This window comes from Mytilus californianus, unplaced genomic scaffold, assembly GCF_021869535.1.
Source record: "Mytilus californianus isolate M0D057914Y unplaced genomic scaffold, xbMytCali1.0.p SCAF_13, whole genome shotgun sequence".
Taxonomy (NCBI): domain Eukaryota; kingdom Metazoa; phylum Mollusca; class Bivalvia; order Mytilida; family Mytilidae; genus Mytilus; species Mytilus californianus.
This window is the reverse complement of record NW_026262615.1, coordinates 33404480-33548658: the sequence shown is the minus strand read 5'-3', so window position 1 is coordinate 33548658 and position 144179 is coordinate 33404480. Positions and strand designations below refer to the sequence as shown.

General features: G+C 32.1%; 1 protein-coding gene and 1 long non-coding RNA gene across 9 annotated transcripts; both read left to right on the top strand.

The window, feature by feature from the left end:
- Positions 1-26744: 26744 nt before the first annotated feature.
- On the top strand, positions 26745-89680 carry LOC127723533 (putative leucine-rich repeat-containing protein DDB_G0290503). 8 transcript variants are annotated; one of them, XM_052230174.1, is made up of 15 exons: positions 26745-27593; positions 40634-40741; positions 42950-43018; positions 44329-44436; positions 46176-46205; positions 55044-55151; positions 58852-58953; positions 61496-61597; positions 62870-62977; positions 64890-64991; positions 67912-68013; positions 76494-76589; positions 80554-80649; positions 83679-83774; positions 89514-89680. In XM_052230174.1, exons 1-15 carry the CDS (start codon positions 26791-26793, stop codon positions 89629-89631), a joined length of 2148 nt encoding a protein of 715 aa, XP_052086134.1. In that variant the 5' UTR covers positions 26745-26790; the 3' UTR covers positions 89632-89680. The 8 variants fall into 8 exon arrangements, with proteins under 8 accessions (XP_052086134.1, XP_052086135.1, XP_052086137.1 ...); XM_052230175.1 differs by lacking the exon at positions 58852-58953 and adding an exon at positions 57455-57556; XM_052230177.1 differs by lacking the exon at positions 61496-61597.
- Positions 89681-105584: 15904 nt separating this feature from the next.
- LOC127723807 (uncharacterized) lies at positions 105585-110829 on the top strand. Its single transcript, XR_007992263.1, has 4 exons — positions 105585-105763; positions 106610-106717; positions 108379-108479; positions 110488-110829. It is a non-coding gene; the product is annotated as an uncharacterized LOC127723807 (long non-coding RNA).
- Positions 110830-144179: the final 33350 nt, after the last annotated feature.

Below are 144179 nucleotides of genomic sequence, written 5' to 3'. Positions count from 1 at the left end.
GCCAACGAAGTGCAGAAGAACACAACTTTTCAGACTAATTTTTCTAAGGTGAATATCAAACATTTCATAAAAAACAATTTGTGACCATTGGCGTTTACTTACACATATTCCACTCCTAGAACCCATTCACGAGTTATGTTCTCCTCATATATTTTATAATAGTATGATACTAAACCCCTAACGGGAAGGATTGTGCTTGATTTTCATGTGATGAAGACATAATCTTTCAATCAGTTTAATTGAGGTCTGGAGCTGGTATGTCAGTAACTGCGTGTTAGGCGCAACTTTTTGGAAGTTTTGGTCCTCGGTGCTTTTCAGTTTTGTACTTGTTTTGGCTTTTAAACCTTTTTTCATCTGAGCGTCACTGGTTTGTCTTGTGTGGACGAGACGCACGTCTGGCGTATTGAATTGTAAGCCTAGTACCTTTTGTTAGCTATTATTCGTGTGTTTCTTTGTCCTATATGTACTCCCATTTATTTGTATTGTAGTCCTGTCATGTGATGTTGTCGTTTCGGTGTTGTGTTTGACGTTGCCATAAAAGCGGGAGGTTTGGCATGCCACAAAACCAAGTTCAACCCACCATTTTGTTCTTAAAATGTCCTGTACCAAGTCAGGAAAATGGCCATTGTTATATTATAGTTCGTTTCTGTGTGTGTTACATTTTAATGTGGTGTTTTTGTTGTGTCGTTGTTCTCCTCTTATAGTTGATGCGTTTCCCTCAGTTTTAGTTTGTAACCCGGATTTGTTTTTATCTCTATCGATTTATGAGTTTCGAACAGCGGTATACTACTGTTGCCTTTATCTAGTAGTGCTTTGTTAATGTATGTTGAATTGTCATTTTGCTTAGTTTCTTTTGTTACCTATTCTGACATCGGACTCGGACTTCTTTTAAACTGAGTTTTACTGTGGGTATTGCTGTCTGTTTCTATATTCTACATTGGCTGGAGGTATAGGGGGAGGGTTGAGATCCCACAAAACATGTTTAACCCCGCTGCATTTTAGCGCCTGTCCCAACTCAGGAGACTCTGGCCTTTGTTAGTCTTGTATGTTTTTAAATTTTAGTTCATTTATATGTTTTGGAGTTTAGTATGACGTCAATTTTTACTGAACTAGTACAGATTTTTATTTAGGGACCATCTGAAGCCCACCTACGGGGGCGAGATTCTCTCGCTGCGTTGAAGACCCATTGGAGGCATTCGTCTGTTATCTGCTCTTTGGTCGGATTGTTGTCTCTTTCACATACTCACTATTTCCATTCTCAATTTTACCATTATAATTAAAGGCTAGAAGTAGAAAACAACATGATAAAGTGGAATGATTTTTGGTCTTTAAGATGCAACCTGATAAATTCTATCATATAGAATTCAACGGAAAGATGACAATGTACAATCTGATAAATGCATCACCGATTTCAATGTTTGCCTCTGACAAAAATATCTTGAAATTAGTTACATGATATGCTAAAAAAGAAGAAAGCCGTTTACACCTTTCACATACGGGTTTGTATGAAACCCCTGGTTTAACCCTTTAACTTATACATATCATAAATCAAAAATAAGAATGTCATCTAGCTTCAGATTTCATTATTGTAATTGTTTCTTACTTAATTTCTACTTATTAGTTTTAAGAACTCGCCCTAGGAGAAGAATAGATATATGCGTCACGTGAAGTTATGATAGAATGATAGGTGCATTTCATACGCATAACTGGATTAACTATACCCTATATATCTAAACGGTTGTTGTCATACAATCTTACGAGTTAATAACACAAAATGTTCAATTCAAAATAGTATATTTGGTTAATTTTTAAATACAGTATATTCAAACAAGATATGTGTATTCCTAAAGTTAACAATGGATGCTCCTCTCTGTTTTGTTTCGATGCAAAAGGCCGTGATACGTTCAGATAGGTTGGTTCTGTCGAGTAATACAATTATATTGAAAATCTCTACTCTGTGTCTAAGATATACTTTCATGATGAAAAAATAATTAATCAAGTTAACAATAGTAATTATATTCGTTTTACACTTGCTTGATCAAAATGTAAGACGAGTCCGTAGTAAGTAGATTTACAACATGTTTTTGGTTTATTCGTTGTTTAGAAGTTCTTAAGGACATCAGTACCGTTTGTAATTATATTGACCGAATAATATATCGCTCTTTGGTATATATTTGGATGATCCGAAATTGTTTACACTAGAATATAGGAAAAAGACGAACTTTAAACTGATCCTTATAAATGCCAAAAACGACGACAAAACCATGATTATCTTAATAAAATTTCAGCTCGGTTGCAATCGTAGAAGATATATGTTTAGGTTCATATCTCTTACCTATCCGGTTATAACATTTGCGTTTTTGTTTAGAATATTTATAGGCCCATACAGTTAGTCATATTTAAATTTTAACTGTAATGATTTTTATAACTTGACACACATTCATGCTCCACAGTTGCTAGTCAAATTTGTTTCTATTAGAAGTTTAAATGCTGTAAAATCCCATTTTGATTCTTGCATATTAATTGACTGATTGATCAGTGACCGTTATCCAGGTAACTGTTACTTGACGAATTCAATAGTCAGATTTATGCCTCCTTTATGCGTCATCGTGCAGTCAACAACCATTCACCAATGAGCCCATAATCCCTCACCGATCCGTCACTGATCAGGCATCAAACAATCAAATACTGTATTCATCAATTGATTTTGCAGTCAGCATAAGAATATTAATACTGAAAAAATACTACGTAGGAATAAAAAATAAACCCAAGCTTCTCTAAAACGACCTTGAAGAGATCCTATATAGTTAATAACATCTGACTAATTATGTATGAGGAACGCCACGTACAGGTTCAGGTGTGTGAAACTCATATTATTAATGATAATGAAAAAAAAATATAATCAGAAGAATCAAAATAACCGAACCCCAAAAAAATTATAAGTCTCTTATAAGACATAATTATAAAGGATTTGCGTATATTTAAATATAAAAAATCTCATTATAATGTTTTAGAACCTTGTCAAGTATGACATTTTCATTATATCTAAAACTTTAATTAGTTAATAAGTTATTATATATTTAAAAGATCATACTTCCAGTTGAAATAACATTGTCTTATTTCAATGATATCTTGTACACAGTCAACTATTTAAAATCCATAAACGTTATCCATACTTGTACGATACGCCATTGTTGAGACCGAAAAATAAGATGTAAAATGGGGCTTCCAAAATGGCTCAAACTGCAGATAAAAAGTGGGATATTTCCTGCAAACATACCTTCAAACTCAAAATAAGTCGAAAACGAATTCACAACGCCATGGCAAAACACAATGGAAAACGTACAAACGACTAACAACGAGGTGATGTTTCATGATACATGTGATAGCAAGCAAAACGTCACTCGCTTAATATATTTAGAAAAAAACTTCAGTCATTTGAAAATTGAAATGTCTACAAATTAATCTTTACCATTCTGAATGTTCTGATGAAATGAATCAACATCATCATACAAATCAAAATGCTACTCAGAAAACTAAAGACAGAGCAGACAAAACTTATTTAAAACGTGGGTAAAATCATGTTTTCACGCAAGGTAAATAGTTCGTGCTCAGCTATCGGCTATCAGTCATCAATAGACACTAATGCCAAGTGAAATGCGCTCATACGTTGAATTTTTCGCAGATCAAATATTTATTAACAAGTGTCTAACACGTTAGTAATAAACCATTCATGTGACTAATAAGGTAACGTTAACAACGAATATAATGCTATTTTCTATATCTGTTTCACATATGATGACGGACATGTTCAGATTATTGTAACCACAACATACACAATCCCGTCCTCTTATTCTCGAATTTGATCTACCGAATAAGACTTATCACTGCGTTTGTACTTACATGAGCCACACGACGGGTTCCACATGTGTAACAAAATTTGCTTACCATACTGGGGCACTTGAGCTCACCCCGGTCTTTGTTAAGGTTCGTTTTGCTCACTTCTTAGTTTTCTATGTTGAGGTTTATGTACTGTTGTTTGTCTTTTCGTCGTTTGTCGTTTATTTTCCATTGCATTGTCAGTTTGCTTTCAATTTGTTTGGGTAAATATCCCTGTTGTATCTTTTTCCTATATTCTATATTTATACAAATATCGATTTGACAATTGAATATTATGAAACGATGCTTTATATTTTTGTTTTGAAATCGGTACGAAATGAAGAAATAGATGACAAGAAAAGAAATACTGGAAAAAAATAATATATTTATTGTCAGTGTACATGGTGTATGTTTCCAACTGGAACCTGTTTAGATATACTTTCAATTCTTATATAAAAAGTATTTTAATATGAGAAAGGGGTTTTCCTTCAAACATTTTCTATGATATCAAGAATCCAATGACACCGATTGGTAACAGGATATATTACCAATACTATCGATATACTTGTTGAGACGACATTGTATATCTGTTTTCCTGGGATATTTAAATATTAATTGATTCTATGATAAGCATAACCACACATATACTATACTACTATATTAACTTTTGCTATCGTTTGTGTACAGATTACAATAGCAGGAAGAAAAGGTGTCCAGTCTGACAGAAGAGATTGCAGTTCCAAAAGACGAACTGAAAGGAAAACAAGAACAGATTGATGAACTATCAAAGTAAGTCCCGAAAGCTGGATTTCGACCATTTTTAACAGTTTTAATTATTTGTAAATCGAAGAATCATACTTCATTGTACTTATTTACAATATGATCGTTTCTTATTTTCGAGTTCTCAGCGCAAAATCAAAAGTAAAAGAAATATTTTTCTAAAAGACCAACCATGAATAATAACAGATACTTGTGTTTCATACTACCAATGTAATCTCATAAATACGAATGAAAACCTTGAGTGATTTATTGTTCAGACGAAACATATAAAAATTAAAATCTATCTGCCGATAATTTTTCTACCTGTTTAATGTATTATATGAATTAATTTAGATTTCAAAATTGTTCGGCCTATGAAGGTTGATAAGAAAAGATCGTGCATATTCATTAGAGAAGACATATAAACATTAAACAAACAGAAAAAAAAGATCTTCTCCAATATATGTTGTAAATGTGAGGGTTCACCAATCCACCCTTATTTCTACCAACTTTAATTGTTAGTATTTATTTACTGTCTGATTTAAAAGAACTTAATAAACATTCCTCTTCAAGATATCGTTTTGTGTACTTTAAGGAAGGAACTCCATTTTATATGACCAACAGAATAAAACGAAAGCCTCTGGTAACCTGGTTTATATTTAATTGACACGCAATGATGCATCGTGATAGGAACTTTACATAGATTATTTTTTGAATTTTGATTTACCTTATTCAATAATTCAAAAATAGAAAATAGTTGTGTGACTTTTTATGGACATATGCCGTACGCCACATTGAATAGTAATAAATTAAATACAAAATGTAAAAAAATGTACAAATTTTGGTTAAGATATAGTTTCTCTTTTAAGTCATTATTATGATTCTAACAATGCCAGAACAATAAGATGTTGTGTTAATCTGACACATTTTATTTCTTGTAAACATACCACAGTAAATCCACATTCCATAAATAGGATGTCAAACTATGCTAAAATAAATCATTAATGTGTACCTACGAAAGCCGAGAAGGATCATTCAAAATTTAAAATTTAAAATTCAAAAATAAAAAATCCTAAATTAATCCTTGCGCTTACGAAAATCCAACAAAGATCATTCTCTAATATACTACTGATACCTTTGATAAATTTCATTGACTCATACCACTGTTATTCAAAGCTTTGTGTTTGAATGATCATATTCTTTAAGTAGTAGAAACGGTGATTTTTTTCTGACGTATTCATATTTCACACATCCCCAATAGTAAATCCCGTGTGTAATCTATAGAATATGTTATGAGGTAATTACTTGTTAGATTTATATGATGGTAGTTTTGTGTGTCGTACAGATTTTTTGGGTTAAGTCAATTGAAACTAATTTTACAGTAAGTTTTTATGTTTTGCTTTACACCACTGTTCAGGGTTACGGGGAGGATTGAGTGCTCATAACCATGTTTAGCTCCACCCTCATTCTGTATATGCATGTCTCAAGTCAGGAGTTTGTAGTAAAGCGATTGTTGATGGTTTATGTCGTTGTTTATCGTTATTGTTTTATTATTATTATTAGGCCATTAGTTTTTTCTTTTGAATTTTTTCTCATTTTTCATATCGGAGCCTTTTATAGCCGACTAAACGGTATGGATTTTTCATTTTGTTATAGGCCGAACAGTGGCCTTTAATTGACTATTACCACTTCATTTAAACTCCAGTTTATAGCTGTCTCAGTGGCAATCATACCATATGTCCTGATTTTTTTTTATTGATAATTACATAATGAATAGTGAGTTAAAATTTTATTTTTATGCAACATATGAAATATTTGACTAATTGTATCACTATTTGTACTGATAGATTCATTTTACACTATACCGATGAAAGATATCTGTTATCAGATATATTTATTACTACTTGTTTTTACTTTTTACTTTTTTGGTGTTTATGTTATTGTACACTGTTTATGTATTTATATTATTTATTCATTGTGTACACAGTATCGTTTGTTTTTCATAACGATCGAACTCCATTATAAGTAAGTTCGTTTGCTATTATGTAGACGCTTTAAGCACCTCTATCTTTACATGATAGGCGCATGGTCTTCAATACAAAAAAAAATGGTTATTAGTTTATCTCTCGAGTGATGACATAAAAATCAAATATGTGTATACAGAATATTTTGAGGGTGGAAATAATACGCAATTGTTTGGTAAAATTATAAGACCGTTATACTTTATTAACTTATCATACTTGCTCATGATACCTTACAATCAAATCAGTGTATTTGACGATGTTAAGGGTTGAAATTCCCATGACATTGTTAAACTTAATATATATGTGCGTACATAATTTCAATATAAGCGTCTTTATATTTTGATAATTGATGAAATTGTAAATTGTGGGCAATGGTAGTTTCGTATTTGTTTATATAATATCTTATATGTATTTACAGTATGGAGTTATGTTTTTTGTTTCGAAGAATATTATTGTACACAAAAATGTATACCATTTTTCTTCCTGCAGCGTAGTATTTTGAGAATAAATTGATTGACGCAGTGTTGGTAAATCAATGTGATCAAAGAAACCAGCAATATATGAAAGAGGGGAGGAAGATTGTATTGTTTAATAAAAAAAATTATGCATCTAAGACTAAATTATAAATCAGTACACATCCAAAATCCAATGGATTTAGTGTAAAGACGTCACAAACAGTCAGAGAAAAACATGACCTTGTGCAATGCCTAGATACAGGTATCGACAGATTGTAGATGCATGAATGTGTATATGTATATAACAATAATATTTAGTTTGCTTTTAACTTACTGATAACAAAATCAATATTAATACCTATAAAAACAGTATTCAAAGATTTAATTACAGTGTTGATTTTGTAACCTTTTATAATAAGTTTATTTAAAGGATCGATAAGTTTACCAGGATCGTTTCTAAATTTCCGGGCATGGAAAACAACATCTCCGTAAAAATGGGGATGTGCTATCCCGTTTGAAATAAGTTTTTTACAGGTACAACCAAACTTCAAAACCAAATGTTTATATCTATGGAAGAATTTAGTAAAGGTTTTAAGTAATTTGTGGTAACGATATCCCTGGCTTAATAATTTACCAGTAATACATAGAATACGTTCGTTAAAATAAAAAAAACGTCACAACAGACACGGGCATAGCGAACGAGTTGTGAAATATAAACACCGTAAGATGGTGCCAAAGGAACATCACCATCCAAAAAGGGAAAATTAACAATAGGGAACGAAAAATCGTCCCATTTGTCGTAAATTTTAGTGTGGAGTTTCCCGTGTAAAACCGAAATATCTAAATCTAGGAAAGGACAGTTATTAATTTTAAACTTGATTTATTTAAAGTAAGTTCCTTTGGGTAAATTTCGGCAGTATATTTAGAAAATTCTTGATTATTTAACGAAAAATATCGTTAAGATAACGGTAAGTGTCGTTGAATTTATCAATTAAATGCAAATTAGACGGGTCTTTACTGAGTTTTGTCATAAACTGTGATTCATAACATTACAAAAACAAGTCTGCTATTAAAGGGGCGCAATTAGTGCCCATTGGAATACCTACAACCTGTCGATAAACTTTGTTGCCGAAACGTACATAAATATTATCAAGGAGAAAATTAACAGCTTCAATCATCGCATCACACCTCCAGTAAGTATATCTTGCATATTTACCTTTATCATTAGAGAAGAAGGCTTTAAATGAGTTGCAGCAAATATATTTGCATTCAGATTTACGAAAAGACCATTCAATTGGATAGGAAAACTTTTGTTTGATTAGATTGTGTGGAAATGTAGTGTAAAGAGAAGAAAAGTCAAAACTGTCAATAGTATCATAAGGACCATCAAAAGTACGTAATTTATCTAAAACATCCAAAGAATTTTTTACACTCCAAAAATAGTTAATTCTACTATTTTCATATATTTTATTACAATAGTTTATGAAAAGTTCTTTGATAGTAGTTAAGGAACTTGTTAAAAGCACTGAAAGATTAGTTGTAAAACACTTACTAGAGGCAGACTGATTTTTTGTGTAGTTTAGGTAACCAATACACAGTAGGGACCTTCAAATTTTCAGAAGAAGCCTTAAGCTGTGATTTGATTATGATATGTTTGTTTACTATATGACTCTCTGTGGAGCGCACGGACTTGAATGTAGATGTACTTAAAATTCATTCTTAAGAACGTCCGTGTAGTATTTACGGCATACCACCACCATATTGTTGGCTGCTTTGTCTGCCGGTACAACCACAAACCGCTTTGAAAGTTCTTGAAGTTTATTTCTTATTCTGGAAATAGGCGTGTTTTGTACTCTTTTATTTATTTCTGAATTATTTTCAAAATGTGATATTCGATTATCCACAACATTCATACATTTATTTAAATAAGAATCAAGAGATTTTTTTATCAGATTTTTCCCGTTTACACCAATTTTTACAAAACGAGGAAAGAGCGTCTTTGGTGACCTGACAACACTGTTTCCAATCTATTTTAGATGAAAGACAATATTTTGATCCTTTTTTCAAAAAGTTTTTAACCTCTCTGTCTTGGACGATATATAGGTCCCCCGTAATAACATGGCCATAGGGATCATATCAAAACTTCGACTATTCACAGTTTCAAGTTAAAGGAGTATTATTTCCTACATTGACGTCTGATCTTTCCGACGTATAATTAAAAATTAAACTTCTGCTGGGTGTTTTGTATGTGTACGAAATAATAGGTAGTTCTGTGTTATCAAAATAGGGAGGTATAAAGTTTTGAACTATTGTCGAAATCCGGATATGGTGTACTAATTTTTGCACCTTTTGTTTGCTGTATACCATCTTTTCCGCAAGTTTACTGTTTTCTGTTTGGTATTAAATTAATAATTAAGATCCATTTTGTTACATCTGGTGATCCGTGTATTTGGCAATCGCCAATGACAGTCAGCAGGGTTTAGAAACATCCGTTGTTCGACCTGCTAGTCAGATGCGTTTTGTTAAAATATACTTTTTCACTTTTTTTGGTCTTTTGGAAAATGTTGTTTGTGCTGTATTTAGACCCCTCTACCAAGAAATTTGTTTTGCATGCAAACGTATAAAATTACGGTTTTTATCCAACGCAATCATAGGTTTGAACGTTGTTTTCAATTTGGACTTGTTTATACTTTTTCGTTTGGGCTTGTATTATATTTGCCTTCGCGTTTATATGATCCGTTCATCCTATTCCGACTCTTCAAAACTCAAGAGTCTATCCTAAATTGAGGTCAATTATATATATATATATATAACTGGAAAATAATCCAAATAATGACATTATCAATTCATTACTTGAGAAGTGAAACGACTCTTGTGCACTAACCGCATTTTCTGTTTGTACATGCTATATGTACTAAACCGCGTTTTTTACCTTTGCAAAATAAAACAAAAATATATAGCTACAAGTTGGAATCTCTAGGAGTCGAAGTAACTATTGATAAAAAGGGTAAATAGGGCAAAGTAAGATACTGTTTCACAAGTATATATTTTTCGGAATGAGTGAAAAAGTGACAAGCAAATTTCTGAAAATTTACAAAATCATGTGTGTGTCCTCGATGCTTCCCCACTCTGTAACTGATTTGACATTATAACTTTTTCTGAATCGAGCGTCACTGATCTGTCTTTTGTGGTCGAAAACCTTGTCGGGCGTACATAACCATACGCTTAGTATCTGTGTAGAGTTTTATTTTATAACTTTAGAAGAATGCCCATATATAATAATGATATTGTGGTGTATGGCTCATTTCAAGAATAAGAAGCTCATGTGTTAGATACTGTCTTAAATATTGCTTGCATGTGTGTGTTTATACTTAATTTAAAAAAGTATTTTTCATATATATATCGATCATTTTTAAACCGTTAGATATATTACACATTTTTTTATGTGTCGAAAGCTTTTTAAATGTACCCCACTTAAATTTACAACAGTCACGTACATTTGTCACGTTATCATACTATACTCCTTGTGTGTCAACTGTCAGAACATAATAGATATTTGTGTAACTACAAAATTAAAATATGTTTGTTTTATCACAAAGACCAAATCAAAAGAATTAAATGCACTTTATCACGTCATGTTCAATCTTATAGACGCGAAGGCAAATATAATACTCAAAGAGTGCCCTGTATTATTGTCTATCTATATTTCTGATCAGATAAAATAAATGAAGTAGAATGTACGGGTTTTAAGCGTTTAAAAACTATAAGTATAGTTTGTATTTGTTCAAAATATGAATGACAACAAATATTGAAACTCAATTTTATTGTTAGAAAGTTTTGCTGAACGTATAATCCATGTCAATAGTTGATCACTAGACCCGTTACTATGAATCTATGATAAATCGACTTTTTTTGTATGTTGGATTTGAACTGATTGATATTTTAGTCTGAGATGAATGATTTTTTTTATTAGTTTTTATTGGCTTTGAACTAGCTCTCAGTAACAGCGAAGTACAAACTAGTTTAACCCCGCCACATTCTGTATGTGCCTGTCTAAAGTCAGGAGCCTGTAATTCAGTGGTTGTCGTTTGTTGCTGTATATCATAATTGTTTTTGCGTTAATTATTTTGTACATAAATCAGGCCGTTGGTTTTTCGTTTGCATTGTTTTACATTTGTGGTTTTGGGACCTTTTTTAACTGACTATGTGGTATGGGCTTTGCCCATTGTTAAAGGCCGTACGGTGACCTGTAGTTGTTAATTTCTGTGTCATTTTGGTCTCTTGTAGAGAGTTGTCTCATTGTCATTCATACCACATCTTCTTATATCTATATACAAAATCCACAATGGATCATTTCTGCCAATTCATTGAAAGAGAAATAATTATGTTATTGGACGGAGCAACATTTCTAATTTGCGTCGAATCCTATTTTGTGATGTTCCGTCTCAGATTTCTATTTAACAAAGTATCTATTCCGACCACATATTTTAATATTGCCGCCTCCATGAGATACCAAAGGGATCGACAATATGGTATATATATATTTTTTTTTTCTGCAAGCCGGAGTATCTGCTTTTATTTGACAACCTTATTATATTCCATCTTAATTTATTCGGTTCAACTTGGATTTATCAGACGAAAGTTATAGTAACAAAAATACCGTACTCCAACGTAAATTCAAAAATGAAGAAGTCCATCATACATAATAAAATCAAACGTGTATATCAAACAACGGAACGAATGGAAAACAACGGTTATATTCCTGACTATGTAGGAGTATTTTCCGAAGAAAATTGTGGGACAAACCTGGTTTTATAGTTAACTAAACATCAAACTTGTATGACAGCTGTTAAGAGTTCCGCTATGTTTACAAAATTTGATGATTAACCCGAACAAACATAATTGATTAATTTGTTATTAATTGGGATCAAGGAACCAAAACTGTATAAACATACATCACAGACATACAACACAACTGATTAAAAAAATCAAAAGAACGAAGTTAAATATAATACAAAAGATGACGAAAATGAAAAACTACACTTCAAAAACCTCTTTCGTTCGAATCGCACCTCTGTACCTACCTGTAGGAGTAACACCGAAAGCCAAAAATCCAATTGCTGGATGCAAATAAACCAGGTCACGTCACATCAAAAGTCCTGCAGCCAAAAGGAACATAATAGCGCAAAGACGAATAAAGGGAAACCCGTAAAGAAAATTAAAAAAGGTACAACTTCAGCACCTAGAATGTATACCCCAAGGCCATCTTAGACATGTTGTATTATATTTAATTACAATCTGAATATTTACCTATATGTCTTGGTACATTCCGATAAACTTTTAGCGAAAAAAGACATTCTTTGACAAAACTCTGGCTCATATACCGATGTGGTTATACAAATTCTAAGTAGCAATTGCAAGCTCTTGAATATCGTATGAATTACGAATTATATACTCTATTTGTGGGGGACGTTGGTATATTGCTGTTAAGGTGAGGAAAATGTATAACTTCATAGTTTTTATTGATTTCATTACTGAGTCAAATTAGAAATGTATGTCTAGAAAAAAGCTGAGGAAGCTGTACCTGTGGTCTCGTTAGTCTCTAGTTCAGGATGATATAGCAATGAGGTCCAAGCACTACAAAAGTCTAAAAGTCTGAAAAGACCAGTTTTTGTCTTAATTTGCTCGAACTTTTACTCGACATTCTCCAAAAGTATGACTTGTGTCTTAATTTTTCTTGACAAATTCTCATTTATATTAAATTTGTATGAAATTTACTCGACATATTCTCGACATTCTGAATATGGTCTTAAAATTTCTTGACAAATTCTTGACATTTGAATACTGTCTTGAAATTTCTCGACATATTCTCGACATTCTTATTTTTTCTCAGTATGGCTTGACATATTCTGAACATTTTGAATCGTGTCTTAAATTTACTCGACAGTTCTGAGTTTTACAAATCATGACCAATATTCATGATATAACTTTAATCTTTATTTCTCTTTATATGATATACTGTTGTTTCAAGTTACACTTCTTTACAACAAAAATAAAAGTTGGGCATGTAAAATAATTGAAAATTTGGGTATATAAATATTTTTACAAATGCAAATATGGCTATGAAATCTAAAGTATAAAATAATTCAAATGTGGGTGTGTTGATATAAAACAATTTCAATGTGGGTTTTTAAATAATTACAAATTTTGATTCCTAAATCTTATAAATTAAATGATTCAAACCAATCATACTGTAGACATATTCCATTCTACATTCATAATATTCAATGTTGATATGGTAAATAATTATTATACCAAAATGTGTTTTATATAAATAGCAAATTATGATGATATACAAATCATTCATTTAACAGAAGAAACATTTGTGTAATGTCATCTGTTTGAATATATTAAGTATTACACATGGACAGGATGTTCCCCATAAAATTAAGGTATTCCACACCCCAGAGTACACGCAACTGTCAAATAGAAGTAATTGCTTTAACTGTAATCAGCCATACAACTTATCAGTTGACCGACCATGCCACTACAATTTAAAAAGTTTGTTGATAGATGAAAATGAAAATCATCATTTTGATGAAAAAAAATTGAATTGAAATGGATTTTCTTCATCAAAATTATGAAGTTAATTATTTTAACATAAAAACAAATTGAATAATTCCCAAAGATTAAAAGAAAATTATTATCTACTCCAGGAATAATAAAAAAAAATGTTTTTATAATTGATCCCATCAATGATTTCAATAGAAATCATCGGTCTTATGAAATGGTTCTCAAACAGACATGCATAATATAGATCTAAACATTTTTTTCTTTTCAGAAAGGAGTTATCACAAATATTTATTTTTGATAAAAAATTATAAAAATCAACACTCAAATTTGAATAAAAAATGTTTTTGGGTTGTTCTAAAAAATGAATAAGGTTTTTGAATTAAGATGGGAACAAATTCTTTGACCTAAACGAAAGCCCCCCCCCCCCCCTCTTTTTTTTAGCCACACAAACCCAAAAGATGAATTGTGGGGTCCAAAAGAGATACAAGACACCTATTTTAGTAAAGCAAATTTGACTGGCAGTTTTGCGAACGGCAAAAATCTAAATGCTATTTGTCAATACCTTCGACTTATATTTCAAGTGAAAACAATTACTTAAATGTTTAATAAAAATAAATCAAAATTAAACTACATGGGGGATTATTCAGGGTATTCCAACTTAGTTGCACCAAAAGGGTATCTTACTATACCAAATTAATCCTTGATTCTTCAAAGTTTAGTTTAAACATAATAAAAAGGAGTACACAACAGCAATAGAATGTCATAAACAGTGCAGAATAAGTTTGTTCACATTTCAGGCGAATTTTATACTGTTGAGATAGTGTCAAGACATATTTAAGACTGTCAAGAATGTGTCGAGACATATTCAGACATTATTTAGAATGTCAAGAATATGTCGAGACATATTCAGACATTATTAAGAATGTCAAGAATATGTCAAGACAGATCGAGACAAATTAAAGACAGTCAAGAATTGGTCGAGACTAATCCAGACTCTTATCAGATGATACAGGAAGTGTCGAGAAATTTTAAGACAATGTTCATACTGTCAAGACACTTGTCAAGAAAAATCAAGAACCTTATTAGACAAATTCATACTATGTCAAGAATTTTTAAAAATTATTCAGACAAATTAAGAATGTCGAGTAAAAATTCATGCAAATTCAGACAAAAACTGGTCTTTTCAGACTTTTTGACTTTTGTAGTGAAGCAGACACGTTTGATTTGTTAATGAAAAGAACATCTCAAAATATAGGTATGTGAAATAAATTATCTGGCTTCTTTGATATTCTCTTTTTTATAACTGTCTTAGGGAACTCCGACTCATATGAAAATAAGAAAACGTCGGCCAGGAAAAGTACACAGTTGGTTCCCATAGGAATGCCGACAAACGGCTGAAAAAATTTCCAAATTCAACAGAAATAATGTTATAAAGAAACTCAAGCATTCTGATCTTTATTTGTTTGGTGTAGCATGTTTTATCGTTGGCTTCATACTTAAGAAAATATGCGGAACTATATCTCTAAATAATGAATTAGTAGTGTATGGTTTAATGTTTAAGGGGGGAAGTATTATTGATTATTTCTTTGAGACGGGTTCTTAATCTTTCATGCGTTAAGATGGTGTAAAGGGTGAAACAAAAGAAAGTTTTGACCGTATTTGTTTCATATGATGACAGAGATTTAAAATGTTTCAGAAGTTTTTCTGAGTTCTTAATAATCAACATATCGTTAAAGTGATTTAAACTGGCAAAAAATAAGGAAGGATTGCACGGAATATTTTAAAGATCAACCATGCCTAAAATAGTGTGTAATGATGTAGCATAACCATTGAATTCGTTTATTGATTGTTGGTCTTTAGCGCCACAATCAGAACTTTTGGTAGTATCATGGTTTTCACTTTATAGTTTGGGGAAGCCTGGGTTTCCGGAGAGAACCAACGACTTTGTTTCGGAAGAAATACTGATAATCCTAGTAAATTAAGGTGGTTAAAAATATATCCGAGTATTTGAATATAATTTTGTAGCGCGATTCTAAACAGGAAACATTTGAATTGATATGCACATTGAAAGTAGTGCTATTTAGTATACAAACTATATCATTGTGTATTATATATAAAGTTTACTAAACATATTCTATTTAAAATGTTATTTTTTTTCTATCACTGTATATATACTTTATATATTCAAGTCAAAGACTTTAAGGATAGCCTAAGATAATTCATGAGTTCCTTTTCACGGTGTATATTCAGAACGCTTGCTTTCCGATTAAATCGAGAGTAACGCTTGCTTTCCGATTCCGGAAACGCATACTTTCCGATTGTTTACAAGAAAATTACAGACAGGGTAGAAAGGTAGGTTGCTACAATATTAAAAAAATAATGAATTATGAATTTTCTTAAATGAAACTAAAGTTGATGGAACAAAACAAATATACAGGTATCCAGTTTCATGATTTACTGTTTCTTACATTTTTCGTTTACAACAGAACTGCTTTATCTTGTAAAATTGACTTTATAGCCAAACATTTTAAAACTCTCATCCATATTTAATTAACTTTCTGAACGCAGTTTTAATCTAATAGGGTTGATACATCATTTTGATACAAACTATAAAATCACAAATGATATTATTGTGTTTATTATCCGTTTTTCTGAAAACCGATGTGTAACGCTTACTTTGAGATTCAGGAAACGCTTACTTTAAGATTTAAGGTTGCAAGTTCAGTCAAATATGGTAATAGTAATTATGCATGTTAAAACATATTTCATTGTAGAAAATCTTTTTATTACGCAATATTGCAAGATAACCGACATATCCGTGTTATCTAAGGCGGGGTGTCATATTTTTCATATGATTTTTCGACCTTAACATATAGATCAGGAAGCTTGAAATAGTGACAGATTTGAACGACTTATCCCTATCACTTGATACTAGTAAGTTCCCCGCAAGATGTAAGGAACTTTTTATCCATATAGCCAATATGATATATTTTAGATATTTTTTTAACAATTTTTACATACTTCCATAAAATCAACATGCTATTCAGCGCTACATTTTGCCGTTATAAGCATTTGATACAAATTTGCAAGCTTTACATTTTGTTTTTCAAATTTTACACGGATTAATTGATTGATTGTTGGTTGTTTAACGTCTAGTGGCAAATATTTCATGCATGTTCAGGGCAAAATTTTGCATCGAAGAACGCTGCTTACCAAAATATGTCCAAAAGGCAATACATTGCTTTTCTATTAGCATAAGTGTGGTTGCGGTTAACATTTATTATATGTTTTTTTTTGTGTTTAGATTCCCAAAATTTGCCAAAATCTGTCAACATTTCTGGATTATATCCCGTGGTTTATAATTAGGTAATCTCTTTATAAAATACGAAAGTTCACACAATGGGCGGTGATACTGTAATTGAACCATTACAGATTGATTTTTTTCAGAACTTTGGTTAGGTAACACTATTATTTGATGTAGTAATCCATTAATCTTTTGTTGATGTTGTCACAGTATTTTTAATATTTTTTATGTATTCTTTTGTGATGGTAGCCATATATCTTTCTTTTCCCGTTTATTGTGGGGTGTTTTTTCTTTCCTTCAAAAGTAATTATCAAAATGTAATTTGAACACGGAAGTAGCAGAAATTATTTACCCTATCGGAACACATGACTTGCCTTTTATACGACCGCCAAAAAATGCGTTCGTATATTGCTATAATGTCGTCGTCGTCGACCGAAGACAATAACTTTAGTATAAGCAAATGGATCTCTATGACATTTAATCACAAGTTTCAATAGCACAAAAGGAAGGTTGGCATTGATTTTGGGGGTTATGGTCCTAACTTATTAGGAATTAGAGGACAAATGTGGCCAAAAAAAGGCATTTTATTAGTTTCCGGACAATAACTTGTGTATAAGTGCATGAATCTCTGTGAACTTGTACCACAAGGTTCCATACCACAAAAGGTAGGTTGGGATTGACTTTGGAGGTTATTGCCCAAATCGTTCTGGAATTAGGGGCAAAACAGGGGGGACAAGGTTTTTTCTCGTTAATGGACAATTACTTAAGTATTAGTCTTTGGATCTCTATGAAATTAAACCACAAGGTTCCATACCACTAAGGGAAGGTTTGGTTTCAATTTGGGGTTATGGTTCAAACCGTTCGAATTTGGGGTTATGGTTCAAACCGTTCAGGAATAAGGGGCAAAAAGGGGGGAGGAACAAGGTTTTTCTGGTTCCGGACAAATACTGAAGTATTAGTCAAGTGATCTCTATGAAATTGTACCACAATATTCCATACCACACACAGAGGTTGGGGTCGATTTTGTGGGTTGTGGCTTTAATCGTTAAGAAACTTTAGGCCAAATAGGGGCCAAAAACAAGACCTTTCTAATACTGGCTAAGCTGGTTCTAACATAAATTATTTCTGATACATATAAAGAAACATCAAATACTGTTATAGCAGGAGATACACACCAAACAGTGTGTGTAAAGTATTATATTTAGTTTGTAAACAGATTTACTAAGTATTGCGCATCAGCAAAGTATTGCACAACAGCAAGAAATCTTCAATTGAAAATAAATACAAATCTTTTAACCAATTTCAATGAAGATTAATTTAAAGTCTTGAATTATTTGAGGTTTTTACCATGTATTACTATATTGGATATTTTGACATTTTTAAATAGGTCTACATTGAGGTCCAAAGGGTCCTAAATAAGACTTTGTTTATTTTCATTAAACACTGAATTATTGTGGTTCTATGATATGCTGAATCTAACTGTGCATTCAGATTTGTAATTTTGGGCCCTGTTTTCAAATAAGTCCATAGTAAGGTATTAAGGTTCAAAGGGTCCAAAATTAAACTTGTTTGAATTCATGTTTTTTTATATGCTGAATCTAACCATGTAATTAGATTTTGGATATTGGACCATTAAGTAGATTAAACGTCCCATTTCAAATTTTTAAGTTATCTGACCACATTTATTCTGTGTCAGAAATCTATAATGTGTCAAATATTTAATCACTATCCAAATTCAGAGCTGTATCCAGCTTGAATAATGTGTCCATACTTGCCCGAGTTCGACCTCTGCGGTCGTATTTAGCTGCTCCATGCGGGAGCGCATTTTTATAACTTGTTTTTGTTTGTGGTTATTTTCGGGATTTGGTTTACTGTTGCATATTTTTATATGTCGAATGTTGATATTTACTTTATAATATTTTATTGGAGTAAAATATCCCGTTGCTGATCAAGCCAGGCGCCAATTTGACTTGTTAACTCTGCTGTGTCGTAGGGTGTAAATGAATAAATTTCGAAGAAAAAGAAAAAATAATTATAGTCTGCATGTGATCCAATGATTAGCGAATCGTTCCATCTGAAAGAAGTCGTTTCCTGAAAATCGGAAAGCAATCGTTTCCCATAATGACATTGAAGGTAACCAATCTGAAAGACAGCGTTTCTGTGATTTTTTTCAAAGAGCATTTATTGTTAGATTAAATGAAGTTCTAGAAACGGAAGAGTATTAATGAAAGGAAAATCAATAGAGGATTTGAAACCCGAATTAATTTTAAATGTTTTAAACAGTTTCATACGAAAAAAATGCATTCTTGTGTTCAATCGTTTAAAGTGTTGCATTTGTGGGACCGTTTATGACATGCGTTACATCTTTATCAAGAAAAATATCTCTAGTGTTCCGTGAGATACAAGAGGGAACACCATTTACCATCCGATTTAAGTATCGTCGTCCCAATTTCGTGTCTCTTGCTTCTTCGTCAACATAAATCTGAAAGCAAGCGTTACCGTCGATTGAATCGGAAAGCAAGGCGAAAAATACCAAAGGGATCGACATTATGGTATATAATAGAGATGCAAATGTCTGTCATCCGTCCGTTAGGTTGGTGTACGGATGAGTAATAAAGTACCACCTGGACAATAAAGGAAAGTTCTATAAAAACTTAGATATGTTTCCGTTTCCGGTTAATAATGATAATACCACATAACCAAAAACACCATGTTATGGACATACAAATACAGGACAAGCTCGATTTCATGGTTTTCACATTAACATGCAATAATCTTGTCCCAGAGTTACCCAAATATTTAGTTTTTCAAGTTACTGAATGATAACGTTGAACAAAATCTTTTGGAGCGTGAACACACTGCAATAGACAATAAAATAATAGTCAAGTTCAATTTTGTTGGTTTTGACATTTTCTGTTCAAGAATTGTGCCCTTTAGTTATTTCGTCAGTTGGTATTTCTTTAGTATCAGACTGCAAATAAGTAATAGTATAAGTTGAATGAAAAGTTAATATTGACATTAAAAGACCTCAGAACAAAAAGGGATGTTAAGATCTTCGTGCCCGAAGTGCGAGGGGTCTTTAGCAGCTCTTTTTGTGAGGAGGTCTTTTAATGTCAATATTAACTTTTTTTTATTTTTTATTGATCTTTTTGGTGTTCGAACTACAGTGCACACATACATTTTTACAAGACATAAGTGAATGACATTACATTTATTGCATTGTTATACTATTGTTATTATGCAAATAAGACATAGTAAAAATTTACAAGTTTAGGATGTGAATACACAGTATATGATACATCTTAAGAATACTTTGGAGTTCATTAAATATATAATCATATTCAAAATAAATTAAATAACTTCCAGAAATCCCCCCCCCCCCCCATCAGTCAACAAATGACTTGTGTTTGTCTTTCGAAAGATATAAATATTCTAAAATTTCCAGACGTCTTTTGAAAAATGTAAGAAAAGCTTGCACAGATATTAACAGTCTGTCTAATTGTGTGTTCTTCACATATTTAATGTAATACTTTGCCTTCAGAATACAATAATTTAAAACTAAGTTATCAGAATTCAATACACCGAAAATAACACTGTCTTTATTCAAAAATATTCTTATTCCAAAAAGTAAATACCACCAATTAGAAAATTCTCTCCAAAATTGTTTTATTTCTGTACATTCAAAATATTTATGCTCTATAGTTTCTATTTCTTTACAACTGGCACATTCATTAGTTAAGGAAAGTTTATATTTTTCAAGAAGATAATTATGTGAGACTATTCTGTGTAAAATTTTATATTGGAAAGCTTGTAGTTTGATTTCTATAGTACATTTAAAAGCCAGTGAATAAATATTTTTCCATTTTTCATCACTAATTTCTGTATTAAAACTTTCTTCCCACTTTTGTCGTGAAATAGGAGAAACATTTCCCTGATCGATAAAAAATGAATAAATATCTTTAGTAAATGATGTTTATGAAAGGCATTTTTTTATTCTCATGCTCAAAAACGAATCCAAATGAATTGCTGCTAGGTGACATGTGTTGTTGTAATAACAAATCTTTCCAGTCACGTGGTATAGCAAGTTTAATAGACAGGATGTCTACAAAAGTAACATTCAGGTTATATTTTTGGTTAAAAGCGTCATGAGACAAAAATTCGCCTTTATCATCTACAATATCATTGATGAACCTTCTGCCTTTCATGTACCAAGATCTGTAAAAAATACTCGTTCTGTCAACTTTGATAAACGGCTTGAACCAAATAAATTTTTTTCTCACAAGAAATGCATCTAACGGAATGAAAATCCTCTTGAAACCTTCCAAACAGATAACACTTCTATATAAAAAAGAGATGCTTTTAAATTTAAAAACTCAAATTCACATCTGCTCATAAGTAAATCCTCTAAATCAAAAAGAGGGAAGAATGCTTTGGAAACATGTTTCCATTTGGATTCATGTTCTGACAGAATTTTTTTCCCACATAAAACGAAAGGATAACAGCTGTAATTCAAAATTTGAGGCTTTCAGTCCCCCCTCGCTAGGAGACTTTTGAATAACTTCCGATTTAACTTTCAAAGTTTTACCATTCCATAAAAAAACTATTAATATTACGTTGTATTTTAATTACATAAGATTTTAGTACATGAGTAGATGAAATGACATAAATAAGCTTCGATATTGCAAGTGATTTAAAAATTACAATTTTACCGATCAAAGAAAATGGTTTCTAATCTTCCACATTTTAATTATTGATTCCATTTTTTCTATGCATGTATCTAAATTAGAACAAACCACTTCTTCAAAAGCATTAAATTTTAAACCTAAGGTTTTAAAGCCATCTGTCCATTTAAAGGGAAGGGAACGTTCTTTGTTAAATTTATTTCTTCCAATCCATGTTGCTTCAGTTTTAAAATAATTAACTTTTAACCCTGAACACTTCTCAAAATCGTTAAAGGAATCTAACAAATTTGCGCGGAAAATAAATCTTTCAAAAAACAAGTGGTATCATCAGCCAACTGTGGAATTTTTATTTCAGTGTCCCCAATTTTTATACCAAATATATAATTGTTCTTACGAATACTTATTGCCAGCAGTTCAACGGCTAAAATAAATAGTAAAGGAGACAAATACACCCTTGTCGAACACCTCTTTCAATTTTGAATGGAATAGAACTAAATCCATTATTGACGACAAGACTAGATATATTTGAGTATAAAGTTGAGACCCATTTCCGGAACTTGCTACCAAATCTAACTCGTATTCAACTTTAATGACAGACAAACAGTACTCAGACTGATATATACCAATAACAGTTACCTAATAGCATATAAAAAACATATACATGATTTAATGTTAATTATTAAAAGATGTTAAGCTCCAAATAAACAACGTGGGGTTGTCTTATAAAACTACGAGTAAATTTATATATTATGAAATTGAAATTTTCAAAATAAATATTTTTATTTTATAGATAAACCCTGTTCAGACCTCAATGCTTTGCACAAGAAATGTTTTGTTATACATATTTGGCGTCTTTCATCTGTCAGTAATCAAGAAATAGATTATTTTATCGCTGTGTTGAAGACCCATTGGTGGCCTTGGGCTATTTTCTGCTCTTTGGTCGGGTTTTTGTCTCTTTGAGAAAAGAAACGTTCTTTGACAAAACCCTGGCTCAGACACCGATGTTGTTTTATAAATTCTTAGTAGCAGTTGTTAGCTCTTGAATATCGTATAGACGTTAGCATATTGCTGCTAAGGTGAGGAAAATTTATAACTTCAAAATTTTATTTCAATATATAACTGAGTCAAATTCGAGGTATATGTAAAGAATAGAAACAAGAAAACAGTATCCGTGGTTTCGTTAGTCTCTTGTCTAATCTAGGATATAGTAATGAGACCTAAGCGGAACAGTTTGGATTATCAATGAGAAGAACATCATCAATATACTTGTATGTAAAATTAAATCTATCTTCTTTGATCTTCTTGTTTTTTAAACTGTTCGAAGGAACTCCAACTCATATGAAAATAAGAAAATGTCGCCCAGGAAAAGTTCACAGCTGGTTCCAATAGGAATGCCGACAACCTGCTGAAAATTTTCTAAAATCCACAGAAATCATGTCAAAGCAAAACTCCAGCGTACCGGTCATTTGTTCTTCGGTGTAGCATGTTTTATAGTCGGCTTCATTTTAAAAGTAATAAGCCGAAATATATCCCCAAAACGATGAATTAGAAGCGTATGGTATTATTTTTACGGAGGAAAGCATTTTGGATTTTTTCAGAGACGGGTTCTTAATTTTTCATGTGGTATGATTGTGTAAAGGGTGAACGAATCGAAAGATCTGATCGAATTAATTTCATATTATGACCAAGATTTAAAATGTTCCAGAAGTTTTTTTCTGTTCTTAAGAACCAACATATTGTTATGGCTTCTATGCGAGAAAACAGTATCACAGTATTTGTGTTATTCCTGTTTCACTGCGGACAAAATTTGAGTTGATCAAACGGATTCCTTGGTAGAACATGTAGATGAGCCTGCAATGTACCATTGTTTGTACGGCTGTTTGTGTAGCTTAGGTATAACATACAAACAAGGCAAGTCCTCTTAGGTGTTGCTCACTGAATTATGTAATGTTGCATAGAATGACTTATGGCTTGCCATGAGCTCATTCTTATCAAAAGTTACGGTTTTCTATATAGTATTACCGAATATTCATGTATTCCTTATTTTTAATAAGACACTCGCTCGTACTAATAGGATTAACAGACTAACACAATATTGTTTTGAGCATATTCAACAGGTACAACAACATATTCATGGTAGGAAGAGGACAAATATAATATTTAACAGATTCTTTGTCTCTAAATACAAAGGTAGGTCATACATTTACACAGTTTTCAACTTATGGTGTTGTATCAACTCTGAAAGGGTTTTTAGTTAAAAATTTTCCCAATTTATCTATGCTTGACGTAATCCTGAATGGAATCCATAACCATTTTTAACTTATGGTTCCAATCGATGTGTAATGGCTCTTTATATTTATGACCATGAGAGATTACCTTCCGCAGATATGCATGTGTAATTATAATTAGTCCACCTGTAATTACATGGCCACAGGGTTGTAAATATATGGAGGGTGGGAACTGTCCCATTTCAAAAGGGTTTGCAAATATTCTTATAAATCAAGGTCTTGCAATGCTTGTTTATAGTTTTATATTTTAAGTGCAATGGTTCTGGTGTAAATTTAGGAGACAATAGGAACGGACTGATTTTAAAAATAAAGCAAACTTTTACATGTTACTTCTTTGTCATGAAGAATATTGCTGATTATGATAGCATCGATTCCTTTGATGACATTTGGGTGATACATTTCACATTTTCACTGTCAGTAGATCACGTGAATACACGTATCCCATGCTTATCATACGACTAGTCTGATTTAGCAAAGACATATAATACTTTATATGCCTTTAATCTGTGTTATCTTTCATGCCTGGTTTTGATCAGAACACTTATTTCGTATTTACTTGGCATATGAATATTCCAGTATTCTACATTCTAGTGATGTGTATTTGTTTCATCCCATTTTAAAAAGAATTATTTCAAACTCTCTTTTTGCAAATAAAAAGGAATAAGACATCTAGTTTTAACTATCGCTTCAAATTAATTTGATTATTTGTCCCGATAAAAAAAAAAAAACCCGTGAAATACGTGCAAATAAAAGTATGTTTACATTTAAAGAAATGTCGTATGTGATTCTCATAGAGCAAATAATTTTTTAAGCTGGCCCATTACACAAAACCCGTATTTTGCATAACTTGTACTTTTTCAAATTTCAAAGTACCAAAGCTTTCCGTCAAATTAAATAGCCCTCTCTTCATATAAAAAAAAATGAAACCAAATAATTAACAAAATCTAATTTTCACAATAAAAAGGAAACGATAATGAAACAAAATGGATTACGGATTAGATTCTATCGTTTTTTTTTAACGGGAATGACAGTTTGAAATGTTTTTTATATGAGTCCAAATGCAAACGATATTCCCAGTCACAATCTTTTATATCCCTTGAAGTATATTAAATAAGTATTTGATCCATTTTGTATGACCAAAGGAAAGGGAGCCACCAAATTTGTTTATTCTGCATAAATCAATGAAGTGAATTTATAAGTTGGAAACATAGAAAAAATGAGATAATAAGATTTTGATGCGCAAAATAGTTAAAACGGCACTTTAGTCTTTGCTTTCCGATGACGTTTCGCAACGCAAATTTTAGTTTTTAAGTTAAATATCAAACATTTCATAAAAACAATTTGTGAGCAATGACGTTAACTTACACATAAAGACTCTTCCTAGAACCAATGCATCATCATAATTAAAGACAAGAAGTAGAATAACAACTGATTTGGTAATGTGGAATGGTTTTATGTCTTGAAGATATATCCTTATCAATTCCATTATATAGAATTAAACGCAAATATGACAAAGTACTAAATGATAAATGCATCATTGATTTCAATGTTTGCCTCTGACAAAAATGTCTTGAAATTAATTACACGAATATGATCAAAAGGTAAACCGTTTACACCTTTTATACTCGGGTGTTTTTGAAACTCCTGGTTTGACTCTATAACTAATAAAAAATGAGAATATCATCTCGCTTCAGATTTTTATATTATTTTTTTCATACCAAATTTGTACTTATTAGTTTTAAGAATTCGATCTAGGAGAAGAACTGGATATATGAGTCATGTGAAATTATAAAAGAATGATCGGTGCATTTGATTACACGTACCTGGATCAATTATACCCCGAAAAGGTTGTTGTCAATAAAATCTTCTAGCAGTGTATAACCCAATATGTAAAGATATAAATTTGTATTTTGGGTTCATTTTTGAATGCTTTGTTTTTTGTGTACTGTTGTTTGATTTATCGTCGTGTTCCGTTTTTTGTTTTGTTTTGGCATAGCATTGTCAGTTTGTTTTATTCGACTTATGAATTTGAATGTCCCTTTTGTATATGTTGCCTTTCTTGAGTGTTGTAAAAAACCGTTTAGATTGTTGCATATTATAAATTGACTGATTAATCAGCAAACGTTGTTCATGTAATCGTTACTTAACAAATCCAATAGTCATATCTTTTGTCCCATTTTACGTCACCAATCAGTCAACAATCAGTTACCAGTTAGCCGATAAGTCTTCACCGATCCGTCACTGATCAGTTATCGGTCAATCAAATACTGTTTTCACCCATTGATTTTGCAGTCAGAATTGAAATATTAAAACTATACAATCACACCATAGGAATAAAAAATAAACCCCAAGCTTCTCTAAGATCCATTTGAAGAGTTCCTAGATAATTAATTACATCTGACTAATTGTGTTTGAGGAACGCCACGAACAGGTGCAGGTGCGTAACACTCATTTTAATATGGATGATAATTATAACTTCATAAAATCTTATCAAAATCAAAATTATTACAGAACCCTTGAAAAACGTAGCTTATAAGACTTGAATAAACAGGACTTGTCTTTATTTAAAGATAAAGAACCTCATTAGAATGTTTAGGAATTTTGTCAGGTATGACATTTTGATGATATCTAATATTTAAATTAGTGAATCAGTTATTATCGATTTAAAACATCATACTTCAACTTGAAATGAAAATTTTTTATTCTAATAATATCTTGTGCATAGTCAACTATCTAAAAGCCATTGACGTCATTCTTACCTGTAAGATACACCTTTCTTGTGACTGAAAAATAAAATGTAAAAGGAGGCTTACTAATTTCGTGAACATGGCTCAAATTGCAGCACAAAAGTGTGATTTTTCCTGCAAAGGAGTGGCGGTGTTCTACTGCAAAGGATGTAGTCAAAGTATGTGCCTCAGTTGTAGACAAAACGTTCATGAAAAAGTTCAACAATTCAAGGATCATGAAGTTGTTAACATTGAAACCAAAGGGAGTCTTGCTTTCAGACCTCAACCAGTTTGTGACACTCACAACAAAACATTTTTTTACTATTGTAGTACATGTGATTGCCTTACATGCACGGAATGTATGACAAGTAATCATAATGAGCATAAAACTGAAAAGATTAAGAATGTCGCAGATGCTCGTCGTGAGAATGTTAACCATATTATAGTTCAGTTAAAAACGAAAGTTGAAATAGCCAAACAGAAACTTGAAACAATTGAATCAAAACATTCACGTCAAATAGAATCTGACTGTGAGTCTTATGTAAAGAGTGTTGAAAAAACTACAGGAGAATTACATATGATAATTGATCAGCATAAACTAATACCAATAACCACTGCTTCTGACTTTAAAGATAATGAAAATCATGTTTTAGAAGGAAATAGAGATTTCTTTAAAAGACGTCATAAAGAAACAGCGGATCGATTATTGAAGTTTGAAAATCTTTTGCAAGAAACGCACAATAGTACATTCCTTATCGAATGGAAAGCTCTGCAAACTGATGTCCAAATCATAAACGAAGAAACTGATGACCCACTTTTGGACCCGAGTGGCATTGAAATTTTCAATCAGGATTTTTTTATGAAATCAGTCATAGAAGAAATTGATGAACAATTCCAAATGAGGTTAGTGATAAAGAAGGGTAATTTTTATTTACTTTAGTTCATAAAAGGTTCAGGCTCGAGAAGGCTTTTAACCGTGCATAAGTGTGAAGGTCTTACAACACTTGTCATATTATCAAGTTAAACATGTAAAAAAATAATGAATACTCAAAGATGGTAAAAAACCGGTTATGCAACTAATGTGAAAAAGAGAGCCGAAAGATACCAAAAAATACCTTCAAAAAGTCGAGAACCAGCTCAAAACGCCATGGCAAAACATAACGAAAAACGAAAAAAAAAAGACCGACAATAAGGTGATATATAGCTAAAAAACGTCACTCGTCTGTTCTATGTTCCTTTGCAATTTCAACGAAAGATGAGGAACTGGATCTTCCGTCACTGTATTGGATACCTACACTACATTAGTGTCCTTACAAGCAATGTTATATTGCTGGGTCTTCCAAGTGATCCACGAAACCTCTTTCTAAATTATTAACACCAATTTTATCAGCAATCAAAGCCGGGCTTCAAAGTTATTGTGAAACTACTTTTTCTAGAGGTGGCGAGAAAAAAACGTTACTCGTCTGTTCTTTGTTCCTTTGCAATTTCAACGAAAGATGAGGAACTGGATCTTCCGTCACTGTATTGGATACCTACACTACACATGTCACATAAGTGTCCTTACAAACAATGTTATATTGCTGGGTCTTCCAAGTGATCCACGAAACCTCTTTCTAAATTATTAACACCAATTTTATCAGCAATCAAAGCCGGGCTTCAAAGTTATTGTGAAACTACTTTTTCTAGAGGTGGCGTGAATTAGATATGGATACTAAGAAATTCCAACGATCTTGTAGAATACATATAATGCAATATAAGACTCTCTCATCTTGCAATAGTATTTAAATTTTGACTTTTCTACACTTTACACTCCAAGTATTCCCCATTGCAAACTGAACGATTTGGTCCTGCTTTGTTTCATAAAAAAGAATGGCTTACGTAGATACTAGTTTCTTGTCTTAGGAAGGGATACATCGTAATTAATAAAAAAATAACTCTGATTCAAACAAAAAATTCTCTGAAACTGACATTATCAAGATGCTTGATTTCTTGATTGACAACATATTCGTCACGTTCGGAGGACGTGTTTTCCAACCAACAATCGGCATTCCCATTGGAACCAACTGTGCCCATTTTCTTGCCGACTTGTTCCTTTATTCAAATGAGGCTGTTTTCATACAGGAACGTTTTAGTAGTATCCTTTAACCTCACTTTCCGCTATTTAGGTGATGTTCTCTCACTAAATAATTCAAAATTTGGTGACTATGTTGAACGCATCTATCCCATCGAACTTGAGATAAAGAATACAACAGATACAGTTAAGTCAGCCTCATATATTGACTTACATCAAGAAATTGTCAACGATGGTCGAAATTGACAATGATGGTCGGTTGAAAACAAATCTTTACGACCAGGAGATGATTTCAGCTTCCCAATCGTGAACTTCTCCTCATTTCTATGTAGCAACATTCCAGCAGCACCTGCAAACGGGGTATATATTCCCCAGTTGATACGATATTCCCGGGCTTGTATTTACTATCATGATTTTCTTAATAGAGGGTTGCTGTTCACAAGGAAGCTATTAAACCAAAATTCCAAGTGGGGATGTTAAAATCGACTCTTCGTGAATTTTACGGACGCCATCACGAGTTCGTTGACAGTTATGCAATATTATTTTCACAGATGACAACGGACGTGTTCCAATTGTCGTAACTACAGTCCAGTCTCCTTTCTCCCGAATGTGACCTACCGAATTAGACTTATCACCGGGTTTGTACTGATATGAGCAACACGACGGTGCCACATATGGAGTTTGATCTGCTTACCCTTTCGGAGCACTTGATATCGCCCCTAATTTATGGTGGGGTTTGTGTTGCTCCGTCTTTAGTTTTCTATGTTGTGTTTTGTGCACTGTTGTGCTTTTGTCTTTCCTTTTTAACCATTGCGTTGTCAGTTTATTTTCGAAGTCTGAGTTTGAATGTCCCTTTGGTATTCCTCGACTCTCTTTCGCTAAATATCTAGAAAGAAATCATAGACATTTGGAAATCAAAATATCTAGAAATTAATTTCGATCATTCTGAATAATCGGATGAAATGTACAAATGTAGCAACATCATCATTCAGATCAAAATACACAGAAAACTAAAAACAAAGGAGATAAAACCTTATTAGAAACCTTGGTAAGGTATTTATGTATTCACGCAAGGTGAGAAGTTCGTGCTCAGCTATCAGCACCACTCATCAATAATTACTCATGCCAAGTGAAATACGCTGATACGTCAGATTATTAGCAGAATACATATCTATTAATAAATGTTTAGCACGTTAGTAATACATTTAATTATGTATTTGACCAAACATGTCACGTAAAGAAGGAATATAATACTATTTTCTATATCTGTTTCACAGATGATGATGAATACGTTCCAATCGTTTTAACCACAATCCCGTCATCGTTTTATCGAATGTGTCCTGCCAAATCAGACTTATCACCTGGTTTGTACTTACAAGAGCCACACGACGGGGGTAACTTGCGGAGCAGAATCTGCTTACCCTTCTTGGGCACTTGAGATCACCCCCGTGTTTTGGTGGGTTTCATGTTGCTCAGTCTCTAGATTTTTGTTATGTGTTTTATGTACTGTTGAATTACAGGCTACTGACTTGGGACAGGCACATGCAGAATGTGGCGGGCTAAACTCGTTTGAAGGCGCCAATCTTCCCCTAACCTGGGACAATGGTGTAACAGTAAAACATAAAAACAAACTTTAATTAAATTCTCCGCTGGGCGCAGCTTGATACGACCGCAGAGGTCTCACACTGAACTGTTAGGGCAAGTATGGACACAACATGTAAGCTTAACACAGCTCTGAATTTGGATTGCGATTGAATATTTGACACAGCATGTAGGTTTGTGACACAACATGAATATGGTCAAAGAACTGAAAAATTTCAATTTGGACATTTACCTATTATGATCCAATATAAAAAATCTAAATACATGTTTAATACTTCCATGGCTAGAATCAGCATCTTAAAGATCCCTAATAATTCAACTTTTGATGAAATCAAACAAAGGTTTAATTAAGGACCCTTTCGACCTCAAATGAGGACCATTTGATAACGGAGCCCAAAATCAAAAATCTAAATAAAAGGTTAGGTTCATCATTTCAAAGAACCCGAAGTATTCAATTTATTTGAAATCAAACAAAGTTTAATTTTGGACCAAACTTTCATCCAATTTGAAAACTGTGCAAAAAATTTAATTATATGCTTATATTCAGCATATCACAAAATCCCAACAATTCTTTCCGTTAAAATCACATTAAGTTAATATTGGATACTTTGGACCTTAATGTAGACCAGTTTATAAAACGGGCCCAAAATCAAAAATTAAAAAAACTCTGTTAGATTGTACATATTAAAGAACATCAATAATTAATTTTTTTAATAAATCAAACAAAGTTTAATTTTAGACTCCAATTTGGACCAACTTTAGAAACTAAGCCCAAAATAAAATATCTATAACATGTTGAATTGGGCATATCAAATAACACCAATAATTCAATGTTTGATGAAATCAAACATACTTCAATTTTGGACTCCAATTTGGACCAACTTGAAAGCTGTGCCCAAAATAAAAAATCTGAATACACGCTTAGATATAGCATATCAAAGAACCCCAACTATTCTTTTTTTAATCAAACAAAGTTTTACTTTGGACCCTTTGGACCTTAACGTGGACCAATTTGAAAAGAGGCTCCAAAAGTAAAAATCTAAAAAAAAAACATGGCTAAATTCAGCATATCAAAGAACACCAATAATTCAATTTTTGAAGAAATCAAACAAAGTTTAATTTTTGACCCTTTGAACCTTAATATGGATCAATTAAAAAAACAGACCCAAAATCCAGATAATAAATACCCAATAAGTTTCAGCATATTAAAGAACCCAAAGAATTCAAGACTTTGAATCAAACCCCATTAAAATTGCTTCAGAAATAAGCAATTTAAACAAAGTATTACAAAATAATTATTGTTGGCCCCTTTATTTTAAACTGTTACCGTCATAACCCCTAAAATCAATCCCAAACTTTACTGTATGATATAACACCTTGCGGCACAATTGAATACCAATAAATAGACTTATACTCAAGTTATTGTCCAGAAACCAGAAAATCCTAGTTTTTCGGCCCCTTTTCGGCCCCTAATTATTAAACGGTTTGGACCATGACCCCCAAAATCAATCCAAACTTTCCTTTTGAAGTATGAAACCTTGTGGTAAAATTGCATATTTACACACAAATTATTGTCCTAAAACATGAAAAACACTTATTTTTGGCCCCTTTTCACTACAGAACTTCGACAATTACCCCAAAATAAATCCAAACCTTTGTATTTTGGTGTGAAAGCTTGTGCTAGAATTTAAAAGAGATCCATAATCTTCTACTAAAGTTATTGTCTGTGAACCAGAAAAATTATTTTTTTTGTTAGCCCCTATTAGGCCCCTAATTCCTATACAGCTACTATAATTACCCCCAAAAACAAACCCGAATTTTGCTTTTGAGGTAAGGAACATTGTCCTAAAATGTAATGACGATGCATACACAGTTATTGCCTGCAAACCAGAAACATAGTTGTTTTTGACCCCCTTTCGACCCCTTATTATTAAACGGTTTGGACCATGACCCCAATAAATCAATCCTGACTTTTCTTTTGAAGTATTGAACCTTGTGGTTAAATGTCATAGAAAGCTATACAATTATACACAGCTTATTGTCCTTAAACATGAACAATGCTTGATTTTGGCCCCTTTTTACCCTTATTACTAAACAGCTACAACAATAACCACCGAAATAATTCCCAACCTTCCTATTGTGGTATGGAACCTTGTGCTAAAATTTGATAGAGATTCATACACTTATACTCAAGTTATTGTATGTGAACCAGACACATGATTGTTTTTGTTAGGCCCTTTTTGATCCCCTAATTCCTAAACAGCTATGACAATAACCCCCAACATTTATCCCCACCTTCCTATTGTGTTGTGGAACCTTGTGCTAAAATTTAACAGAGATATATACACTTATACTTAAGTAATTGTCTTAAAACCAGACAAATAATTGTTTTTGGCCCCTTTCTGACCCCTAATTACAAAACAGCCACGACAATTATCCCTAGAATCAATCCAAACCTTCTTATTGTGGTATGGAACCTTGTGCTAAAATTTCTTACACATACATACACTTATACTAAAGTTATTGCAAACCAATTTATTTTCTATGAACTAGTAATAATTACCTTTTTTTGTCCCTAATTAAAAAACCGCTAGGACAATAGCCCCTCAATCCCAATCATCCTTTAGTGGTATGGAACCTTGTGTTAAAATTTGATAGAGATCCATGCACTTATACTCAAGTTATTGTTTGCGAACCAAGATGTCTTCAGACGCAGACGCAAACAACACCATAACATAATACGAACGCAAATAAATTTGCGGTCGTTCAAAAATCAGTTGAAAAAGGTTTAACTCATCAGATGGATACAAATAGAAATACAGCTAACAAACACACAGAGTTGACGTGGACGGGTACTTATACATCCTGACAACAAAAAGACACTAAGTAAAGATCTGAGAGTACTCGCAGTTACTGACAGCTAGTGCAAAGCCAATAACAACTAATAAAACAAGACATGCATCTAAGACTAAAATATCAATCAGTACACATCCAATATCCAATGGATTTAGTATAAAGACGTCATAAACAGTCAGAGAAAAACATAACCTTGTGCAATGTCAAGTTAAGGTATCGACAGATTGTAGAGCGTATATCTAGTTAAACAAAATCAATAGTAATACCAATAAAAACAATATTAAAAGATCTAATTACAGTGTTGAATTGGTAACCTTTTAAAATAAGTTTGATTTAAAGGATCAGTTTGTATTTTACATATGTGTTTAAATATCCCTTTGGTATCTATTGCTTCGTTATAATCTGAGTGAGGGGTTTTCCTTCAAACCTTTTCTATGATATATTGAATCCAATGACACCGAGTTGTAATAGGATATATTATCAATAATATCGAACTACTTGTTGAGAAGACAATGTGTATATCTGTTTTCCTGGGATATCTGAAAATTAATTGATTCTGTGATTAGCATAACTATATGTATACTTTATTTATTTATGCAATCGTGTGTGTACAGACTAAAAGAGCAGGAAGAAACAGTTTCCAGTCTTACAAAAGAGGCAGTACTAAAAGACGAACTGAAAGGAAAACAAAAATCAAATAAATTACCTATCAAAGTAATTTCAAAGGGCTGGATTTCGAATAAATTAAACCGATTTAATTATTTGTAAATCAAAGAATCATACTTATTAACATTATGATAGTGTCTAACTTTCCAGTTTTCAACGCAAAATCATTAATAAATGAATTTATTTCCAAAAGACCGAGAATAAATAATAACGTATACTTGTGTTTCAGACTACCTATGTAATCATAAATACCAATGAAAACCCTGTCAGTGAGTGCTTTATTGTTCAGACGAAACATATAAGAATTGAAATCTGCCGATAACTTTTCTACGTATTCAGTACATTAAAGTTGTCCGGCCTATGAAGTTTGATAATACAGTTCGTGCAGCTTCTTTAGAGAAGACATGTAAAAATTAAACAACCAGAGAAAGGATCACCTCTCATAGATGTTTGTAAATTTGAAGGATCTTTATCATAAAGCCACCCTTATTTCTAGCAACTTTAATTGTAGTATTATTAACCATGTTTCCTGGCGAATATTAGAGAACTAAATAAACTTTCTTTTTCAAAAGATCTAATTGTGTATTTTAAGGGAAGAAGTTAATTTCATATGACCAACAGAACAAAATAAAAGCCTCTGATAACCTTGTTTACGTTTAATTCACACGTAATAGAGGTTTCTCAACATCTTACGCACGGACGAAAATCGCCTTAACTTGACGTAACTTGCCGTAACGAGAAAAGAGGGAGCACTCATTTATTGAATGATTTTGGACTATCGGATGTGTACTTCCTTTCATTAAGATATGCATGCAGGGTTCTTTTAAACCATTTTGAGTTGTGGACATATTATTATATTGAATGCGAGTTCTCTCTGATGTGTACTTAGTGACTTAGTGTCCTTTTTTTGTTGAGATTGGAGGGGCAATGAATATTTTTGAAATTTATCTAGGCTCAGATCAAAGGTAAAAAGTCCTGCGCAACAAAGAGGTAAATTTAATCTAGGAGTGAACGACTCTAGAAACAAATCGGTTTTTAATTTGAAAAAAAAAATCCTTGGGTCCGAGATAACTTTGTTGCCTCAAAGCTATAAAATCCAAATGGTCAGTTCTTCACCTTACATAATTATTATTGAACTATTTTCTACCTATATTGGCAAGAAAATGAATAACGGGAAATACTGAAATAGATATTTGAGAAAAAAAAGTTCACTTGAAAAGATATTCTGTAATGTATTGTTGATTTTTGTTTTATTTTCAAGGCCTTTCTTATCCTTTTTGTCTATGTTTTTATTATCGTACACTTATTAGTATATTAGTATAATTTAAATTGTTTCAATGTACATTTTAATATCTATATTACAATCAGTTCTGTTGGTGCTGTAGCACTCATACTTTCCATTAGAATACACACAACTATACTTATTATATATTACTTACAATATAACTGACTCCCCCAAAAAACTTTTAAAATACATATAAATAAATAGCGGTTTTAACGACATATATATCAAAGAAACATAAAAAATACCGCCTTTTCTTGCTGTTAGGAGTGGTTCCCAATATTTATTATTGAATACTATCGAATAAATGTGGAGATAAATGAAGAAATTAAACTGTTTTAAACCACATCTTATCTCTTTTTGCGTTTTTATTCAATATGTATGTATATTTATCGAAGTTGTTTTACACTTATACATGTATTAATATTAATCAGAATATATGAAAAATGGGTTATGGTTAACGAGTAGACCTTTCTTGCCACCTTTGATTTGTTTATGAAGTGACCGAATTTCATTTCTCTGTGACTTTCAAAATTCAATCTTTATTATTTGTCAACAATTATTAAGGATAGGAAAAGATTAGTCTACTTTGTTTGAACTATAAGAACTAGCTAAGAGCATATGCACTGCTGATATATTAGTCTGTGTGGCCTATAAATCCACGCAAAACTTCTCTATAATACAGTGATCTGCTGGAGTTGTGGTTTTTAAAGTCCAACGCGCTGGGGTGTAAAGTCTAGCGCTGTAGATCTAAAGTCGAGCGCTAGAGATGTTAAAGTCATATGAAACGAGTGACTGGTGAAAAATAATGTTTATTCAGTTCTTGAACCAATGCATGTATATATCATAAACTTAGTCTTCTGTACACGATTTTATCATTTTTTACGCAAACATATCGTATAATCGTCAATTTTTTTTTCTCTCTGTCTGTTATGATGTGAAAATATGGCAGCTACTTAATTGTCGTGTTTTGAAGCCGTTGTTTACCGATTGTCACCTTATAGTAAACAATCAACAAAGAAGCATGGATATTGAGCACGTGTATACCATGTACAATCAGATAATAGTTCATTTTAATGACAGATCCATGCGTATTGCGATCACCGGAATTTTACGAGGAGGGTCACGCTAAGGTCACTTGCATATGGACAATATGTCGGCGAATTGCTTCCTGGAAGCAAGCAATTAAAAAAAAGTAAACTTCTTCTAAATGTGGACAATTTTAAAAAATTTCTACAGAAAAAAGTATATGTACACAAGTTTTATAATGAAAACTATCCATTTAGTTATAAAAAACATATGCATCATTTTTTTTTTAATTTGAGGTTTCGTATGACTTTAAGTCCAGAGTTGGAGATTTAATACCACTTTTCAATCCTTTATCAGATGTTAATATCGTGGTGAAATGCATGGAATGCTCGCCACTGAACGTTTTATAAAAAATATCCAACAATCATTCAGTCAAATGCAAACCAAATGCGCAGATTTTTTTTTAACAACGACTATCAAAAACATTGTTCTTTTTAAATGAATAAGGGAGATAAATTGAACGTATATTCGACATGTAAATAAACGAAACTCAACGTAAGGTTACGCAACATTCAACAACACAAAACCAATTGGAACACTAATGTTTAACCACAACAATAAATTACAAGGTTGCAAAATGAATATTAAATTGTTTACTGTTGTCTTTAAACAGGCTGCAATATCGGTAGAAAATTTTACTGCATAAAATTACAGCTCCCTAACGATACGTTCGTCGAGTTTCGTCCGTTCGTAAGATGTTGAGAAACCTCTAATGAGACATCGTGATAAGGAACTTTACATAGATTATATTTTTATGTTTGGTTTACCTTATTAAGTAATTTAAAAATAGAAAATAGTAGATTATATTTATGGACATTTGCTTTACGCCACATTAAATAGAAATAATACAAAATGTTCAAAAAATGTACAAATTTTGTTTAAGATACCGTTTTTTTTTGTGTCTTTTATGTCATATTTATGATTCTAACAATGCCCAAACTAATATTTGTTTGTTGTTAATCTGATACATTTTCTTTCTGTAAAACACACCATATTAAATCCACATTCGATAAATAGGATGTGAAACTAAGCTAAAATAAATAATTAATGTGTACTTTGATAAATCTAATCGACCTGTGAAAAAACCACTGTAATTAAAAGCTTTATGCTTAAATGATCACAGCTTTAAAGTAATAAACCAATTATGTCATATTCTCTATTTCATTATATTAGAGAGTGGAGCATGCATATTAGGAGACGCATATCCTGTCAATGAACCTGGTTTACTTTTTTTATATCCCTCATTTGCCTTAACTTTGTTTATATATTGTAAAGGAATTCGTGCGATTTCAACACCGAAAAACTATTAGTGCCTATTATTTAGCCCTACTTACTATATTAACAATTACTCAACTGAAAATTATTGTGTATATTGTAACACCCAGATTAACGAATAAAAACTGATTAGATAATATAATTTCCCTTTCATGAGATTGTGTGATAATGTAGTATAGAGAGTAGGAAACTGATAGAATATACGTATGTGTTCAAAGAGTCTTTAATATTAAAATGCTAATGACATCTGCTTAGTCTCAATATTGGATAACTAGTTTCAAGGTTGGAAACATTCTAGTAGAAGAAGCAAACTAGTTATATTTTAACAGTTACTTGATATTATCATAATGTAAACGATTTGTATAAGGTTTCCCAATTAAGGATTCAAATACCTTGTGAAAACCGTGTTGGGGTTGGTAGCTGCTTTCAGTTCATTCGTTATTTAAACGTGTTCTTTTACGATCTTTTCGACTTACAAGTTGAAGTAATAACCGTATTAGAATTTTGTAGTTAGTTTAAAGTATTACAAAAACGTCCAACATAATGAAGACGTTTTCTGATAGTTAATTTTATCGCTATTTTACAAAATTTTTCTTAGATCTTGCTGACTGATAATTTGATTTCTCAGCGGAGTCGAGTGATATGAAAAATTATAGCTAGAAACTAAGGGTGCACGTGGCGTTGCTAATGAAATTGACATGAAATTGACAACGTTGTCATAGGTAAAATAGCGATAAACAGATTATTATTGGTCATCTCAACTCGATTACTTTTCTCATTGATACCGTACCGGCTCAAGCGAGAAAATCAATCTCGTTGAGATCATCAACGATATTCTATAATTATTTTAGACTTTGAAATCGTTTAAAAGAAACGAATAATTGTTATCTTACTTTCTAAATGATTTCAATATCAACTTCTAATTCTAAGAAATTTCAAAATAGAACAGGAAACGTATACATTAATCGTGTTACATCATCGGCACATTCATACAATCAAGTCATCAGTGAACACAGTTATCTTTAAAAAAAAAATAGTGTCTCAACTCTCTGACCTGTTATTTTGATCAATAATTTATAAATAGTTAGTGATATCGGAAAAAACCCATAACGTGACTTCCATCTTTTATATTGATTGACAGAAAGATAAGTTATTTATATCTGCTATAAAATATGGTGTAAAATATTTTCAATGAGCGGAACCGAGTTAAAAAGGCATTTCAACTGTTTTTGAGATATTTAAAAGATAAAAAAAAATCGGTGAAAGTTTTGTCATTAATCTTTTTATCATCATCGACATATCGTCCATTTCCGTTCATATGGTGGATAATGTCCATAATTATAACATACCAAATTTGAGATATATTTTCCAGTCAAATGAAGCTATCATACATACAGTTTTGGGTATTTTCTATCGAGGGAAAACGGATTTGTTTTCACGTTTTATCTTACCCTGGGCTTGAGACATCTGACACATGGGACGACTTTCTTGCAAAACATCAGAAGAAAATATTACAAACAGTAAATCGTCTCCTACTTGACATTTTCAAACAACAAGCGTTCAATTTATTCAATGGTAATCATTAGCTATTATCTACTAGAAAACTACAAACAGCTCGAATCCCAATATTAGAATCATTTGACGCAAATGGGAAACTCACTTCAAACAATAGATACAACAATTTGAATATGTTCAGAATGTATACCCCTTACCAAACGGTGCTAATAAGTTGCACAAAAGATGCTCACATTAGATGTAACGTTAAAAGCTAACATGATTGAACATGAGGTTTTTAACATGCAAATTAGGTGAGCATTTTGTGAGCAAAAAATGCACGTATGAAAATAAGCTAATTTGCATGTTCGAAACCTCACATGCAAATGCTCATATGAGCTTTCGTTTCACATATGCATTTTATCAGATTGTTCATATGAGCAGCTGCTCACATTTTGCACATGTGAAAATTAGTTGACCCATTTTATTTTGTTATCTTATTATCTCGAGATGATGATGATTAAATTGTAACTAAAGATCAAAACAAAATGGCTGCTTCAAAATAGGATAAAATTTAAAATTCAAATAAAAATCTTGAGTAGTTGAAAATAAAATAAATGAACACATCATGTTACTTGTTATTTGTTAATACTGTCAGTTATGATTTTCATATTATTTTGTACTTTTTGTTAATAAAATAATAATGACAGCACTGAAAACATTACATTACATTATAAAACTAGTTTATGGACTTACAAATTTAGTACATATTTCAGAAAGTTGAAAACAGAAATTATTTATATACATGTAGTACTTATTTGAAGCACATGTATACTCCCATAAAGGACTTAAAATTGTAATATATTTCAGAATCTGAAACAAAAATGAAATAGAAATGATAACTTACAAATAATTAACCACAGCCACACTGGTTTTATTAGATACCAACAATGTCATAGTTTAAAAGCACTAAAATATGGCTTAATATTTTTCATCTCCATCTCACTCCAGATTGATGCTCTAAATTTGAATTTACAGGAAGTACATGACTGGGCATGTCCGTTTGAAAAAACTCATATGAGCAATGATCTATGTTAGTGTTTAATGGTTAGAAGAATGGACAAACTTTTCTAAGTACAAAACTAACATCAAACTAACGTAGATAATAAAAGCTCGCTTGAGGTTTGAATTGCTCATATGAGTATTATGTTAGAATTTTTGGGGCACATATGAACTACCAAACTGCACATGTGAGCAATCTGATTTGCATACAATTCTTACTTGCATCTTATGTGATTCACATGTGAAACTTATGTGCTTTTGTTAGCAATTTCTGTACCGGTCACGTTACTTGGTCAGTGATGAAACAATAATGCACATTCTTTTCACGTTCACTGTGGCATTGGTTAAATGTGTTTGATCTGCCTAGTAAATCAGTCAATATATGTGTCTAGAACATGCTCTGGTTTCTTAAATTCTTTCTCCTATATCAATTGATTATCATTAATTGTGTAATAAACATTTTGAGTTTATAGCTGTTTGTTGGATGTGCATTTCTTTCATGAAAATGAATGCAACTTTATATCTTAAATTTATATATTCTATTAGGATATTTGAAAAATTAAAAGAAAAAGAGAAAAAAGTAAACGAACTGTCTGGCGAAAATGAGAATTTAAAGACAGAAATAAAAGAAAGAAAACAAAATGAATTGTCAACGTAAGTAATGATTATGTATACATCAAGTTTTGTTTGATTTTTTGACGAACCAAAAATGTGAATGGCGATTAAATATACAATCAGATTAAAGCAAACAATGCCAACGTTTTTCTCTCAACAGCAATTCTTTTATAGAACAAGATACTCGGCTGAAATATGCTAAATAAACAAGGGAATGATTTTCTTTTTACGAATGTCATTATTACATGTATTATAAAAGTTTTCAAAAAAAAAGAGGTGAAAAAAGAGGCGGAAGATACAAATGGAACAAAAACAATCAGTCGAAGACCATGACGACAAATAAAATCGAATGAACACAATAGCCTATAAAGTACTTTGCAATACAAAAACAGGACGTGATCTCAGGCGCTCAAACATATCCTACTTTACTGGTAACATCCACTGTGTTGCTCTTGTTAAAAGTATGTTTATGAGTTTACGAGTTGTATCAGGTGAACATATATCAAAATTTTGCAAATTGGTGAATTTCCCATGTCTCACCGAAAAGCATCAATAATTTATTAACCATATGGGTGTTCAACATGTTATATACCTCATTATGTCAAATAATTACTTCGTAAATAATTTTTGATTGATTGTGTAAAAGAGTAGACCTGGAGTATTGGAGATAACTCTTACAACTGTATTGGAAGTCATTATTTGCATTTTAACCCAGTAGTTATTGAAGCAAAGACTTAATATAAGCATTTATGTAACACCTATGTTGTTCACATTTGGTTATTAAAATCATTCAGCATCATTCAACAAAATTCGACAAGCTTTAATATACCAAGCATATATAGCATTTCTTTAATATGAAAAATTAAAAATCATAAACTGATGAGAGCTGATCTGCTTCCAAACCAGGTTCTTCGTCAGCAGGTTAATGCAAGGGTTGTGGGAACAAACGATGTATGACTTGCAAGCAAATACTTAATGCCCAGACTTTTAACAGACATTCCACTGGTACAAAAAACATAAAATTTTGTGATTTTACTTGCAAGACTACAAATACTGTGGATATTCTACAATATAAATGTTAATGTGGTCAACAGTATGTTAGAGAGCCGAAACAGACATTTCACATATGTTTGAACGGCACTCGTAGGGACTATGAATGTAGGCCAGACATTACTATTAGTCGACATTTAGGAACATTTGGCCACACTGAGGCAGATCTCAATCGACTGACCATTACAATTACTGACCACAACACTGATTGGTCTAAGGAGGAGAAAATCACTTGCGTACTATTTTTGATAAGAAAAAAAAAAAACATTGGTACCACATGAATCTATGAAAAAGTATTGATCAATTCGGTCCGTGCTGGATCCATAACTACGCAGTCTCTGCTATAATTACTTAACGTTCTTCAATTTTGCCATTTTCGAAATTTTAAAGCTTGGTTGGGTTCAAGATTGTTTAGGTATAATCAGAATAAATTGCTATGATACATTTTACATCATATTGATGATGGATATTTGATATCCGAAATATTTCTTGATATTAGTATTTACTGTTTCCTTGTTTAATATTGGTGTTGGTTTGTATACTTTTTGAGCGTAGGTATAATTCATTTATTGTGTACAGTATCGTTTTCCATAACAATCTAACGCCTTCGGTAGAAAGATCGTTGAAGACTTACACACACAAACACACACACACACACACACACACACATATTTATCATAATAATAATATCACGATTGATAGAGACATTGACACTGAACGAGACCATTTGTTGTGCCGAAATTTTTGTCAATATGAATACGATTTTATTATTTATTATTATTTATACTTCTTCGTTTTTAACCATCTTATATCAATACCATTGCACACATTTTAAGACCGTTATAGAGTTTTATTATCTATTCAGTAGCGCATATATTAGACGTTCCGTCAAGTATTAATGGAGTAGGTTCACGAAGAGCTAAAATTAACCCTTATCTTTCAATGTTTTTTTTTTTTTTTATTCAGGCCAAACTATCATAAATTTCACTTAACAATAGTGTGATGTCACTATCAACTTAAAACCATTTTTTCAGACATCAAATTGTAAATTAAGTATGCATTATTTGTGTTGTTACGTCAGTTTTGGTTTTCAATTAACGACAATATATATACTTCAAAGATCTTTAAATATAAGAATTGAATGGTGTTTTTGTTTGAGACATACAAACTAAAAGCAAGTGATGATCACATTTTTAGCACAGACGAGATAGCTGTACTTAAAGGAGAACTGAAAGGAAAACAAGAACAAATAGACGACCTATCAAAGTAAGTCGCAATCCCTGGATTTTGATGAAATAAAATCGTTTAAATTAATCGTAAATTAAGTGAACATTCGTTAGACCAGACTTATCAGGGTTTTATGTTTGGCTTTCAAGGTTTCACCACAAATTCCGAAAAAAGAAATATATTTCGAAATTACAGACCATAAACTTTTAACTGGTATTTGTGTTTCAAAAAGGCAATGTTATCCATAAATAACTAATGAGGTGATTTAATGATCTCATATATTCTCGCCCGCAGCAACTGCGAGATGACCCCTTTTTTTCTTTAGCATCATATTGTGGAATCTAATTTGATGTTATAATACTATTGTCATAGTTCAAAATGTTTGAACAAGTGTATTGATATATTTAAGGGGTAAACTCTGGTTTAATCCTCTTTTAAGTTTTGGGGAAAATGCATCTATTAAGGGGTCAAAAATTCTCAATCAAAATGTTAATCAATTGGAAATTGTTGTTCTTTATTTTATTATCCAGAGACTACAAAATTCGAAATGTTTTCAATAATCAAGAACCATAACTCTGGAACGGTAATGAGGAAACAACGAAAATCAAACTAAATATGTGTTGAATGGTCGAAAACATTATATTGAAATGTCAATCAAATTGAGAAGTGATTATCCATTTAATATGCAGAAACCTTTATTGCATAACAATCAAGTACCAGAAACTCTAGAACGGTAAAAATGAAAGCAACAAAAATCGAACTTAATTTGTATGTAGTGGTCCAAAACATTCTTTTAAAATTTCAATCAATTTCATAAAGGGGTTCTCGACGTCAGTCATACTAAGCCTGTCTGTAGTAGTGTAAAACATTCCAATAAAAAGTCAATCACTTTGAAAAGGATTTCTTCATTCTTACTCAGAAACCACAAAATTTCAATTTTGCAAACAATCAAGTACTGTTAATATGAAAAATCTTAAATTGCCTTTTTAAACTATAAGCGTTCAATCTTTTAATTCTTAATCATTTGGTATGTACTACAAGGAAACTGCATACAACTCGAATTCCATTATCAGACAAAAATGTGAAACACAATCCAATGAATACATCAATCTGAATATGTCAACAATTTAAACATGTTAAATAAAATTTTTATTAATTGGTCAGTAAGAAAACAATCATGGACATTTGTTCATTCGTAGTTTCTGAAATACTTTTCCCTATATCTATATATGTTGATTGTTATTAATTTGGTTTTTTTTTTAATATTTTGAGTTCTCTGCTGTTTGTTGAGTGTGCATTTCTTTCACGTAGAATAAATTCAACTTTCTATCTTTAATTTATACGACTAGGTTATCTTGTCAATTAAATGAAAAGGAGAAAAAAGTAAACGAACTGTCGGAAGAAAACGAAAATCTTAAGAAAGAAAGAAAAGAAGGAAAACAAAAAGAATTGTCAAGGTAAGTAATAGTTATGTGTGAACCAGGTTTTTTCTTTTCTTTTTGAACGAACCAAAAATGTGAAAATCGATTAAATGTAACATAAGATTATAGCAGGCAGTGCCAACTTTTTTTCTTAACATAAATTCTTTTAGAGTATATTGAATATCGACACTCGGCTAAAATTTGTTTGATTAAGAAGGGAATTGTATCCTTTTTAAGAATGTCTCGATCAAAAAATTTTTTCATAAGAACAGGTGAAAAATAGGCGGAGGATGCAAAGGGAACAATAACAATCACAATTCGAGAAGAAACACAATGACTAAAAAAAAGTCGATGGAACACAAAAAACAGCCGACCAAATACTGGAAGATACTAACCCCACCAAAACGCGGTAATCTCAGGTACTCCATCATATCATACTTTACTGGCTACTTCCGCCTTTGATAAGAATAAGTATGCAGAATCTGTTATAAATAAACAACCAGTGTTGTCTTTGAAATTTTCCAATAATACAATAGTGGTTTGGTTTTAAATTTGCATAACGTTCAAAAATGTTCAAATTTGTTTAAATAAAATCAGATTAGAATGATAAAATTCATTTTAAATCATACTGATGAAGGATATTTGTTATCCGAAATATTTATTTCGATAATTTTATGTTGTGCCGAACCTTTTGTCAATATGAATACGATTTTGTTACTTCTTATTCTTCGTACGTTACCATCTTATAACAATACCGTTGTACAAATCTCGTGAGTCTTAAGACGATTCGATTATTGCGCTGAACGCATCTATCCCATCGAACTTGAGATAAAGGATACCACAGATACAGTTAAGTCTGCCTCATGTCTTGACTTAAATTTATAAATTGACAATGAGCGTCGGTTGAAAACAAAACTTAACGACAAAGAGATGATTTCAGCTTCCCAATTGTGAACTTTCCATTTCTATATAACAAACATTTCAGCAGCGTCTGCATACAGAGTATACGTCTCCCAGTTGATACGATATTCCAGCGCTTGTATTTTCTATCATGATTTCCTTGATAAAGGATTGCTGCTCACAAGGAAGCTATTAAACCAAGAGCTCCAAGCGATGGATTTGAAATCATTCCTTCGTAAGTTTTACGGACGCCATCACGAGTTGGTTGGCCATTATGGAATATTCGTTTCACAGATGCTAATGGATATGTTCCAAATGTCGGAAGTACAATCCCACCCCCTTTTTCCCTAATGTGATTTACCGAATTAGACTTATTACCGGATTTGTACTAAAATGAGCAACACAAGGGGTGCCACAGTTGGAGCAGGATCTGCTTACCCTGCATGAGCCCCTGAGAGCACCCCCAGTTTTTGGTTGGGTTCGTGTTGCTCAGACTTTAGTTTTCTATGTTGTGTTTTGTGAACTGTTGTATGTATGATTGTCTTTGTTTCTTTTTAGCCATCGACTTAGGCGGTTGAATGTCCCTATGTTAACTGTTGCCTCTCTTTTTTCAAAACGTACGAAAGACCTCAAGTTTTATAATGTCATGCAGACGCTTAAAACAAATGAAAAGAAACTTGAATTTTTAACATCTTACTTTACGATCTTTTCAAAAATAATCACAGAAGGGAATCTCCATCAGACTTATCCTATGATCTAAAGAATCCACCAATGACCAAGATTAGTAACAGGAGATAAAATCCTGACTATTGAACTTTTATGACAAGCATAACGACAAGTATAACATATTTTGTTTTTCTATTTTTCATGTACAGACGGAAAGAAAAGGGAAAGACCATTCGCAGGTAGGTTAATATACTTTTGAAAAAAAATTGACAATGAATATCGGTGTTTGCATCGAAATCTCAATCTGACGTCATCAACCAAACTACACAGAATCTGATTAGCTATATGTTTTTATCAACGTCAAAGTTGAGCTTGCACATCACGTCATACTTCGTGATCACCTGCTGATCGGAAACCTTGTCTTTAGTGTCTCATCAAGAACACACACGTTTAAAAGATGGATATTACTTTTATTTTGAGGTAAGTTTGTTTAAAATTATTATATCCTTTTATTGCCAAAGCCCGTATATTTTATTTCATTGGAGAATAATAAGACATCTAGATAAAACTGTACCTACTCTTTTAAAAGGGGGGCTTAATATAGTTATAAGTTTTTCTGGCTACTTCAAAACGGCAAAGCCGACAGTCCGTGTTTATAGAAAATGAAAATCGTATGTATAATTTTAGGCAAGTAAAGTTTACTTACTTGTGATAAAAATCATGTCTCCTGAATGTGTATGAAAAAGGGCTATCAGACTGACATACCATGGTCATATTATTATGGAGAAAATAATTCAGTATATTTTGAGCATAAATTTTCAAATTATTCTTCATGCACATGTGTTCCATTTTTATTGTTGGTACTGTTTCATTGGATTTTTATAACCATACATATATTACAAACAAAAAGAAGGGGTATTAAATGAGGAAAGAGAAAAAAGAGTAAAACATATGCATGTACATTTGTCAAAATTTTAACTGTATCATGGCAAAGGTTGTGCAATCATACAAAATATCTTATCTGAATTAAGTAACTTATCGTAGGAATTTTATACATTGAGATGACTAACTTTTATAATTATTCAGTATGATGTGACAATTTTTCAAAAACAATATTGATTTCATTCATGTTTTTAAATCTGATATTAACATTTTAATTCTCCACACCGTGTGTTCATACATAAAACAAATTTGATTTATTGGTTTAACATACTTCAATAAGTGATATAAACACATCAGTGTTAACTATCAAAATTGACATTAGGTCTGTCAGTTGTAACTATATTGTCTTGTACAGATTATGATGAAATTTATGTTTATCAACAGACACTTTTCAATTTTTTGACCAGGTTAATTTTAATCAGTATATGCATATCTTGTTTCGATCAACTCTTTGGGCTTGAAATATTCAAGTTATGATTTAATAGTAATCTTTTTCTTTTGTGGAAAGATTATCACCACACATTATAATGAAATTTCTAATACCCAGAGAGTCAATGTCAAACTAGAGGTCTTCATAATGCAAGCATAGATATTATTTTATCTTACCTCCTATACATTTCTAGGAATGTGATTGGTTAAAAGTGTCCTCGTGGAGACCGTGTATATTTCATATTAGGTTAGTAGGGAGGCGGGGCTTATTTCATTCACGGTTAGTAGTGGAGTTACTTCCCTTTATATTCCATATTAGGTAGTAGGGAGGCGGGGCTTATTTTATACACGGTTAGTAGTGGTGTTACGTCCCTATATAAAAACAAAACGGCACTGAGAAAAAAATCGTAAAGGTTTCAATAGACATAGAAATTGATGATTAAGATTGAAATAAATTAATAAAACACATTTAAACCTAACAAGTTGTTATTGTTGGCATCTGTTTTTGTAGGATCAATGGAAAAAAGTAAAATCACAAAAATACTAAACTCAGAGGAAAATCAAATTGGAAAGTCCTTTATCACAAGGCAAAATCAATGACAAAACACATCAAAAACGAATGGACATGAACTGTCATATTCCTGACGTGGTACAGGCATTTTCAAATGTAGAAAATGTTGGATTAAACCTGGTTTAATAGCGCTAAACCTCTCACTTTGTACGACAGTCTCAGGAAGTAGTTTTTTTAATTCAAACAGTATTAAAGACTCTCTCATTTTGATAGGTCACTAGTCTAAATTTCACACGTTAATTAAGATAGTCGGTAACATAAATTCGTTACATAGTGTGCTAGTGACGTAATACGGTATATATGGGGTCAGTAAATTCTATATGGGGATTCGAGTTTCGCTCTCACCCCATATGGAATTTACTGACCCCATACATACCGTATTAGGTCACTAGCACACTATGTAACTAATAATATTGTATTGGGTGTACTTAAATGTTATGCTTCACTCAGTTTCATTCAGTCAATACAGATAAAGTAATAAATAAACAGCGTATTGGTTAAGCAGTCATTATATCTAAGAAAGTGTCAGTTTTAGTATCATCATGATCATGTAGTTTAAACTATGTAATAAATATTGTAATTTAAAAAAAAAACTTTTTAATTTGGAAATGCGGTTTTAATTACAAGGTTACATTCGAGTTCACTTTTATGTATGTGAAGTAAGCGGCTGGTTCGTTATTCGTTATTCGATATTCAATATCCAACCGGCTGCTAGCAGTCGGTTGGATATTCATATTTAGTTGAAAATGATAAAAATTAAAATATTCGATAACATTAAAAGCATGATTGTCATAGTTAAGAGGAGTGAAAAGATGTGTGGGAAATCGTTTTCTGACCCCTTCAATCTGTCGTAAATTCTCATTGTCAAATATAAACCCTTATATGAATTGCACATTTGTCTTTATGAAATACAAATGTTTATCATTTAACGATATCAATGATGTACTTTTATATATAATATTTCTGAAAACAAAAACAAAAACGATCACTCTAGAAACATTTAAAAATAGAAATAGAAATATTTATGGAAAGACCGAAAAAAAATATCTAATGAAAACCTACCGGAGACCGCTTAAATGACGATGAGATCGCCCCGGTCTTTCAATGTCTATAAAATTCGATGATATCTAAGTCTATGTATATATAAAGATGGTATCAAAAGGATTTCCCAGAATAATGCCATCTTCAATATCTACGGAGGGCTTACATTGTCACTTTTCAGCTAAAAATTGTCGAAAACTCAGGACAAAGGCCACAGGGCGATGGTGGGACCCCCCTGATCTCTCAATCTTCCCAATATTATGCAGATAGTAAGTTATTATAAAGATACAAACGAGACCAAAATCAATTTTGGTAAACTTCTTGTCTTCTATGTTAACGGAGGGCTCAAAGTGCCAATTTGATATTCAAATTATATAGTATAACCTACCGGAGACCGCTTAAATGACGGTGAGACCCCCCTGGTCTTTTAATGTCCTTAAAATGCAATGATCGTTTAGATTATGTATGTATACAGATCTTATTAAAAGTATTCCCCAAAATAATGCCATCTTCGATTCCTACAGAGGGCTTAAATTGTCACTTTTCGGCTAAAAATCGTCAAAAAACAGGTCAAAGTGCACAGGGTGTTGGCTAGACCTCCCTGATTTCTCAATCTTCATAATATTATGCAGATAGTAATTATCCCAATGATTTATAAATTGCCAATAATAATGTTTACAATTCTATTTTCAGTATTTTGATGACTTGGAAGCAATAGTGTTATACCACACAAGATAACTAAAAGTAAATAATCAACAAAAAAGACTGTGCTCTTCCTTTATTTTGAAAATGCAACACAAGGAAATTATGTATCGTATAAAAACTTCAGAGATGATTTTTGGATCTATGCATGAAAAGACATGTTAAAAAATATATGTGAGAATTATTATTGAAATATATTAGCAGACTGATTAATAGACGATTCATGATATGTCACATGTGAATTAAAATAAAAACTGAGGAATACAGGAATTGTCAGCATGACAACAAATGAATATCAAAAAGTTGAACAATTTATACATTGATTCTGGAACAAAGATGACAGAAAATAAAAATAATGAATCAGAGGAAAATACTTGTTTCTTGTAGTGATTAACATACAAAAGGAAATAGTCAGATAAAACATATTGTTGTGATGATATAAAAACTATGAAAAATAAAATGTTTATGAATTTGTGTGACAATTATTACTAAGATGTCAATACAGACTGATAGCTAAAGATAACAGTGTATTGAGCTGATGTATGGCATGCTAAAAAGTGATAGTAAACCAGTTGAAAAACATTGAACATTGAAGTCAAACAATGTTTAGTATTGCAACAAATGGATATCAAACAAGGAACAAACAACTAATTTGATTCTAGAAATGAATGACAGAAACATTTTTAAGATTTGAATGTAATTTGGATGTATTGAAAAAAATAGTGTAGCAGGATTTAATATTTCAAAATAAATTATGAGGCATAATTTAGATCAGATATATATGAAGAATCATCAGACATCTTAACAAAACTTATTAAGTAGACATTTACTGTTTTATCATTACTTCAAATCCTGCATTAACCTACCTGCGTTGCTAGTCTTACAGACGAGATAGGTGAACTTAAAGGAGAACTGATAGTAAAACAAGAACAAATAGATGACCTGTCAAAGTACGTCTCCATGGCTGGATTTTGACTAAATGAAACCGTTTTAATTGATCATAATTCAAGTGATCATTCGTAATACCAGAACTATCGGGTTTTTTGTTGTTGTTTTTTTGTTTGTTTGATTAAGGTGTTAAGGGATTAAGCAAGCCATTATTAGGTAGACCAGCTATTCAGGCTTTAGATATTATTGATAAGGTAAATGTTTCGTCTGTCAACGCGAGTACCGAAGCTAAAAACTACTATCGTGGTAAATACCCTAAGATATTTAAAAGTTTAGGGAAAACGAAATGGACATCTACAATTGTGCTAGGTCCAGATGCGAAACCGTTCGCTTTGTCAACACCGCGCAGAGTACTGTTACCTTTGATGGATAAGGTAAAAGCTGAGTTGACAAGAATGGAAAAGCTAGGAGTTATCTCAAAAGTCGATGAACATGGTGGTGCGCTGGCATGGTTGTTGTGTCTTAACCAACCGGTGACGTGCACATGTGTATCGATTTTACAAAATTGAACGAATCGGTCAAGCGTGAAAATTATCCGCTTCCAGCTGTAGAAGAGTCGCTTGCAAAGCTTGCAAATGCAAGATTGTTTACCAAATTGGATGCAAGTTCATTGTTTTAGCAAACTAACCTAGCAGCAGAGTCTCGCCCGCTAACAACATTTATTACACCTTTCGGTAGGTACTGTTGCAATCGATTACCATTCGGAATAAACTCTGCAAGTGAATTCTTTTAAAAACGTATGTCCGAGACAGTAGAGGGGTATCCAGGCGTATTGTGCCATATGAACGACGTTCTTGTGTTTGGTGCCTCACAGGAGGAGCACGACAAGAGCCTAAATAAAGTTCCATAAGCGATCGGAAAAGCCGGTATCATACTGAACGAAAAGTGTGAATTTTCAAAACCGTCAGTAAAATTCCTTGGTCAAATCGTCGACGCTTCGGGTGGTAGGGTAGACTCAGAGAAAGCTAAGCCTATTGCCGAGATGGAAAAGCCAACTGATATATCAGGAGTACAAGAAACCGCGTTTACCAAGATAAAGAATGAGCTAGCTTCGTCCGGAACGCTTGGGCATTATGATCCAAATAAGGACGACACTGTAGTATCAGCTGATGCGGCGTCGTTTGGATTAAAGCATGTTGCGGATGCTTTGCTCTCTATGTCAGATACAGGGCAGCGTTACGCGCAAATAGAAAAAGAATCGATAGCTTTGACCTGGGCGTGTGAAAAGTTCAGTAATTATTTGATAGGTAGGAAGTTCAATATCGAAACTGAGCATTAGCCGCTCGTACCGGTACTCAGTAGTAAAGGTATTGCAGAACTTCCACCACGAATACAAAGGTTCCGAATGCGCCTTTTGGGGTTCTATTTCACAATTGAGCACGTACCAGGTAAGGAATTAAATATCGCAGATGCATTATCTAGATCACCGGCAAACATCTTATCCCAGTCCAATAAATTCGGGACTTCTAAACATTAGGGACGAGTGCGTAAAAGATGAAATATGCAAGACTCTTATGTTATATTGCAAAGAAGGGTGGCCAAAAAAATCTAGTTTAAATGAAAGCTCGAAACCGTGTTAGAGTCTGCTGGGAGAGTTCACTATCGTTGGAAATTTGTTATTAAAAGCCTATAGGTTAGTTATCCCACAGTCGTTACAAGATGAAATATTAGAACGACTTCATGTTGGTCACCAAGGCATTGTTATATGTCGAGAACTAGCCAAGTTCTCGGTGTGGTGGCTTGGTATGAGTACAATAATAGAAAACATGGCCAAAAGATGTCAAAAATGTATCGACAATGCTAATGATCATGCAGAACCGCTATTGCAGTCGAATTTCCTAAACGATCATGACAAAAACTAGCATCTGGATTGTTTAAACTAAATGGGCAGACGTACTTATTAGTTGTTGATTATTTTTTCGAGATACATCGAGATAGCAAAATTGTCTAGCACAAGTTATCAGTCCGTCGTCAATCATTGCAAGACACGGAATACCAAAAACTTTTATCTCGGACAGTGGACCTCAATACAATTCATTAACATTCGACTAATTCGCCCAGTCGTACGGGTTTCGACACGTGATTAGTAGTCCAAGATTTGCGCAGTCAAACGTACTAGCTGAACGTAGCGTTCAAACTATTAAAAATATGCATAAATAGTCGTACGACGAATATAATTCCTTGCTTTCTTACAGCACCGCTTTCAAATGGTTACAGGCGGCCAGACCTTTTGATGGGGCGTAAGCTAAGAACATTAGTCCCAGTTACTCCGAAAAACATCGCACCTAAATTGCAAAACATTCGCGAGTTGTGGAAAAAGGAAGATGAATATAAATTGAAACAAAAAAACAGTATTATGACAGACGACACCGAGTGAGACAATTTTCCAAAGTAAAAACAAGCGATCGCGTTTGGGTTACAGATCAAAGGAAACAGGGAACAATCAAAGCGGAATCAATTGAACCGCGTTCTTTATAATTGAATCTGACAGAGGCGACACTTTGCCAATTTGCCTGAAAAGCCTGATACTAAAATTGCTAAAAATACTTGAAACAATCCCCGATGAAATACCAATTCACAATAATGAACTGAAAGATAACACAACAGATTAATCTGATAAATCTGAGTTGTATGCATACAAGTACCGGAGAATATCAAAACCTCCAGATAGGTTAGATTTGTAAACACAGATGAGCTGTCCCTTTCATGATAAAGTTTATTAGTTGCTATATTTTCTCATAAGCTGAAAAGGGGAGATGTAATATTAAGTCAATGAACTATATGTAACTCTGTAGTCTGGGAAATCACTAGAGTGCATATGTTAACTATCAAGTATCAGATACTAAACTGTTACTATCTAGGTTATCTTTATATGAGAACTGTTTCCAAGATATCGTCACTTTTGTGGTTTACACTTTACTGTAAACATGTATATAGTTTATATTTGAATAAAACTTATAACCAATCTTATGTATATATATCAAGGGAATATATTTGCCTCGCCAATATAACATCAAAGATCAACACCAAATCGGTAATAAAAAAATAAAACGTATTTCTTTAAGACGACCATAAATTTTTAACTGAAATTCGTGTTCTAAAACGGCAATGTTATTTTATCAATAAATAATGAGGTGAGTAAATGATCACATATACCCCCGTCCGCAGCAACTGCAAGATCACCATTTTTTTTCCTTAGCAGCATATTGAGAAATCTTATACGATGTTATTATAATTTTACCATAGTTCAAAATGATTAAACAAGTGTTTTGAAATATAGTTAAGGGTTAAAACTTTGGTTTAATCCTCTTTTAAGTTATTGGGAAAATGTATCTGTTTTGGAGTCAAAAACACTCAATTAAAATTTCAATCAAATCTGAAATGATGTTCTTTATTTGTCATCCAGAGATTACTAAATTTTGAATTTTTCCAGTAACCAAGAACAATAACTCTGGAACGGTAAAGGGGAAACGGCGAAAATCAAACTAAATATGTGTTAAGTGGTCGAAATATTCCATTAAAATTTCAAACAATTTGAAAAATGGTGATCCATTTATTATGCAGAAAACATTTATTGTCAAACAATTAAGTACCAGAAACTATGTAACGGTATAAATAAAAGCAACAAAAATCGAGCTTTAACTGTCTTTAGTTGTCCTAAACATTCTTTTGAAATTTAAAACAATTTTATCAAGGGGTTCTCCAATAATTTTACAGAAACAAAAAAAAAAAACAGATGTTTCTCGAACAATCAAGTACAATATATCTACAACGCTATAAATGAAATTTGTTCCGCTTGACCCGAGAATCTGTTCCGCTTGACCCGAGAATCTGTTCCGCTTGAACTTTCGATGTCATACAACAATCACTTTTCCATTGTGGTGCCATATATTTTCTATTATGACGTCAAACTTTTATCGGAACTTTTGTAATGTCAAGTAATGGCGGACAAATAACTTTTTCCGCTGTTGATTTTTACATTTTTTTCTGCTACAGCAGATTCATAACTTTCTATTGTTTTACAGACTTCATTGTTTGTTTCATTGTGTTCTCATTTCTCATTTCTTGTATGAATTTACTTGAATCGTCATTTGATACTGGGAAAAACCTCTCCTGATCGTCTAGCTGCTTCAGGTGACATCTTGTTTACAAATAGATTTTGATTGACAGGTTACCGGAAGTCAAATTTGGGGGCTCGATATGGATTTCGAGGGCTAATATCGATATTGGCCCAGAAGGCAAATAACCAACCTTTACCCACGGCTATTATTGGCCAGCAAAAACGTACATATTAGTACAAAATGTGTGATAAATAATATTTTCCTCCATATCTATTTTGATTGTTATTTATTTTGTAAAAAATATTTTCGATTGCTATTTGTTTGATTTGCATTTCTTTCACGTAAAAAAAAATCAACTTTCTATCTTTAATTTATACGATTAGATTATCTGGACAATTAAAAGAAAAGGAGAAAAAAGTAAACGAACTGTCGGAACAAAACGATAATTTGATGAAAGAAAGACAAGAAGAAAAACAAGAAGAATTGTCAAAGTAGGTATTAGCTATGTATGTACCAGGTTTTTCGTTTCCTTTTTGAACGAACTAAAAATATGAAAAGCGATTAAATGTAACATAAGGTTAATGTAAGCAATGTCAACTCTTTTTCTCAACATGAAGTACATTGAATAACGGTACTTAGCTGAAATAAGTTTGATTTAGAAAGGAATGATATCATTTTAAGAATGTCTGCATCATAAAAAGTTTTCACAAAAACAGGTGAAAAATGGGCGGTATACAAAGGGTACAATAACAATCACCAGTCGAAGATAAACACAATGAACAAACAGAAAATCGATGTAACACAAACAACAATCCACCAAGTACTGCAAATTAGGAGCCCACCAAAAAACAGGAGGCAACCATAGGTGCATCAACATATCCTACTTAACTGGTAACAAGTTAAACAACAAAAATACCGAACTCCAAGGAAAATTAAAAAAGGAAGGTCCCTTAACAATTGGCAAAATCAAAAGTTTTAACACACCAAACGAATAAAAAAAAAGACAACTGTCATATTCCTGACTTGGTAAAGGTATTTTCTTACGTAGAGAAAGGTGGGTTAAACCTGGTTTTAAAGCTAGTCAAACTTTTCACTTGTATAACAGTCGCATAAAATTCTATCATATTGACAACAATGTGTGAATAAACAGACATAAAAGGTGAAAATGTCAAAAATAGGGGTACAGCTGTCAACATTGTATTATAATCTCAATCACTATAAAACAAACAAATAGTTCATCAAAATAAAACAAAATGGCATATAGACAAAGCACATACGCTAAAATGAAACAAAAGAATACAAAAAATGACCACAGCACAACAACACATCGGCGGTCTTGTTACTTTTGTTAGAAATATGTTTATGAGTTTACGTGTTGTGTCAGCTGGAAATGAATCAAAATTTACCAAATTTAATTTAGTAATATCTCATGTCTTATCCTAAAATATAAACCATATGTTATACACCTGTTTATGTCAAATGATAATATCATAAATTATTGTTGGTTGCTTGTTTAAAAGGATAAACCTGGAGTATGGCAGTAAACTCTCACAAATGTACGGGAAGTCATGTGTGCATTTTAACCTAGAAGTTATTGAAACAACGACTGAATAAATGCTTTTGTGTTACAACTATTTTGTTTACGTTTGATTATTAGAATGATTCAGCATCATCCGAAAAAAAATTGACAAGCTTTGAAGACATTACCCTTTTACAAATAATTTACAAAATCACAAGATGAAAAAGGTAAAAAATTATTTTCTACCTTGCTGGTGAGAGATGATTTATCCTCTTAGCCAGGCTCGTCGTCAGCAGGCTGTTTCAAGGTTTGAAGGAACAAACGATGTCTGACTTGTTAGCAAATACTCAATACTTTTAACAGTCATTCAACAGGTACGAAATTCATCATATTTTACATTGACACTTGGGAGACCACAGCTACTAATTTTCTTCTACAATACAAATGTAATTTTGGGAAACAGCAGGTTGGAGATTCAGATCTGGCATTTCATATACGTATTGACGGCCATCGTTGTGACTACGAACATTGGAGTACTATCTATATACTTACATAATAAGTATCTTGAGTCGCTTATAACTAGTTTCAACAGTTGTACATGTTTTATCGTTCTTATATGCATGTAATAATTTCATTTCAACCAGTCAAAATTAACTTTTTTGCGATAAAGTTATATAAATGAGATGATCTCTTGTATATTTGTAACATTGTTGGTTTCGTTTTTTTTCGGTGAAACCTTATGAATTGAATCGTACCAATCGACATAAGGAATTGTCAAACCATATTCTTGCCAGAATGTGAAACTTTGAAATTAAACAAGGTTTCATGAGAAAGGAAAGACAAACATGATACCGGTCAAAACAATGTTGGCATTTTAACATAAAAACGAAAAAACAACACCAGTGAAAACAAAAGCAAAAGCAACTCAAACAACTGTTAAACAAAACTAAGGGTAATATCTGATAATCTGGAAGTGTTAAATGATCCTGCTCAACGAAAGAGCAAATTTTAAAAAGTATAAAAGAGCTCAAAATTTTATAATTTCATGCACAAGCTTAACAAAATGAAAAGAAGCTGGCATTTTTGAACATTTTACTTTACGATCTTTTCAAAAATAATCACAGAAGGGATTCTCCATTAGACTTGTCCTATGATCTACAGACTCCACCGATGACCAAGATTAATAACAGGAGATAAAATCCTGACTATTGAACTTTTTATGAAAAGCATAACCACAAGTATAACATATTTTTTTTTTATATCTTTTATGTACAGACTGAAAGAACAGGAAAAGACTGTTACCAGTCTTACAGACGATATAGATGTACTTAAAGGAGAACTGATAGTGAAACAAGAACAAATAGATGACCTATCAAAGTACGTCTCCATGGCTGGATTTTGATCAAATGAAACTATTTTAATTAATCGTAAATTAAGTGAACATTCCGTAATACCAGAAATATTGGGTTTTTTTCCTGGCTTTCAAGGTTTCAAAACCAAATCGGAAGTTGAATAAATTTTTTTTTTTTACTACATTATATTCAAATATTCATATTTTTATTTTAAATAACTTTTTGCACAGTAATTATATGCTAGTATTTCATTAAAATACTGTCAACATCAGAAATTCTATGTGAATAAACAACTATCCCCCTTCTTTTGGCTGTCTGTATGATTTCTGTTTTCCCTTCAAAATTATGTCAGAAAACACACATGCATTAACTGTAACCTCAACTTACTGTACTGCAAATACTGTTAACTGTTAACAATCATTCAACTGGTACGGAATTCATTATATTTAACATTGACACTTTGAAGACCACCAATACTGTGCACCTTCTACAATACAAATGTAATTATTGTAAACAGTAGGTTGGAGATTCAGATCAGCCATTTCGCATACGTATGGTAGCCATCGAAGTGACTACGAAAATTGCAGTACTATTTATATACTTATATAATAATTACCTTGAGTGGCGTAGAACTTCTTTCAACAGTTGTATCTTTCTTATGTGCATGTGATACATGCATGTTTATCCGTCAAGGTTTATTTTTTGCGATAAAGTTATATAAATGAGATGATCTCTTGGATATTTGTAAAATTCTTGGTTTCGTTCTTTTCTGTGAAACCTTATGAATTAAATCGTACCAATCGACATAAGAAATTGTCTAATCATATTCTTGTCCGAATGTGAAACTTTGAAATTAAACAAGGTTTCATGAGAAAGGAAATACAAACATGATACCGGTCAAATCAATGTTGGCATTTTAACATAAAAATGGACAAACAACACCATTGAAAACAAAAGCAAAAGCAACTCAAACAACGTTTAAACAAAACCAAGGGTAATTTCAGATACTCTGGAAGTGTTAGATGATTCTGCTCTACGAAAGAGCAATTTAAAAAGGTATGAAAGAGCTCAACATTTTATAATTTCATGCAGAAGCTTCAATATTTTTTTTAAAAGCTGGCATTTTGAACATCTTCCTTTACGATCTTTTCAAAAATAGTCACAGAAGTAATTCTCTATCAGACTTGTCCTATGATCTTAAGAATTCAACAATGACTAATATTAGTAACTGGAGATAACATCCTGACTATTGAACTTTTTATGACAAGCATAACGACAAGTATAACATATTTGTTTTTTTTTTATATCTTTTATGTACAGACTGAAAGAACAGGAAAAGACCGTTGCCTGTCTTACAGACGAGATAGCTCTACTTAAAGGAAAACTGAAAGGAAAACAAGAACAAATAGATGACCTATCAAAGTACGTCTCCATGGCTGGATTTTGACCAAATGAAACTGTTTTAATTAATCGTAAAATAAGTGATCATTCGTTATACCAGAATTATTGGTTTCTTTCTGGCTTTCAAGGTTTCAACACCAAATCGGAAGTAAAGAGAACATATTTCTTAAAGACGACCATAAATGTTAAACTGAAATTCATGTTTTAAAGAGGCAATGTTATTTCATAAATAACTAATGAGGTGATACAATGATCACATATGTCCATGCTCGCAGCAAGTGCGAGATCACCACTTTTTTTCTTTAGCAGCAAATTGTCAAATCTTATACGATGTTATTATAATTTTGCCATATGTCAAAATGATTGCCCAAGTCAAAGAGGACAGCAGTTCTTGAGCAGTTATAATCATTCACAGTTCTTACTTGACAGCTGTTCTTTTGCACTTCATTAGCATTCACAGTTGCCAAATTCAAGGCAATGGTTAATTTGCATATAGGCATTTCAATAGCATTTTCTAAGCAGTTTCCTCAGCCTTATAGTTATTTAGCAGTTATTTTTAACAAACAACTTAAATGAGATACCCCAAAACTACTTTCTTCTCTGAATATTCATGAGAACAGCTATAATCACAGCTGTCAATAATGAATATTCATACAAACTGCTAAGCTGTACATCCTAATATGGTTTTCAAAACTGCCAATAACTGCTATGGAATGCTATTAAATCTGTCTGAAGTTCGAATACAGAGGTAAATGAATATACAGGGTACACGTTATGAATGCAGAAATAGTAAACTGTCAGTTTTGTTTAAATTTCAAAAAGTTGTATTTACTTAAATGTGTAACTTGAGCAGTGGTTGCAATTAAATGACTCGATTTTAATCCAATAACAGACTTGTTCAGGGGGTGTAAAACATATTTTGTGAGTACTGTTCTTGGCCTTAGACCCCTAATTAACGATGTCAGTGGCCGAATAATAGGAACAGTAACAGATGCACTTTAAACATGTTAAATATCAGTGCTCATAAAAAGCAACTAATTCAATAGGAGTGGTTACTATAGACTGTATTAATTACCTTGACCAAATTATTTTCAGATTAAAAGTTATTTCTTTTTAATTACCAAGTGTACTACTTATTTCTCAATATATATATATATATATATATATATATATATAGATATATTTTTTTGAGGACCATAAGACAACAGTGATCAGCTCCTCTTTCTATTTTTGATTTGAAAAAAATATTTTTCTTAATACATGTAATATATTATGTTTCGACTTTCTGATACAAACTTAGGTTACATATATTAACCTCAAGAAATGGATTGTATGGTCAATATTAAACAATCAGCTTTTTGAGGCCTAGGTTTCCTTAATAGTCCCTCATCCCTTTTTCAACACTTGAATAAGATTTTTTTTTTTTTTTTTTTTTACAAAATTATATTTAAATATTCATATTTTTATTTTGAAAAAACTTCTTACACAGTAATTATATGCTAGTATTTCATTACAATCCTGTAAACATCAGATATTCTATCTGAATGAACAACTATTCCCCTTTTTTTTGGCTGTATGTATGATTTCTGTTTACCCTTCAAAATTATATCAGAAAATACACATGCTTTAACTGTAACCTCAACTTACTGTACTGCAAATACTGTTTAATTTTAACAGTCATTCAACTGGTACGAAATTTATCATATTTTACATTGACACTTTGAAGACCACAAATACTGTGCATCTTCTACAATACAAATGTAATTGTTGTAAACAGTAGGTTCGGGATTCAGATCAGCCATTTCACATACGTATGGACCGCCATCGTAGTGACTACGAACATTGCAGTACTATGTATATACTTATATAATAATTACCTTGAGTCGCTTGGAACTTCTTTCAACAGTATCTTTCTTATTTGTATGTAATATATGCATTTATTACCGTCAACATTTACTTTTTTGCGATAAAGTTATATAAATGAGATGATCTCTTGCATATTTGTAAAATTGTTCGTTTCGCTCTTTTCTGTGAAACCTTATGAATTGAATCGTACCAATCGACATAAGGAATTGTCTAATCATATTCTTGTCCGAATGTGAAACTTTGAAATTCAACAAGGTTTCATGAGAAAGGAAATACAAACATGATACCAGTCAAAACAATGTTGGCATTTTAACATTAAAATAATAAAAAAAAACACCAGTGAAAACAAAAGCAAAAGCAACTCAAACAACGTTTAAACAATCAGATACTCTGGAAGTGTGAGTTAATCCTGCTCCACAAAAGAGCAATTTAAAAAAGTATGAAAGAGCTCAACATTTTATAACTTCATTCAGAAGCTTAAATTTTTTTTCAAAAGCTGGCATTTTGAACATCTTTCTTTACGATCTTTTCAAAAAAACTCACAGAAGGGATTCTCCATTAGACTTGTCCTATGATCTTAAGAATTCACCAATGACTACTATTATTAACTGGAGATACAATCCTGACTATTGAACTTTGTATGACAAGCATAACGACAAGTATAACATAACGTTTTTTTTATATCTTTTATGTACAGGCTGAAAGAACAGGAAAAGACCGTTGCCTGTCTTACAGACGAGGTAGCTGTACTTAAAGGAGAACTAAAAGGAAAACAAGAACAAAAAGATGACCTATCAAAGTACGTCACCATGGCTGGATTTTGACCAAATGAAACTATTTTAATTAATCGTATAATAAGTGACCATTCGTTATACCAGAATTATCGTTTTTTCAGCCTTTCAAGGTTTCAACATCAAATCGGAAGTAAAGAGAACATATTTCTTAAAGACGACCATAAATGTTAAACTGAAATTTATGTTAAAAAAGGCAATGTTATTTCATAAATAACTAATGAGGTGATTTAATGATCACATATGTCCCCGCTCGCAGCAAGTAGGAGATCCCCCCTTTTTCTTTAGCAGCAAATTGTGAAATCTTATACGATGTTATTAAAATTTTTCCATAGTTCAAAATGATTGAACAAGTGTTTTGATATATTTTAATGGGTAAAACTCTGGTTTAATCCTCTTTAAAACTTTTGGTAAAATGCATCTGTTTAGGGGTCAAAATCACGCAATCAAAATTTCAATCAATTAGACAATTTTGTTCTTTAATTATCATCCAGAGACTACAAAGTTTTGTATTTTTTTTAATAATCAAGAACCATAACTCTAGAACGGTATAGGGGAAACGACGAAAATCAAAATAAATATGTGTTAAGTGGTCGAAAACATTCCATTAAAATGTCAATTGATTTGGAAAGTGGTTATTCATTTATTATGCAGAAAACCTTTTTTGTCCAACATTTAAGTACCAGAATCTCTGTAACGGTATAAATGAAAGCAACAGAAATCGAACTTTAAATGTCTGTAGTTGTCCCAGACATTCTCTTGAAATTTAAAACAATTTTATACAGGGGTTCTCCAATAGTTTCACAGAAACATACAAAAAATGTTTTTCTTCAAATCAAGTACCATATTTCTAGAACGCTAAAAATTAAAACGACGTCAATCGAACTTAATCTGTTTGTAGTCCTATAGAATTCCATTAGAAAAACAATCCCGTTGAAAAAGATATCTCCATTTCTTATTCGGACACCACAACATTACAATTTTCTAATAATCAATCCCATCATTATGGAACGGTAAGAGTGAAACAACGACAAACCGATCATACTAATCAATAAATACATCAATCTGAGTATGTCCACTGTTTAAACATGATATAAAATCTTTATTAATTGGTCAGTGAGGAAACAAGCATGGACATGTGTGTATTCGTAGTTTCTATAATACTTTCCCCTATATCTATCTGATTGTTATTCATTTTGTAAAAATATTTTGAGTTGATTGCTATTTGTTGGATTCATGTAGAATAAATTCAACTTTCTATCTTTAATTTATACGATTAGGTTATCTAGACAATTAGAAGAAAAGGAGAAAAAAGTAAACGAACTGTCTGAAGAAAACGAGAATTTTAAGAAAGAAAGAACAGAAGGAAAACAGAGAGAATTGTCAAAGTAAGTAATAGTTATGTGTGAACCAGGTTTTTCGTTTCCTTTTTGAACGAATTAAAAATATGAAAAGCGATTAATTGTAACACAAGATTAAAGTAAGCAATGCCAACTCTTTTTCGTAGCATAAAGTACATTGAATAACGGTAATTGGCTGAAATATGTTTGATTAAGAAAGGAATGGTATCCTATTTACAATGTTTCAAGAATGTCCCCATCATAAAAAGTTTTCACAAAAACAGGTGAAAAATAGGCGAAGGAAACAAAGGAAACAATAACAATCACCAGTCGAAGATAAACACAATGACCAAACAGAAAATCGATGGAATACAAACAACAATCGACCAAGTACTTTAAAATAGGAGCCCTACTAAAAAACAGGAGGCGATCATAGGTGCACCAACATATCTTACTTTACTGGTAGCAGCCAGCGTGTTAATTTAGTTAGAAATATGTTGATGAGTTTAAGAGTTGTGTCAGGTGAAAATGTATCAAAATTTAGCAAATTAGTAAATATCTCAAGTCTTATCCTAAAACATCAATAAATCATAAACCATATGGCTGTTAAACATGTTATATACCTGTTTATGTCAAATGACTATATCATCAATTATTGTATATTGATTGTTTCAATAGGTAAACCTGGGGTATTGCAGATAACTCTCACAGATGTATGGGAAGTCATGTGTGCATTTTAACCTAGTAGTTACTGAAACAATGACTAAATATATGCTTTTGTGTAACACCTATGTTGTTTACGTTTGGTTATTAGAATGATTCAGCATCATCCAACAAAATTTGACAAGCTTGTATATACCAAGCATAGAAGGCATTACTCTTTTACAAATAATTTACAAAATCACAAATGAAAAAAATAGAAAATTATTCTCTAACTTGCTGGTGAGAGATAATTTATCCTCTAAACCAGGCTTTTTGTCAGCAGGCTGTTGCAAGGGTTGAAAGAACAAACAATGTCTGACTTGTTATACTGAATACTGAATACTTTTAACAGTCATTCAACTGGTACGAAATTCATCTTATTTTACATTGACACTTGGAAGACCACAAATACTGTGTATCTTCTACAATATGAATGTGATTGTGGTAAACAGTAGGTTGGAGATTCAGATCAGCCATTTCACATACGTATGGACGGCCATCGTAGTGACTGCGAACATTGGAGTACTATCTTTATAATTATATAATAATTACCTTGAGTCCCTTAGAACTTCTTTCAACTGTTGTATCTTTCTAATGTGCATGTAATAATTGCATTTGAACCCGTCAAGATTTACTTTTTTGTGATAAAGTTATTTACATGAGATGATCTTTTGTATATTTGTAACATTGTTGGTTTTGATCTTTTCTGTGAAACCTTATGAATTGAATCGTACCAATCAACATAAGTAATTGTCTAACCATATTCTTGACCGAATGTGAAACTTTGAAATTAAACAAGGTTTCATGAGAAAGAAAAGACAAACATGATACCGGTCAAAAAAATGTTGGCATTTTAACATAAAAATGGACAAAGAACACCAGTGAAAACAAACGCAAAAGCAACTCAAACAATTTTTAAACAAAACTAAAGGTAATATCAGATACTCTTTGAGTGTAATATGATCCTGCTCCACGAAAGAGCAATTTAAAAAGATATGAAAGAGCTCAAAATTTTATAAATTTATGCAGAAGCTCAAAAAAGTTAAAAGAAGTTGGCATTTTGAACGTTTTGCTTTACAATCTTTCAAAAATAATCACAGAAGGGATTCTCCTTTAGACTTGTCCTATGATCTCAAAAAACTCCACTAATGACCAAGATTACTAACAGGAGATAAAATCCTGACTAGTACCTTTTATGACAAGCATAACGACAAATATAACATACTTCTTTATTGATACATGTATCTTTTATGTACAGACTGAAAGAGCAGGAAAAAAAAGTTACCAATCTTACATCCGAGAATAGTGCACTGAAAGACAAACTGAAAGAACAACAAGAACAAGTAGATAACCTATCAAAGTAAGTCCCCATGGCTGGATTTCGACTAAATTAAACCGTTTTAATTAATCTTAAGGTATTACCATATTGATTTTTTTTTTCTTTTTCTTTCCGGTTTCAATGTCAAATCGGATATATAAAAAAATATATTTCTAAAAGACCTTCCATAAATTTTTAACTGATATTTTTCAAACATGTAATTTCATATATAAAATATTTGTACAGTGTATGTAACTATAAAATTTATTTGACGAGCTTTAAGAAAAGCGAGGTTTTTCTCCGTTTCCGTAGCGACTTTTATATTGATAAATATTACATTTTATATCTTCCTTCAATGTACGAATAATGTTTTTATCCTGCAATTTAATATTGACCTTTTATATACAGATATATTCATTTCACTTTTGAAACCGTATCACGTTGAACAAGAACCAGTAAACTTATTTTATTACAAAAAAAATATTTAACAATTAGATCTACGTAGAAAGAAAAAGATTTAAGGATAAGAGGATACTTAACGAAATAGATTTTAGAAACATGACTCAGAGATAAAAGAACGTCATCTTTTTGTTTTTGATTTTATTTTTAAAGGGGAGCAACCCCTGATACATACCGGGTAAGTTTCACCCGTTTTGTATCAAAATTATTAAAATCTGAACACGACTGAACACGACTGAACACGTCTGACAACATCTTAACGTAATTTTGTATCCATGGTCTGATTTCGTCTGAAACCGTCATAACAGATCTTAATCGCTCGCTAGAACACTCCATCTTCTTAATCTTGACATGTCTTAACGGACTGAATTAGCTGATGGGAGTATCGATCGGAACTGCGTCTGAAAGTTTGGAAAAGTCTTGACGTTTTTCTCTCGCGGTAAATTAAGTCGAATAAGACTTAATCTGACCAAAATGACCGTTTCAGACTGAAATCTCGCTACTAGTGAAAGTACATCAGTCCTCATAAATCAAGTGTATCTCCACTCATTTGCTTTTCTCAAAAACTTCCTGTCTCAAAGCTTAATAATATTGAAAATTATGTTTTAGCATTGTAGTTTTATCCATTCAGAGAAACATTTTTGCCAATCAATTTTAGAGTTGGTTAACCGTTATGGAATATTTGTTTCACCTACAAACAGTTCTAACTGTAACCACACTGACATTCTCTTTTCCTCAAATGTGACCTTCCATATTTGAATTATCACCTGGTTTATACTTACACGAGCAACACATCGGGTGTCCCATGTGGAGAAAAATATTCTTACCGTTCCAAAACACTTGAGATCACTCCATGTATTTTGTGGGGTTCATGTAGCTCAGTCTTTGTTTTTATGTGTTTCTTTTTGTTTTCTATTGTTTGTCGTTTTGCCGTTTTTTGGTTTTATTTTTGTCATGGCAAATACAGTTTGTGTCCTATAATGGTAAAATAAAATTGTACATGGAAACGGGGACTGCGTAAAAGAGACAACAACCAGACCAAAAAGCAGAAAACAACCAAAGGCCACCAATGGGTCTTCAACACAGCGAGAAAATCCCGAACTCCGAGGCGGGCATCAGCTGGCCCTAAACAATAATGTATACTAGTTCAGCTAACGGACGTCACACTAAACTCTGAAACATATAAATGAACAAAAATTTAAAAACCATACAAGTCTAACAAATGCTAGAGTGTCCTGACAAAAGAAGTCCGAGTCCGATGTTAGAATAGGTAATAGAAGAAACTAAGCAAAATGACAATAATTAGCATAAATTAACAAAGGACTACTAGTAGTTACTGACATGCCAGCTCAAGACCTTAGTTAAAATGATTGTCCTCATCATATCAAAATCAACACAATCCATTCCGTTAGGAGTTTAGTATCATACCATCATAAAATATACGAGAAAACAACTGGTTTTAGAATAACTGTGTTTTTTTCCGATGCAAAGACCCTATTAGTGAATCAATATTAATTCCAATAAATGCCATCTTTAATGACCTGACAACAGTATCGTGACTACATCTATATCCCTCTCAAAAAAGTCTGGTATAAGGATTGGTTAGCTTTTGAGTGACGACATTTTGTGCTTTGTATAGAATATTATCATAAAAGATAGGATGTGAAATACCTGAACGTAAAAGATGTCTGCACCTTGAATTATATTACGAATGAAGTCCTTGTACCGACGATAACATTTAGTAAATGTTTTGATTAGTTTGTGATATCGAAAACCCTGGTGTAATAATGTTTCTGTAATACAGAGATTTCTTTCGTTAACATCAAATATGTTGTAACATACACGAGCGAATCGAACTAGTTGAGATATATAAACACCATAGGATGGTGCCAAGGGAACGTCATCATCTAAAAAGGGACAATTTACAAACCAAAAATCATCTCGTGTTTGATAGTCCCTTTGGCATCTTCATTATCAACATATCGAATTGATACAGACTCATGTGCTTATGAAAGGGAATGTTAAAGGTGCGTTCTGTTTGCGTTTTGTTTCATATCAATTCAAATGGCTATAATAATTAAATCAGTTTGGTGACATCTTAAAATAAATGAATGCTATACATATGACACATACGTTAAATTTGTCATTACAATTAAGAGTTGTAAAGCAATATGTCGAAAATTAAAGGCATTCGTAATGAATATTAGCTTGGTTAATAAATTAATGAATGCTGTTGTTGTTCAGGCATCTAGAGTTGTTGAATGTACTTTTTTTCCAGAATATTTTTTTTTGAGAACGTGTTTTATCATCAGCATTTTCCTATGACTGAAAGTATTTAATGACAGAAATTTGTAATGAGGTACATGTATTATTTTGACTATCGAACCTCCTATTAAGACGTCGCTATAGAAAAGTTTTCCTAGCATATCTGAGTTCATTTGATTCTGTGAAAAGCATAACGACAGATATTACATGTTTGTTTATTGATATCCTTTATGTACAGACTGAAAGAGCAGGTAAAGACAGTTCCCATTTTTACAGATGAGATGGATGTACTTAAAAACAAACTGAAAGAAAAACAAGTACAAATAGATGGCCTATCAAAGTGAGTCTCCTTGTATGGATTTCTACTACATTAAATCAATTTAAATTATTTCAAATTAAAAAAAATCGACCTTATTAACATAATGATTGTTTCTATCTCACAAGTTTACTACACAAAATCGAAAATAAAGGAAATATATGCGTAAAAGACTGACCTTTAATTATAACAGATAAATGCGTTTCAGACTACAAACGAGCTGTGTCGGATAGAAATCGACCTTATGCAAATGAATATATACAAATATGTTAACATACATAATTCAGGTTGAAAAATCTCTATGGGAAGTCTACAGATAGACCAAACTTCATTTTTTATTTCGTATTTGAATGTTCTAAAATCAATCAAAGGCTTAAACATGTATACGCACACCTGTATAATGTCGATTCCTATCCGACGCAGCTCAAATAAATCAATAAAAATGAAAATCGTGATTATTTGTAGTGTTCATGTGATACCTATAAGGAATTATAGCTGTCGAATATGATATCAGCTGACAACATTATGTGACTTAATGCTTAATGGAAGTTCCCAATTATCTGTCCTAAACTGTTTGATAAGATATGGTCCTGTAGTTTCCTTGGGGATTATTTAAACATTAACCAATCAGAAACATAATAACCTGTAATAGATGTTTGTAAATTTGATAGAAACAAAAAAGTGAGACTTTAGTGGAATGCCACACTTACTGTAAAGTAATACTTTCACTCGTTATTGCGAATTGTTTACCACTGCCAAAATGCGATATCTAATTAATGCAATTAAGAAAGAACCAAAAATCATCATTGAGATTATGTACATGATAAACGCTACTTTATATAATTGCGAACCTGATTCTATCGCATTTTTTTATTGATAAAAACATTGGAATAATTTCTGAATTTACAGTAATTATTTAAAGTAACTCTAATTCTAAGTATGTCTTTGCTGTCAGATAAACCAAACAGTGTGATTCCCACAAAATTGAATATCAACGTGTCCCCATTGTTGACATTCGACATAAACTTATCAGTCTTATGTAAAAGGATAGTGAGTTTTAATAACTACAACCTGGTATCCTACATTTTTTCCGCCAAGTTTTCATGTTATTAGAGAGCATTGAGTAAATGCTATATTGTCCCCCATAATTCAGGAAAATCATATATGTGAACCGGAATTTTCTTTTTTACAGAGGGTCCTTTCTATCATTACTCTAAAGGTTAGGCGACCGTGTTGTCGAATGACTAATTTGAATTTTCTTCTATAAGGCTTTCCATCTACTCCTTCTTACAAGATTTGTGTCATACCAGCATTTGCATTTTCAGAGAAAAAACATGAAAATATGACTGAAAAATTTGCCGTCAGTTGTGCACTTGACATCAATACACGAAATACGTTATTTTAAAAGATCTTGATAAAAAATACTTTTCAAGATCTGGATTTGTACTTTTAGAGAAGAATACGATTCAAGAAGTGATAAAAAAAATATGAAAAGAAAATTTGGAAACCTTGATTTACATATGATTGACAAGCATTGGAACATCGTGATAAAGAACATTACATTGATTATTTGCTAATTGAGTTTCATTTACCTTCTTCAGAGGAGAACATAGATTGACATTGTTTCATGGGCATATGCCGTACACCGCTTTTAATAGTAATACTAAACAAATGTTAAAAGTGAACAGATATCTAGTGTAAAGATAAGTTTCTGTTTCAGTTTATATTTATATGTTAACAATGCCGAAACTTTAAGTTTTGTGTTAAACTGATTCATTGTGTCTCATTATAAATTTCTGCAGTAAATCTACATTCGATAAATAAGATTTCAAATTATGCTTAAATAATTCATAACTGTTTACCTTTGATACATTTAGTAAATACACGTGTAGAATTCATAGGATATTTTACGGGTTGATTAGCAATGGTATGCCCAACATGTAAGTCATTCCTACAACAAGGTTTTGAACATTTTTTTTACATTCAATATTTTTACTTTTAGAAGATATTTTATATTGCGGAAGATGAATGCATAGCAGAAGACGTTTAGTCCGTCGACGCTCCAACTTCTGCTCCAGTTACAGATGATGCGAAGCACTCATGTTATATATATTGTTTTATATACTAGAGTGGACACACGAGTTTGGAAGATCAGTTATCTGCCTCTTATTAATTGCGTCATTATTACCTAGTTTTCTGTTGTTGAAGTTCAGCCTTCAAACCTTGCTGATTGCGATTTGAATCTTGCATTTGTATAGTTTCTGAAATTTTTTTTTTTTAGACATTTTTGCTTTGGCTGTATGAATTCTGGAACAAAATCATTTATCAAACTCAGTGCAATATAAGCATTCATCCCCTCAACGTTCACAGTAGTACAGAGAGCACAACTAGTGATCACAATGTTAAGGCTTGATTGACACTTTTTTTGTTTCGGACAAATCTTGCTCTATACAAATTTGTGCATGTATTTGTGTGTATATAAATTGTTGCGCTGAGCATAATGAAGCTTTTATATTTCAACGCAATCTATACGTTTTCGATAAAAAAATTAGGTATACCGATTAAATCACATGTTCCGAACCAAGGATTTTATGCATCTTATATATGTGTTTTACTTAAACTATGGTACGGAGCTTCGGGATATTTGTAAACTTTTAAATAATAGAGAAATGTTCACAAAACAGTCGATTGTGGTAGTTGCAAATACATGTGGTTGTTTTTTGTGCATAAGAATAAACTCCACCGCAAAACCATCTATGGAATGATAATAGATTGATCTTTTTTAAAGCATTAATTTGCATCTTTGCCCCTGCGACAGCTTTATGGGAAAAAATCCCAAAAATGGACAATAATTTCATCGAAAAGAGAAAGTCGAGTACACCTTTTTATGTTCAGGCGTGTTTGAGTTGACTATTGTGTCTTGCTTGAAAACGTATAAAAGAAAATTTTTTGATACATTAGCTCGCTTCAGATTCTATTATTTTTATATGTTTAGGCTTTAGGTTGATATAATAACATTAAAAATTTACAGTACTAAAAAATTAAATATATGGGTCAAGTGTAATACCTTTCTAATGAATCATAACAACAAAGAAGATGTGTTCGATTAACAAATTTTTATTAAAAGTACTTGACGACAGATCTTTCAAGTGCAAATGCTTAACTTAAACAAAATTGTTTTGTGTGTGTGTTATCTCAGTCTATGGAAGAAGTGAATCGATAAAAACGTTTCTTATATGAAAAAGCGATATTGTCTAATATGAACGAGGTACAGTGTGGGAAATCTCAGACGAAGTTTTACATTTCTATGAAAAAAGGAAGATTTCTCGGTAATTAAAGACTATCATTCTTAAAACAGGTTAGCATTTAATACGACAAACGTCTGCCTGTATAACTTTCATTAATTGTGATATGTAATAGCAAATAAGTTGTAGTAATACGACAAAATCGATATGTTGAATAAAAGAAAAATAAATGCACGATTTATCATTAAAATTTTGTAGATGTACACATGCAATTATTATCACGTAGCAAAATTAATGGAATGCAATTTCGATGAATTCAATTTTTTTCTAAACCAAAATCACCTATAATTCAATGATACTGCTATATTTTATAATATGAATGCGATATTTTTCTAATATAACAGCGATGTGTTTTAATATGAGAAATTTATGGATGCAATATTTTTCTTATATAACTGCGATAGTTTTCCTATATAAAATAAGAACGACAACAAATCACAATGTATGTCAAGAAAACTGGAAACATGATTCACAATTATAGTTCATGACAGGTTTAATATTATAGGAAAAATATCACTAAAATTTCGTACCTTAACGCTTAAATGTACTAATCATGTCGAAAAATGTTGTTTTACCCTATCGATAGTTGACAGTGTTAACAACCTGCTAAGTCCATCATTTCGATCACATGGTTATACCGAGTAATTCTATTCTCAGTGATGATGCTATGGCGGAATTCAAATGTGGCTTCTGTAAATATTCTACCGACCTACTTGATTTTATCATAGGTCATGCTTTAAATATCCACAAAGACAAATAAATATTATTTCTCAAAAGAAAGAAAAACATTCAGACAAACAATTCAATCCAATACGGTTCCCAATTACACCTGAAAATGAATATTCAAATAGAAAAAAATTATTCCAAACAAAGAAAAATGTACAATTACTGTTGTCCCGAACTTTGAAGATACCATCTGTCATCCAATTGAGCAGACTCAGACTATAAATAAAACAACTTCAGATACCACGAATAAAAAAAGAATTGAGAATTGAAATAGGGAATATGTCAAAGAGACAACAACCCGACAAAATGACAGAAAACAGCCGAAAAAAATTGAGAATGGAAATGGGGAATGTGTCAAAGAGACAACAACCCGACCAAAGAGCAGAAAATAGCCGAAAGCCACCAATGGGTCTTCAACACAGCGAGAAAATCCTGCAGTCGGGGCGTGATTCAGCTGGCCCCTAAACAAAAAGTGAAAATGGACGTCACACTAAACTGCAAAACATGTAAATAAACTAAAATTAAAAAAAACATAAAAGACTAACAAAGGCCAGAGGCTTCTGATTTGGGACAGGCGCAACAATGCGGCAGGGTTAAACAGGTTTAGTGAGATCTCAACCCTCCCCTATACCACTAGCCAATGTAAAATAAACAAACACACAGCAATACGCCCAGTTAAACTCAGTTCAAAAGAAATCCGAGTCCAATGTCAGAATAGGTAACAAAAGAAACTAAGCAAATTGACAATGATACACAAATTAATTAACAAAGGACTACTAGCAGTTACTGACATGCCAGCTCCAGACGTCAACTAAACTGATTAAATATTATGTCTTCATCATATAAAGATAAAGCACAATCCTCCCGTAAGCGGTTTAGTATTATACCATCATAAAATACATGTGAAGAACACAACCCGTATCTTGTTTTTAGAATAAATGTGATTTCCGATGCAAAGACCCTATGAATGAATCAATATTTATAAAAAATATGCCATACTTTAATGACCTGACCACATTATCGTAACTATATCCCTTCTGAAAAAAGGTTTGGTTAGCCTTTGAGGTGAATGCCGATATATTGTCAAACAGGAGATGTATTTATTATTAACATTGAAAAACTTGTTGAAAGGGAAAAACAGTTCTTATTGAATATCAAAGCTTTTCCTGTTGAAAAGATGCAAACACAATATTTTGACGTCAAGCAGTGACCTTAAACTTGCTTATTAACATACAATGTTACTTATAGTGATATTAAAAAAATACTGCTATCATATTTTAAAATTATCGCATTCATATTATAATTGATAGCATTTGTTTATTTATGTACATAAGAAAAATACAGCACTTAAAATTTTACACGAACATAAACTTTTGCTTTTAACTAACTATTGAATATATATTTAGACTTAATAGTTGTTTGTATTTGAACAAAATGTTTTAAAGTTGGTATTTTCTCAACAAAACATATTTTTCATTGCCGAAAACAACCTTTTCCGCAATGAGTGTCTGCATATTAACAATTTCATATTAAACAATATCGCTATTTCATATAAGAAACGTTTTTTATCGATTCGCTTCTTCCATAGACTGTATCTAGGGTTATCAGTCTTCAACCTCTGCATTGTTAGTCTGCCCTTCCACGAAATATTTTATTAGTTTTTTTCTTAAATATTCAACATCAATGATAGGAATATTAACTGGATGATAGTGCGATTTTTTCTGTTCGTCACACACTTTTGTATACAGATAGATTACTTTTACCAGTAACTTTAATATCAATGTCTACAATCGACAACTGTCACTTTTAACATTGAATTTAAAAGGAAGGAAATCAGATAGATAATGTTATTGTGTATTTGGGTAAAACATGGATTGTTTATTGAAAATTTATAGTCTGAAAATTAAGTGTTCTTATATTCAAGATATCAGAATATTCGTAGGAACTTGTAGAATTACCAAATGTGACATTTTCTCTAAATGATTAGATGTCTAAACGAACAGGGCTAAGTGGCCTTTGTTTGAGACTTTTTGTAGAGAAGCGTTACAATCAAAGTTGTTAAAAGCTAACGAAGTTCCGATTTTAACTTTTAATACAGTTTTAACGTCAATTGTTGACAGAACAATTCCTAAGACTAAGGCAAATCAGAAAAAACCCAACAAACCATGGTTTGATGACGACTGTGGTGAAGCCATGATTAACCGTAACTTCCTAATTTCAATATCAAGGCCTACATAATCACTTTTAACATCGAATTTAGAAGGAAGGAAATCAGATAGAAAATGTCATTGCAAATTTTGGTCAACATCGACTATTGAATGATAATATATAGTTTGAAAATCAAGTGGTTTTAGATTTAAGATACCTGAATATTCGTCGGAACATGTAGCTTAAGCAATTTTTACCTTTTCTATATGGTTATATGATTATTTAGTGTCAATGAAACTAATTTACTTTATTGCATTTCCTCCATTTGCTTTACATTTGTTGATATATTCTTAATGGATTCATGAGATTTCAACCTTGATACACTACAAGTGCCTCTCATTTAGCACCATTTGACTATCAATTACCTAATTCAAAATTATAAAATGTATTGTAAAATCCAGATTGACAAATATATACATTTGATAAGATAAGATAATTGAAGATGACGTTTGCCTTCCCCAATTTAAAAAAAAGAGTTTTTGAAGGCCTTAAGTGCACTAGTTAGAAGAAGCGAACTAGTTATATTTGAGCAGTTACTTGATAGTATTACAATTTATAAACGATGTGTATAAGGTTTCAAAAGCAATGAATCAAATACCTGGAAAAAGACTTGTTCGGATCGGTAGCTGCTTTCAGTTCATTCGTTGTTGAAAGTGTTCGTTTACGACTTTTCGTCTTACAAGTTGATGTAAAACCCGTAATAGAATTGTTTTATCTGTAGTTAGTTTTTAGTATGACACGAACGTCCAGCATAATGAAGACTTTTTTTCAATATTCATTTTAGACCATGAAATCGTTTAAAAGGAACGGTTACGTGGTATCTTGCTTTGGAAATGTTTATTTCGATTTTCCACAAATTTCGTCCGTTATCGGAAGAAAATTTCAATGATTTGTTTTTTAGCTATTTACTTCTTCATCAACCATTGCAGTAAGAAAAAAGGATGGAGGTCGATAATGAAATAACAAATTTTATCGGCAAAATTATGAACTTATGAGATAGTTCGGTCCCTTTTTTTTCTGATACATCCCCACCCGCAGATCATAGAAAATACGAAGGTATCTTATAATATCGTGAATACTAATATACCTATAAATTTCACATGTAAAAGACATACAATATACAAATGTTTTCAATATCAACTTCTACATCAATAAATTTTGAAAAAGAAGAGTAAATGTATCTATTTGATTGACAGAAGGATAAGTTATTTCTATCTGCTATAGAATATGGTGTAAAATATTTTTTCAAGAATGGAACCTATTTAAAAGGATTTTCAACTGTTTTTGAGATATTTGAAAGATTTAGAAAATTGTTAGAAGTGTTGTCAATAATATTTTTATCACGATTGATATATCAACTTTTACCGTTATTTGTGTGGATAATGTCCATATTACAACATACAAAATTTAAGATATATTTTCCTGTCAAATGATGCTATCGTTAAGAGTATTTTTATATATAGGGAGACGGAATTTGTTTTCACGTTATATTACACGGGACTCGAGTCTTCTCAAATATGAGACGACTCTCTTGCAAAGCATCCGAACAAATTTTCTCAATAGTGAATCATCTCCTTCTTGACATTTGAAAAATCACAAGCGTTCAATTTATTAACTTAACTACTAGAAAAGTGCGTACAACTCAAATTCCAGTATAAGAGTCATCAGTCGAAATGTGAAACACAATTAAAACAAGAATGTGTCCATAGTACACGGATGCCCTATTCAAACTGTCATTTGCAATGTTCATTGGACCGTGAAATTGGGAACAAAACTCTAATTTGACATTTAAATTAAAAAGATCATATCATAGGGAACATGTGTTCTAAATGTCAAGTTGGTTGGACTTTAACCTGAATAGGGATAGACGGACGGATGGACGAACGGACGGACAGACGGACGAACAAACGCACAGACCAAAAAATGCTCCTAGGTGGGGCATAAAAATAGATACAGCATTTTGAATATGTTCACAATGTATACATGTTATAAAATCTTTATTAATTGGTCAGTGAGAAACCAAGCATGAACATAGGTTCATTTTACGCTGTTTTTTGGTATTCTTTAAACGTGTTGTATTTGCCTAGTAAATCAGTCAATATATGATTCTATTACATCCTCTGGTTTCTTAATTACTTTCCCCTATATTTATGATGATTATTATTAATTTTGTAATAAACATGTTGAATTTATTACTGTTTTAATGGTGTTCATTTCTTTCACGTGAAATCAATTCAACTTTATATTTTTAATTTTAACAATTAGGTCTTCAGGACAATTAAAAGAACAGGAGAAAAGGGTAACTAAACTGTCAGACGAAAACAAGAATTTAAAGACAGAAATAAAAGAGAGAGAAAAAAAGTAAGCTATAGTTATGTATCCACAAGGTTGTTTGTTTGCTTTTTGAACAAACCAGAAATGTGAAAAGCGAATAAATATAACATAAGATTATAGCAAGCAATGCCACCTTTTTTTTCTCTCAACAGCAATTCTTTTATAGTACAGTGAACAACGGTACCCGGCTGGAATTTATTTTATCAAGAAGGTAATGATATCCTTTGTAAGAATGTTTCCAGCATAAAAAGTTTTCACAAAAAACAGGTGAAAAAGAGGCGGAAGATACAAATGGAACAATAACAATCAAATGTCGAGCAGAAAACACCATGACCAAAAAGAAAATCGATGGAACACAAACAGTAGTCTATCATGTATAGCACAATACAAACCCCATCAAAACAGGAGGTGATATATGGGTCAAGTAAAACACCTTTCTAATGAGTCATCAGAAAATAGTTTTAAGTTGAACAAATGTATAAAAGTACATTAACTGATGCTCAATAGCTGGTAGATACATTTGTCTTTTCAATAAAACTGGGAAATAAGGTTCGTAGTAATGCTATGTGGATAAATTAAACGGTTTTCAAGAGCTACATTGACAGGGCGTCATCACTACAATGGTTTTCAATTTAACGATTATAAACATTAGGTGGCGTCATGGGGAGATAATTTTGACTAAGTAGAATCCTGACTGGTAAAGTGCACAACTCGCTATATCAATTAGCGTTCAACATTATTAACACCAACGAACGAAACCCGACACAGGAATTATGTGGATGACAAAACATTTTACCGATAAATGATATTTGCATCTTTGTGTTTAAAGGTTTTTATGAATAAAAGAGTTAAAATCATTGAAATATGATATTTCACAACAGACACGTGGATACTGAATTATTTGAGAACTGTAAACACCATAGGAATATCAACATCAATAATAGGAATATTAACTTGATGATCATGATGATAGTGCGATTTCTTCTGTTTGTCACACACTTTTGTATACAGATAGACTACTTGTGCCGGTAACTTTAATATCATTGTCTTCAAACGATAATTCTTACTTTTAACATCGAATTCAGAATGAAGGGAAACAGATAGAAAATGTCATTGTATTTTTGGGTAAAACATGGATTGTTGAATGAGAATTTATATTATAGTCTGAAAATGTAGTGTTCTTATATTCAAGATACCAGAATATCCGTAAGAACTTGTATAATTACCAATTGTGACCTTTTCTCTAAATGCATAAATGTCTAAATGAACAGGGCTAGTTGACCTTTGTTTGCGACATTTTGTAAAGCAGAGTTAAAATCGAAGTTGTTAAAAGCTGACGAATTTCAGATTTTAACTTTGACAGAACAATTTCTAAGACTAAGGCAAATCCGAAAAGAAACCAGCAAACCATGGTTTGATGACGACTGCGGTCAAGCCATGATTAACCGTAACTTCTTAATTTCAATATCAAGGCCTACATAATCACTTTTAACATCGAATTTATAAGGAAGGAAATCAGATAGAAAATGTCATTGCATATTTTGGTCAGCATGGATTATTCAATAATAATATATAGTTTGAAAATCAAGTTATTTTAGATTTAAGATACCAGAATATTCGTCGGAACTTGTAGACTAAGCAATTTGTACCTTTTCTATGTATATGATTATATGATTATTTACTGTCAATGAAACTAATTTACTTTATTGAATTTCCCTCATTTGCTTTACATTTGTTTATATATTCTAAATGGATTCATGAGATTTAAACCTTGATACACAACAAGTGCCTCTCATTTAGCACCATTGGACTATCAATTACCTAATTCAAAATTATAAAATGTATTGTAAAACCCAGATTGACAAAATATATTTGATTAGATAAGATAATTGAAGATGACCTTTGCCTTCCACAATTTTTAAAAACGAGTTTTTGCAGGCCTTAAAAGCACAAGTAAGAAGAAGCGAACTAGTTATATTTGAGCCCTTACTTGATATTATTACAATTTATAAACGATATGTGTAAGGTTTGCCAAGCAATGAATCAAAAACCTAGCAAAAGCCTTATTCGGGTCGGTAGCTACTTTCAATTCATTTGTTGTTGAAACATGTTCGTTTACGATCTTTTCGTCTTACAACAATGTTCCAGTTGACGTAAAAACCGTAATAGAACTTGTTCATCTGTAGTTAGATTTTAGTATGACACGATCGTGCAACATTTTGAAGTTTTTTTTTAATAATTAATTTTATACCATGACATCGTTTAAAAGGAACGATTACGTGTTATCTTACTTTCGAAATGTTTATTTCGATTTTCAACAAATTTCGTCCGTTATCGGAAGAAAAAATCAATCATATTTCTATTAGCTTTTTACTTCTACATCAAACCATTGCAGTAGAATAAAAGAAAAGAGGTCCGATAATGAAATAACTAATTTTATCAGGAAAATTATGAAATTATGAAATAGTCCGGTCCCTTTTTCTGATACATCCCCACCCTTTGATCATAGAAAATATGAAGGTCGCTTATAAAAGCGTGAATACTAATATATCATATATAAACCTATAATTTTCACATGTAAAAGACATACAATATACAAATGTTTTCAATGTCAACTTCTACGTTTACTCAATAAATTTTGAAATAGAACAGGAAATGTATTTATTTAAAAGTCATCAAATCAATTCATCAGTGAACATAGTTATCTTTAAAATCAATTAGTGTCTCAATTCTCTGCCCTGTTATTTTGATCAGTATTTTATATATAGCTAGTAATACAGGAAAAAAACCTTATTTGGTGTAAAATATTTTTTAAGAATGGAACCTAGTTAAAAAGCATTTCAACTGTTTTTTGAGACATTTGAAAGACTTAGAGAATTGTTGGAAGTATTGTCAATGATATTTTTATCATGAGTGGCATATCATCCTTTACTTTGAGGTTACTTGTGTGGATAATGTCCATTATTACAACATACAAAATTTAAGATATATTTTCCTTTTAAATGATGCTATCATATATGCAGTTTAGAGTATTTGTCTATCTAGTGAAAGGGAATTTGTTTTCACGATACATTACACCGAATTCGAGATATCTCAAATATGAGACGACTCTCTTCCAAAAGATCCGAAAAAAATATCTCAACAATGAATAATCTCCTACTTAACATTAGCAAATCACATGCATTCAATTTATTAACTTATAATCATTTACAGACCCATACCATACATTTGTTTTAGTTCTTGAAATATGTCGCATATATTTTCTTTTTCTTGTTTAATTGCTTCTGTAAGTAATATATTAATTTGAAATTACGACGACAGACACATACAGATAATACCGTTTACGGTATTTCAGACTTAAACGTTGCCAAGCGCACATATCAAAGCAGACTAGTAAATGACGTCATTTTTGTCCAATGAAAAATTACTATGAAAAAGTACGGGAAATATGTTTATTAAACTATTAACCGGGGTAATAGTCTGAAACTATTGACTGGCAAATAGTCTATGAAATGAAATAGCACAAATATTTCATTCTTTTTTATATTGATAAAACATACTGAGGTATAATAAATTAACTTATATTCATTTGGTATTAACTACTAGGAAAGTGCATACAACTCGAGTTCCAGTATAAGAATCATCCGTCGAAAGTGTATAACACAATTCAAACAATAGATACAGCATTTTGAATATGTTCACAATATATACATAATATAAAATCTTATTAATTGGTCAGTGCGAAAACAAACATGGACGTAGGTGCATTTCACGCTGGCTTTGGTATTGTTTAAACGTGTTGTATATGGCTAGTAAATCATTCAATATATGATTTTATTACATCTTCTGGTTTCTTAATTACTCTCCCTTATATCTATGATGATTATTATTAATTTTGTTATAAACATGTTTAGTTGATTACTGTTTGTATGATGTGCATTTCTTGCACGTGAAATAAAATCAACTTTATATTTTAAATTTAAACAATTAGGGTATCAGGACAATTAAAAGAAAAGGAGAAAAAGATAACCGAACTGTCGGACAAAAACAAGAATTTAAAGACAGAAATAAAAGAGAGAGAAAAAAAGTAAGCTATAGTTATGTATCCACCAGGTCTTTCGTTTGCTTTTTAAACGAACCAGATATGTGAAAAGCGAATAGATATAACATAAGATTTCAGTAAGCAATGTCACCTTTTTTTTCTTTAAACACCAATTCTTTTATAGTACAGTGAATAACGATACTTGGCTGGAATTTGTTTTATCAAGAAGGGAATGATATTTTCACTAAGAATGTGTCCATCATAAAAGGTTTTCACAAAAACAGGTGAAAAAGAGGCGTAAGATACAAAGGAAACAATAACAATCAGAAGTCGAAGAGAAAACACCATAATCGAAAAGATAATCGATGGAACACAAACAGTAGTCTATCAAGAACAGCACAATACAAACCCTACAAACAACAGTAAGGGACGTATGGGTCAAGTGAAATACCTATCTTATGAGTCATAAAAAAGGTGTGTCCGATTTACAAATTTTTACTAAAGGTACTTAACGACAGACTTTTCAAGTGGATTGTAAAAGTGCATGACTTCAAAAAATGATTTGAATGAAAAATGATTAATCTGCCCTTCCACGAATTATTAAATTCGATTTTTTTTTGTTTGAAATATTTATGAACTTTCAAAAATTCCCTCTGAAAACTGATCAGACAATAAAACTGGCAAATAAGGTTCGTCGTAATGCTATGTGGATAAATTGGTCGGTTTTCGAGAGCTACATTGACAGCGCGTCATCACTACAATGGCTTTCATTTTTACGATTATAAAAATTAGTTGGCGTAATGAGGCGATAACTTTGACGAAGTAGAATCCTGACTGTTATAGTGCACAACTCGCTATACCAATAAGCGTTCAACCTCATTAACACCAACAAACGAAGACCGACACAGGAATTATGTGGATGACTAAGCATTTTACCGATAAATGATATTTGCATCTTTGTGTTTAAAGGTTTTTAGGAATGAAAGAGTTAAATTCATTGAAATATGAGATTTCACAACAAAACGTGGATACTGAATCATTTGAGAACTGTAAACACAAACATGAGACACCATAAGACTATCAACATCAATGATAGGAATATTTACTGGATGATAGTGCGATTTCTTCTGTTTGCCACACATTTTTATATACAGATAGATTATTGTACCAGTAACTTTAATATTAATGTCTACAAACAACAATTGTCACTTTTTAAAATCGAATTTAGAAGGAAGGAAATCACATAAAAAATGATATTGTGTATTTGGGTAAAACATGGATTGTTGAGTGAGAATTTTAGGTCTAAAAATCTAGTGATTTTAGATTTCAGATACCAGAATATTCGTCGGAACTTGTAGACTAAGCAAATATGACCTTTTCTCTATCAATGATTAAATGATTATTTACTCTCAATGAACCCGATTTATTTATTGCATTTTCCTCATTTGCTTTACATTTGTTTATATATTTTAATGGATTCATGAGATTTAAACCTTGATACACAACAAATGCCTCTCATTTAGCACCATTGGACTATCAATTACCGAATTCAAAATTATAATATGCATTGTAACACCGAGATTGACAAAACATATTTGATTAGATAAGATAATTGAAGAAGACGTTTGCCTTGTCCCGATTTACAAAAAAGTTTTTGAAGGCCTTAAGAGCACTAGTTGGAAAAAGCGGACTAGTTATATTTGAGCAATTACTTGATATTATTATGATTTATAAACGATGTGCACATGGTTTCTCAAGCAATGAATCAAATACCTGGTAAAAATCCTTGTTCGGGTCGGTAGCTGCTTTCAGTTAATTCGTTGTTGAAAGTTTTCGTTTACGATTTTTTCGTCTAACAAGTTGACGTAAAATCCGTAATAGAATTGTTTTATCTGTGGTTAGTTTTTAGTATATTCGTTTACGATCTTTTCGTTTTACAAGTTGATGAAAAACCGTAGCAGAAATTTGTTTATCTGTAGTTAGTTTTTATTATGACACGAACGTCCGACATAATGAAGACTATTTTTTGTAATGTTAAATTTTAGACCATAAAATCGTTTAAAAGGAACGATTACGTGTTATCTTATTTAGAAATGTTTATTTCGATTTCCAACAAATTTCGTCCGTTATCGTAAGAAAAAAATCAACGATATTGTAATTAGCTTTTCATTCTACATCAACCATTGCAGAAGAAAAAAAATATGAAGAAGAACCGATAATGAAATAACTAATTTTATCGGGAAAACTATGAAATTATGAGATAGTTCGGTTTCTCTTTCTGATACATCCCACCCCCCCCCCCCCCCTTTTTGTTCATAGAAAATATGAAGGTCGCTTATGATATCGTGAATACTTATATATCATATATAAACCTATAATTTTCACATGTAAAAGACATACAATATACAAGTGTTTTAAATATCAACTTCTACATTAATAAATTTTGAAATAGAACAAGAAATGTAATATATTTTCCTGTCAATGATGCTATTATATATGCAGTTTATAGTATTTTTCTATCTAGGGAAAAGGAATTTTTTTCACGTTATATTACACCGGAATCGAACCATTTCAAATATGAAACGACTTTGTTACAAAATATCTCAACAATGAATCATCTCCTACTTGACATTTGAAAATCACAAGCATTCAATTTATCAACTTATTATCATTTGGTATTAACTACTAGGAAAGTGCGTACAACTCAAATTTCAGGATAAGAATCATCAGTCGCAAATGTGAAAAACAATTCAAAGCAATAGATACAGCATTTTGAATATGTTCACAATGTATACATGTTATAAAATCTGTATTAATTGGTCAGTGAGAAAACAAGCATGAACATAGATTCATTTCACGCTGTCTTTGGTATTGTTTAAACGTGGTGTATTTGCATAAATCAGTCAATATATGATTCTATTACATCCTCTGGTTTCTTAATTACTTTCCCATATATTCATGATGATTAATTATTAATTTTGTAAGAAACATGTTGAATTTATTACTGTTTTAATGGTGTTCATTTCTTTCACGTGAAATCAATTCAACTTTATATTTTCAATTTTAACAATTAGGTCTTCAGGACAATTAAAAGAACAGGAGAAAAGGGAAAACAAACTGTCAGACGAAAACAAGAATTTAAAGATAGAAATAAAAGAGAGAGAAAAAAAGTAAGCTATAGTTATGTATACACCAGGTTTTTCGTTTGCTTTTTGAACGAACCAGAAATGTGACAGCGAATAAATGTAACATAAGATTACAGCAATCAATGCCGCCTTTTTTTTTCTCTCAACAGCAATTCTTTTATAATACAGTGAATAACGATACTCGGATGGAATTTGTTTAATCAAGAAGAGAATGATATCCTTTATATGAATGGTTCCATCATAAAAAGTTTCACAAAAACAGGTGAAAAAGAGGCGGTAGATACAAAGGGAACAATTATAACAATCAGAAGTCGAGGAGAAAACACCATGACAAAAAAGATAATCGATGGAATACAAACAGTAGTCTATTAAATACAGCACAATACAAACCCTGCCAAAAACAGGAGGTGATCTCAGGGTTTTGTTTAGGTATTCGTGTCCATGTCCTACATATTCCTACGTATGTATTTGCTTTGTTTTAATAGGAAAATTATTTGGACTGAAAGAGGTCATTTACATATAATTAATAGAATGTTTAATTGTGATGTTTCAATTTTTCTACTTTACTGGTATCATCCACCTTTTTTACTTGATGAAAGTATGTTGATGAGTTTACGAGTTGTATGATGTGAAAAGGTACCAAAACTTGGTAAAAGTCTCATGTCAAACCATACAGCATCAATAATGTTTAAACCATATGGGTGTTGAACATGTAATATACCTGTTTATGCCAAATTATTATATAATGAATGATTGTTGATTGTTGATTGATTGATTGTTTGAAGGGGTAGACCTGGAATATGAGAGATAACTCTTATAAATGTAATGGAAGTCGTTAACATATAACTTAATAATGTTCGCTCCTCTTGTTTTTGATTTTTTGCCAGATTTTCGGAATCCTCTGATTTAACCATATTTTGCCATTAAAAACTTTTGTCCACTAACCCCTACTTTTCTTTTCATAATTTTATTTAATATAGTTTTAAAAGGCCATATTTGACAATCTTATAAAATTCTTGTTATTTTTTCCTAGTTTTTAAAAGAGAAAAGCGGACAATGTTAAAAGTATGAAAAATCTAGAGAGAATCATTTCCCGCCACTTTTTCAATTGCTTATATCTCGAAAACAACTACACGGACCCTTCATTTTTTTCTACTTTTTTAGTTTCTTTATACATATACTATCATTTTATAACAGTCTTTTAAAGACTTGTTAATTTGAAAGAGAGTAGCGAACATCCTTAACCTAGTACTTATTGACACAATGACTAAATATCAGCATGTATGTAATACATATGTTGTTAACATTGGGTTATTAGAATGATTCAGCACTATCCAACAAAATTAGAATAGCTTGAATATAACAAGCATATAAGTCATTACATTTAAAAAAAAAAGTAAAAAATCAAAAGCTAAAAACGGTAGAAAAATATCCCCATCTTTGCTGGTGAGAGCTGAGTTATCCTCTTAACCAAGCTCTTCAGCAGGCTCTTGCAAAGGTTGTGGGAACAAACGATGTCTGACTTGCAAGTAGATACTGAATATCCAGACTTTTGACAGTCATTCTCCAGGTACGATATGCATCATAGTTTGCTATTTTACTTGCAAGACTACAACTACAGTGCATCTTATACAATATCAATGTCAATGTGGTAAGCAATATGTTGGAGAGTCAGAACAGCCGATTCACATACCTAAAAACGGCCGTGTAGTGACTATGTATGTTAGCCATATCTCACTATAAGTCGACATATGAGCTCCGCTCACCACACTAAAGCAGATCTCAATCGACTGACTATCACCATCATTGACCACAACAATGCTTGATCTAGGGAAGACACAATCACTCTGAAAATGTTTTGAATAAGAAGATTAAAAACGTTGGCACCACATGAGATCATGAAAAGGTGTAGTTCAAATCGCGCAGTGCTGTTTATTTCGGATGTATATGTGTGTAATCTCTGTTTTTATTATTCAACATCCGTCAACTTTGTACTTTTAGAATTACACAGGTTCAAATCGCGCAATGATATTCACTTTGGGTGCATATCTCAGCAGTCTCTATTGTAATTTCTTTATCTTCGTCAACTTTGTAATTAAACAAGTATACAAGTTCAAATCGCACTGTGCTATTTTTTTAAGCATAGGTACGCAGGCTCTGTTGTACAATATTAACCTGCGTAATCTTTGAAATCTTCGAATCATATAAGCGCAGTACGGTTTGATTTAGTAATACGTTCAAGATTGTTTGAGTAAAATCAGAATAGACAAGTATAATTCATTTTACATCAGACTGATGAAGGATATTTATTATCCCTAATATTTATTGATATTTGTACTTACTGTTTCATTTTTTTTGTTTGATATTGGTGTTGTTCTGAACACAATTTAGGCGTATATATAAATTATTTATTGTGCACAGTATCGTTTTACATAACGATCTAATGCCTTTGTAAGAAATATTGTTCAGGACACACACACCTGCACACACACGCTCCCGCATATATATATGCATGATAAAACAATGTCACATTTGAGAGAAACATTGACAATAAGGATAGCATTTATTGCGCCAAAATTTTGGTCAATATTAATACGATTTTATTACATCTTCTTTCATGTTTTTATCGTATATCATTACGGTTGCACAAATCTTCAGACTTTTGTAATATTTTCCTTATCTGTAGAGTACCGCCTATTCTCGACGGTCCGTCACATATCAAAGGGGAAGGTTCATTAACCTGATTAAAGGTTACAATTGGCCTTAATCTTTCAATGTATTTTTTTTATTCATGCCAAAATATTACACATTTCACATAACAAAAGTATGAATTGAATTTTAACATAAAACAATTTCTTTTTGGGCACATTACATTATAAATATGTGAAGTTGGCAGCCTGTTCGTTATTCGTTATTCGATATTCAATATTCAACCGGCTGCTAGCAGTCAGTTCGATTTTCAAGTTTTCTTAGTTGAATATAATAAAAAATTAAACATTCGTCAACTTTAAAAGCATGATAGTAATAGTTAAAAGGAGTAAAAATTAAGAGATGTAGGAAATCCTTTTTGCCGACAAAGTTAAGTTATCGTAAATTCTCGTTGTCCTCAAATATAAGCCCTTATGAAAATCGAATATTCCTCCTTATAAAATATACATTTTTATCCAAAAAAAAAAATATAATCTGAGATGTACATTTAAAAGACGATATTTCAAAAAAAAAAAAAACAACAAAAACAAACGGCCACTCTAGTAATATTTGAAAATATAATTAGAAAACTATGGAAAACCAAACATAAAGATATTTTTGATTGACTAAATATTCAAACTCTATACGGGAAAGAGGGCCGAGGGCGTTTGCTAGATCTTCCTGATCTCTCAATCCTCTTATATTATACATAAAGTTAGTTGATATATAGATATAAATGATATAAAAAGGAATTTAAGCAAACTTTTCGTTTTCTAAATTTATAGAGTGCTCAAAGTGCCAGTTTGATATTCAAAATATATAGTGAAAACCTACCGGAGACCGCTGAAAAAACAGTGAGACCCCCTTGTCTTCCAATATATATAACCTTTGATAATCTTGTCGATTTCGTACTTATACAGATGCTGTCAAATGGATTTTCTAGAAAAAATGTCATCTTCGATATGTTTGGAGGGCTTAAAGTGTCACTTTTCAAATGAAAATCGTCAAAAATTCAGATAGAAGGGCACATATCGTTGGCTAAATCTTCTTGATCTCTCAATCTTCATAATATAATGCATATAGTTAGTTAATACATAGATATAAATGACATCGAAAGGAAATTGGGTACACTTTTCGTCTTCAATGTTTATTGAGGGCTCGATAAGATTATTAAATTTTATGGACATTACAAGACCAGGGGGATCTCACCGTCAATTAAGCGGTCTCCGGTAGGTTTTCACTATATATTTTGAATATTAAACTGGCATTTTGAGCCCTCCGTAAACATAAAAGAAGAGAAGTTTACCCAAATTCATTTTAGTCACGTTTGTATCTTTATATTAACTAACTATCTGCATAATATTGGGAAGATTGAGAGATCAGGGGGGTCTCACCACCGCCCTGTGCCCTTTGTCCTGAATTTTCGACAATGTTTAGCTGAAAAGTGACAATTTAGGTCCTCCGTAGATATCAAAGATGACATTATTCTAGGAAATCCTTTTGATACCATCTTTATTTATACAAAGTCTAAGATATCGTCGAATTTTATGGACATTGCAAGACCAGGGGGTCTACCCATCATTTAAGCGGTCTCCGGTAAGTTTTCACTATATATTTTGAATATCAAACTGGCACTTTAAGCCCTCCGTAAACATAGAAGACACATAACTCGTTTTAGTCACGTTTGTGTCTTTATATTAACTAGCTATCTGCATACTATTGGGAAGATTGAGAGATCAAGGGGGTTTCACCACCGCCCTGTGCCCTTTGTCCTGAATTTCGACAATGTTTAGCTGAAAAGTGACAATTTAAGCCTCCGTAGATATCGAAGATGACATTATTCTGGGAAATCCTTTTGATACTATATATATATAAATTATAAGATATCATCGAATGTTATGGACATTGTAGGACCAGGGGGTCTCACCGTCATTTAAGCGGACTCCGGTAGGTTTTCACTATACATTTCTTTTGGGGGGGGGGGGGCTTTCCATAAATATTTCTGTCTATATTTCTAAAAGTTTCTAGAGTTATCGGTTTTTGTTTTTGTTTTTAGAAATATTATATATAAAAGTACATCTTTGAAGTCGTTTTATTGATAAAAATCTATATTTCATAAGGACAAATATGCGACTTACATAAGGGTTTATATTTAAGAATTTACGACAGCTTGAATGGGGTCATTAAACGATTTCCTGCATATCTTTTCACTCCTCTTAACTATGACAATCATGCTTTTAATGTTATCGAATATTTAATTTTTATGATTTTCTACTGAATTTGAATATCGAACCGACTGCTAGCAGCCGGTTAGATATTGAATATCGAATATCGAATAACGACCCGGCCGCTAACTTCACATACATATTATAAATTAAGAAGTAATGACCAATAAATTTTTCATAATTTGTGTTGAACGTCAGTTTGGGTACCATTTTCCAAAATTTATTCAGTTTTTGGCATATTAATTATATTTGTAAAATTGTAGGTTTTACTATTTTCTTTGAAACCATATGAATTAAATCGTAGCAATCGGCATAAGAAAAAAGTAAAATGACAAAAATACAAATTGCAAACCCTTTTCTTGAACAATTGTGAATTTTCTAAATCAAAAAACGGTTTTCAGGAGAAAGACAAGACAAAAATGATACTGGTCAATCAATTTAAAATGCCATTGGGCAAACGACAACAATGAAAACAAAAACAAAAGCAACTCAAACCACTTTTAAACAAAACTAGGTGTAATTTCAGTTACTTTTGAAGTGTTAGCAGATCCTGCGCTACAAAAGAGCAAATTAAAAAGGTCTGAAAAAATTAAAGGTTTTATGATTTCATACAGAAACGTTTAAAAATTATAACTTTACGCTGACATTATAAACATTTAACTTTACTATCTTTTCAAGAATAATCACATAAGGGATTCTCCATCAGACTAATCCTATGATTTAAGGAATCATCATGATCATCAAATGACAAAGATTAGTAACAGGAGATACGATTCTGACTATTGAACCTTCTGTGACAAGCATAACGACAAGTATAACATATTTGTTAATTGATATTTTTTATGTACAGACTAAAAGTGCAGGAAAAGACAGTTGCCAGTCTTAAAGAACAGATAGGTGTACTTAATGACAAACTGAAAGGAAAACAAGATGACCCATCAAAGCAAGTACCTATAGCTAGATTTTGACTAAATTAAACCGTTATAATTACTAGTAATCGTAATTTAAGTTAAAATTCGTTTTACCATATGGATTGGGTCTTCCTCAGAATTCAATATCGCCGCTATCCATGTGTAAGTATACTGGTAACATTCCAAAGTAATGTCTCTATGAGATGAAACATATAGATCATATCTTGGAACCAATACGTAAACAAAACAAAATATCTATGAATAGTATATATCTCACCAAATGAGGCAAGGTTTGTGAAAAAGCCGTATTTACAAAGTGCAACCTACAATACCTATACTAACATGTATTCTAAAAGAAAAAATCTTGTCGATTTCGTACTTATACAGATGCTGTCAAAAGGATTTTCCAGAAAAAATGTCATCTTCGATATGTTCGGAGGGCTTAAAGTGTCACTTTTCAAATGAAAATCGTCAAAAATTCAGATAGAAGGGCACATATCGTTGGCTAAATCTTCCTGATCTCTCAATCTTCATAATATAATGTATATAGTTAGTTAATACATAGATATAAATGACATCGAAAGGAATTTGGGTACACTGTTCGTCTTAAATGTTTATTGAGGGCTCGATAAGAATATTAAATTTTATGGACATTTTATGAACCTTCTGTGACAAGCATAACGACAAGTATAACATATTTGTTAATTGATATTTTTTATGTACAGACTAAAAGTGCAGGAAAAGACAGTTTCCAGTCTTAAAGAACAGATAGGTGTACTTAATGACAAACTGAAAGGAAAACAAGATGACCCATCAAAGCAAGTACCTATAGCTAGATTTTGACTAAACTAAACCGTTATAATTACTAGTAAACGTAATTTAAGTTAAAATTCGTTTTACCATATGGATTGGGTCTTCCTCAGAATTCAAGTTCGCCGCTATCCATGTGTAAGTATACTGGTAACATTCCAAAGTAATGTCTCTATGAGATGAAACATATAGATCATATCTTGGAACCAATACGTAAACAAAACAATATATCTATGAATAGTATATATCTCACCAAATGAGGCAAGGTTTGTGAAAAAGCCGTATTTACAAAGTGCAACCTACAATACCTATACTAACATGTATTCTAAAAGGAAAAACAGAATTTTTCTCACAACAATACTTAATCATCAGAATCATAGCCCAAAAGAAATCACTGTATATACTGTAACTTTTCTTTTACTGTACATTTTATACCCCCACCTCTGTTTCAATTTCTAAAGTAAACAAAACTTTAATTTTTGTCAGCTTACTCTATGTGCATGTTTTCTGACATGAAATGCCTAGAACCTGTACGAAACTATTTTGATAACAAATTGAAATCATTTCAGAATTCTTTTAATGTAAAAGTTAGTAGTTAATCATTCCAAAATTCAAGATTATATAAAGTATACAATCCTGCCTCTGTGTCCAGTCCACATCTTCCTGTATGCCTATTTATCTATAGAAGTTTACAATTTCTGCCTCAAATGGTCAGTTTAGAAAACTTGTCACAATAAAATCATCGATAACCATATCTAACATAGTTTGGCTAATATATGAACTAAAAATGTATAAACAAAGCCATATTTGCAACAGTTGTATGTATGAAGTTACCATTCTAATATATGAATTCACTAATGGTTTTATAGAAATGACTGCTAAAATCTGTTTTTTGTATAACTTCAAAGCACAGTTCTTGTTTTCTATACACAAGACCTTTATATTAATAAAATCATATCCTTTATAGGTTAAATTATCTGTTTTATGACTAAAGGGTTAGGGATTTTTCTCTGTTTTTTGCCACTTGGGCTTCAAATTTGCTAAATAATTCTGCTGTTTCTGTGAATATGGAATATTTAGTACATTTTAGGATAGAACACACATTTATTAGTTTTATTGTAGCATTTTTGTATCTCTAGCTTGTATGTTTTATGCCTCGGTCACAAGAAAGCACATTCAGGTGTTACGTCTTACTTATGGGTTTTCGACAGGACAAAAACACCCTAACAAAAATATTCATCAAGGATCTAAGCGTTTCAATGACTGTGAAGAGCTAACATAAGCACTTCTTAACAATTCAAATTACTAATATGCATATACATGTATAATGAATTTACTTTTCACACAGGACTTTAGGTAAACTATCAATACTTTTAACTCTGAATTTACCTGAGTCATCATAATTAAGACCAAGGATTTTTTCTCAATCTTCATCAAATATTTATAAAAAAAAAAAAACAACTTTATATTGAGTTAATTTCATTAAAATCTCTGATGATAAACCTCATTTGGTGAAATTTTATATGTTCTCTTTCTTCACCCAACATAGGTTACACATCTGTAAATATAGACAATGCAATTTCTCATAGGAACTCCTTTAATAACTAAAACTGTGCCTCTTTTAATATGAAGTTTCGTAAAAAATTATATCCTAGAATGGAAAGTTCATATGCACTTCAATTTTTTTAAAGGTCAAAATATAGGGTTGTGCGGCATATTTTCAACATTTATATGCCCTAAACTTCTAAGAGTTTAAACTTATACTACAATTCTGCACTACCCCTCCCTTCACTTTGGGTCTTCCTCAGAATTCAAATTCGCCGCTATCCATATAATTATGTGTATTTATACTGGTAACATGCCCAAATTATGTCTCTATGAGATGAAACATATAGATCATATCTGGAAACCAGTACGTAAACAAAACAAAATATCTATGAATATTATATATCTCCCCAAAATAGGCATGGTTTGTGAAACAGCTGTATTCACAGAGGCCGGTATCTTCGTTGGAATTACATCTAACTTGAAGTCACGCTTTATTTTCAGCTTTTTATATAAGTCAGGAGATGAACATGATAAAAGAAAAAAATTCACGATTTTTTTCGTAAAATCTTATTTGTGTATGAACATGATGAAATGAATATATTCATGATATAATTTTTTTTTATTTTAACTACGTTTAGAGTGTTCAATTTCATGCCAAAAATAGATGTTAACTTGATAGCAGATTAAAACAATAATTTATTAATCAAATCTTTGATGTGTTGAAAGGGGGGGGGCGAGGATAATAGGGGGTTACAAGTATTCATTGCTGTTTTGGTATTTCCGCTTGCTGCTTCAGAACGAGTAGGAGATATTATGCAAACAATTGTGCAAATCGTGATACAACCATGAGATTTGGTATAAGTAGATGTTAATTTAAAGAAAAACAGCTACTGGCCATACAAAAATTTCATTTTTTTAAGATGTCGTTGTGTCATACATGATGCAAACACATGCTTCTATGATGTCCATGTCTGTGTTTTCAATCGAGTTTGGTATCAAAATCAAGCGGGTAAAAACGTCCGTTACATCTGGAAAAACTTCCCATGTCAGCCTGAATGCTGAATGCATGGCAGAAAGGAAGAGCAGATACACGAGGACCTAACGAGTTTGATATGTCATGCACAGGAAACCATCGAAAGTCTTTATTCCTCTAAAACCTATCCACAATGTGTCCAAATCTAGTCTTTCGAAAGCTGCAATTCCTAAAACTACTGCATCCTTGTCAGTACTACTTAAATCTACTTCTTTACAGCCATTTACAGCAGCATGCCTAACATGGACAAACATTCGTGTATCTCCTTTTTCGTGATTACAAGGGGACAGCAAGTATCCGTATTGAAATTGCAAATAACATTTTCCCCTTGAGTAACATAAACATTTTTATCAGCTGCGATTTAATACCAATGTTTAAAGTGCCACCCTGAGACAAGACGGAGGAGCAGCTTGGTTTTCATGGCTTAAGAAAGTCACACTGTCTACTTTTACATGAAATACATAATCCATATTGAAATAAAGTATCGATCAATTGACTGGTTGATTTCTGGTCCTTGCAAAAATTAAAAGGTACAGAAACACGAGAAAGGAGTTTCACGATCACTGCATGTCGCTGTTGTTATGATATTTTCGGTGTTTTTGCATGATAGTTGTACATCAGTACATTAGGAGCTGAACATCGGCTAGATCAGACTTGCATACACTGTTCTCTAATTGGGATTGAATATCAGGGCCATGATCAATCATACACACTAGCTCAAGCAGTGATGGGGGGACGCTTGATTGGATTTCTTCGGCAGAAAATGATCCAGAAAATTTTGTCTTGTATTTCTTTATTTGTACCCGAATAATTTCTGCGTTTTTTTCAGATATGTATGGTGTCGTCGTACTTACATGCCAATGCTATTGCTGGACCAACAATTTTTTCATAAACCAACAACACCTCTCTACCTTTAGTGTATGCTGGTATCTTTGAAAGTAGCATTTCAACGAGTCGTGTCTGTGTATTGGATATGAATACTCACTTAACTGCTGATCTCTTCTTTCATACATATTTGCAAATCTGCAAGTCAAAACGCAGTAGCCCCATCACTTTTTCTTTGCGTCTCAAATATATATAATTGACTAATTCGGCTTAGGTTACATCTCCTGCTTCATTTTTTGCATCAATATTAATTTCTGTCTGTTCTTCTGTCTTTTTCTTAACGACTCTTTCTTTATTATATAGAGCTACAAGACAAGCGGGATGGTGTTTCAAGTCTTGCGCTATTATACTTTTTATCTATCCCCAGTACCTAATTTGGCAAATACCTGTTTGTCCTGAAGAGTTTCAGCACAACTGTTCGATCTATCAATTAGCTTCATGGTCATTACTTCCCTGAGTGACGAAAGGTGAGCATCTTTGTCAGACAAAAAACACTTGACAATATCTTGTTTTAATGTTGTATCTGAATGATCAACTGAATGGCGAAAGAACTTAGGTGAAAAACCAGTTTCACTTTTTGTTGATTCCTTTGACTCGTGCCGTTGTTTAACACGTTTCTGTTTGGTGTTGTTAAATTTAATTCGGCAACTTGGATGGTATTTTGCCTCATCCAATGTTAGCCTCATTCAATGTTAAAGTGATTTTTATTCCGGAATTGTTGTTCAACCTTCTAACGTCTAGAAGTATAGGTAAGCTTTTCATTTCGTGAAACTTGGGCATGTTTGTAGCCAACATTTTATAACTATCAGCAGTTGATTTTGACGTTTTAACTGTGCCTTTCTGACACAAACAACACTGTGACCAGTCAGTTTCCAAACTATCTGGTGAGACTGATGACAAACAAATTCTTTTCGCCATTGTGAAAAATTAAAACAAATCGTATATAAAAACTAACCATAACAACAATAATTGCAAAACAGAAATCAAAATTAAACCTTTTCTGAAATGCACTATAGAAATACTTGGAAAAATATTGTTAACAAGTCAAAGGATTATCCTTTTACCATTTTATTGTATGGGATTAGACCGGGTTTGTTGATGTTGTACCTACACCCAATCCGATCGTTCATCAATTGCCATTTAACTCTTGTGCGATCTCTACACCATCTAGAGGATAGATGCCCATTTATCCTTGGCTCGGCTATCCCGCGTTGGCACATTCTGTCGATTCAGGTACGACTGTATGGCTTTAACTTAGGGGCAAACCATAAAGTGTTTGGGAGACTTTATAATAAAAGCTGACAATGGACCCCATGCCGTGTTTATAATTGACAGCGATCTCCACCAGCGTGCCCTTGTAGTGCGTACAAATCGCTCTTTATAAATAAAAATAATTTGCGCATGCGCGAAATTGTTAAACGCATGTGTAGTATAACCATGAAAATTGTTATAAAATCAAATCATAATATCATTTAAAATCCAAAAACATATAGAAAAAGTATATAGTTAATAATTTAAAGGTTTTTGTGTGAATTTTGTAACATTTTCGCACATGCGCAAACCCTGAACATGAAAACTATTGATTTCTTGTAATAATGATGCTTCGTGCTAATGTTCATGCTTGTATCGTGATTTGCACAATTCTCTTGAAATTGTTTGCTAATATCTACCACTGGATGATGAATTTAGTTTCAAGATGGTTAACAATTATTTCGTATTTCATTTATGAGTTTCCAAACATTTCCAGTACAAGTGGTCAAGATTAAGTAAGTAAGATCTTCATTTGCAAAAAAAAAAAAAAAAACATTTTATGCAATTCATGCGTCCGAAGCGCTTTTTGGCTCACCTGGCACAAAAGGCAAAATGAGCTTTTCTCATCACTTGGCGTCGTCGTTTGTTATTTTTTACAAAAATCTTCTCCTCTGAAACTACTGGGCCAAATTTAATCAAACTTCAAAATCATCGTTGGGGTATTTAGTTTTAAAAATGTGTCCAATGACATCAGCCTGACAACCAAGATGGTCTACATTGCTAAAAATAGAACATAGGGGTAAAATGCAAGTTTTGTATATTATTTTGAAAACCGTTATAAATAGAGAAAATCTGACATGAGCAAAAATGTTCAAAATGTTGAGCTCTACCAATTGTCAAAATACGACAAAACTGTCAGACGACTTCTTATAGGAGTTATTGCCCTTAAATGACAAATTTTATCATTTTTTTTTCATTTTTGCCTACTATCTTGAAAACTATAACAGATAAAGCGAAACCTTAAATTGCAAAAATGATCAGCAAGACAAGTTCTACAAATATGTCTGCATGGTCGAAATCGTCAGTCGACTCCTTATTGGAGTTAATGCCCTTTAATGACGATTTTCACCATTTTTTGTGTTTTGCCTTATATGATAAAAATTATAATAGATAAATAGACACTTTAAATATCAAAATTTATCTGCAAGTCAAGATCTACTAACAAGTCAAATTTTGCCGATATAGTTGGTAGTCTGTTACTCTTTATAGGAGGGACTGTCCTTAAATGAGGATTTCTTTTACCCTCTTTTGTGTTTTGAGCAAAAACTAAAGAAGATAGAAACTAAACAGACTAAATGATCAGCAATACAACATCAACAAAACAGAGATTTTGTCATGAATTCTATTCTCGTCTACAATGTTGGAGAGTGTCCTTTAATGTATATGCACATAGACCAAGGTAAGCGACATAGGCTCTTTAGAGCCTCTGGTTTGGATTAACCTATATCATGAACGATCAAAGCCGAACATATGAAAGCCAAGGTTGTATCAGAACTGGAACAGCTATATGACCAGACATTACCAAAAAATAATAACCAAATCCATATACGGTTAACTTTGATACAGGGAGTTGAACTCTTAGTTTCTTAATAATTTATCCATTTAGGAACAGTTTGTTATAGATCATGTCGGTTTCGATGTGCTAAAGGCTGTTCCCGATATTTTTCGTGTTTCTTCCGGCTGCTCAAAATATTTTCAAATTGTTCGAAGTCGGTCCAGATATTTTCTGTTGCTCTAGGCTAGTCATGATGTCTTTGGAGATGCTCCAGAGTGATTCAGATGTTTCAAAATGTGTTTCAAGCTGCTCCAATATTTTGCAAGTTGTTCCATTTGGATCGATGTTTTTAAATATTTACTTCGTACTGTTACCGACATTTCTTTTGATACTCCAGTTTGCTCCAGATATGTTTTTCAAAATGTTCATAGCTCCTCTAGATTCTTTTCAGCATTGCTCCAGGCTGCTCTGATTATTATATTTGTTGCGCAAGGTTTATCATTAGTTTCTATGATGATATTTGCGGGTTTGTCCATTTTTAATATTTCAAAAGGTAGGTTTTCCTGGGATTTTATAATCAGTTGTAAGTGACATAAGAGCGACAACATCACAGAGGTGACATCTGAAATAGTTATTACGTCATCAATCACGCCACAAGAGTCAACACTCGAACGGAAATGAAGTCATCAATAACATGACCAGACGTGATAGAAAATGTCATGATGTTACTTTGTCTTTGTTTTATTTTTTTTTTTTTTTTATTTTGTGTGAGTTAAACCCATGACAATAGTCTGACGGTATATTAGCTTTAATTTTGTAGAATTAAAAAATTTAAGAGACAAATATCTTGTTGATAAGAAAGTATTAAAAAAAATACCGACCTCAATTCAAAAAGGGGGGAAGTCCATAAAAACTGACAAACACAAATGTTAGACTATATCAACCAACAAACTGTGGCTCGCATCTAAACTGTTGCAACGTAAGCAAAGCGTGTAATATGTTTTCTGACATTTAAAACAGTTTAAGGTGTAAGACACATATGTACGAGGAATTAGTAAATTACCGTAGAAAATACCACTACAACTGTGATATATTTGTTATATAAAATTTTAAGTACATATGTTTTGCAAAATTCAATGAATATCCACTCTGATGCTTTTTTTAAAAGATTCCTGTCGCATAGCTTAATACTATTGAAAATTGTTTTTGGCATTGTAGTTTTATCCCTTCAGAGAATTTACATGCCTATCAAATGCAGTTGGATAACAAAGCATTTTCAATAACAAAGGCCAATATAATTTTGTTGAAGATCTAATTTTGTTTTTGGAATTATGAAACTTTGATATTTAACATTAATCTTTTTTACTATTTCTACAGCGATTCATTAAATATTAATAATAATTATGTTCATACGCTTCTTTTAAATCTCCTAAGCATCTCTTATAAAGGAATTGTCTGTATTTGTTGTGTTTGATATTTTTCCGAATGCTTTTGTCTTGTCCCTGAGTTATACACAGAAGGAAAAACTACGTTTAATATATGCCCTTTCTTAAAACACTCCCCAAACAGAGCATCTTTCTCTCAGGTTCTCCACTTTGGCAATCGAATCAGATACACGCCATTATATTGCAGTTAAACCTGTTTTTTCAAGCTTTTTTTAATCTATGTGAATAAGCATAACAATTGGTGTGAAAAGTTTATATTAAGTTATCACATCAAACGGCAGGTAGAAAAAGATTTCGATTATATTCATACTTAAGAATTAACTTAAATTAACTTAAGATTCCATAGTTAAGTGCGACCTTAATTTAAAAAAAATCACATACTAAAGGAAATCCTTATTGACATTTTAGTTAAGATAGTATATATGCATATGGGCCCAGGATTTTTATTGAAAGTCTTTTGTGCATTTCCTAATTCAACTGAAGAAATGAAGAGGGTTGAGATTACAAAAATAACTGAAGTACGCCATTATAATCTCAATGTAACTGTTTTGGGTGAAGAAACTAGTCACTGGTTTTCTATAGTTATATTTTAATTTTGACAGGTTCGAGTTAATGGATTGACTTGTCAGATACACACAAAGCACAAACATACTACAAACATATTTAGATAAAAAAAAAGACGCAAAGCACTAATCTAAGAGCAACCGCAGTTATAGAAAGCTAATGTAAAGCCAATAACAACTAAAAGGTAACCGATGTTCTACTAGACTAAAGTACAAATTAGTGAACATTCAATGGATTGAGAGCAAAAATATTTTCAACTAACGATAAGCTTTTTTAGATTTATCTATTTAATAGAATTTGGACGTCTCTTTGGCTAGTTTGGCCATAACATGTGATTCATGACATCACAGGAACAAATCTGCTTTTAGATAGGTGCAATTGATTTCAATAAGTATACCAACAACCTATCGATAAACTGTATTGTCGAAACTTACACAAATTGCCCAGAGAACATTTACAGCTGTAATTTTATCTCAGTTCCAGTAAATATATCTATTATAACTACTGTTTAATTACAAAATAAGGCTTAGAAAATTGCAAAAAATAAATCTGCAATATTTTTCTAGCAGCACCAATCTAGTTTAGTAAGATAATATCGTGTGGAAGTGTAGAACAAAGTATTGAAAAGTAAAAATGTTGAGTTGACATTAACCCAACATCTCCGTTGATTTAAAGATTTCACTAAAAAAATAAAATCAGCTTTACCATATTGGAGAAATATTTCTTGGACATGCTATTCTTTCATTTTAAAATACATTATGTAACCAAATCTGGTTTTTTTTTTTGGATTATATTGCAGCTCATGTTTAAATAATGATCGAGAGATCTAAAGTTTTTTTAATGTAGGCAGTACTTAGAGTTTTCTAGTAATGCAATCAATTTAAAGTCCTAGAGCAAATGTGTAAGAGAAGAATTGAATTTGTTACTTTTAAAATCAGACTATTTAATGTTTTTTGGACATGTGATCTTATTATTAGCAATAATTGATACTAAGTAAACTAAATATAATACTTATTAAAAAAGAGGGACGAAAGATACCAGAGGGACAGTCAAACTCATAGATCGAAAATAAACTGACAACGTCATGGCCAAAAATAAAAAGACAAACAGACAAATAATAGTACAGATGACACAACATAGAAAACTAAAGACTAAGCAACACGAACCCCACCAAAAACTGGGGGTGATCTCAGGTGCTCCGGAAGGGTAAGCAGATCCTGCTCCACATGTGGCACCCGTCGAGTTGCTTATGTTATTACAAATCCGGTAAATAGTCTAATTCGGTAAGTCACATTCGTGAAAAGGGAAAGGTATTGTAGTTACGACATAAGGAACATATCCGATATCATCTGTGAAACGGTTATTCCATAACGGTCAACCAACTCGTGATGGCGTCCATAAAATTTACGAAGGGATGACTTCAACTTCACCATTTGGAACTCTTGGTTCAATAGCTTCCTTGTGAGCAGCAATCCTCTATCAAGGAAATCATGATAGGAAACACAAGCCCGGGAATATCGTATCAATTGGGAGATATATACTCCGTATGCAGGCGCTGCTGGAATGTTGCTACATAGAAATGGAAAGTTCACAATTGGGAAGCTGAAATCATCTCTTTTGTCGTAAAGTTTTGTTTTCAACCGACCCTCATTGTCAATTTCTAGATGTAAGTCAAGATATGAGGCAGACTTAGCTGTATCTGTAGTATCCTTTATCTCTAGTTCGATGGGATAGATTCGTTCAACATAGTCACCAAATTTTGTATTATTTAGTGAGAGAACATCATCTATATAGCGGAACGTAGAGTTAAAGGATATTGCTAACTTCTTATCTCTCTTCCTAAGAAGCTCCTGTATGAAGTCAGCCTCATTATAATAAAGAAACAAGTCGGCAAGAAGAGGGGCACAATCCACTTCAATATATCAACACATATTTACTTAAACTAAAGATCTTGATATTTGGTAGCATAATCACGCCGATAACAGTTCGGCTGTTTAACATGTGTCGTCAGAACATTAAGATGCATACATGTTAACATAGCTATGATAATTCGAAGTTAAATAAAGCCACAATATCTGTTGGCAAATTAATGGCATTTCGTGTTAAAAAAAATCAATGAAAGAGTTAATGTCGATTTCGTCTGGATTTTATTTAGCTAGCTCACACATTGTTTTGTAACTTTTGAAAAACACATGATCGATACTTTTATTATGTTCCTGTAAGTCACAGTACAATGATTCTGAGTGACTTTATATGCTATAATTTAATTGAATGATCACGAGTACATTTTCAGGACATTCCAAATTCTCTGTTTTGGCGATACATAGATTTGTGTCAATATGAATATTATATCGATACGCATGACTGATAATTATACATTCATTGATGCCATGATGATGATGATGATGACGATGTTGATGATGATGCTGATGATGATGATGATGATGATAATGACGATGACGATGATGATGACGATGATGACGATGATGACGATGTAGATGATGACGATGATGATGATGACGATGATGACGATGATGATGATGATGACGATAATGACGATGATGATGATGACGATGACAATGATGACGATGATGATGATGGTGATGATGATGATGATGATGATGATGATGATGATGATGATGATGATGATGATGATGATGATGATGATGATGATGATGATGATGATGATGAGGACGAAGTCAACGATGATGATGAGGACGAAGTCAACGATGACGACGACGACGACGATGATGATGATAATGACGATGAAGAGATGTCAACTCGATGACGAAATACCAATCGAGTATCCGTTGTTTTACCGAGCGATACTCAATTATTCGGCTCGCAAACAAATCAACAAAAGGGGAACACAGTATCATATAATGTTTACTCGTTATTAAATGGACGTTAAACCCTTAAGATTTATAATAGTCATAGAAGATGATGGATGTTTGCTTTACGTCCAGCGGCAAATTAATATGCATTTTTAGGACGAGAACATGCTAATATGTAATATGAATATTTACCAAGCTTTGTATTAGATCGACACGCTGAGCCGGATATTTAACGTGCTAGCTTACAAGGTAATAGTCCGCAGCTGACCAGTCTTTGCTCTTACTCATTAATGCCGCGTAGTTGGCGGCGAAGCAGCAAATACGAATTTCAAAGTCTTTGGTTTGACCCAGCCTTGGTTCGAACCTACCGCCTCCCGTACTCGAGGCGAACACACTACCACGAGACCACCAAGGCGGCTAAATAATAGTCATAGAAAGTGTATGTCTAAATTAATAGCACATTTATTACATGTTCTAAAAATCAATTTTAGTCCCTTATGTAATTAAAACTTAATTAAAACAAATTATTTCAAAGTCAAACCAAATCAAACAACCATAAAATTTTGAAAAGAAAACACTTTGTCAAAGGCTTTATGATTAGATAATCACTGCTGCGTTTTACCATTCACCGAGAGTTATCATGTCATGTAATAGAAGTTGTTTTATAGTATTTATTCCAAAGGGAAGAAATAGTCTGCAATATAATATACACTGGATTAAATACAACAGTATTTGTTACAGACGGATTAGAGAGTATAGAATATTTGTTCCAATAGGAATAGATTTTGTAGCATTGTTGATGACAAAGTTTTAATTGGAACGTCTGTTATGAGGAGCTAATAAACGTTCACAGTATCACAGGGAAAGACCAATTTGTTGTTGTTCAGAAATATTTTCTTGTCAACTTTTTTAGGGAATACTTTGTTTCGAAACTTTTTAATCAGTCCTGCAGATGTGTGGCGAGAATGACTAAAACATGTTAAGCCAAATGTGTCGGCTTACGAAAACTGCTTTCTTGTGTTATCCAACACTGTAAGGGATATATATATTACTGTATTTTCAAATGCAGGGTTTTGGAGGTATTGTAAACAACAAGTTTGTACCCATATGCGAAACGTTAATTTACTATGATTAATCAGTGCTTACTTTTTGATTTTCCTTAGAGCCTTCACGACAAAATTATTTTTTATGAAAAGAAGGTGACAATTTCCTAACAGGAAACTGATAAGTCCAGTATCTTTTTGATATTTGATACTCGGTGCTTCCGTGCAAATACTCGTTGACATCCTTAATATTAACTATGATTTGAACTAAACCGAAAAGCAGAGCCGGTTTCTTAACGTTCTATTCCACTGAGTAATAATTCACAAGAATACATGTCTTTTGATCTTCTGATATATTATTCTGACCAAAAGTCACAATGTCTTTGCTTTTCCTCCTTGTATGCTTAGTGCAGAAACAGGAAATTCACATTTTAAAGTCTTTTGTTTGTCCCAGATGTGGTGTGATCCCACGACTCCCGAACTAGAGACGTGCACGCTACGACGAGACTACCGAGGCGGTTTCATTGATACCGTGAAACTGAGGACCGAAGCTTGAATAAATATATGAATACGCTGATAAAATTATGGAAGCTTAACTAAGTGTATGTTTTAGCTTGAAAAATCCGATTGATAATATCAGAACAATTGAAATAACCTTAATACTACACAACATTTTACCATAAAAGGGACAATTTTTCTTTCCTTATTGTTGATTTTCCCTTTTTTGACGATGATGTTCCTCTGGCACCGTCTTACGGTGTTTATATATCCCAACTCGTTCGATATGCCCGTGTCTGTAGTGACATTTTGGATTTCAATGAGCGTAATCTATGTATTAACGGTAAATTATAAAGTCCGGGATTTCGTTACAATAAATTAGTTAAAACCTTTAATATATTCCTCGATAGATACAAATATTTGGTTTGAAATTTTGGCTTTACTAGTAGAAACTCTATTATATAAATAAGAGGATGTGGTATCATTGCCAATGAGACAACTATCAACAAAAGACCAAATGACACCATAAAACAACTATAGATCACCGTACAGCCTTAAACAATGAGCAAAGGCCATACCGCATAGTCAGCTATAAAAGGCCCCAAACTGACAAATGTAAAACAATTCAAAGGAGAAAACTAACGGCATAATTAACGTACAAAATAATGAACGAAAAACAACTTTGTGACACAGCAACAAACGACAACCACTGAATTATCGGCTCCTTATTTGGGACATGCACATACATAATGTGACTGGGTTAATCTTGTTAGATGGCGCCAAACCCACCTCCTAACCTGGGACAGTGGTGCAACAGCAAAAAAACAAGAACACACTATACAAAACAATAAACAAATATAATTTAGGGCAACAAACAACAACCACTCAATAACAGGCTCCATACTTGGAACAGGCACATATAGAATGTGGCGGGGTAAAACTAGTGTGTTGGTACTACCCCCCCCCCCCCCCCCCCCCCTAACCTGAGACAGTGGTGTAGCAGTACAACATAAAAACAAACTATAAAAATCAGTTGAAAAAGGCTTAACCATCAGATGGATACAAATAGAAATACAATTACAAAAATTAACTTATTTCAAACTGGATAGCACATCCTTATTTTTACGGAAATGTTGTTTACCAAGCCCGAAAATTTATATACGGTCTTGGTTAGCTTCTCGATGCTTTAACTATACTTATTCTAAAAAGCTAACTCAAAACTGTAAATAGATCTTGGAATATTGTTTGTATTGGTATACATTTTGTTATCAGTAAATTTTAAAATACCAAACTAAATTAAATGGTTGCAGACATATGCACATTCATGGTTCTACAATCTGTAAAAACCTGTATCTTGGCATTGCACAATGTCATATTTTTCTCTGACTGTTAATGCCGACTTTACACAACATACATTGAATGTTGAATGTGAATATATCGATTTTTTAGTCTTAGATTTCTATATTAGTTGTTATTGTCTTTGAACTAACTGTCAATAACTGCGAGTACTCTCAGGTCCTTTCTTAGTGTGGGTTTTTTATTCGTTGTGGGGATATATAAATACCATGCCACGTCCGGTCTATGTTTTTGTTAGATGTATTTTCTGCTTGTATCGATCTGAGGAGCTTAGCCCTTTTAACTAATTTTGATAGTTTGTTCTTATGTTGTATTGTTACACCACTGTGCCAAGTAAGGCGGAGGGTTTTGTGCAAACAAACTAGTTTAACCCCGCCATATTCTATATGTGCCTGTCTATGTAGTATAGAGGTTTAATTTCCTTGGTTCATGTCTGTCATATTTGTTTTTCGTTATTTTGTTTTGTTATAAATTAGGCCGTTATATTGTTCAATTGAATTGTTTTCCATGTCGGACCTTTTATAGCCGGTTATACCGTATGGACTTTTCTCATTGTTGAAGGCCGTACGGTAGCCTATAACTGCCTACATCCACTTCGTTTGAGCTTTGGTGGATAGCTGTCTCACTGGATATCATACATCATCTCCAAGTTTGTATATTAAGGTATCAGAATCACGTTTGGGTTGTATACTTAATAAATAGTGTCTGTTTGTTATTTTCTTTTTTATCTCGCAGATATTTAAAACAAACCCAAAGTAATAGAACACTTGACTTTCAATGTTCGCATGACCTTTCAGGATCAATTTCTCAACTCCAACAACGGAATTGAATACACGTTTAAGGTTTAACAAGTTTTTACCCAATGAAATGAAAGAAAATGCTTTTATCCGAAAAAGCCAATGAGACTTCTATGTAGTATAAACCTTACACTGATAACAACTTCTGATAAGTCACTTTGATCATTATACCTGTAGTATAATGTCATAATTATTGTGATTTTGGAAAGCCAAACCGTAGTTTCGAAAACACATTTCTATCTGATTAATATCGGAACAAAAGATATTTCTGGCAATTGTGTTGTCAAATAAGGGCTGCATGACCCTCCTTAATTTAGACCCGCAGAAGAAAATAAAAAATATGTGTCAGAGAATGGATGTTCTGTGTTTGTTTTTAACATGCTTAAAAAGCATTAAAGTTGAACTTTCTAGATTTAAACGCATATAATGTTTAAATGGTATATTTGATATCGTTTACTTCCTTCATAGATTGCAGGAATATGATAAAATATTAAATAAACAAGAGGAGGAGATAGTCAAACTGAGAGCTGAAATAAGGTTAAAACAAGAGGAAATAGCAAAACTATCAAAGTAAGTAATTGTAGGTAAAGCATCATATTATGTAGTTTTCTATAGTTTAGACTAATAGACAAAACGGAACAATGTAAAGTATCATATGAGCTGCGTCGGATAGAAATCGACCTTATGCAAGTGCACGTATACATGTACATGTTTAAGACTTTGATTGATTTTGGAACATTCAAAACAAAACAAAAGATGAATTTTTGGTCTGTTTTATAGGATTCTTATAACAACTCAATTTTCTAACCGTTACAGACTTTCCGTAGAGATTTTTTCAACCCGAAATAGGTTAACAAGATGTATTGATATTCATTTGCATAAGGTCGATTTCTATCCGACGCAGCTCATATTATATTAATAGTATATGTGTAAAACGTTTTAAAACAAACTTCAAAACCATTTTGTGTGGATGTTTCCTACATTAAACAATAAGTAGTAACTAGTGATAGTTTATGGTCAATACTCGTATTTTACTGGAATGTTATAAGAATATTAAAATCCATGTTCCTTACTCCTTGTATGTGTAAATAGAATATACAAGATCGGTTTATTGTATCAATGATTTCTGATTTCATAAATATCTCCTGATTCGTTGAACACCTTTAGAACTGTTGAAAATATTATCTTGTATTTGATCCTCCACATGACGTAAACCGTTCGGAAAAAATAGAAATAAGGTTAACGTTGCAATAATAACAGGTTCATTAATAAAACAAATATGGGATGAAAATGGAAAATGAAAATAACGTATATTGAAATAGAGAGTTTGAAAGAATTTCCTCAAAAATCAGAGTATTTATACATCATTTTGATTGATATATGTTTTACATACATATCTTTACGTAATACTTTTAGATTAGTACATGTGTTGAAAGGAAATGAAACAAAAGCAATACAGCTACGAGATGAGAATGAAAAACAAAAAACTGAACTAAAACAAAGTGATATGAAAGAGCTGGTACAGTAAGTCATTGGTTATATGCACTGCAGATAGAAAGTTTCAGACAAAAGGGACCTTTTTATAGCCAAATATTTCTAAAAGTAATAAATGCTCTGGATAACGATTTAAAAACTACGTACATTACACAGTTTCATTTCAATTGGAACTGTTACTATCGGTTTCGCAACATTGATAGATAAACATATAATGCAAAACATGGGGGAAATGGTCGATCTAATGAAATCTTTCTAAAATCTAAATTCCGTTTATATGCAGACGTGGTTTTTTTTAAAGTTATATGTACATCATTTCTGCAGATTTATTAAACATTATTTTAGTTATTTATTCTGAACACTAATAAAAATTAGATTGTACCTTGGACAAGATATTTATATCCTTGACTTAGTGTAAAACTGTAATTTTTCCTAGCTAAGGTATAATTAAAAGGTGAAAATTAATGAAACTGCAACCCGATGAGACAAATGACAAACAATGATTATTTTTGGCAATAAATTACAATTCCTTCTTTGACAAATAGCTCTTTTTACATTCTTGGCTTTCAACAATTTGGCTTTGACCGTTTCTGAAGGTGTTTTTTAATTACTTTGGCATGAGATTTAGTGTTTATATTCGTGAGGTTTATCAAAAAAAAATGCGCTTCGAACGTATAAAATGTATAAAGTGTTATTTTCATTTTTCATCAATATTAAACTTCAAACTGAATATTGAGATATCTTTATATATGAGCACCTGCTGAATGCCTAATGAAAAACTTTTGCTTATTTATTGTTGGTTTCATACTCTTGCTTTTGGAAGCAGCTGGTATCTTGTAATTGGGAGAGAGTTTGTCTGATTGTTCTTCCGTTCCTTCCTTCTCTACTTCTATGATATCCGTAACTTCTTTTAAACAGATTGAAAAATGATGCGAAACTTTCACATTTTGTTCGCAATTTTGCAATCCCCTAATTCATTTTTCACCAGACTGCTTTTTTGAATTACATTGTCATGACATATAGTGTTCACATTCGCAAACTTAAATCAAGACAGTTCATATTTGTATTCGCTTCACTTCCTAATATTGTTTTATTCATGAATTGATGTTTAACCCCACTTTCTGCAGTATTGGCTATTTTCGAGGCGGTTAAATTTTATTGCTGGTGGAAGCCGGTGTTCTCTACCAACCTTCGACAGGAAAATGACAATCTTAGTCAATTAGGATTGCAGTCGTACGCACCGGCCGCATATGAGGTTAAAACTGACAACACCAGTTTGACGGGATAGTGATACAGAAGTTAAACTCCGTATATAAATCTGCCACATAGGTCCCATCCTTCATTATAACAATTTAATTAATTTAGTTTTTTTAGAATCTTCACAATATATTGCCATTGTGTCTTTTCTATTTTTATGTTTTCATCCAAAATTAGTTAAGAAATTTCCTTAACATATCATGCTCTTGTTTTATATGAGTATACTATTTTTTCATCCGCTACTCCTGAACCCGTTATTAGAACTTATAAAAACTTTGTCAGAATAACAATCATATTTAGACTTCATATTGAGTGTTTCATTCGAAATATTTCTGGAGTTCCTGTACATGAACTTCGCAAGGGACGGGAGTACATGAACTTATGTGTATGTGTTGTAAACATTACATCTTGTTTTAATATTTGTTTTCTTGTAGACTTAAAGAAAGAGAGAAGAAAGTAAACGAACAGCAAGGAGACAATGAGAAACTAAAAGCTGACATAAAATCTAAGAAGACGAAATAGAAAAATTATCAAAGTTAGTTATAGTTGCGAGTTATTTGTTTGATGTAAAGCAACTTTATTATTAAATTTTGAATTTTTGTTCGAACTGTTTATTTACTATAATAACGTTCAATTGTGAATACAAAAGGTACACGGTGTTGTTTATGGACATGCAGTTTAGGTGAGTGTAAAGTATTAGTCATGTTTGCTACAAATATCCTTTTTAAAAGTGATTGATACAAAAACAATGAGAAATAACCCACAAAATGTTATTTCACTAAGTGCCTGGTCCCTTGTCTTTTACCGTTTAATGTATTGTTCTTGTGAAGTGATTCTAGTATTTTCCTTCTTGTCTTTGATTTAAGATTTTGTTGTTTTAAAAAACATCATATCTTTTGAATATGGAACATGTTCCATGTTTTCTGATGTGGTATCAAGCCCACAAAGTTTCAAACTGTGAAAAACGACACGCAATGATCTTTGTATCATCTATTTAGATTACTCAACAGCTGGTCTCAAACCATCTGTTATTTGTTTACCAGTTTCATGCTTGATTTGAATTGTATTTAAGGATGTACTCATGTCAGGTTTTGTAATTTGTGTCAGATGTTTGGACTCCTTGGGGTTTTTAATACAATGCAGGGTAAAATATTTTGCTCCATATTACCCACTTTTCTTTTCATATTGACTTCGTTAGCTTATCCAAGCTCATTTACCAACATTTAAGCAGATTCTTGGTTTCTTTTTTACGATTTGACACCCAAATAATGCAAATGCTAAATATAAGGTAAACGTCCGAGTCAGCCTTTTCCCACCATTTTTTTAAAATAAATGTCTCAAAAAGGAGTTCCATAACCTATCAATATTTTTAGCTTATTTTGTTCCTTAACAAAGCTTTTATGATTTATAGTATCAATTTTAAAATCCAGATTTTTTTTAATTTCACCTGACTACATCCTTAATATTATTGAGGAGCTTTAATTCAATAATAATATGGACCATTCTTTCGGTCAACATAAGGTTCATTGTGTTTGCTTTTCACTAGAATACTCATTATCAAATGATGGAATCAAATCTATTGCTGTCACTGTTTATGCATATCTAGAAAGCAATGTAGGGGTTAATATGGTCATGATTTAAAAAATGAAACCAATTAAATTTTGTTACTTCTGCTCACCGCAACTCGTGGTTTAATTAATCATACGTTTTGCATTACCTCTAGTTTAATTTTGTTAAATTTCTATTTTGTATGTATCCAAAATGATTTTGGGATTTTGTTTAACAATCCCTGCTCTTTCTTGATATAGGCTTACCCATTTTCCATGCACAACTCCTTAACTGGTTTAGAATTTATAAAACCTTTCGCCGAAAATATTTCAACCATACATTGCCATTGTGTAGTTCCTATTTTGTTGATTATCCGAACTATTTTCGGGCTAATGTGTATAAACCTTTTAAGGGACTAGGGCATTAATATGTCATATAAATTTTGCTCGCAGTACCTCTTGTTTTCTTCATATTATTGATAATTTCTAGTGTAATAATAGTATAAACTATTCCTTCCGGTAACAGAAAGTTGATTATATTTGCATTGACTGGTTCATATTCGCACACGGTAATCACGACAATCTAAAAATATTAAAACGTGGTAGGATTGCCATTGAGGCAATTTTTCACCAGAAACCATATGACATAGAAGTTAGCGACTATAGGTCAACTCACGAATTTCAAAACCTATATGTTTAGCAAGCTATTAATGGTCACGATATGAAATGTAGAACAATTCAAAGGAGAAAACTAAGGCCTGATACACTATTTTAACCGATACCCTACCTTGTCTTAACTTTATTACAATTTCCTTGAATTTTTTTCGTTCAAAACCAGTGTGCACCTTCTTTCTTGTTTCTTGATCCAACATTTTTTTAATCCAAATTGTTGTAGTGGTTTTTGTTTATAGACTTTGCAAAAAAACGTGGATAGCATTTTGTTATTTTGCTCTGTTCATCTGATTTAATTATTTATTAATGTTTTATATTTTATAGATCCTAAGAAAATTAGAAGAAGGTGAAAAATTTGCAAGAAGTGAATGACACACTTAAAGCTGACATAAACTTAAAACAAGAAGAAATTGATAAATTATGAAAAAAAGTTATTATAAACAAACTTTCGGGTTTTAAATAATTTTAAGTCAAGCACCACTGTTGAGTCGGATGTAGACGAAACATGCGTCTGACGTATCGAATTATATTATTTTCTATCAGTTTTAGCATAGCGAAAATCAAATTCAGTTACAACTTCTAATTCTTTATTTTGAAATTTGTATTGTTTTATTCGAACTGTTTATGTACAATGATAAATAAAAAGATTTTGAATAAAAATTAAATGGATCCACTAGATATTTGATTGGGTTTCTGGTACTCATTTTAAGCGATTAGTGTATTGTTTTGTGCAATATTTAAAGTCATTAACTTTTCGTATTTTACTCATGATTGTTTTGCTTTTAATAACTAGGTATCTATATGCAAATCAAACATGTTCAAACTTTCCAAGTTGGTATCATGTCAACAAAACTTAGGGACCGCTACAGAAACAAAAGGCTCCCAAGAGCCTGAATCGCTCACCTGTATTGTTTTGCTTAAATCTTTCGTCAATGATTATTTTTACTTTTCAATATATATTAATAAGTGGCTTCAGAATGCCATTTAAATGTTCTTTGTATCTGTCATATTTTCTTCAAAAGCAAAAAAATGCATTTTATCCCCTATGTTCCGTTTTAGCCATAGTGGCTATGTTTCTTGACGTACAAGGAAATAAAATACAAAATTTATACTAGATACTCTGAAACTCATTCAGCCCAAGTTTGGCTGAAATTGATTCAGCAGTTTCAAAGAAGAAGATTTTTAAAAATAAGCAAACTAGATGAACCAATTGTGAAAATTTTCTTTAAAGGGTAATAACTACTTAAGGGGTCAATTGACCATTTTTGTCATACAAAACTGACTTGTAGATCTTACTTTGCTGAACATTTTTTGCTGTTTACAGTTTGTCTTTATCTATAATAATATTCAAGATAATAACCATGATAACCGAAAACTGCAAAATTTCATCAAAATCATCAATTCAGGGGCAATAACCTAAAAATCAGATACCCGATTTGGCTGATAATTCAGGGCAGGTAGACCTTGACCAAATGATTATTTGAACTTCTTGTCTGATTTGCTCTCAATTGCTTTAAGTTTTGAGATATAAGTCAAAAACTGCATTTTACCCTATGTTCTATTTTCAGCCATGGTGGCCATGTTTTCTGAGGACACAAATAAAAAACCACAAACTTTTTTCTAGATAACATAAAAATCAGTCAGCTTAAGTTTGGTATAATTTGGTTCAGTAGTTTTAGAGGAGAAGATTTTTTTAAGTTAGAAAACATGATAAACAAATTGTGTAAAATTGTCCGCTATGACTCCTTTAGGGGTCAATTGACAATTTTGGTCATTTAAAACTTATTTCTAGATATTACTTTGCTGAACTTTTTTGCTGTTTACAGTTTATTTTTACCTATAATAATATTCAAGAAAATAACTAAAATATGCCAAATTTCCATAAATTACCAATTTAGTGGCAGCAACCCAACAATGGGTTGTTAGATTCATCTGAACATTTCAGGGCTGATAGAACTTGACCTAATGAACCTTTTTAAACATGTCAGATTTGCTCTAAATGCTTTAGTTTTTGTGATATAAGCCAAAAACTACATTTTACCTCTAATTTCTACTTTTAGCCATGGCGGCCATGTTTTTTTGACGAAACAGATAATTAAACACAAACTATATTCTAAATATCCTAAGGATCATTCAGCTTAAAATTGGTTGGAATTGGTTCAGTAGTATCAGAGAAGAAGATGTTGAAATAGTTTACACCGGACGGACGACGACGACGACGGACGACGACGACGACGACAACGGACGAAGACGGACGCCAAGTGATGACAAAAGCTCACATTTCCTGTGGAAAGGTGAGCTAAAAACGACATCATAAATGTATCACATGTATCACGTGTTCTAATTATTCAACAACCAGCCAAAAAACCATTTGTTTCGGTTAAATGTTGTATGATCGATTTGAACTGTATTTAATATCATTATAAGTTATAGTATGATAATAGTACGGACTATTCCATCTCTTTTCTCGCCCTGAACATGCATGCAGTATTTACGAACAACAATCAATCCTACTTCAGGTATACAATAGCTAGTTTTCCTTTCATTGAATTATTCACTATCAAATGATGGAATGAAATCTAGTGTGATCGCTTTTTATGCATATTGAGGGAGACATACGGGCGTTAGTGTGGACATAATTGTTAAGGAAAGCCAATGACATGTGGTTAATGAATGTAATAGCCGAACCTTATACTAACTTTATTTGATAAAGCTAAGGCGCATTCATGGATGTGAGATTAACTTTTCCCTAACTAAAATTCAAATTTTAAAAGTATATGTTTATTTGATTTAGATCTTTGCCGATTGTTTAGGGTTTATTTCATTTGACATTCAGTAATAAGACTTCGAAATGTTTTATATGTAGGAAGATACCTTCAAATGTAACCGCAAGGATATCATTTCGTTAATGTAGCTTAATAAAAGATAAATATCAGATATTACACAAGAAGAAGCTGTCACCAGAAGAAGTATTTGAAGAATATGAATGAAGAAATGGAAGTTTTAGAGGTTGGCACTGGTGTCAAGGTAGAAGATGTAGCCGAAAATAATAATAAACTGAAAGAAAAAGCACTTCTGCCATATTTCCTTAGTACTGTTTAGTATATTGAACTGATGATTGAAAGCGAAATGCGAGAACAAAAATCCGTATTTAATCAAAGAGAAGAAGCCTTAGAGAAATGTTAAAAAAGAGCTGAAAATGCGAAAATCTATGAACAGCGAGATAAAGATGACAGGGATCTGTCAAGAATACAACAAATAGATTAAAACAAATGTTATGGACATGACGGGCTTTATTCAATGGAATGATATTAGAAACAGACGATATCTACCAAAATTCTTGGGATGATTGTATTCTAGAATAAATCGGTTTTGAAGAATCTATATAGATATGTATAATTGTACATGTTCTATGCTTTCAAGTTTAGTTATCATATCATTGTTTCCCTATTTATGTTTTCTTTTAATGTAATTTGTGATCATTTAAAAGAAATGATTAAAAGGGAGCTCTGCAATATTTTAGACAGTTCTATTGTGCATCAATACGAAAAAATTTAAAAAAATCCGTTTACTAAGATCTATTTCGTTATACGATAAGAAATTGAATATTGAATATTGAAGTTACTTATACATCATTGGCTTTCAAATAGTTGGATTTGAACGTTCCTTGTCATTGTGAAGGTAAATAAAAAAAAGCGTTCCGAACGCTAAAAAAGTATGAAATGATGTTTTCATTTTTACATGTAAGTTTTTAAGATATATAACATTGTTACATTTTTTTGTTTTTATCTACATCAAAAGGCCTCTCTCGATATTCACATATTTACGGTTAGTGGGCTTAACGTTCAATTGAAATGGGCTCCTAAAGACTATAATGTCTATTTTGCATTGTAATATACATTTTACTTGTATATAATTGTATAACTCTTGTTAGTTTTAATATGTACAGTAATGACAATGGTTTGTAATTTTTATTTAATCATATGACAATCTTGACCTAAATATCTTGCTTTATCTTACTTTTGTCTGAAGTATGAAAATGCATATACGACTTTCGTAAAATGAAACAGGATTGTCTCGTCTGAGCTTCTGCTTACAAAAAAACCACCTGAATGCTTCATGTCGCAAATAAACAAGTAAAGAAAAACTGAATTGTTTCTACAAATAAAATAAGGATATTGAGACACAGACATTTCTTATGTACATTTTGTAAACTAGATTATCTATTGACATTATTTATAGTAATTTGATTTGGATAACACAAATTGTTTAAAACGGCTAACGCGTACTGAAGAACGATTTCAATCCCTACTAGAAACATATCATATAATGAATTTTATTCAAAATTGTCATTTGAGGATTTTCTTATAATTCTAAAACAAAGGATGACATTGCTTTATACAAATTGGCCCTTAGCCACTTAAACTGATTATCAAAATCACTGTGTTTTAAAGCAATGGACAGTAAGGTAATATTGCTTCGAATTCAATGAATATAATTACTGTCACCTGAATTTCTGATAATAAATTATAAAAAATTGAGGTAAAAAGTAACGTTATAGTATACATTTGTATATATCATATCACCCCCTAATTTTCAATCAATCGATGCTACTTAATCCAGGTTACTGCGGTTAAACATATTGAAAAAGTATGTAATCTCACGTAGCGTCCCGGCTGCATTTTGTCTACATCGGGCGATTCCTTTAATTGCAAGATGTAAAAACAAATGAAGCATCATGGTGATCCACAATGTTTGAAACAAATGCTATCTGTTTTGACAGCCTTTACATCTGTTTAAAGTAACTTTGATAAACCGTATAGATTGATCGATTGATTGATTGTTGGTTGCTTAACGCCTAGTGGCATATATTTCATTCATGTTCGGGACGAGAACAAAATCAATAAAAAGGTCCTGTAATAGAGGCTGTCCAGGATGAATGTCAATTGGGAAATTTAGTCTACCACTGGAAAATGAGGGAATATTGGATAGGGACAGAAATTGCAAAAATCGGACCCCTCAAAGAGTTCTTACAAAGGTTCTTGACGTGCAGAACTGGTGGCACTCTCTTTACACGAGGCATCGGATTTAACGTCACCATTCTGACCGGACGTGGCTGTATACTTGTACAATCCGCAATCCAAACGTACGCACCACTTTGGCAAGGGGTTCACTGCCGGTGGGATGAAGATATGTGGTGCCAATATTTGTTCTATTCCCCAGTCACCCTTTGAGGTATAAACCATATAGAACAATGAACTAACTGATGGTGATATGTTTCTTTTTTTTGAAGGTGCATATTAAATGTTGGAAAAGAGAGGTGAAAGATGCCAAAGGAATATTCAAACGAATAAGTCAAAAACGAACTGACAGTGGCACAAATGCGATCAAAAGACAAACAGTATACAAAACTCAACATAGAAAACTAAAGAATAATCATCACAAACCCAGCAAAAACCGTGAAATTATATGTCATCGATCAAATATTATGCAACGGAATTTTAAACTAGCTACTTTTTTTTTAATTTAAATATGATCGTTTATGGTACAGTGATGAAGCCTGTGAAAGCATTGCGGCTTGGTGGAAGATATGTGTATGTTATTTTTTCAATTGCTATCCTTTGAACTAGTATCTAAATACATAGAAAACTTTGCACAACAATATTAACAGAGAGCCTTATTACGGATTCTTGTTTTGTGATTGACTTATAAAGCCTATGGTCCTTGAGAGTCTTATATAAAATCGGTACTGACATGACTTATAACATATACTTATCTAAACTTCCATGTTCATGAATTTAGCTCTTTTTTTAAACTAAGGATCCAATTTCCTCAGGCAAAATTGACCTTAGACGAATTTGTCATTCTGATAAAGTTTTGTTTGGTCATATAGCTCATATTGTTGCAGTTTATTTTTGCAACCCTGGCTTTTGAATGTTTAGGTTTGATCATTGCTAATAGGATAGATTCAGAAAAGCGCTTTGGACGCACGAAATTTATAAAACAATTATTTCATCGAAGAGCCCCTCTTACAAACCACTACAGAAAGACGATTCGATACCCAAGGAACATTCAAAATAACCTGCATTACTGGAAGATGCCTCATATATATAATAAAACAAACGGTAAAACATTTTTACAATATCAATGAAAAACTGTGACAATTTCTTACTAGAAGCCTTAAGGAGTCTGTATCATCGCTTGGCATTTCTGTATGATAGTGGCAAAAAAAAAAGAATACAAAGAAAATGGGTTAATTCATAATTCTAGGGAAGTAACTTTTATAAAGTGTGTATTGATGATTTTAGATTGATTGTTGTTGTTAGAACAATTTTTCAACACTATTGGCTCTATCGTGGCGGCACTAGTGGAGGAAGCCAGAGGTCCCGAGAAGAACCGTCGACGTTCGGCAGTAAAACATGCTAACAGAAAATATGAACACATGTATCTCTATAATGATTTAATCATTGTTGGCTCTTTTTGCCGATATCTTAAACCTCGCTATCGCTCCCGGTAAAATATTAAGCATAAATGGCCAACCCATGGTAAAATCATTAAAGATTTAATCCACATCATTTTTTTCTTAAATATAGTCAAACAATATCGTAAGCTATAGAAAAAGCCTCTAAATCCTGTCATGCTACAGATCATCACTTGACGTTTTGAAAACGCTTTGCATAATTCTAATGATGAAAAGAAGATTACCAAGGCTGAAAGTCGTACAGTTAAGTCAATTACAAAGAGGGCCAAATATCGCCCTACTCTGTACCACAGTAACAACAGAGCCTCCCAGCATGCTAAACCAGTTAAAACAGTGCCAAATCCTGCTTATTCTTAGACTTACAGATATTAATCTCAACCTCAACTGCGTTTTCATACAGGTTACGGGCGTACGAGCCGTCCTGCAATGTAGCATTTCGTGTGTTACCAGTGTAGGCAGCTTGGAATTAAGCATTAGAAATGCCCCATTAACAGGATACAAACATTTCAGCACAACGATACGGACAAGGCGCCTTTTAAATGATTATTATCCAGATTGTGAATGCCCATGCTAATACAACTGCAAACAAAATATCATTGATGCATTGTTTCCCTCAAACTGACTTAATCAAAAACATTAAGATGTTAACTTTGCAAAAGTTCAAGGGTCAATAGAATATGACTGAGTCTCGTTTCTTGACTCTGTAAATGCCAGACAATTAGATGTTGTATGTTGCACATACCAACTAACGTATATTTAAACACTTAAAGGTAATTTTTTTGGTATTCAAACAGTCTGGTCTGGTCTGGTCACGCATTAATTTCACGATTTCAAAATATCGCATTGCCTGATATTCCACAATTAATTTTGATTCAAGATTAACAAAATCCTTCTCTTAAAAAAAAAATGATCTTAACCTTTTCGAGAAAACATCAATTTTAATATACTGTAATATTATTAATTCGTATTTTTTAACTAATTTGATTCGTTCAGAGATAGTCACATGTTAAACTATATTTTCGAAGGTAGAGAGAAAACGGCGGATAGCAAAAAGCATATTGCACAACAAAAAGCATATTGCACGGTTATTGTTAGAGTTTTATAAAAAAAATATCTATGATCGATTATTTGAAGAAAAAAAAATCTTCATATACATAAGATGTAAAAAAAAGTAAATGAAATAACAACTTATATGTTGTTATTGTCTAGGAGAGACACTATGATATCTATAAAATTCCAACAAAATCAAAAAATCAAATCAGAATTTTGATACAAATTTTGATAAAAATATGGTCGGAAATTAATAATATAACAATTATAGCCTATTGAAGAGGTAAATACAGGATATATCGACCCAAAGAAGTATATCGACCTCGGACTTCGTCCTCAGTCAATATACTTCTTTCAGGTCAATATATCCCTATATCGACCTCATACAAAGGCTATAATTGTATACTATCTGACACTCAAAATAGTTTGTTTTAAATATACTATGATTTATTAGAATGTGTCCATAATAGATCCAAAACGTGTTTTTCTTTGATGATTCGCATAGAGTTATATGTCGCCATTTGTGTTTTCTAACAAAGTCCTTCGTGTTTTCTTTACATTGTACCTCAGTGACCTGTATCATTCACGAAGTTGAACCATTGTGGCTGACATATTTCATTTTTTTTTATGATATTTTGCGCGTTTTGATAATACAAAGGATATTTTCACTTATTTTGGAGTGGAATATTTTTTTAATACTTTAACGATCTAGCCCAAATGGTTGACCACCGAATATTATTTCTATTACGATCGGTTTTCTCTATACGTCGAATGACGTTCTTATTGTTTATTATATTAGTCAGTTAACACATAACTGCAATGTTTTTTTTTTTAATTTTTTTTATCAATTCCGATTGCGCAACTTCATAGTCATACTCCACTGAAGCCAACTCATAGATATAAGAAGATGTGGTATGAGTGCCAATGAGACAACTCTCCATCCAAGTCACAATTTGTAAAAGTAAACCATTAAAGGTCAAAGTCTTCAACACGGAGCCTTGGCTCACACCGAACAGCATGCTATAAAGGGCCCCAAAAATGACTAGTAAAAACCATTCAAACGGGAAAACCAACGGTCTAATCTATATCAAAAACGAGAAACGAAAAACACTTATGAACCAAATCAACAAATGACAACTACTGAACATCAGATTCCTGACTTAGAACAAGTGCACCGCATGTTATAAGGATCTTAAAAAACAACAATTCGAAAACCTTTTAAGTAATTAGTGAAATGTTTAGCATAAATGATCAAACGATATAATTAAGGTAGATGACGACACTTTGATGATTCTTTGTTTGAAATACCAACCTAACAAGTCGTGAATGTAAGGATATCTAAAGCAAAAAAAGATCTTATAGAATGTTAACATACTTCTATTTATATATGTTGATAAAGGTAATGAGTCCATCTTTTTACAACATCGATCCCACTATCTAATATATAGTTACCTTTTCACTTAGTCTTTAGTTTTCTACTTTGCACAGTCTTTAGTTTTCTAAGTTGTGTTTTGTATACTGGTGTTTGTATTTTGGTCATTATATTTTGGACTAAGACTTGTGAATAGGAATATTCTTTTGATATCTTCGCCTCTCTTTTACTAGATTCCAACCATTGCATTATGTTTCAGTTATTAAACATGTTATAATACGGATGATTAAGGGTAGATCATCTGTAAATCATCATTTTGGATTGTAAATTAGTTGTACACAATCGGCCTAGTTATTTGTTTAAATCTGCAAATGTTGTAACAGAATGGCAATTAATTAGTAGGACTGTTTATTAAGATAAAGAAAAAAAAATCATCATTCTGTAAAGATTGTTTTTACAAATACCAAATATTCGTTTTTGTTCGATTAAATTTTTCAACTTCGCCATATAAGGAGATATAATTCTTAAAATAAACAAATTATGAAGGAATATTGATGAAATGTGCATTGGTTACTTGTAGCAAAAATCTAGTTCGGTGACACAATATTTTATTCTTATTTTCATATTTCATTTCAAATTCTATTTGAAAGGTTTCTGTCTGTTCAAAAAAAGTTGGGTTTTTTCATGAATAACTTGCTGCTTGAAAAATAGCACGGTGACCAATACTTTGTTATAATTTTTTTAAAAAGCTTGGTACAATCTACATTTGTTAAAGTGTAAAAACATTCTTAATGTATCTGAAGAAATTTTTTATGATGATCAACCTTAAATCAACAAATAGTATTGAGACAATGGGTGTACAAAGTTCTGGTAATCATATGGTAAGAAAATTTATACCGATCTCTACTCATCATCCTACTCATTTGTGAAGTTTTCCAATTGTTAGTTCAATAAAAAAAAAGTCCGAGTTAAAATGTATTCCGGCATTTAAAGACCCTCATTTACAAAATAGTATCAATTTGTTTCATCGTATGATTGTGTCCTGATATCATGAACTATTTGTGAGTTGACGTGATACACCTTACCAATAATTAGAACAATAGTAAACAACCAAAAAACAAAAACTCCCTATTAAACACTTATAATTGGTACGTGGTCTCTGCACAATGTAGGGATTTAGGAATTTTAAAGGAATATGGAAAAAGGATAACAGTACAGCAGCTGTCGAATTTATTGTCAGTTTTGGAAACTGGTCATTAGCATTGTTGAAGGAGATTCATCACATGTTGATTAAACAATTGAATTATTGCTTGTGATTTTCTAGCTAGTTAATAAACAAAACAACACATTGTTCAGATTACTTAGAACATACATTAAAAGCTTTTTAACAATACGTCTTTTGTAAATCGAAGAGAAAATGTTCTGAAAAACAGAATGTTTACTGTTTGTCTTTCATCATCCGTAAGTAAATGAATAATAACATTAACTGTACCAAAGTTACTGCACCAGATGAGCATTTTGACAATAAATGGCTCTTCAGGAATGGCCGAGGCCAACATATTTAAAAAAAATCCAAAACGCATTCAAAAACTGAAGTGCTGATAAGCCTACAAAGAGAAAAAGTATGAATAGCAAAAACAATCACATTTACTTTGAGACATGTTTCATGAAATGTATAACAGTAATTATTTGAAGCAACTTAAGGACTGAACTGATACTATGTTTAAAAAGGTCCGTATTGAGTCAAATGGGAATCATGAATGAAGTCCAGACTGGAATTCACCAAAAAAAAGTAAATGGCCAAAAAATATGGAATAGAGAAAGAGAGGGAACTACATAAAGAATAGAAGATAAGAGGAACTAGACTATAAGAATAAGTATTAAAAAATGACAACAACATATCAATAACAAACAAACATGATCAATAGAATAATTATATCCTGCGCTACTTGTACATATTGGGTTAACAGATTACCGATATAATTGTGATCGCCAAATTACTGAGATCAGAGATTCAAATTTTAGATTTTTTAATATGGACCCATTGTTTAAATTTAATACAAGTTAATATATGACTTTGTATTTACTGTTTAATTATTCATGAGATAACGGATGTTAATTTGTCTTTTATATTTAACTATTAGATACACACCCTATTACCTCTTTCAGCCAGATAAATTAACCCTGCCGTTATATTTAAATATGCGTTCAGGCTATCGAGATTAAACCATATCATATATATTGAGATAACACAAAGCAAATAAAGACATTAACAGCATTTTCCATCAATGTTTAAAATAACTAACGCCTACTGATGTCAGCAATTTTTATACAGATTTATGAATACCGCCTTTATGGTGAGTTTCTGTTATAGCATTATATCTAGACCCGTGTTTTATACTTGCAATATATTTAAAAACTACCTGAAGAATATTTTTTTATAATGTTGAATTGATAGGTGTCCCCTTCTCGTAAAAACAAAAACAATGAAATCATGTTTCCTTTGCTACGTCTAATTGAGTTTGTCCTTGTTAGTGTACAAGTTTCTGATGTACCGTTAATCATGTATATGACGTTGTGGTTTTAGATATAATAGGAATTACAACCACTGATATTGAGATGTCGGACTGCATGGTATCTTATCAATAGGATACGTACTGTTAATTTGCTTTCAGTAGCTACGAGCATTCATTGATAATTTATTGCTTATAGTTGTGTCTGTGCTTTTGTCTTGATATCTATTATACGAGGGTTTTGAATTTTCAAGTCCGCTTTTTCCTAAATGCCAATTTTTTTTAATTTGGTGTTCGTTCTCTTATCCAGATTGTGATAAGGAGGATTGACACCCGAAAGAAATATTTGAAGCCACTTTATGGAACAGCTAGAAACCTTGTTACTAATCGTATCACTAACCTAAGCCACACCTCTCCTTTTCATCACAGTTAGTGGTCGTAAAAGGAGGAAATACGACAAATTAGGTAACATTTTCTTGATTTATTTGATATTTATTATTAGATGTGTCACAGTGCAAAAATTGCATGACAGTTACATATGTATAAACAAAAGTCAATGTTCTCTGTCGGAAATAAATTATGTTTTCACTGACCATATCGTTAGGTTTTGTGTTAAACAATGAAACGGAATTCAAATGGAGCACACTGAATTAATACTCATTTTGATATATACAATCAGACAAGAAAGACATATTGTGTATATGACAAAAAAGCTCACATGAGGTCATCTTTGACAAACATTTTTGCATCAGGTTAAATCAAATCATGATTGCGACAGTAGAGTAAAGAGTCAATGAAACTTTTCAAATGCTCAACAGATCTAGCAACACGAGTAGTGTGCGCCTTTGCTGACATCAAACTTTTACAACCATATGCAATAGATTTTCAAAAGTATCTTGAGGATAATAAGCATTTTGTCTATCACCAATGGAAACAGAAAAATACCGCATGTTGCCATTGTCCGCCCGCTTGATGTCCTATTCGTAGAATAAACAGAATGGACAATTGGATTTTCAATAGCATTTATAACGACAATGGTATCGTTCATCGTAACCACATTTTAAAACAAGGGGGGACAATACAACAAAGATGCCTTCACAAATACGTAACACGTAACATACGTTTAGATAATTTGGACATAACTATACTGTGTTTCGTTTTACTAAACTCGGGCAAATTAAATGGACCAGAAAAGATAGCAGTAGAAACTATAAATAATAAACGGAATTCCATATGCCATGCTTGGTCAACACACTGCTTTTCAATTATACAATTAAATGATATATGGTCAGATATAGAATCAGCAGTTTCTGCCTTGACACATCCGTCCCTGATGCCAATATTTAAATTGCAAATACAGGCTTCAAGAAAGTATGATTTTGATAAAGAAGAAATCGCGTCACTTTCAACTAAACTCGACAAGATAAATGCAGTAAGTAGACTTTTTCTCCGCCAATGATATTATCAATCCAAATAACTATTGTTTCGTTCGTATTAAGACGTAGACCTGAGTAACACCTATGTTTCTCTCGTTTATTATCAATGCAAATAACTATTGTCTCGTTCGTATTAAGACGTAGACCTGAGTAACACCTATGTTTCTCTCGTTTATTATCAATCCAAATAACTATTGTCTCGTTCGTATTAAAACGTAGACATGAGTAACACCTATGTTTCTCTCGTTTATATTTTCATCGAATTATTTTTTTGTTGAAATGTATAATCGCATTTTATGTTTAGGGTAAACTGAATACCACCAGATTTTTTGAACCCATAGTACCTATCGCAAAACCAATTAGTTATACATGATTGTGTGTTTTTGAACATGTTCTAGGTAGAAATACTCATAACTGTTGATGAGCCAAAAAAAAAGTTTAATATTAAAGTATGTTGAAAATTGCGTGGATGTAGATTGATTATTTTTAGTCAAGATAAATGTTTGATCGTTAATAAATAAACATAACACATTTCATATGATAATTGTTGTCTAACTTTCCACTAACTTAATGTCTACTCTTCACGTTTTTATAAACATCTTTTCAAATAATCTTTTCAGTTAAAACAATATAGTTTTCTTTTACATGATATACGTCTTGTTTGTCCAAGTCCCTGTCTGAATCATTGGTTTCTGTTTTAGATAATATATGCAATGTTTATGATAAAGTTATACATTGCCAATACCACTTTTTCCGAAGTCTGTTTACCAAACACCAAAATATCTTTTTCTATGAATTTTACAATATTAATTGATTCAGTGAAAGATTACACCAGGCAATAAACTAATAGCAACAAAAAGACCTGGATGCACTTTCCGAATGAGTATAGGCTATTAACCCATTTATATAAATTAGAGAAAAATGCAATGGATTTATGAGCATTCGTGCTACATATGTCTTCAAATATCTAAATATTGCTGAAAGGTTAACCGACCTCTTGAACAAATATGTTGCTGTGTCCGTGGAAAAAGTCCCAAACAACATTGTTTGTGAATGTTCATCATATTAAATAAACTGCTGGTTAAATAAATTATGTCGACATTTAAATTGAAACAAAACCTATAATTAAACGACATTTACCAAAGAGAAAATCCTACATCATCATAGGTCTGTTCTATGTTCCTTTTGAATTTAAACCAAACAAGAAGAACTTAATCTTCCTTCATTGTACATGATGTACTGTATAATGAAACAACATATGTGTCTCAATCCACGAAACCTTTTTTTCAAAACTCTTTATATCCTTTTATCAGCAATGAAATTAACCTTTCACGTTTGAATATTAAACGATGGAACGACAAAAGAGACTGCATTTTAACCTTCTATGTTAAATAATCAGTTATTGCCTTTTTCACATCAATGAAGCTAAGGAATTCTTTATTAGTTTAATCATTTTTTATTGTTAGAGCATAGAGGAATTAGGCCATAGAATACCAACCAACAACAACGACATGAATACGACCAGTGCAAATATGGACGTTAGGATGGTTAGGTTGACACAGATTTCGCAACAGAACTCTGAAGACATCAAACAAGCACAGCAGGCTCTGTCACAGGAAATGAAGGAATTAAAATGTAAACTTATGCACGCAAAATATAAAAACAACAATATGAAATAATATCAATTATAAGATATTTGATATTTGATAAAAAAAAAAGAGAAAAAAAATGTCATTAAAACGAAAATTGTTATATAAATACAAAATTCTCAAAGCCTTAAAACAAAACCAACGGCCATATCGGTTTCCTGCACAATTGTTTATCAAAATAAAAATATGTGATATGATTGCAACTGAGGCAACTCTCCACCAGCGACAAAATGACGTAGAAGTAAACAACTATAGGTTTCCGTACGGCCTTCATCTATGAGCAAAACCCTTACCTCATTTTTTATATATAGTTTACCATTAGCACATGTATCAAATCTCCTTCGGCCGCTTGCAAAAATAACGCAGTTGACTCTTTGTAGTGCTTTACGCCAATTTTAAGGGTAACCACCTTTTCAAAATGGAATAATATGACATTTTATAAATATGTAAGACACTCAAGTAATGCTTTATAAATGTTGTACGTCCGTAGTGCTCGTCTAATTTAATCTTCATTAGGAATGCTCAAACCCATTGAGAGCCAGGGGTGTATCAATACCCGAATTACTAAAATTCCAGTTCCTTAGAAACGTTTTTGTTATCATTTGTGAAGATGCATTATGCTCTTATTATATGATATCATGGATAATAAAGTACATTAATTGCTGCCAGTAGTTTGTTTGAAAATGATTAATGGTATGTCTGTATTATTATATTAGCAACCAATCCGTTCCTGAATCCTTCGTCACAATTGACAACCTGTTTCAATTGACCTTTTCTATTAAATCCCGATGAAATATTTGGTAAGCATTTTAAATCTACAGCTGTCCTATCTATCGTCGTTTTATCTATTATATGTCGTAATACAAATTTCAGTAGTAAATTACAAAAAAAACATGTTCATATTGCATTCAGCTGGCCAAAACATTAAGAAAAGTGTAATTGTGTGTGTCAGGAGAACTTCTGAATTTTTAAATGACCTTCTCATCATTGAACTATGCCAGACATGCCAAAATTATACGTGAAAGACAAGACTGTGGCGGGAATAAAAAAAAGTGACAAGAGTTGAACTGTTAAAATTTACCAATATGTAAAATTCTTTCGAATAACAAATGAACAGGGATTAAAAATTTAACAAAAGTAGTCAGAATTATTTTACACTCTGCATTACATTTGACGTCGAAAGCCACTATTTTAGATAATGATTGCCCTTGATCTATAGTATATCCTAATCTTCAGACAGTCATAGCACATAAATAACATGATTATAGATAATTGTAAAAACAAATCCTGCTCTTTGTCTGGATTATAATTTAGGCCGTTAGTTTTCTCGTTTGGATTGTTTTACATTTGTTATTTCAGAGGCTTTTATAGCTTACTATGCATTATGAGTTTTGCTCATTGTTGAAGGCCGTACGAAGACATATAGTTGTTAATTTTTGTATCATTTGGTCTCTTGTGAAGAGTTGTCTCATTGACAATCCACATCTTCACGTGAGATTCACCTCAAACGAGATTATACATGAAACTCACGTGAACATTTCATGTGAATTTACGTGAAAAGAGATTCATATGAATCTCACTTGAAATGTTTTACATCTATTTCATGTGAACTTTATAAAAAACTAAATTATTATTTTCATGATTTTAATACTTTTTGAAAATTGAGATGTTATTTGAATTACTTTTAATTATTTTTAAAATTCACGTGAATTTCATGTGAATGTCATGTGAGTTTCATATGAGATTCACGTGCAACTCAAAATAACTGATTTCACGTGAGTTTCACGTATAAGGTCGTTTGAGGTGGAATTAACGTGAATTTCACATGAAATTCACATGGATTATAATTAACGTGAAATTGATGTGACTGGCCTGTGTAGCAGGAGAAATTTACCTTGTCGACGCATACGGAATCCATCATTTTGTAGTTCATTCAATTCCCTCAGTTGTTTGACTCTATTTGTATCTTCTTAATGAGGTGCTTATGAGATTTGAATATCCATTAGGTACTGTCGCCTTAATTTTAAAGACGAGTTCGTAGTGATATGTTGGTAGTAAAACATTACATACTTCGACAATTAGATTTGTTACTTTGTCAAATTTGAATACTGATTTTTTATAGTGTTACTCTTTAAAAAAATATACAAGTATACAAAAAGGAAACTATTTCAGACGACAAACGCATGCATGAAATGATATCCTCTCTAATCAGCTACATGCATGTGTATCTCAATCTACATTTAGTTTTTCTATTTCATGTACGGACGTTGCAGCATGTGATAGAAAATCTATCATTCACAGTTCAATCTGAGAGACAGGTCAATGTGCTTGTTCCAGAGGAAACATTTAAGGTTATTCAGTTTTATTTAGAAAAACATCAACGATCATTTGAAGTCTATGAATCGACGATCTCCTTGAAATTAAAGGTATATAACATGTGGGCAGAGGTGTGCATATACATAGAATTGCAAGAGCGATGATCGCCTGTTGTTTACATTGCGTTGGATTATTGATTCTAGAGTGTATACAATTGATTTTTCGTGGGAGGTCAGATACATATAACAACCATAAATATACACATCTGTGAGTCTGCGCTAAATATACATATTTCAAGAATGTTATCTCGCTGTTGTTTCCTTAGCGAGCATACCATGTTTGGATACATACTATTAATATGATACATTCTTATAATTGAAGCAATGAACTGAATTTAGCATTTTATGATAGAAACAATAAGTTTGTTTTGCTTATCAGCAAACCAGAAGCTTATAATTGAAGGATTGAACTAAATTTAGCATTTTATGATTGAAGCAATAGGTTTGTTTTTGCTTATCAGCAAACCAGAAGATGACTTTGCAAATGTTTGCAAACTTATCAACGTCTGTTTAAAAGTGATGTATTCGATGATAAACCCGGGACATAGCATTAAAGCTTAGGCAGAATCAAACAGATTTATTGTAAACAATCCATGGTGTGTATTTAAATTAAGATAAGTGGTTTACAGCCAGATATTCGTTCATGTTTGGTCTCAGAATGTGAGAAAAACATTAAGGACATGATTTGAGGATTTTGTAGTGTTTTTTTATCGCATGACACATATATTATTTCAAACAAATAAACCTCTTTTAAGTGTTTTTTTATTTATTTATTTCGTATTGTATTTATATTGACCATTTAAAAGCACATGTATACTAAAATTAAAAAAAAAAACAAAACCCGACAGAAGACAAAAAAAGATTAAACAAAACACTACTTAAAAAACCAAACAATCAGCAACAAACATAAACTTCACATGAAATTTTGGACCATCTAAGATACTCTAGAAGAGTTATCAGATCCTGCTGCAGTAGTAGCATCCATCATATGCCATACCTACACTACCGTGCCAAAAGTGAAGATGATTAAACGATATCATGTTAATTGCGGGTTGAAAGTGACAACTGCAAAAACATTTTCTCTGTGAATAAATAAGAGTTATCTTTCTTTTTGCACAAAATGAACGTAATGAGGTAGATCATTGACCTAATACGTCACCGGAAGTTTGAAATCGTCTGCTTGGTATATATTTCTTAAGCCCCGACCACACATTACCGGATAGCGCGAACGGACGCCGAACGGATAACTTTTTTCAATCCGTTCATGTCCGATAGACGTCCGCTCATATCCGTTTTATGTCCGTTCAGCGTCCGTTTTATCCGTGGATGTCCATTCGGTCCGGTGGCAAATTTTGAGCATGTTCAAAAGTTTGACCGGTCGTCCAACAAATGAAGTGTCCTTTGAACGTCCGGTAGGCGTCCGTTTTTTACGGTACTCGTCCGTTCCGTTTCCGTTTTGTATCCACAACTTGTCTGTTATACATCCGTTCGAGGTCCGGTAGATCAATTAATCAACGGACTTCTACCAGACGTATAACGGATAAAACGGATGCTGAACGGATGTGAAACGGACATGAACGAAAGGATAACGGATACATACCGATTGTAAAACGAATAATTCGCGTCAGAAATGTCATATTGGTTTGTCATATTTCTTGAGTGTCAAATATTATTATTGTTTATTATTCGTGATGGATCTTGTAGTAAGAGCAGGTCATTATTCTCTGACATTTGGCGGCATTTTGAAGAATAAACTAAAACCAATTACACCATGTACACGGAATTTTTTTATTTTTTTTAAGGTCACGTGTATGTGATTTACATGTATAATTATTGCCGCCTTTAAATTTCCGCTTATCTTGTTTATCCGTTTTATCCGTTACGCTACCGTTAGGTATCCATTTTATGCAGTATTCGTCCGTTGGATGTACGTTCGACATCCGTTCATTTCGGTACGTTTCCGTTTTTCATACGTTACAGATCCTGTGTGTGTCCGTTAGGCATTCGTTACGCGTCCATTTTATTTGGTCAGCACACCAACGGACTCCCTACAGATAAAAATTTTGTCAACGGAAAACTTTTTTTTCATCCGTTCGGCGTCCGTTCGAGCTTTCCGGTAAGGTGTGACCACAGCTTTATAGTTTTGAGAATGGCCTCAACACGTTAAGAATTGTCATTGTCAGAGAAAAATGCCATTGTAGCATTGCATAAAGCTGGTATAAAAGGACCGGATATTGAAAGGCAAACAGGGCATCCACTTCCAACTATTTTTGGGGGTTTACGTCGTTTTAAAGGTCGAGTGAGTTCAAAAATCAAGGAGAGAATGGGAAGGCCAAATTTCCGGGATACTCGCAAACTTTGCACCACTGTTTAATCAGATAGAAAATGTCCACTGCATGAAATTACTCTTAATGACTCTAAGGAAGAACCGGTGTCAAAGCGTAGTGTTCAGGGATAATTGTATAAAGAAGGGGTTAAAAAGTGTGTCGTAAAAATATCCATCAGAATTCGTGCTGCAAATGTCAAAAAAATGCTGGCATGGTGTATTGAACAGGCCCAAAACTGTAGCAAATTATTGGAGAAGGGTCATCTATAGCGATGAATGTAAGGTGAAATTTGGAATGGATAATCATGTTTTAGTCTGGAGACAGTCCGGTGAAAAATGGACACCTTCGTGCTTAAATCCTTGCTATGGGTCACGTTTGATTTGATGATTTGAAGCTGCGTTACCTATGAAGGTGTTGGTACCATTGCTATTTTAACTGGTAGTATCAATGCTTTAAAGTATATTTAGATTGTTTACAATTTTGTTTGGCCTGTTATTGCTCGTCATTACCCTAATGACAATTACATATACCAAGATGACAATGCCCGGTTCATAGAGCCAACGTTGTGAAAGAATATATGGAACAAAATCAACTTCATGGTATGAGCACAAAGCTCGGACCTTTACATAATTAAGAAGTTGTGGCGTAAAATTAAACTTGAACTGTAAAAACATGCACATACCATCAATACAAAGTGTCAAATTGAGACAGTTATTCGGAACATACGAACAAATATATCCCTAGAATCCATAAGAAAACTTTATGATTCGATTCCAGGACGTTTGAGGCAAGTGATAAGGGCCAAAAAAAAACATCACAAAGTTTTAGGTGAGTTCAGATAATTTTATTCATATAATTACAATGAATTACAACGGTTGAAAAGTGACAGATACTTGACAACTGTATATGGCAGCCATCTTGAAATTATCTTCGCTTTTGGCACAAGCGTATACACCAGTTGATACGACATTTCAGAGCTTGCGTTTCACGCCATGATTTCCGCGATAGGGGGAATGTTGTTTAGGAGGATTCTATCGAAATAAGATGTCCAAGTGGTGAAGTAGACGTTTTACCCTCGAATTTTTTAAAGACCCTTTAATAGGTTGGTTGACCACAATTGGATGTCACAGATGACGACAGATTTATGTTAATTTCCGTACCCACATTTGCCTCGATTGCAACATCAATGAATGAGACTTTTTATCGGATGTGTACCTGCATGAGCAACATGAAGATTGCCACATGTGAAGCAGAAACTGCTAACCCTTCCGAACCACCCGAATTACTATCCGATTTCGGTGCTATTCGTGCTGCACAGTTTTTAGTTTCCTATCTATGGTTTTGCAAATATGTTCGTCTTTACTCACCATGGCGTTTCAGATTTTCTTTGAATTATGTATTTAAAATTCCCCGTTGTATCTACTGTAGTTGTATTCACATAATGATTTACACGTAGGTTCCCAAGAATGTCCTGTATCGTGGCATCTGACTACTCCACCAGGGTGGGATTCAGGAGAAGTAGTTGCAAAGTTGAAAGACTCAACAGTTCAAGACGGAGATGTCAAAATTAAAGATGTGAAGAAAGGATCTTTGATCATTATGACAACAATTGCAGCTAGCATATTGAATGATGTAGAAGCTTTTGAAACTGCAGTTAAATCCTTTCTGAACAAAATAGTAGAAGTCTGTCATATCAATACAAAAGTGCATGCACAAGTAGACGTAAGGTTGCATATTTTGAATCCAAATGAAGGTAAGTTAGTTGTGTATTTTAGGAAGAAAAAAGGGAATACAGATCGTGTTGTTGAAAATTAAAAAAAATAGTATTATGAACAAAAAACGATCCCGAAGCAAATACATAAACGCGGACGACCAAACGCTCTACAGTATCAGTCAATGGAATAAATAAAACCAACTGTCACATTTCTGACTTGGAACATGCATTTCTGAAGAAAAAAAAGAGTAGGATAAACCTAGTGTTTTAGTCAGCGATACCTCCAAATTATAGACAATTGTTTAAAGTTCCGTTGAATTGACCATAATTGGGTAAGCAATCCAAACATACGTATAATTGGCTAACGTGGCATTCCAGCAGCAAAAACAGACAAACCTTTATTCCAACATTACAGAACAACTTACATAAAAGAAATCCTAACAAGAAAAAGCAAATCTAACTTGACGCCAAAAAAACGAAGCTTGGAGTTGATAGAACATATAGTATAGTAAAACATAATGTTAAATACACTTCCTTGATACAGTCAAATTAAGTACAAGGTAAATAAAAGTACAAAGACAACTAACGGGAAACTGTAAAGTAATGCAATGATGCACTACGTCAAATTAGCAAATATAATATATAACTCAAAACCATCATGTATTATTTGTGAAGTAGGTACTGAATATTTATCAATAAGGTATTGGTGCTTTCTGATGAACTTTTTGTGAAAAAGTACGAAACATTTTTGACAAATTTCTTGCCCATAATTTTTTTTATCAAACGCCGATGGCGTTTTTAGAATTATGTGTATCAGCTGATAGCTATTGCATAAGTTATATATTGAAAATCTCGGATTAATTTGCAATATTGATGTTAAGTTGAGAAAATGTAATCATTTTATAACTGAAATCGACTCGTTTGTCATACACTCTGGTACTGAGATTACGTTGTAGGCAAACAATAGGTTTATGTCTTAAAATTATGCAGAAAAAAAAGTATCTGTGGTTTCTTTAAAACAGGCGGATATATTAATTAGACCAATTTAAACAGATTGGATTGTAAAGGCAAGAGCTTCATCAAAATACAAGGATGGACCATTAAATGGTCTTCTTGTTTGTTACAAGTGTCTGAAGGAAGGAACTCCGTCTCATATGAAATAAGAAAAAGTCGGCATGGGGAGGCGCACATTGGTTCCCATAAGAACGCCGACAACCTGCTTAAATTTTCTACCACTAAATTCAACACATATGTAGACAATGAAAAAATGGAACAAACTGAATACGTTTCTCTAGGCGTTTTACCTTCGAGTTCATTTTGTAACAAAATATACCGAATGTTATACAAAAACAGTACAAGTGTAGTGTATGGTGCCTTTTTCATGTAGAAAAGAAGTACTGGATTATTTCTTTAAAACGACTTTACATTTTAACATGTGGTATGGTGGTGTATAGGGTAGAAAATCGAATTTTGGTATGATCGAGATTTAAAATTATCCCGAAGTTTTTTTTTTTTAGATTTTTTTTTTATCATATTTTTCTTTATTTCAGTAAATCTGTGAACAAGTATTTTGGGGTACAGCTTTCTTTCAAGAACCCTTAAATTGTATAAATGATATGCGTATGATAACACATCGATAAACATATCTTTAAAAGATCTAGAGGCCAATGATATCGATGGAATATTCAAAAACAAGTCGAAAACATACTGACAATGTTATGACAGAAAATGAAAAACAATACAAAAATGAACAATACAAAAACACAACATAGAAAACTAGAGCAGCACAGGCCAAGTGAAAAATCTGGGGTGATGTCACGGGCATGGATGGGTAAGCAGATCATGCTCCACTTTTGGCACCCATCGTGATGATCAGGTAGCAATATACAGTTATAGATTTGATCACCTCCTTTTCATTGCTCTCTTTCAAATGCTAAGTTTACCTTGTTTACTGTTCCTGTGCATAATTATGTTATCAGAACTTTCCAGAGGATTTATTTCTAGTACTTACAATATTTAGATTTAATTGCTGTTTGGTGGATACATTACATCAATCTGCATTTATTTGCTATAAAATATTGCAAACACGGGAAGGAAGATTTTATCAAAACTAGTAATTTGATGACTTGAAGTTATAACTTTTCTAAAAGTATTTACATGTATCTATCAAGAGATAAAATAAAATCAATTTTTCTTTCGTATCATCATTCGTAAAATTGGGTCAATAAGTTGGAGTGAAAAAAAGGGTTTTTCAACATTACACATGACAATATGGACTGTCAAACAGAAGATAGCATATAAAAGATGTTAGAATATACCTGATGTTCCATATATAAAGGCTTGATTAGTCACAGTTGTCTAACAAAATTTATTGCACAACAACTTTCCTATTTCCAAAATCCACCGTGACAAAAAGGTAAAACCACACTCCTTACTGTTTCGTTGCTACTTCATGTAAGTACAAACCTGGTCATCAGTCAAATTTACAATTTTCCGGATATATAACAGTGTTTTTTAATATGTTATAAGTTACTACAAAATCGTTCTAACTAATATTACTTAGCTGTTATTGGAATTTAACATTTTGTAAGTATGTAACATTTATTTTTGACTGTTGCAACCATAGAAATGTTTCTATGCATAGCCTCATTTAAATATAAGTTTTAAACGAAGGGTTCATGTTGGCAGTTATCTCATTGAAATTTATCAAATGTTCATTCTTATTTTTCGATACTAATGCTCACACCGTGTAAACGTACTCTAAAACACAAATATTTGATATTTTTAGTTGAATTGAGCTTTGAAGTTCCAAAGACAAGAGTTCCATCTGAAAACAAATTCGTTCAAACTGATATGACAAAAATGGATATCGAAAGTAAGATTATTTAATAATATAAAAAAATTAAGGACCAGATATATTTCATCAGACAATATAACATTATGAAACTAATGTCACACTACAATGGTATGATGAGCTATGAATTGCAATGTAGCAAGCCTCAATACGCTCTATCAGCAACGAGAACAATTTGCACGTAACAAATTAATAAGTGCAAAATCCATTATAATATATTTCATAACAACAATGTCTTCCATTTTTTAAAATCTTAATTGATCTTTATTGACGAATCAAGTCTCAGTTTATTTGAAGTATGTACGGATTTTTGTTTGCCTAAGTTATATGTTGTGAAAGACAGAATATTGATAATATTAGGTATTTGATAGTTATTTTTATGAATCAATATCCGTATTTAGTTCTTTATGTCAACACATTTGTTTCAAATTTTTCAGCTATGGAGAGGGAAAGAGACAGTAAGTATTTCAGTTTACTATTGAAATATTCAAACCACGAGTCATAGATTGCCTTAGTCGTTTTTGGTTCGATTTGTTGACATGTTTAGCTATTAATGTTCTTCGATGTCATGCAAAGTTACAAAAGGAACAATAAACAGATATGAGTCAAATAAAAACAAACATACGTGATGATTGCTACACAGATCTTGAAAGATCAAAGTCAACATAGTTATTTTTTTTGTAGTTCACAAACTCTAAATTATTAATTGAAAGGATATCACCTTGGATAGTGAAACGATAAGCTAATGGTTAATGGGCATTCATAAGCCGCCAAATGTATGCCTTCTAAATTCGGCAACCTTCCAAATCTGATAAGATATTTTTTTAAACGTACTGTAGAACTACACAATTCTATTGAAATAAACACATTTTGTATATGATAGTTATAAAAGAGTTGCTTCTGTTAACATTTTTGTTTAACATCACTTTTTCAAGGATTAAGATGCAACTTTGCTGTTGCGTGTTCGACAATAAATATGTCTTAAGTGATGATCGAAGCCAGAATATTTGATAAACAAGGTGTTGTATCCAAACGTTGATATATTTATGTATAAACTATAATATAAGTACTATTTTAACAACCAACAAAGAGCGAAATGTTTTTTTTTTTATTTTTAATGTAAATTCCAAGTTCAAAAAAGTATCTGGGGCTACCCTGTAAAAACATGAAATTTAGAATAGAAACCACCGCATCGGCAATATTTCAATAGACGCACATAATACTAATACTTGTAATTTATACAAATTTAATTACATTATTACTATGGCAAACGTGTTTGTGAGAGCTATGAAGAAAAGTTATGCGAGATTGCATAATAATTCATAAATCAATAAACATTTTCAAAGATCACACAATCCATGTCATTTCAGAGCAAATCGTACCATGTGCCATTTGCTGTGAACTTGGAGAACAATCCCAAGCTGCCTATTCTTGCCTGGATTGTGAACAACCAGAACCGTTATGTTCATCATGTGCCGATGAACATAAAGTGATGAAACGAACTAAAGATCATCAACTTTCAATGGAAATCTCTGAATTCGCTAAAATGTTAGTGGTGGCAGTTTAATATTAGTTTATATTGTTTTAGCCTTAACAAAATGCTTAATTGACACATTTTTTTGGAATTTTCAGTTGTAATGTACTTCAGCTTTGCAATAGATTTGGTCTTTTTACTGTTTTGATTTGAAAATCACTGATAAGTATTGTGTAGATGAGACGCACGTCTGGCTCACAAAATTATATGCCCAGTATCCTTGATGAGTTAATACTTGTATTTGAAATTATTAGTAATGTATGTTAAACGTTCAGGAGACAGCAACCAAATAACACTATTTAACATGGACATACCACCGACAAGAATTCATCACATAAACATGGTTTAGATGAGCGAGAGCCTTCGCTAGCTACAGATAATGCTTTTATAAACGATTGTGACTACACAGTCAGATATTTGAACGAATCAAAGACTGAACTCTCCCGCGGAAATTATTTTTGGGATAATCCCATAATTCAAAAACTATGAATCAGACACTAGGTGTGTACTCTTCGTCTTCTCTTCTTTTTAATTTTCCAAATTCGTCTTTTAGTTAGACACCAAACCAACGATAAAAATAACCAATTGCAGGATCATATGAAACTTCAACACTAAACAGGTGTTTAGACAATAAGTTCCTATCTTAACAGTTCCGAGTGGCACACAAATTAGACTAAACTGACAAAGATCTTTCACCAAACATCAATTTCTACAAATAATACCAAACATAATGAAGTGACATTAGACAAGATCTTTAGATATTCCGTGCTGGGGACAAGCACCTAGAAATGAGGCGGTGTTTCAAGATCTCAGCCTTAATTTCAATATGCAATAAAAATTCGTACAGAAAATGCACATACGTAACAATAATTAAAAAAAAACAAGTACAAACAAATCACCAACACTTTTGTATTGTTTCGAAGATCACTTGCATAACTTTACTATTTATCAGCAAATCCATGTCCTTGACCAGGCGTGCATTATTTTCATCGTAACTTTATCATTTGTAAAGTAACAACTTTTAATAATGTAATGAATGACGCCATTGTTCACAATGACATTCCGAAAAGAGAACGTTATTTTGTCCGAATGTCTCTTTGTATCATGGTATACATCGCTATCACAAATTTCAAAAGTAAGAGCATCTTTCTCACAATCACTCATATAGTAATCCGTGTATTTAAAATGCAGCGTGACAATTTTTTGTTTTCGTCTACGAATTATTGAAAACTTGGTACATGTCCCAAACACAACGTGCCATTTGTCTCTCCTGTGTATATTATTTTGACACACCATTTGTTGAAAAGTGTATATACAGTCGTACAGTTAATGAATGTTTTATTCTTTCAAAGTTTGCAAATGACTCCTTTTTACACACAAACGGCTATTAGCATATTGCACGGTTCCTTCCTCATGTTTCACACTTCTGTGTTGTTAAGAACAGATAGTGTTATATGTACATACTATTATATAAACAAGTCTAAATTGAAAACAACGTTCAAACCTATGATTGTGTTGGATAAAAACCGCAATTTTTATACGTGTGCATGCAAAACAAATTTCTTGTTATAGGGGTCTAAATACAGCACAAACAACACTTTCCAAAAGACCAAAAAAGTGAAAAAGTATATTTTAACAAAACGCATTTGACTAACAGGTCGAACAACTAATGTTCTTAAATCCTGCTGACTGCCATTGGCGATTGCCAAATAAACGGATCACAAGGTGTAATAAATGAATCTTAACTATAAATTTAATACCAAACAGAAAACAATAAACTTGCGGTAAAGATGGTATATCGCAAACAAAGGTGCAAAGATTTTTTGTACACCATATCCGGACTTCGACAATTAATGTCTCTTCAGTGATGTTAGGAATCGAAACGGTTATTGGAAGGCCACATAATTTACCTCAATTTAGGAGAGACTCTTGAATTTTGAGGAGTCAAAATAGGATGAACGGATCATATAAACCCGAAGGCAAATATAATACAAGCCCAAACGAAAAAATATAAACAAGTCTAAATTGAAAACAACGTTCAAACCTATGATATCGTTGGATAAAAACCGCAATTTTTATACGTGTGTATGCAAAACAAATTTCTTGTTAGAGGGGTCTAAATACAGCACAAACAACATTTTCCAAAAGACCAAAAAAGTGAAAAAGTATATTTTAACAAAACGCATTTGACTAGCAGGTCGAACAACAAATGTACTTAAATCCTGCTGACTACCATACTATTATATATATATATATATATATATATGGATTATCTCTTATTACATGTATACCTTAAGCCGTGCCGTGGTAACAGTGAAATCACTAGTTCTATATATTTTGCAGCCAATGTCAAGATGTGATTCATACGAATTACTCGAACAGTAATAACCAAAATGATAAAAAAAAAGGTTCAGGAAAGATTTCAAGATGAAAATCCTCATCGTATGGTAACGTTTATATTTGTAATTTAGTTTAAGGTTGCAAATCTATATACTCTTTATTTACCTTGGATTCTTTTAGTATATTTGGTATTTCACTTTTTATAACATCCTGATTTTCAGCAATTTAAACGTTTATAAATGTCTACTTTATCGCCTTGTAGAAATAATTGGGTTATTTGTCGGTTGACTTACTGAATCACATCAATTTAAGACATATTATTTTCAAATTATAACTCGAGATCTTAATATAAAAGAAAACGCTTTTGATAAACATTATTCATTTACATTACAAAAGTGATCGGATATCTTCATGATCAGTAGGATCAACTAAACGTTGAGAGAGAGGCTATGATTAAGGTTTGAGATTAACTATAACAATAACTTGAACAAATCAAGGACTAATGTGTGTGTGTTTTTGTTTATTATTATTTCAGGTAAATAAGGCAAGAAAACCTGGTAAACCATATGCTACAGATGTAGTAAACAAATCAAGTCATATCATTCTAAAATGGGAGTATGAAGGGAAAATGAGAGTAGAAGAGCTTTATCAGATAGTGATGAAGCAACATCCGGGCGGAAAATGGAAGATTTCTAAAACACTTAATCTATGCATTAAACCCTTTTTGACCGTTGATGGTCTGAAACCAGAAACATCTTATGTATTTAAAGTTCGCGTAGTGAACGAAACAACGGGTGAATATGGTTCATTTAGTCCTGAAAGTGACATCATTACTACAGGTGAATCACCAGCAACCTGGATAATGAAGAAGTCTACAAAACTTAGTGATGATATTCCTGCAGTGTATAAACTACCAATTCAAGAAATCCCTCAAGCAAAGAATGCAGAATCGGAAACAATAAGGTCTATCTTAGGTGTGTACTTATTCTAAATGTTTTTTCAAACTCACTTATCATGTTCATTCCATAAATGATATATCCCTTAGTCTACAAATTAGTTATGCATTATACTTTTTCTCTTTGATTTTTTTAATTGTACATTAAAGGCACATAATAAGCCGGAACAATGGTGATATATAATTTATGTATAAATATTTATATTTATAAGTTATCATGTTTACAGGAAATCCAGGAAACACAACAAAAGAGAAAACAATAATGATTGTTGGTGCCACAGGATCGGGGAAAAGTACATTGATTGACGCGATGGCAAACTATGTGATGGGTGTAACGTGGGAAGATCCCTTTAGATTCACACTTATACAGTTAGAGAATTGTGATAAAAAACGAGTTGGTATTCAGGTAGGTTGGCTTATTTTTTCATTAGAGATAATTTTAGTTATGCATGTGTTGTAGTGTTGTATAGGTGTATTATAGTTATAGGTGCCTTATAAACTAATGTTTAAGACTTGTTTTCTTTACAGGCACTCTCTCAGACAGAATGGATAACATGTTATACTATATGCAGCAATGTAGCCAGTCGAATTGATTACACCATCAATTTTATAGATACACCTGGGTTTGGAGACACTCGTGGCCTACAGCAAGACGCCAAGATAGTTGCACAAATACGAGACTTGTTCACAGCAAAAAATACAAAGGGTATTGCTACCCTAGATGCTGTTTGCTTCATTCTTAAAGCACCCGATGCCAGATTAACAACTACGCAGAAATATATCTTTGAATCTGTTTTAGCAATTTTCGGAAATGACATAAAGGATAACATATGTACCCTTGTTACGTTTGCAGATGGTTCAAAACCTCCCGTATTGGCTGCGTTGAAGGAATTGGACGGTAATCCACTCCCCTTTGAAAAGTACTTTTCATTTAACAATTCGGCTTTGTTCATAAGCAACAGAGAGGATAATCAAGGAATGTTTTCTTCTTTCTTTTGGAAAATGGGAATGAAAAGCTGTGTTGATTTCTTTCGTAGCCTCCATGGTTTTCAAACAAGAAGTCTTATTCTTACATCGGAAGTGTTGACTAAAAGGCTGACACTGGAAAATACGATTCTACATCTACAAGAGGAAATCGACTTAGGACTCTCAAAAATTAACCTTTTGGAACAAGAAGTTAATATCTTTACAAAATACAAACACGAAAAACATGACAACAAGAACTTCGAATTCGAGGTTGAAGAAAGTACGATGGAAACGGTAGATACAAGTGAACAAGGATTATACACAACATCTTGCTTAATCTGTAAGTTTATCTGCCATAACAACTGTGCTTGTACCAATGACAGCCAAGTATAAAAATTGCTGTGCAATTGGTTCAGATGGCTACTGTTCCGAGTGTCCTAAAAACTGCCATTGGAAACAACATTCAAAAGTACCCTGTATTTTTAAATTAGCTACACAAAAAGTCAAGAAGACATATTTTGAAATGAAATATAGATATCAGCAGATGTTGTCACAAGAGGAAGTTTTGGAAGACATATTTTGAAATGAAATATAGATATCAGAAAATGTTGTCACAAGAGGAAGTTTTGGAAGAAATTTACGAAGATATTGAAGTATTAGAGTTTGGGATTCAATCGAAGTTAGAAGAAATAACAGAATACGATAACAGACTGAAAGAAATAGCTCTTCGACCTAGTCTCCTAAGTACCGTCCAGTATATCGAATTGATGATTGAGACCGAGTTCCTAGAGAAAAAGTCTGGATTAAACAAAGGGTAGAAACATTACAGCAATGCAAAAGGAGAGCTGAAATTGGGAAAACCTTTCAAATTTTGAGCACCGACTACAAAATACTAGAGCTACAAAGGAAGCTTCTACTTCAGCAGATCATGATATGTCATATGATAGATATGATAGGAATATGTTTAAGAAGGCAAATGACAAATTTAAACAACTAATTTATGATATAGTTTGTAATAAGATTGTGTAAGAAAAGTTGGTGCTTGTCAATCCACATTTCACCTACACAGACTTTATGATAATACCATTAAATTAATCAGATTAAGATTTGAAAAGGGATTTGAAAAAAATATTTTGAAATCTAAACTTTCTTATTCTTTAAATATACTAATGGTAGATAAAAAAATATGCCAACCCAGAAATATAATTTGAAATTTGTAAATACAGCTGTTCTACAAACCACGACCTCTTTTTGGGAGAAAGTATTATTCATATATATTTTGTATTGATTACCAACTGGTTCCCAAAAATGATCTTTTTGCTTTATTTTGTAAAGAAACAACTTGGGAACGTTGCCAGTACAAAAACACATAGATAGCGGCCAATTTGGATTCTGAGGAAGACCCAAAGTGAAGGGAGGGGTAGGTACAAAATGTAAGTGTAAGTTTAGACTCTTTTAAATGTTTAAAATATGCCGCACAGACATATGTTTTGACCTTTGAAAAAAAAATTGTAATGCATATACACTTTTCATTCTAGGATATAATTTTTTACGAAAGTTCATATTAAATGTGGCACACTTTTAGCCGGTAAAGGAGTTCCTTTTGGAAATTACATTGTCTATATTCACTGATGTACAACCTAAAGGTTACTTGCTATTCTTGTTAAAAGCTTGATAGATTATTATTTGGTAGTTATTAAAAGAACATGAATATTCTAAGTTAAAAAAAATCCGTCATTTTCGCAATACTAAATTTAAGCCATTACTGATTTTACACAGACCTGTCGTTTTATTGCACCTTACTGAATTCGATTTGATGCATTTCCCATTGCTTCTCCTTTTGGTCCTGTGTGCATCATGTTAGAATGTTGATGTAACAATAATTGTTTACGAAGAAAGGTATAGCAATTCCGAAGTTGATTTGTTTTCAAACTATAGAATTACTGTTGTTTAATCAACAGTTTTGTAAGCACTTAAGATTTGCCATAGTGTCTTTCTTCTATACTATATTGACCAGTATACATTTTTTTCTAATTTATCAAATAGATATAAGAAGACAATGGTCAAATACTTAATATTCATTATGTTAACATTAACGTCTTAATGATAAGTAATCTTGCATTTGTTAACTGTCAGCACTGACCAATGCTAATCACCAGTGTTGAGCACCTTCGGTTGGGTCAGGAAAGAGACTAATCTAGAAGATAATCCCAAAAATGTATTATTTAGTGATGATAATTATGTAGAAGAATAACAAAGAAAAATGTGAAGAAAATATCAAAAAGGGGGTATCCATTTGCTTTTCATCCATATGGGCTGCATGATTTTAGCTTCAGTGAAGGTAACGGGTAACTTATCCCTGCCGGTAGAGCATCAGTTTATTATTTGAATTAATGGGCAAATGGAGGGACTGAAAAGGATGGCGTTAAAACGGATAAAAAGAGAGAACATGTGCCTTTCTATGACAAAGAGTACCATCTTGTAACAGTTCTTGGCAAGAAGCTGTACTTAAATTTATTGTTTTTGTACGTTCTTAACGTCTTGGTATCGCAGGATCTTGTGATGGCTGTCAGATATTGGTCGCATAGATAAAAGATAATTAATTACATGGTTAAAAATCGCTATCTGTAGTGTTTTCCTCCAGTCTTTCAGTGATTCTCCGCCTAATGTTTTAACTAAATACACAAATTACTGGTGTGTCTATAGCGGTTGGTAAAATAATGGGAAGCATATTGATGTATTTTATCTTCTTTTATCTTCTCTTTATCATTCCGTTTCCATTCTGTTTTGATCTGATCATTACAACATCAGCATTCGTCTTTGTATCATTTTTTGATGTTTCAAGGTTTCGTCTTTAGAATGACTTTTCGTAACGTTAGCAAGACATGTTAGATATTCAATATACAAATTTAACAGACATAACAGCATCAACATAATCAATCAGTCTCTTCTTGAGAAAAAACAAAAAATCAATATTTGTGTTCATGAATATGTGAAAGGAATAACAAAAATGCGTTTTATCATTTTCAATATGTGATTACTTATTTCATTATCACACCAAGTGTATAAGTATTCAGTTTACTTCCTATTATTTTTATTGCATGATCAGATGGTAATGTATTTATCCTAACAGTAATATATTGATGAAAATAAGATTCAAAAATTATTTACTTTTAATAAATAGATAATGGATGATAACATAAAATTATATCATATCTTATCTTAGAATGAACATAATTCCTCACTACCACTTCATTCTAATTCTGGCTGAAAGTTGTCTAGTTGGCAATCATACCACATCTCATTAACACATGTTCTGAACAAACCCAAAAGTATTGACTTAATAGATGGATGTATTAAAAATTCCAAATTGAACTACTTAACTTAGAAATAGTTTTATTTGGGATATTAGAAAAAACAGAAAAAACTACATAAGAATTCTCATAATAGTATTATCTAAATATTATATATGAAGAACAAGAATGCAAAGTGGACAAGTAAATATTGTAGTTTTAAAAAATTATCTTAAAGAAAATGTATTTATTCGTAAAATAATACTTTTTTTGAATAAAGCATTGCAAAGTGCGTACTCCAGCTGGAACCCCTGGAATAGAATAATTATACAAGTTTATTTTTAAGTAATAAAAATATATGCCCAATTCAGGCTGCCTAGGTTTTTTTTTATTTATCTATAAGTTTGTCAAATGATTAAACAAATCAACTAAATGTATTTGTCTTGCTTTTGCTGATGCACTATGGACTTACTATCGTAATTATACCATATAATATGATAAATACATATGTAGTTTTTACAATAAACACATTACAAAAAAAACATCTCCTTATCTTATGTAAAGTTATATCCGTCTTAAACAAACCTCCAAACTAGTTTTTGGTTATGGAAATCATGGAAATGGTATGAAAATAACTTCTTAGACTCTATTTTATACCTGGTCCCCAAACCACTTCTTTTAACAATTTGTTTACAAAGTTTGCAGATAAGTGTTTTCAAGACATCTGTTTACATGAGAAAGTTTGATCAATGTTATGGCTGACATAGAATATTTAAGTTATTTTGAAACACATCTTAAAGGAGTAGGTCCAGTAAGACCCCTTTTTGGCCCCAAAATATAGCAGTTTTAAAAAATTGTTAAAATGTAAACTTTAAGTTATTTATTGGTAAGAAGAATGCTTCTGCTACATAAATATGGGCTGTTTTTGACAATACAATGCACATATATCGGGTACTAGCATCCTTTAGTCAGGCTAAATTACTGAAATCTTCACAATTTCAGCATTTTTGTTAAATTTTAGACGGTTTCCGTCTAAAATGAAAGTGGCCGCATTTGTGTTCATTCTTAATATTGTAATGTAAGTTGTATTTGATGATAATACATCACATATATAAAGGTTGAGGATGAACACGGATGCGGCCTCTTTCATTTTTGAC

Coding starts and splice junctions, on each gene's coding strand:
- LOC127723533 (XM_052230174.1), top strand. CDS start 26,791: ATGGCTCAAATTGCAGCACAAAAGTGTGATTTTTCCTGCAAAGGAGTG. Junction 55,152..58,851: donor AAACAAGAAGAATTGTCAAA/GTAGGTATTAGC, acceptor TTTTATGTACAG/ACTGAAAGAACAGGAAAAGA. Junction 83,775..89,513: donor ATAAAAGAGAGAGAAAAAAA/GTAAGCTATAGT, acceptor TTTTATGTACAG/ACTAAAAGTGCAGGAAAAGA.